We start from the raw sequence: 144,179 nt of genomic DNA, 5'->3' as shown, positions 1-144,179 counted from the left end.
ACACGTCAGTGGAGCTACGCTGGGACAGGATGGCGCCCACTCCCACATCAGACGCGTCCTGAACTCGATCATAAAGTCTGCCACACTGCGAGCTCCTTGGCGAAGAGTGAACAAACGTTTAGCTGCGTCCTTACCTCGGACTGGATGGTCAAAAAGCCTTCTCTGTCATGCTGGTGAATGAGGACCCAAAAGCGACTTGGCGAAAACAGAGTATTTAATCCAGAATAAACTTTACAAAACAAAAAGCATAATACTACACGTAAAGACGAGAACAGACTGGAGACTTGATCGAGAACTGCAGGTTGCCTCGGGAAGGCACTTGAACCTAGCAGACTCAGACACCTGCTCACCACGCAGCATCTGAGGGAAACACGACACGACAGGGCAAAACATAGACACAGCACGGTGAATTATAAATGAGGATCCGACAGGGCAGGTACGGGAAACAAGGAGAGAAATAGGGACTCTAATCAGGGAAAAGGATCGGGAACAGGTGTGGGAAGACTAAATGATGATTAGGGGAATAGGAACAGCTGGGAGCAGGAACGGAACGATAGAGAGAAGAGAGAGCGAGAGAGTGAGAGAGGGAGGGGGAGAGAGAGGGATAGAAAGAGGGAAAGAACCTAATAAGACCAGCAGAGGGAAACTAATAGAATGGGAAGCACAGGGACAAGACATGATAATTAATGACAAAACATGACATTCTCATCTCTCCCGTGAACTCCTGGTATGAAGCAATGCAGGTCTCCTGTCGTTCCCAAACGGCTGAAGCCCATTCCAGAGCTCTTCCACGCAGCAGTTCAATAACAAAGGCTATCCTAGCCTTGTCAGTGGCGTAAGAATGGGGCTGCAGATCAAACACTAACCATTACATTACATTTAAGTCATTTAGCAGACGCTCTTATCCAGAGCGACTTACAAATTGGTGCATTCACCTTATGACATCTAGTGGAACAGCCACTTTATAATAGTGCATCTAAATCTTTTAAGGGGGGGGTGAGAAGGATTACTTTATCCTATCCTAGGTATTCCTTAAAGAGGTGGGGTTTCAGGTGTCTCCGGAAGGTGGTGATTGACTCCGCTGTCCTGGCGTCGTGAGGGAGTTTGTTCCACCATTGGGGGGCCAGAGCAGCGAACAGTTTTGACTTGGCTGAGCGGGAACTGTACTTCCTCAGTGGTAGGGAGGCGAGCAGGCCAGAGGTGGATGAACGCAGTGCCCTTGTTTGGGTTTAGGGCCTGATCAGAGCCTGGAGGTACTGAGGTGCCGTTCCCCTCACAGCTCCGTAGGCAAGCACCATGGTCTTGTAGCGGATGCGAGCTTCAACTGGAAGCCAGTGGAGAGAGCGGAGGAGCGGGGTGACGTGAGAGAACTTGGGAAGGTTGAACACCAGACGGGCTGCGGCGTTCTGGATGAGTTGTAGGGGTTTAATGGCACAGGCAGGGAGCCCAGCCAACGGCGAGTTGCAGTAATCCAGACGGGAGATGACAAGTGCCTGGATTAGGACCTGCGCCGCTTCCTGTGTGAGGCAGGGTCGTACTCTGCGGATGTTGTAGAGCATGAACCTACAGGAACGGGCCACCGCCTTGATGTTAGTTGAGAACGACAGGATGTTGTCCAGGATCACGCCAAGGTTCTTAGCGCTCTGGGAGGAGGACACAATGGAGTTGTCAACTGTGATGGCGAGATCATGGAACGGGCAGTCCTTCCCCGGGAGGAAGAGCAGCTCCGTCTTGCCGAGGTTCAGCTTGAGGTGGTGATCCGTCATCCACACTGATATGTCTGCCAGACATGCAGAGATGCGATTCGCCACCTGGTCATCAGAAGGGGGAAAGGAGAAGATTAATTGTGTGTCGTCTGCATAGCATTGATAGGAGAGACCATGTGAGGTTATGACAGAGCCAAGTGACTTGGTGTATAGCGAGAATAGGAGAGGGCCTAGAACAGAGCCCTGGGGGACACCAGTGGTGAGAGCGCGTGGTGAGGAGACAGATTCTCGCCACGCCACCTGGTAGGAGCGACCTGTCAGGTAGGACGCAATCCAAGCGTGGGCCGCGCCGGAGATGCCCAACTCGGAGAGGGTGGAGAGGAGGATCTGATGGTTCACAGTATCGAAGGCAGCCGATAGGTCTAGAAGGATGAGAGCAGAGGAGCGAGAGTTAGCTTTAGCAGTGCGGAGCGCCTCTGTGATACAGAGAAGAGCAGTCTCAGTTGAATGACTAGTCTTGAAACCTGACTGATTTGGATCAAGAAGGTCATTCTGAGAGAGATAGCGGGAGAGCTGGCCAAGGACAGCACGTTCAAGAGTTTTGGAGAGAAAAGAAAGAAGGGATACTGGTCTGTAGTTGTTGACATCGGAGGGTTCGAGTGTAGGTTTTTTCAGAAGGGGTGCAACTCTCGCTCTCTTGAAGACGGAAGGGACATAGCCAGCGGTCAGGGATGAGTTGATGAGCGAGGTGAGGTAAGGGAGAAGGTCTCCGGAAATGGTCTGGAGAAGAGAGGAGGGCATAGGGTCAAGCGGGCAGGTTGTTGGGCGGCCGGCCGTCACAAGACGCGAGATTTCATCTGGAGAGAGAGGGGAGAAAGAGGTCAGAGCACAGGGTAGGGCAGTGTGAGCAGAACCAGCGGTGTCGTTTGACTTAGCAAACGAGGATCGGATGTCGTCGACCTTCTTTTCAAAATGGTTGACAAAGTCATCTGCAGAGAGGGAGGAGGGGGGGAGGGGGAGGAGGATTCAGGAGGGAGGAGAAGGTGGCAAAGAGCTTCCTAGGGTTAGAGGCAGATGCTTGGAATTTAGAGTGGTAGAAAGTGGCTTTAGCAGCAGAGACAGAGGAGGAAAATGTAGAGAGGAGGGAGTGAAAGGATGCCAGGTCCGCAGGGAGGCGAGTTTTCCCTCATTTCCGCTCGGCTGCCCGGAGCCCTGTTTTGTGAGCTCGCAATGAGTCATCGAGCCACGGAGCGGGAGGGGAGGACTGAGCCGGCCTGGAGGATAGGGGACATAGAGAGTCAAAGGATGCAGAAAGGGAGGAGAGGAGGGTTGAGGAGGTAGAATCAGGAGATAGGTTGGAGAAGGTTTGAGCAGAGGGAAGAGATGATAGGATGGAAGAGGAGAGAGTAGCGGGGGAGAGAGAGCGGAGGTTGGGACGGCGCGATACCATCTGAGTAGGGGCAGTGTGGGACGTGTTGGATGAGAGCGAGAGGGAAAAGGATACAAGGTAGTGGTCGGAGACTTGGAGGGGAGTTGCAATGAGGTTAGTGGAAGAACAGCATCTAGTAAAGATGAGGTCGAGCGTAACCCACACTGCATAAGAAACGAACGGCATCTTCCCAAATCCCCTTCATATTTATCAGGCGTCGGTACCTTGGGCTCACGGAAGGAAACCGCACCAGACACGGCAGGTGAGATGGGTGAAACAGGTGGTGAATGAGTTGCCGGCAAACTGAGCTGATCCTGGATTTGTGTCAAGCAAAGTGGCTAGTGATACATGTATTGCAAAAAGATGCAGTAGATGATAGAGTACAGTATATACATATACATATGAGATGAATAATGTAGGGTATGTAAACATTATATTAGGTAGCATTGTTTAAAGTGGCTAGTGATATATTTTACATCAATTCCCATTATTAAAGTGGCTGGAGTTGAGTCAGTGTGTTGGCAGCAGCCACTCAATGTTAGTGGTGGCTGTTTAACAGTATGATGGCCTTGAGATAGAAGCTGTTTTTCAGTCTCTCTGTCCCAGTTTTGATGCACCTGTACTGACCTCGCTTTCTGGATGATAGCGGGGTGAACAGGCAGTGGCTCGGGTGGTTGTTGTCCTTGATGATCTTTATGGCCTTCCTGTGACATCGGGTGGTGTAGGTGTCCTGGAGGGCAGGTAGTTTGCCCCCGGTGATGCGTTGTGCAGACCTCACTACCCTCTGGAGAGCGTTACGGCTGTGAGCGGAGCAGTTGCCTTACCAGGCAGTGATACATCCCGACAGGATGCTCTCGATTGTGCATCTGTAGAAGTTTGTGAGTGCTTTTGGTGACAAGCCAAATTTCTTCAGCCTCCTGAGGTTGAAGAGGCGCTGCTGCACCTTCTTCACGATGCTGTCTGTGGGTGTGGACCAATTCAGTTTGTCTGTGATGTGTACGCCGAGGAACTTATTCCCTCTGCTGTTTCCTGAAGTCCACAATCATCTTCTTTGTTTTGTTGACGTTGAGTGTGAGGTTATTTTCCTGACACCACACTCCGAGGGCCCTCACCTCCTCCCTGTAGGCCGTCTCGTCGTTGTTGGTAATCAAGCATACCACTGTTGTGTCGTCAGCAAACTTGATGATTGAGTTGGAGGCGTGCGTGGCCATGCAGTCGTGGGTGAACAGGGAGTACAGGAGAGGTCTCAGAACGCACCCTTGTGGGGCCCCAGTGTTGAGGATCAGCGGGGTGGAAATGTTGTTTCTTACCTTCACCACCTGGGGGCGGCCCGTCAGGAAGTCCAGTACCCAGTTGCACAGGGCGGGGTCGAGACCCAGGGTTGACGAGCTTGGAGGGTGTTAAATGCCGAGCTGTAGTCGATGAACAGCATTCTCACATAGGTATTCCTCTTGTCCAGATGGGTTAGGGCAGTGTGCAGTGTGGTTGAGATTGCATCGTCTGTGGACCTATTTGGGCGGTAAGCAAATTGGAGTGGGTCTAGGGTGTCAGGTAGGGTGGAGGTGATATGGTCCTTGACGAGTCTCTCAAAGCACTTCATGATGATGGAAGTGAGTGCTACGGGGCGGTAGTCGTTTAGCTCAGTTACCTTAGCTTTCTTGGGAACAGGAACAATGGTGGCCCTCTAGAAGCATGTGGGAACAACAGACTGGGATAGGGTTTGATTGAATATGTCCGTAAACACACCAGCCAGCTGGTTTGCGCATGCTCTGAGGGCGCGGCTGGGGATGCAGTCTGGGGCTGCAGCCTTGCGAGGGTTGACACGTTTAAATGTTTTCCTCATGTCGGCTGCAGTGAAGGAGAGTCTGCATGTTTTAGTTGCGGGCCTTGTCAGTGGCACTGTATTGTCAAAGTGGGCAAAAAAGTTATTTAGTCTGCCTGGGAGCAAGACATCCTGGTCCGTGACTGGGCTGGTTTTCTTTTTGTAATCCGTGATTGACTGTAGACCCTGGCACATACCTCTTGTGTCTGAGCAGTTGAATTGAGATTCTACTTTGTCTCTATACTGACGCATAGCTTGTTTGATTGCCTTGCGGAGGGAATAGTTACACTGTTTGTATTCGGTCATGTTTCCGGTCACCTTGCCCTGATTAAAAGCAGTGGTTCGGGCTTTCAGTTTCACGCGAATACTGCCATCAATCCACGGTTTCTGGTTTGGGAATGTTTTAATCATTGCTATGGGAACGACATCTTCAACGCACGTTGTAATGAACTCGCTCACCGAATCAGCGTATTCGTCAATGTTGTTGTCTGACGCAATACGAAACATATCCCAGTCCACGTGATGGAAGCAGTCTTGGAGTGTGGAATCAGATTGGTCGGACCAGCGTTGAACAGACCTCAGCGCGGGAGCTTCTTGTTTTAGTTTCTGTCTGTAGGCAGGGATCAACAAAATGGAGTCGTGGTCAGCTTTTCCGAAAGGAGGGCGGGGCAGGGCCTTATATGCATCGCGGAAGTTAGAATAGCAGTGATCCAAGGTTTTTCCAGCCCTGGTTGGGCAATCGATATGCTGATAAAATTTAGGGAGTCTTGTTTTCAGATTAGCCTTGTTAAAATCCCCAGCTACAATGAATGCAGCCTCCGGATAAATGGATTCCAGTTTGCAAAGAGTCAAATAAAGTTTGTTCAGAGCCATCGATGTGTCTGCTTAGGGGGGAATATATACGGCTGTGATTATAATCGAAGAGAATTCCCTTGGTAGATAATGCGGTCGACATTTGATTGTGAGGAACTCTAAATCAGGTGAACAGAAGGACTGGAGTACCTGTATGTTGTTATGATCACACCACGTCACGTTAACCATGAAGCATACGCCCCCGCCCCTCTTCTTACCAGAAAGATGTTTGTTTCTGTCTGCGCGATGCGTGGAGAAACCAGCTGGCTGCACCGATTCCGATAGCGTCTCTCCAGTGAGCCATGTTTCCATGAAGCAAAGAATGTTACAGTCTCTGATGTCCCTCTGGAATGCTACACTTGCTCAGATTTCATCAACCTTGCTGTCAAGAGACTGGACATTGGCGAGAAGAATGCTAGGGAGTGGTGCACGATGTGCCCGTCTCCGGAGTCTGACCAGAAGACCGCTCCGTTTCCCCCTTTTACGAAGTCGTTTTTTTGGGTCGCCGGCTGGGATCCATTCCGTTGTCCTGGGTGAAAGGCAGAACACAGGATCCGCTTCGCGAAAGTTATATTCCTGGTCGTACTGATGGTGAGTTGACGCTGCTCTTATGTTCAGTAGTTCTTCTCGACTGTATGTAATGAAACCTAAGATGACCTGGGGTACTAATGTAAGAAATAACACGTAAAAAAAAAAAAAACAGCATAGTTTCCTAGGAATGCGAAGCGAGGCGGCCATCTCTGTCGGCGCCGGAAGTAGAGGTGGAAGGAGAGGAGGACCAAAATGCAGCGTGGTACGTATCCATAATACCTTTTAATCAGGAATGAATACAAAATACAAACGAGCAACTGTAGTTTATGCTTTCAGTACTAGATTAATTCACTGAAACGGAAAATAATCACCCACACCTCAAAATGGGAAAACAGGCTACCTAAGTATGGCTCTCAATCAGAGACAACGATAGACAGCTGCTTCTATTTGAGAATCATACCAGGCCAAACACATAGAAACAGAAACCTACAACATAGAATACCCACCCACATCACACCCTGACCAAACTAAAAATAGAAACATACAAAGCAATCTATGGTCAGGGCGTGACAGTACCACTCCCAGTCTGAGCACCGATGCAGGGATTGTGCGTTCCTGGTGTAACTCCGGCAGTTGTTGTTACCATCCTGTACCTGTCCTGCAGGTGTGATGTTCGGATGTACCGATCCTGTTCAGGTGTAGTTACACGTGGTCTGCCACTGCGAGGACGATCAGTTGTCCGTCCTGTCTTCCTGTAGCGCTGTCTTAGGCGTCTCACAGTACGGACATTGCATTTTACTGCCCTGGCCACATCTGCAGTCCTCATGTCTGTTCAGTAATTTTGTAATCAATGTTCATAAATTCCAATTATCTTTCTGTCTGATACCCATAGGTTGTAAAGTTCTGGTCTTAAATAAAACAGACAGAATTCCCAGCTCACAATTGATCAGATCCAGGTTTATTTGCGAGAGCTCTGCCGTGCATACACAAATATTTTCCATTTATAACATTCTAACCTACGCACATACATACACACCAACATAGGGATTTTCTCATGAGTCTCACCACAGTTTATAATCACTCAGCTGACAGTTCCAGTCTCCCCCAGATACTAGAGCTCTTACAGCCAGGTCGGTTCAAACATAGGTTAATGCCCTCTTCATTCTATTTCTACACCCACATACATTAATTTCTTCCTAGATCTATGCTAAAAAAAAACTTCCTAATGAACAAACATTATTTAACACCACTAGAAAGACAGGGGAAAATTCTGTTAGTTAGAATTCTATGTTAAATGTATACACCATTTAGTCATTATTCATAAAAAATCCCATAACAACGTTCAGGCAGATGAGCAGGGACCGACCCTGGGCATCTTTCTTTTGGTGTTTTTCAGAGTCAGTAGAAAGGCTTCTTTCATGTCCTAAGTTTTCATAACTGTGACCTTAATTGCCTACCGTCTGTAAGTTGTTAGTGTCTTAACGACCGTTCCAAAGGTGCATGTTCATTAATTGTTAAATGGTTCATTGAACACGCATTGGAAACACTGTTTAAACTCTTTACAATGAAGATCTGTGAATTTTCTTTGAAAGACAGTGTCCTGAAAAAGGGATGATTTTTTTTGTTGCTGAATTTATATATATTTAGAGTTATATACTATATATATATATATATATACAGTACACACACACACACACACACACACACACACACACACACACACACACACACACACACACACACACACACACACACACACACACACACACACACACACACACACACACACACACACACACACACACACACACACACACACCAAACCAAGGTTTGGGCACACCTACTCATTCAAAAGTGTTAAACATGTCGGAATATATTTTATATTTGAGATTATTCAAAGTAACCACAAATTGCCTTGATGACAGCTTTGCGCACGCTTGGCATTCTCTCAACCAGCTCCTTGATAAGACAAGCGGTGCACTTCTCAGATCACATGAAGCTGACTGTGTCCGTAGATTGGGAAAGCCTAGTGAGATTAGCTAGTTGGTCTTGGAGGATGAATACATTCATCCTTCAGGACCCATCAATTAAGCTCTCCTTTTTCAGACGCTGCCTGGAATGGAGAACTTTGAAAGAGCTATTTCAATCCCCAATAGAGTGGTGGGAAATGGTCAAGGCCAGGAGCAAGGGCTATTTTGGGAGAATAGGGTAGAGGAAAGCTAGGAAATGAGGGCCAGTTTTGAACACCACAACAAGGCCCTCCAACATCGTAGCCTCCTCCAGCTAGAGGGGTGACAGCTGGCCAAAACCAAAGAACAGCTTTCCACACTCTATCGGGAAGAACAGAAGAAGATCCAGCATAAGTCAAAACTTACAGGGGTTGGAGGAGGAGGAGAAATGCACCCACTTCTTCTTTCGCAGGGCACGGTCAAAGCAAAAACCAGTCCTGTCCATATACAACAACCAAGGGGAGTCTGTGACCAACAGTGAGAAGATCCTGGGGGTGGCCCATGAGTTCTACGGTAGGCTGTATGACATCAAGCCTGCCAACGAAGCTCTCATGGCCACCATCCTAGATGGGCTAGACAGAGTCGCCGAGAGTGAGAAACCCAACCTAAGCGCAGAGGAGCTCACCTGGGCTGTGCGCTCCCTGAACAAACACAAAGCATCAGGACTGGACGGGATCCCAGGAGAGTTCTATCAGACCTTCTGTGACCTTCTCAATGACGACGTGGCACAGGACTTCAGAGCAATATATAGGAAAATAACCTTGGTGAGTACATAAAACAGAGTAGGGTCTCTTTTATCCCCAAGAAAGGGGACCTCATTAACCTCCTCTCCGTCGACTACAAAATCATGACCAAGGTCCTCAACAAATGGTTCCAGACACACCTCCCCTCAGTAGTAGCCCCGGTAGGTCCATTAATGACAACCTACTCCTGGTGAGAGATGTCATCCTGCACTCCCAGGAGCGGAAGTCCCCTTTGGGACATTTCAGTCTAGACCAGGAAAAAGCTTTTGACAGGGTTCACCATTGCATTCTTGCAAAAGGTGCTAACCAAGATGAACTTCCCCCAACACCTCATCCACTGGACGAAACTATGCTACCAGAACATCACAAACATTCTGGTAAACAACACCCTCACAGACACATTTCCTATCAGTTTCGGCGTATGCCAAGGCTGCCCCTTAGCCCCTCTGCTGTACGTCAACTACCTAGAACCTTTCCACCAGAAAATCAGGTCAAAAACCATATTTTTTAAAGTTTTGATTCACCTTTTTTTAACCAGGTAGGCTAGTTGAGAACAAGTTCTCATTTGTAACTGCGACCTGGCCAAGATAAAGTAAAGCAGTTCAACACATACAACAACACAGAGTTACACATGGAATAAACAAACATACAATCAATAATACAATAGAAAAAGTCTATATACAGCATGTGGAAATGATGTAGAATAAGGGAGGTAAGGAAATAAATAGGTCATGGTGGCAAAGTAATTACAATATAGCAATTAAACACTGTCAGGATTTGGCCAGGTTTGTTCCGGTTTTTGGTCACTAGATGCCCCCATTGTGCTTTTTGACCTTTTGTTTTCCCTTGATCCCCATTATTATTTGCACCTGTGCCTCGTTTCCCCTGATTGTATTTAAACCCGTAGTTTTCCTCAGTTCTTTGCTCTGTGTTTTTATGTTAGCACCCAGCCCTAGTATTCTGTGAACTCTTGTTGATCCCCGTTGGACTCTCTTGTGGAATTCTGTTTTTTGTTCTTGTTTATTTATTTTTGAGTATCTTTTGAGGCTTTTTATGCTATTACCTACCACCTTGTGGATTTACCTTTTTGTCTTGGAGGATTACCTTTGTTCTTGTGGAATTCCTTTTGAGGTTGTGGAGTTACATGTTTTCCTGAAGAACTTCACTTTTTACTTCATTAAATACACCGTCTCAAGTACTGCTGTGTCTGCCTCATCTTCTGGGTTCTGCCGACTATTTGTGGCTCAGTTGGTTAAGTAACTGTTTCTCACTCCGGAGACCCGGGTTCGTAACCGGGTCCTGACAGAAACACAGAGCCAAAAATGAACCCAGAGGCAGCCAGTTCCCAGGACCTTGTTGCCATGCTGTCCCACCACCAGGAGACTGTCCAACGCCACGAAGCTGCCCTGGTTCAGCAAGAGGCCTTAATGGCTAGACATTCCCATCTTCTGTCGGAGATGCTGACTTCCATAAAGCAGATATCTGATCGACTTACCCCGGCAACAGTTCCCGTCCCAGTACCTCAGATTCATGTACCCATGGCAGTTAACCCTCTGGCTGAACCTCGTCTTCCACCTCCCCAACGGTTCTCAGGTGATCCAAGTGCTTGTAAAGGGTTTCTCACCCAATGTTCTCTCTCCTTCGAGCTGCAACCCTCGTCGTTCCCCACCGACCGGTCTAAGATCGCATATATCATCACCCTGCTGCCGGAAAAAGCCCTGGCCTGGGCTACTGCTGTGTGGGATGCCCATAGTTCCTGCTGTGCCAGCTACTCTGCCTTTGCTGAGGAATTCAAACGAGTGTTTCAAGGCCCAAGCAGTGGTTCTGACTCAGCCAAACAGCTCCTGACTCTCCACCAAGGTCGGCGCAGCGTGACGGACTATGCCATCCAGTTCCGCACGGTGGCAGCAGCGAGTGGCTGGAACAACGAGGCGCTCACGGTGTGCTTTCTGAAAGGCCTTTCCGACACTATCCAAGATGAACTGGCCACTCAGGAACCATCGGACAATCTCGAGTCCCTGATCAAGTTGGCCTCACGCATTGACCAGCGTCTGAGAGAGAGAGAACTCAACCGTAGACCTCTAGCCCCTATCAGTCCCAGCTCCGAGTCCCCACCTTTATCCTCGCTGGCTCCACCGGAACCCATGCAGATTGGACGCATCTCCCAGGCTGAGAGAGACCGCCGGATGAGGGAGCGACGCTGTCTATATTGCGGAAAACCGGGCCATTTCCGTTCCACGTGTCCCGGGCTCCAGGGAAACGCTCTGTCCCGTACAGACCGGGGGGAACTGTAACGGGAAACATAACCTCCTCCCATCCGTCCAACTCCCATCTGCTCATTCCAGTCACCCTTTCCTGGGACAACCACAAGCTTCACCTTCAAGCCTTGGTAGACTCTGGAGCCGCAGGTAACTTCATGGATGGTGTCTGGGCGAAGGAGAATGGCGTTCCCTCTGAACCTCTAAGTGACCCCATGAGGGTTACTACATTGGATGGAAGCCCTTTGGGATCTGGACTTGTCACTCATGTCACTACCTCCTTGCGACTTTCAGTTTCACAACACCAGGAATTGATGAACTTTCATTTGATCTCCTGTTTCGACTGGTCTGTGGGCACTATCAAGCAGTGGGGTCCTACGTGCCAAGCTACTCGTATTTTCCCGAATTCCCGGAGTTCTACTCCCGAGTCTTTAGAATCCATCGACCTGACCCGAGTTCCTGAGTGTTACCATGACCTCAAACTGGTATTTAGCAAACAGAGGGCCACCATGCTACCACCCCATAGACCTTATGATTGCCCCATGGAACTGTTTCCGGGCACTTGCCCCCCCAGGGGTCGGATCTTTTCCCTATCTCCACCCGACCGAGCTGCTATGGATACCTACATCAAGGACGCTCTGGAAGCAGGCCTCATGCGTCCATCCACCTCCCCGGCGGGAGCAGGGTTTTTCTTTGTGGCCAAGAAAGACGGTGAATTACGTCCTTGCATCGACTACCGGGGACTCAATGCCATAACCGTCCGTAACCATTACCCGCTACCCCTTATGGCCACAGCCTTCGAGCTGCTCCAGGAAGCAGTTGTTTTCACTAAGCTTGACCTGCGGAACGCATACCATCTTGTGCGGATGAGACCTGGTGACGAGTGGAAGACCGCTGTCAACACGCCTACTGGTCACTATGAATACTTGGTGATGCCCTTCGGCCTGACCAACGCCCCAGCTGTGTTCCAAGCGCTCATAAACGATGTGCTTAGGGATATGCTTAACATATTTGTGTTTGTTTACTTTGATGACATCCTCATCTTTTCGAGCTCTCTTCAAGAACACACAAAGCATGTCAGACAAGTACTCAAACGCCTCCTAGACAGCCATCTGCACGTTAAGCCAGAAAAATGTGAATTCCATTCATCCCGAGTACAATTCCTGGGATTTGTAGTGGAACCCGGTCGAGTCCAAATGGACCCCAGGAAGGTAGGGGCGGTAGCGGATTGGCCCACCCCCAAATCCGTTAAGGAAGTTCAGCGTTTCCTGGGCTTCACTAACTTTTACCGCAAGTTCATCAAGAACTTCAGCTTGGTGGCAGCCCCTCTCTCAGCTTTAACCAAGGGTGGCAATGCAAGGTTTTTGTGGGGAAGAGAAGCTGAGACGGCCTTCCAAGGACTCAAGCAGCACGTCCTCTCTGCTCCCATCCTGATACTACCGACTACGGATGAACCGTTTGTGGTGGAGGTAGACGCCTCAGAGGTTGGTGTTGGAGCTGTCCTGTCTCAGAGGGGTGAAGACAAGAAGCTTCATACGTGCGTTTTCTTCTCACACCGGCTTACCCCGGCTGAGAGGAACTACGATGTGGGGGATCGTGAACTCCTAGCGGTTAAGATGGCATTGAAGGAATGGAGACACTGGCTCGAGGGGGCTTCTCACCCGTTTCAAGTGCTTACGGACCACATAAATCTGGTGTATATCCAGCAGGCGAAGCGTTGAACTCTAGACAAGCTAGATGGTCTCTTTTCTTCAATCGATTCCAGTTTATCCTCACCTATCGGCCCGGGTCGAAGAATCTCAAACCGGATGCCCTGTCCCGAGTCTACGCTCCTGCCATTCGAGATGACACGGACATGCCTGTCCTTCCTGCTGCTAAGATCATGGCTCCGATCTCGTGGCAAGTTGAGGATACCGTGAGCCGGGCTCAAGCTATCGAACCGGACCCGAAAGGAGGTCCTGCCAATCGGTTGTTTGTCCCCAAGGCAGCGAGGACTCAGGTCCTTCTGTGGGGGCACTCCTCTCGCCTCACCTGTCACCCGGGCGTAGGTCGCAACTTGGAGTTCATCCAGCATAAGTTCTGGTGGCCTACCATAAGAGAAGACGTTGCCACTTTTGTCAATGCCTGCCCCGTGTGCTGCCAGGGCAAATCTTCTCACCTCCGCCCTCAAGGACTCCTTCACCCTTTACCTGTTCCCCACAGACCCTGGTCCCATATCTCGTTGGACTTTATTACTGGCCTTCCTCCATCCCATGGCAATACTACTATCCTAGTCATAATCGACAGGTTTTCAAATGCGGCCAGGTTCGTCCCTCTGACGAAGTTACCTTCTGCCAAGGAAACGGCTGAGTTGGTAATTAATCATGTGTTCCGAGTCTTCGGCATTCCTCAAGATATGGTTTCTGACAGAGGTCCCCAGTTCGCCTCAAGGTTTTGGAAGGCCTTCTGCCAACTCATGGGGGATTCTGCCAGTCTATCTTCAGGGTACCATCCGGAGTCCAACGGCCAAACAGAGAGGATGAATCAAGAGCTGGAAACCACCCTCCGATGTATGACTCGTAACAACCCGTCCACATGGTCGTCCTTCATTGTTTGGGCCGAATACGCGCACAACACCTTGCGCTCCTCCTCCACTGGCATGTCCCCGCACGAGTGTCAGTTTGGCTATGCCCCTCCATTGTTCCCGGACCAGGAGGCAGAAGTCAGAGTGCCTTCAGCCTTGAAGTTCGTCAGACGCTGGCGGCTTATGTGGAGGAAGACCCGTCTTAAACTTATGCGTTCCTCACAGAGGTACCAACAACAAGCCAACAGACGTCAAAAAGCCCCCATTGTGCTTTTTGACCTTTTGTTTTCCCTTGATCCCCATTATTATTTGCACCTGTGCCTCGTTTCCCCTGATTGTATTTAAACCCATAGTTTTCCTCAGTTCTTTGCTCTGTGTTTTTATGTTAGCACCCAGCCCTAGTATTCTGTGAACTCTTGTTGATCCCGTTGGACTCTCTTGTGGAATTCTGTTTTTTGTTCTTGTTTATTTATTTTTGAGTATCTTTTGAGGCTTTTTATGCTATACCTACCACCTTGTGGATTTACCTTTTTGTCTTGGAGGATTACCTTTGTTCTTGTGGAATTCCTTTTGAGGTTGTGGAGTTACATGTTTTCCTGAAGAACTTCACTTTTTACTTCATTAAATACACCGTCTCAAGTACTGCTGTGTCTGCCTCATCTTCTGGGTTCTGCCGACTATTCGTGACTCAGTTGGTTAAGTGACTGTTTCTCACTCCGGAGACCTGGGTTCGTAACCGGGTCCTGACACACTGGAATGGTAGAATGTGCAGAAGATGAATGTGCAAGTAGAGATACTGGGGTGCAAAGGAGCAAGATAAATAAATAAATACAGTATGGGGATGAGGTAGTTGGATGGGCATTTACAGATGGGCTGTGTACAGATGCAGTGATCTGTGAGCTGCTCTGACAGCTGGTGCTTAAAGCTAATGAGGGAGATACGAGTCTCCAGCTTCAGTGATTGTTGCAGTTCGTTCCAGTCATTGGCAGTAGAGAACTGGAAGGAGAGGCGGCCAAAGGAAGAATTGGCTTTGGGGGTGACCAGTGAGATATACCTGCTGGAGCGTGTGCTACGGGTGGGTGCTGCTATGGTGACCAGTGAGCTGAGATAAGGCAGGGCTTTACCTAGCAGAGACTTGTAGATGACCTGGAACCAGTGGGTTTGGCGATGAGTATGAAGCAAGGGCCAGCCAACGAGAGCGTACAGGTCACAGTGGTGGGTAGTATATGGGGCTTTGGTGGCAAAACAGATGGCACTGTGATAGACTGCATCCAATTTGTTGAGTAGGCTCTGTTGAACCGGCCACGACCGGGAGGTCCGTGGGGCGACGCACAATTGGCACAAGACCTTAGAAAGGCAGGGTAGGATAGATATAGGTCTGTAGCAGTTTGGGTCTAGAGTGTCTCCCCCTTTGAAGAGGGGGATGACCGTGACAGCTTTCCAAGCTATGGGACTCTCAGACGATACAAGAGAGGTTGAGCAGGCTAATAATAGGAGTTGCAACAATTTCGGCCAATCATTTTAGAAAGAGAGGGTTCAGATTATTCTAGCCCGGGATGATTTGTAGGAGTCCAGATTTTGCAGTTCTTTCAGAACGTCAGCTATCTGGATTTGGGTGATGGAGAAATGGGGGAGACTTGGGTGAGCTTCTGTGGGGGGTGGAGGATTGTTGATCAGGGTAGAGGTAGCCAGGTGGAAAGCATGGCCAGAAAAATGCTTATTGAAATTCTCAATTATAGTGTATTTATCGGTGGTGACAGTGTTTCCTAGCCTCAGTGCAGTGGGCAGCTGGGAAGAGGTGCTCTTATTCTCCATGGACTTTACAGTGTCCCAGAACTTTTTTGAGTTTGCGCTACAGGATGCAAATTTCTGTTTGAAAAACCTAGCATTTGCTTTCCTAACTCCCTGTGTATATTGGTTCCTAACTTCCCTGAACAGTTGCATATCGTGGGGGCTATTCGATGCCACAGGATGCTTTTGTGGTGGTCAAGGGCAGTCAGATCTTGAGAGTACCAAGGGCTATATCTGTTCCTGGTTCAATTGGGCATGCTTATTTAAGATGGTGAGGAAGGCACTTTTAAAGAACTACCAGGCATCCTCTACTGACAGGATGAGGTCAATATCCTTCCAGGATACCCGGGCCAGGTCAATTAGAAAGGCCTGTTCGCTGAATTGTTTTAGGGAGAATTTGACAGTGATGAGCGGTGGTCGTTTGACCGGAAAGACGCATTACAGATGCAGGCAATGAGGCACTGATTGCTGCGATCTTGGTTGAAAACAGCAGAGGTGTATTTGGAGGGCAAGTTGGTTAGGATGATATCTATGAGGGTGCCTGTGTTTACGGATTTGGTCCTGTACATAGGCAGAGTGTTTCCCCCAGACAGAGCGACCAGCAAGAAAATTGAATGCATGATTTTCACCTTTGTCTGGAGGAGCCAGATTGAACGACTCAAGCACAGCACCCTGTACAAAGCAGTTGAGAACGGGGGGAAAGGGGTCCTGGGGACTATGCAACTTGGTCACCAACATCCACTAGACAGACAGGAAAGCCATCTACATTGAAAGGTACTTTGCCACCCCATCCTTGGACTCGACCACACTATTCCCTATTGCTGGGACCCTCCACCAGTGTACAAGACGTGGAGAGATTTTGCCTTTAGGACAGGTCTGCCCACAGTTGGGCTGGCATCCTGGAAGTACAAATACACCATCGCCCACCTGAAAGCAAGCTCAGCCGTAGACACGCAACAGATATGGTTAAGCGTCAATCTCATGAATGGCTGTTTATGGTTGCCTCTCCACTAGGAAATGTATATATAGATGGCACATAGAACGTACACAGAGCTGCCCCCACGGATGCACTGACACTGAAAACATCTAATACCAGTTTGTTGAGTGCCCCGTGGCCAGGTGGGTCTGGGCTCTGTTTGTTCCTTCTGTCTCCCTCAACAGGTGGCTGACCCTACCTCGCTTGATGGCAGAGAACTTCCTGAACAGTCCTCCCAGCGGATGCACCACAACCCAACTCCGCCAGCAGTGGAGGATCATCGGCACCATTGGTCCTGTGGGAGACAAGTAACATCAGGGTCTACCAACAACAAACCATGAAACGAACAACCCTGAGGAGGAGGACTATTTCCATGAAATAGTCAGGATTGAGGGAAAGATGAATGGAGCAAAGTACAGAGACATCCTTGATGAAAACCTGCTCCAGAGCACTCAGGACATCACACTGGGGCGAAGGTTCACCTTCCAACAGGACAACAACATTAAGCACACAGCCAAGACAACGCAGGAGTGGCTTCGGGACAAGTCTCTGAATGTTCTTGAGTGGCCCAGCCAGAGCCCGGACTTGAACCCAATCAAACATCTCTGGAAGGACCTGAAAATATCTGTGCAGCGATGCTCCCCATCCAACCTGATAGAGCTTGAGAGGATCTGCAGAGAAGAATGGGAGAAACTTCGCAAATACAGGTGTGCCAAGCTTGTAGTGTCATAAGAAGACTCAAGGATGTGATTGCTTCTAAAGGTGCTTCAACAAAGTACTGAGTAAAGGATCGGAATATTTATGTAAATGTCATATTTCAGCTTTTAGTTTTAATACATTTGCAAACAATTCTAAAAACTTGTTTTTACTTTGTCATTATGGGGTATTGTGTGTAGATTGATGAAGGGAAAATGATTCAATCAATTTTAGAATAAGGTTGAAATATAACTAAATGTAGAAAAAGTCAAGTGGTTTGAATACTTTCCCAAATGTAATGTAAATACTGCTGGTCATTGGGACTAGTCAGGTCTTTCAGTAATATGATGTCTTGTTGCCGTAAAGGTCCTGTAAATCTACAGTATTTCACTGGCTTCTGTGCTGCCAGTGATTTGCTGTAAATGTACAGGAAATATTTTACAGTGTGTGCAAAGCATCAGCACATAGTTATTCCGTCCACTCACATTCACACACCAAGTCGATGTTCAGCTCCATTACATGCTATTCAATTAAACATCAGGCTGATATATATTTGTGTTACAGTTAAGGTCCTGTAAAGCTATAGTATTTTACTGGCTTCTGTGATGCCAGTGATTTACTGTAAATGTACAGTGACCTACTGGCAACTGTGCTGCCAGTAATTTACTGTAAATATTACAGGAAATATTTTACAGTGTATGCAAAGCATCAGCACATAGTTATTCCTTCCACTCACATAACAAGTTAATGGTCAGCTACATTACATGCTATTCAATTCAACATCAAGCTGATATATTATCCTTCATTGTATTGTATTGTAGTCCTATTGTATTGTATTGTACACCTATTGTATTAGCAGATTGTAACACATTGAGTTCCTAAAAGTAGACTTTCTTGAGTAAAATAGGTGAAACAGAGGTCAACAACACTGAAATCACTGGAGAGTAGGCCTAAAACTGTTTATTATACAATGTTGCTACAATGTTATTCTCACTGTAAAGATTGGCACCATCCCTGAATTCATTTTAAACAACCTGCTACTACTAACAGGTTCATAACCTATTACATGGCAGAAAAAAGTCTGAGAGAGACCAAAAGTTTTTAGAAAACAATTTCGAATGTCATTTTCTATTTGTATGTTTTTTCAGTAATAAAAAACAGGCTGGGATGGGACAGTTTCATGAGGTGACACCAGAGGGTAAGGCTGCCACGTCGGTCCGTGGGAAATTGACAGCTGGTGGAAAGACAGCCGGTCAGTGATTGTGGAAAAGAAAAGAGTGACGCACTAGGCTATAGCCCGTGTCACAAATTCCTGAATATGATATGGCACAGTATCCTATATGACGGAGAGAAGGCACTATAATTATTTAAGTGGTCACATGTGAACACTACAATGAAATGCTATAATTGTTTCTTTTCTAAATAGATACCAACCAGAGTAACTATGACTACATAATAAATGTTGTAACTATTAGGCTACGTAATAACTGTGTAACAAGCAACATTATTTATTTTGTCTCACAATGTTGTCGGACAATGTAAAATAAAAAAAAATGCTGTGAATATGGCCATGTAGTATTTTAGCCTATAGCCTAAACGTGGTATGAAGTAACAAACAACCTATAGGCCTAAGTCAATCACTGTGAGAAAAATGTCATGTTTTGATGGGGAAACCACAGTGTCAAAATGTCATTCTGAAATATGGGTCAGCGGGTAACATACCATGGGACTGGCCAGGTCAGCCACATTGGTTATAGAAGTGGGGGGAATAACTTGGCAGAGGGTCTGGGGGTCCTTACATTGTTGGGGGGCATCTAAAGCTAATTTCCTGCATTTCTACACAATTTAATATGACCCTTTTAGATGTCTCTATTTAGAACAACAAAAAGTAAGCAAAAATGCCCACAGTCATCAAGCTAAGTAAAACAATAATTATTAAATATGTTTAAGTGATTAATAAGACTGAACTAAATCAATGACAATTCAATATTGTGTTGCCCCTTTAACCAATAACCTAACAAATGAAGAACTCTTAGAAATAGAAGTACAAATACTTTTGATTGTCAAGCTCTATATCAAATTTCAGTCAGTCCGCCCAGCCAGCCCGAGCCGCCTGCATGCCCGACCCTCACCAGTCTAGTCAATACCTCAACAGGACTTCTTTACCATCTTTTTATGTCTCAAGGGAAAGGTTTGGAAAACAAAAGTTTAATAAAAGCACACATACACCTACACATTAACACACAGAAACAGTACACCCTTCATATAATTCATATCATAGGCCTAATAGTTCTGTAGAGCTCTTTTTGTAACAATAAATCTGGCTCACCCCGTCCTGCCCCTAGGGGTCCATGGCCCTGCAGCACCCCAAACCAACACATCCCACTCAGCTTTAGGATCTTAGTGAAACATTCATTATTTGTTTTGGGTGTGTTAGGCCAAGGCTGGAGTGACAACCAACAGTACGACAGACCCCCAGGGCCAGGACTGATTAGCCCAGCAGCTAGGGATTGCCTAAATAGGTATCTCCCCTGACATGGGCCTGTTTTCAATACAGACTCCTTTTGTCGTACAGTATTCCATAAGGCATCCAGATCTTATGAAAGTTGCACAGTATACCCTTAATCTTGTAATAAATCAAATCTAGTGATACATAACTTGACATTTCTTCCATCCATTGTGGGAGGATATCCAACCTTCCAATTAATAGCAATGCATTTCTTAGCCACTATAAATGCTAGGTTACATAGTTTCTTCTGATAACAGACTCCAGTGTCAACATTTACAAGCAAACAAAAACAGGGATAAGGGAGAATATGTAGACCTGCTGAGATAAAATAACATACTCTGCCATAATTCAGCCAGTCTTCACAAGACCATAACATATGCAAATATGTCCCCTTTTGTGTTTTACATCTCCAGCAGAATAATTACATTTCTGAGTGCATGATATTGAGTTCCACTGGAATATAGTACATTCTATGAATGATCTTAAAATTGTCATGTTTTGTCATAGATTGTCATGTCTTGTCCCTGTGCTTTCTCTTCTATTCGTTTCCCCCTGCTGGTCTTATTAGGTTCTCTCTCTCTCTCTCCGTTCCTGCTCCCAGCTGTTCCTCATTCTCCTAACTACCTCGTTTACTCTTTCACACCTGTCCCCTATTTTGCCCTCTGATTAGAGTCCCTATTTCTCCCTCTGTTTCCGCTTCTGTCCTTGTCGGATCCTTGTTTGATGTTTGCTGTACTGTGTTCTTGTTCCGTCCTGTCGTGTTTTTGCCTTCATCAGATGCTGCGTGTGAGCAGGTGTCTCTGTCAGCTACGGCCTGCGCCTACCCGAAGCGACCTGCAGTCTGTGGCCGCTTCTCCTGTCCTTCCCCTCTACAGACTAGAGGATTTCTGTTATTCCCCGTTTGGACAATTTCTGTTAAGGATTCAGGATTTGTCGTTTTCTGTTTTGGACTTGAATAAACTCTGTTTCTGTTAAGTCGCTTTTGGGTCCTCACTCACCTGCATAACAAAAATGCAGTAATTTATGTCTGAAATGTTATGAACATAAATGGGCATTCTAACTTATTTGTATCCATTCATCATCATCAATAGCATCGCCCAGATCTTCCTCACATTTTTTGTTTTTACATGTTTTGCGTCATAGGGATACAGTTTGGAAATCAACTTTTATGATTTGTCAGTCTGCCTTAAAATAATTTCAATCTTTGAAGCGCCTTGCTTGTCCAGTGTTTTCTGCACAGAGAGAATAAAGTGTTGTATCTGCAAAAGTTCACCTCTGCGCAGTCATAGACAGGTCTTCCCTGGCTTCCTGACCCCGATGAGACCTGTCACCATCTGATCCTTCTTAGATGAGGCATGACAAAGAATTACGTTGGTGTACATTATACATTATATAATCCATGAATAGAAAAATTGGTTCAATAATTGAAATGACCATTATTCCCAGATCTCAGACTGTAGCCTACCCACCAACTCAAGATGGAACTTTGTATCCATTCACTGATTTTAAAAAAATATTTTTTTTATATTTTACCTTTATTTAACTAGGCAAGTCAGTTAAGAACAAATTCTTATTTTCAATGACGCCCTAGGTACAGTGGGTTAACTTCCTGTTCAGGAGCAGCACGACAGATTTGTACCTTGTCAGCTCGGGGATTTGAACTTGCAACCTTCCGGTTACTAGTCCAACGCTAGGCTACCCTGCCGCCCCATATTTTTATAATATACTGCAAAATTCACCTGAGCTCTGTAGACTGGCTGTCTGACCCTGCAAATACATCTGTCACCATCCTGCTAAGACATGATGAGCATAGTGTTGTGTACTGACTGTGCACCATGACAGTGAAGCCTGTAGAGATGCTTATACTGTGTCAGTGTGAAAAATAGGTAATTAGCTAGGGAAACAGACAGATAATGTTACATTGGCATACTGACTAATAAAGACTCACATTGCGCTGAAAAAACATTTGAATAATCAATCTTCAATTGTTTGGCTGCTGGTTTCATTGTTTGATTCAAGTCTAGTCTGATTGAGGTAAAATAATAGCTAAGGTTAGTGAGCTAGCTAGCTAACATTAGCCAACTTTTGGCTAGTTCTAGCTAATGGTACATAATAACATGTACTTCTGTTGAAAGGGGACAAAAGGAAGTAATATGATGGCATTGAGGAGTACACCACATCAGTCACTTGCTTCATCAATAAGTGCATCGATGACGTTGTCCCCACAGTGACTGTACATACAGTACATACCCCAACCAGAAGCCATGGATTACAGGCAACATCCACACTGAGCTAAAGGGTAGAGCTGTCACTTTCAAGGAGCAAGACTCTAACCCGGAAGCTTATAAGAAATCCTGCTATGCCCTCAGACGAACCATCAAACAGACAAAGCGTCAATACAAGACTATGACCGAATCGTACTACACCGGTCCCGACACTCGTCGGATGTGGCAGAGCTTGCAAACTATTACAGATTACACAGGGAAGCACAGCCGAGAGCTGCCCAGTGACACAAGCCTACGAGAGGAGCTAAATTACTTCTATGCTCGCTTCGAGGCAAGTAACACTGAAACATGCATGAGAGCATCAGCTGTTCCAGACGACTGTGTGATCACGCGCTCCGCAGCCGATGTGAGTAAGACCTTTAAACAGGTCAACATGCACAAGGCCGCAGGGCCAGTCGGATTACCAGGACGTGTAGTCCGAGCATGCGCTGACCAACTGGCAAGTGTCTTCACCATCATTTTCAACATCTCCCTGTCTGAGTCTGTAATACCAACATGTTTCAAGCAGACCACCATAGTCCCTGTGCCCAAGAACACTAAGGTAACCTGCCTAATTGACTACCGACCCGTAGCACTCACGTCTGTAGCCATGGAGTGCTTTGAAAGGATGGTCATGGCTCCCATCAACACCATTATCCCAGAAACCCTAGACCCACACCAATTTGCATACTCTAATTTGCATACTCCAATCTCTATTGCACTCCACACTGCCCTTTCACACATGGCCAAAAGGAACCCTATGTGAGAATGCTATTCATTGACTACAACTCAGCGTTCAACACCATAGTGCCCTCAAAGCTCATAACTAAGTTAAGGACCATGGGACTAAACACCTCCCTCTGCAACTGGATCCTGGAATTCCTGATGGGCCAACCCCATATGGTAAGGGTAGTTAACAACACATCCGCTGCACTGATCCTCAACACAGGGGCCACTCAGGGGTGTGTGCTCATTCCCCCTCCTGTACTCCCTGTCCACTCATGACTGCACGGCGAGGCACGACTCCAACACCATCATTAAATTTGACGATGACACAAAAGTGGTATGCCTGATCACCGACAATGACGAGACAGCCTATAGGGAGGAGGTCGGAGACCTGACCGGCATGGGTCCTGAGATCCTCAAAAGGTTCTACAGCTGCACCATTGAGAGCATCCTGACAGGTTGCCTGGTATGGCAATTGCTCTGCTTCCGGCCACAAGGCACTATAGATGGTAGTGTGTATGGGCCAAGCTTCCTGCCATACCAGGCGGTGTCAGAGGAAGTCCCTAAAAGTTGTCAAATATTCCAGCCACCCTAGTCATAGACTGTTCGCTCTGCTACCGCACAGCAAGCGGTACTGGAGCGCCAAGTCTAGGTCCAAGAGGCTTCTAAACAGCTTCTACCCCCAAGCCATAAGACTTCTGAACATCTAATCAAATGGCTACCCAGACTTTTTGCACTACCCCCCCCCCCTCTTGCCTTACGCTACTGCTACTCTGTTATTATCTATGCATAGTTGCTTTAATAACGGTACCTACATGTACATATTACCTCAATTACCTTGACTAACCGGTGCCCCCACAACATTGACTCTGTACTGGTACCCCCTGTATATAGCCTCGCTATTGTTTTTTTACTGCTGCTCTTTAATTATTGGTTACTTTTATTTCTTATTTTGGGGGGATGGCGGGGTAAATTTCTTAAACTGCAATGTTGTTTAAGGGCTTGTAAGTAAGCATTTCACTGTAAGGTTGTATTCGGCATGTGACAAATAAAATTGTATTTAATTAGATTTTTTAGAGCTGAACTGTCTGTGGTAGCTAATAGCTAGCTAACTAGCTGCTAACAGTACTAGTTCATTCACTTCAGTTGAGAGGAGATGAAACATGAGCTAACGTAACATGTCAGTTACAGTAGTAGCTCAGCACTGGGAATAAATATTTTTTTTTGTCTGTCAAACAACAGTTACTTTGCCAGCTAGATCAGTCAACTAAAGAGTAGCCAGTTTCTGCTCTGCTTTCTTTTAGAACTAAGAGAAAAGGCATTACACAGACAGCAGCTGCCTCTGTTCATCTCTCCAGTGCTGGTCCTATAATGTATCCTTTCAGAAGCGTTGCCTTCACACAGCCTGTCAACACCCTCTGCTCTGTGATGTCCATGCTGTCCTGAATCCAGCAGTCTGAAACTAGAAAACAGCCTACCACATGGTCCTAAAGCACACTGGAGCCAGGTTTTGTATAACAGTGCAATGATAAAACTTGAAGGACAAGAATGCAATTTCAGAATGTGGGGGGGGGCTCATGTCCCCACCGGTCCCTATTGAAAGTTGTACCCCTGGGCCTGGCATACAGATAGTGAAGTGGGTGCATGATTTAATATCAGTGTAGGATGCACGAACTGTCCCCGCATTATGGTTCTATTTCAGTAGCCCCGCCCACTCCGAGTTTGGCATGTCTTAAATTACTATATGGTTCGCACGCTGAGAGGAGTATGCTCATGGTTTGCTTGGGGGGAGATAGGGGAACGTTGTAGAGGTAAGTGGCATAATGCAGCCTATGAATGAATGACTAAGCTTTCTAGTGAGAAAGAGATGCGCATATATTTTGACAGTTTATGACAGACACGCTATAGCGTACAGCCTATAGGCGCCGAGCCTCTTATTGAATAGGCATCTTATTATAGTGATTTTAAGGATCATCAGGCATTTGACTGCTGTCACGATAGTCGTTTATTTTAGTGGCGTGTAAGCAAACATTATTATTGCGAAATATTACATACAGAATACATTTTAGCCTACAATGGAGTAAAATCTGATGAAACATTTCGATAAACATGCATTATAGAGTATGTGTTATAAAGTGTGTCATAAAGTTTGTCGCAGGGTTTCACCACAAACTAAGAGTTGGGCAACCTGTTGGGTAGACCTGACGCATAGTTTCTATGTTGTCCGTTTGTGTTGACGAAAACCATACGTCACCTGTCTGTCGCGAATGTTGAACCTACTCCACAGATTGTCAGCAGTTTGTAAATTCACTCTGTCTACCTAGTCCTATATCAAAGCACTGAATGTGCCAGAGCGCAGAATAACTGACGAATTTACAAACGTGCATTACCGGTAGAATCTGACCAGTGTCAGTAGCCTAAAGGTCTGCAAAAAAAACGTCATTCAATTATTGCCAGCAGCACAGTTAGTCACTAACGTTCTAGATAACATCAAAACAGCCTTACCAACTCTGCTAGAGTGAGTGAAATGGTCATAGTTAAGTTCTCTCATTTGTGTCTGGAAGTAGCTACTGTAACAAGATATCCAGCTTTAGCCAGTTTGCTTGACTGCTGTTGTGAGGTCAGAACGCTCGAATCAACCCTACTCTTCGGCCAGAGCGTCCAGTGTGCGCTCTGAATTTACGAACAGACAATATGATAACGCTCTGAATGTAACGGTCTGAATGTGCAAACGACCCAGAGCATTCCCTGATACAGGGGAGGCAATTTACGAATGCAGACACCGCTGAAATGCGGTTTTGAAATTATAAACTGGGGGGTTCGATACCTGAATTCTGATTGTCTGACAGCCTTGCTATATCAGACTGTATACCCTGGAATGTAATGAAATTCCAAAGATCTGGAAATCAGCATTTGTCCTACCACTTTTAAAAGGGGGAGATCCAACTCTTAAATAATTATAGGCCAATCTCAAAGCTGTCATCCCTGGTGAAAATACTTCAAACCCTTGTGAGTGAACAGCTAAAGGAGTTTTTATTTACTAACTCTATTTTATCAATGTGCCAATCGGGCTTCAGGAAGAAGCATAGCACAATTACAGCAGCCATGAAGGTTTTAAATTATTTCACTGAAGCCCTTGACAAAAAAACAGCACTGTGTCTCACTTTTTTATTGATCTCTCTAAAGCTTTTGATACAGTTGATCATGCTATATACTAAGACAGAGATTGTCGAGTGTAGGTCTTTCGGAGCATGCAGTTGCATGGTTTGCTAACTATCTGTCTGATAGAACTCAGTGCACTCAATTTGATGTGCTCATGTCTGTTAAATTGTCTGTCTGTAATGGTGTGCCCCAAGGCTCTGTGCTTGGTCCTCTCTTATTCACTATTTCTATAAATAACTTAGACAAAAATGTCCAAAATGCGCAACGTCATTTTTATGCTGATGATACCATTATTTACTGTTGTCCCCTGTTATTTACTGTTGTCCCTTGTCTCTTACAAAAGTTTCCAGAACTTGTAAACTGTTTTTTATACTGTTCAACATACCTTGTGTCAATTGAAGCTTATCCTCAATACTGACAAAACTAAACTAATGGTGTTTTCTAAAGCAAGAAATAGACCTCTGAACTTTTCACCTATTATTACCTGTCAGGGCAATGTGATTGAGACTGTAACCTCATAGAACTATCTTGGAATTTTAATTGATGACGGCCTCTCTTTTAAATTGCATATTCAACCATTTACAAAAAAATTAAGCTGAAATCGGGATTTTATTTTAGGAATAAGGCCTGTTTTTCTTTTGAACCAGAAGGAGGCTAGTATATCAGCTAAATTTATGCCTTTGCTAGACTATGAGGATATTTTATATATGAATGCTTCAGCTCAGTGTTTAAGAGCAATTGACACCCTTTACCATGGCATTTTGAGATTTATTTTAAACTGCAAAACAATTACGCACCACTGCACTTTGTATACCAGGGTTGGCTGGCCTTCTCTAGTCACTCGTAGGCTCAGTCACTGGTATACTTTTATTTACAAAGCCATTTTGGGTTTAATACCTTTTTATTTGGGCATTTGTATTGTTCAGAAATGTGGTGGGTACTCTCTTCGTTCGCTGGACTTTATCCGGCTAACTGTTCCAAATGTCCAAACTGAATTTGGTAAAAAGGGCTTTCATGTACTCTGCATCATAATCTTGGAACGCCTTACAAAATACTTTTAAACTGGAAGAACTGTCCCGATTGGTATTTTTAAATCACGGATGAATGATGTTTAGACTGATTCCCTGACCGGTCAATGTTTTTAATTTGCTGTTTTTGATTTTGTTATACTCTTGTGAATTCTATGGCTTTTACTGGATTACTTGTAGTTTTTCCATGTTGTTTTGTCTGTAATTTTTGTAATGACTTGGTGCTGCCTGTCTTGACCAGGACGCTCTTGAAAAAGAGATTTTAAATCTCAATGAGCCCTTCCTGGTTAAATAAAGTTTAAATAATATATATATATATTTTTTTTTAAATACCACTGGTATGACAAAACATTTATTTTTACTGCTCTAATAATGTTTATAATAGCAATAAGGCACCTCAGGGGTTTGTGGAATATGGACAATATACCACAGCCAAGGGCTGTATCCAGGCTTAAGATAAGCCCTTAGCCGTGTTATATTGGCCATATAGCACACCCCCTTCTGCCTTGTTGCTTAATTATAAATTGGGTGATTCGAGCATGAATGCTGATTGGCTGACAGCCATGGTGGTCCTTCTGATTGGCTGAATGCCATGGTGGTCCTTCTGTAGCTCAGTTGGTAGAGCATGGCGCTTGTAACGCCAGGGTAGTGGGTTCGATCCCCGGGACCACCCATACGTAGAATGTATGCACACATGACTGTAAGTCGCTTTGGATAAAAGCGTCTGCTAAATGGCATATATTATTATATTATTATATTATATCAGACCGTATACCACGGATATGACAAAACATTTATTTTTACTGCTCTAATAACTAGTGGGGAACATTTTTTTGACAGAGAGGAAGAGGGTATGCTGCAGACCCACATTTGGAAGTCTGTTTATTAATATCAGGTGTGTCATTTCAGCTAAATTTAGGGTATGGCACAAGTGACAGCCCCCCCCCTCGCCTCCCTATTTTGAATAAGCTACGTAAGGTGGAGTCTCCCATCTGCATTCCCATGTTATTTCCAACAATTGGGATTTGAAGGTCTAGGTTAGTAGGCGAATCCCCTACTAACTCTTTATCCACAGATTTAGCAGGGGGTGTAAAGCCATAACACATACGTTTTTCTAGCATTAGACTATGACCAATGATGTCAAAAGCTGCCCTGAAGTCTAACAAAACAGCCACCACAATCTTTTTATTATCAATTTCTCTCAGCCAATCATCAGTCATTTGTTTAAGTGCTGTGCTTGTTGAGTGTCCTTGCCTATAAGCGTACTGAAAGTCTGTTGTCAATTTGCTTACTATAAAATAGCCAAACACCATTAAAAAAAAGTTTACTAAGGGTTGATAACATCCTGATTAGTTGGCTATTTAAGCTAGTAAAGGGGGCTTTACTATTCTTAGGTAGGGAACATTACTTTTGCTTCCCTCCAGGCCTGAGGTCACACACTTTCTAGTAGGCTTAAATTGAAGGTATGGCAAATAGCGTCCGCTATTACCCTCAGTAATTTTCCATCCAAGTTGTCAGACCCTGGTGGCTTGTCATTGTTGATAGACATCAATACTTTTTTCACCCTCTTCCACACTCACTTTAGGGAATTCAAAATTACAACGCTTGTGTTTCATAATTTGGTCAGATATACCTTGATGTGTAGTATCAGCGTTTGATGCTGGCATGTCATGCCTAAATTTGATAATCTTGCCAATGTGATGAATTAGCAATCTGATTCATTGAATGATGGAGCGGAGTTTTCCTTTTTGGCCAAAATTTCATTTAAGTTGCTCCAAAGCTTTTACTATCATTCTTTTATGTCGTTATTTTTTACTCTAATTTATATTTGTTTCATTGTGTAGCTTCTTCCTTTTATTCAGTTTAGTTACATGATTTCTCAATTTGCAGTACGTTTTTTTGCCTCATCCCTCTCAACCATACAATTTTTCAATTCCTCATCAATCCATGGGTATTTAACAGTTTTTATAGTCATTCTTATCAGTAACTGGATTTCAATTTCATTAAATGTGTCAAGTGCAGCATCTGGTTGCTTCTCATTACACACCACGGACCAACAAATACTCAACAACATAGGAATCACTACAAAACGTATTGTTTTACCTCTTATACACAATATTAGGCCCAGCCTTTGGAACTTTGGTATTCCAAGATATGGCTACTATATTGTGATCACTACAACCGATGGGTTTGGATACTGCTTTCAAGCACATTTCTGCAGCATCAGTAGAGATGTCATCAATACATGTTGATGATTTCATTCCTGTGCTGTTTGTAACTACCCTGGTAGGTTGACAGTCCGATCAGAGGTAGTAGGGATAACCACGTGTTCTGTTGATAAGTGCGTGAATTTCACCATTTTCCTGTTGTGCTAAACATTTAAAGTGTAATGAGTACTTTTGGTTGTCAGGGAAAACGTATGGATTAAAAAGTACATTATCTTGTATGTAGTGAAGTAAAAGTAAAAGTAATAAAAAAAGTAAAGTACAGACACCCCAAAAAACTACTTAAGTAGTACATTAAAGTATTTTTACTGAAGTACTTACACCACTGGTTACAGTTTGAAGCTTTCTCTAGAGTGGGCAGCCTGATGAAAGCCAGTCAATATTTAAATCATCCAGAAAATATACCTTTCTGTTGATATCACATACATGATCAATCATTTCAAAAATGTTATCCAGATACTGACTGTGAGCCCTTTGTGGTCTATAGCAGCTTCCCACCAGAATGGGCTTTAGGTGAGGCAGATGAACCTGTAGCCATATTACTTCAACAGTATTTAACATGAGATCCTCAAGGCTTTACATGAATTTGGTTCTGAATATAAACGACCACACCTCCACCTTTGGCATTTCTGTATTTTCTGTAGCTCTTATAACCATATATTGCTACCACTGTATCATCAAATATATTATCTAAGTAAGTTTCAAAGATTGTCAGATTATGAATGTCATCTGTTTACTAGCAAATTATGGATTTCATTAACCTTGTTTCTTTAGCTACATATGATAACATGGGCTATTTTTAGCACTTTTCTGGGATGCTTTATTATTGCTTAGCAGAAGTAGACTGTCACGACTTCTGCCGAAGTCAATGCCTCTCCTTGTTCGGGCAGTGCTCGGCGGTCGACTTCGCCGGGCTTCTAGCCATCGTCGATCCATGTCACATGCAGTGGCTCTTTTCATTAAGCAAATGTGCAATTGTCATAAAATGATATTGACACATTTGGTTTGATGAAAGGGGACCCCCTGGCAGTCATTTAAAGTAAACCAACAGGTAGCCTAGTCGTGATGTCATCAGAGTGCAAAAATCCATTGCCAAAACCTGAAAGCTAGCTTCACGCCGACTGTGTTTCACAAATGTGAATAAAATTCAATTGTTCATGAGATTGGTTCTTATAGCAGAGAATCTGAGAGAAGATGTCCAAAAGGAACATAGGCCTATTTATTAGGGGCGTCAATTGTCTATGACAGAGTATTTCGCCATACCCTAGCTCAATTGTATCTTGGCCAGGTCGCGGTTCTAAATGAGAACTTGTTCTCAACTGGCCAACCTGGTTAAATAAAGGTGAAATTAAATAAATAAATAAAAACACACAAAAAATATAATAGTCTACTGAAATCATTCAAATTCGGTTTTTGAAAACTATCATTTGTTGGTGAGCGTGACAACTGTACTTTTATTTTATGGTTACTAATGCATCGACACAGCTGCAGTGAACAGTCTAACTTTTATCTCAAAATAGTTGGGCGATGGCTGCAGATGGCTAGGTAACTGCTGTTGGACTTGACATGAAACTTAACTAGATGTTTTAATCCAGGTGCTGAGCTAGTGTGGAGCAGCTAATTGCTGCATGCCATGTGTTTGTATGTTAAAATAACTTTCCAGTGTTTCCAGATATCTATGAAATATGACCTGTACTTAATTACAATATGAATGAAATACTTTTCCTTCCCAAAAAATGTATATTAAGTATGTTAAAAAGCCATTTTTCTGTGTTGGAACGTTGTGGGCATACCCCAACAGAAGGATGTGAGCTATATCGATCATAAAATATATTAATGTGACATCATCCTCTGAGGAAATATAAGTGTTAAGTGTTTTTTCTCCAACTTATACCACAAATATGAGTATAGGACAAGTCAGCAACATTATTTTGGTATGAGTTAACAGAAAATCAACTAGAGGTCTTTGTGAATCTACCTGTACCCGATTACTGGAGATCTGACCTGGGATCCGACCAGGTCAGATCCCACATTATGTATATAACCGTCGGATCCAGGGTCGAATCCCACTCAATGGCCAGGGGCCTCTGATCTGTCTGAAAATATTTGAAATACCATCCAAAATTATACTTGTAGAGATTGGTTCCTAGACAACATAAATGCAAATTTCACACATTTATGTTTTATTCTCTTAACCCCCTAGACTCTAAGCCATTCGGAGGTGATATCTGGTAACCTAATATGGACTTGTTTTTGTCGCAATTTCTTGCACATTTATTAATGATTTATTCTGACTTAAAACCTGTTTAGTCAAATGTGATATTGCATTTTTACACCGGTTGTAATTCCTTGGTCACGTGTAGGCCTACACCAATCAATCAATCAAATCGACAGGTGTCACAAAGTGCTTATACAGAAACCGAGCATACAACCCCAGAGAGCAAGCAATGCAGATGTAGAAGCACAGTGTCTAAGAGTCGATGATGGCTCCAAAAGCTTTTTGGTGTGGGTCTGTGGACTTCTCCTTGTGAATATTGAAGTCACCAAAAATGTTAATATTATCTGCCATGACTATGAGTTCCGATAGGAATTCAGGGAATCAGTGAGGAATTCTGTATATGGCCCAGGAGGCCTGTAAACAGTGGCTATAAAAAGTGATTGGGTATGCTGCATAGATTGCATGACCAGAACCTCAAAAGACTAAAACACCGGTATTCTTCATTATTATTACAATCAAATTTGAGGTCAAATGTTAGCAACACCTCCACAGGGATGCGCTGGGGATATGGTCACTAGTGTAACCAGGAGGAGAGGCCAATCACAACGAGTTTATGATCAGTGATTAGTTAATTGACTTTGACTGCCTTGGAAGTGAGGGATCTAACATTAAGTAGTCCTATTTTGAGATGGGAACTATTATCGGAATCTTTTTTTTTTAAATGACAGGTATGGAGGTCTTTATTCCAGTGAGATTGATAAGGAAACGCCTCAATGTTTTGATTTTTCCAACCTAGAACGAGGCACAAACACCACCTGAAAAGGAGATGGCCGCCATTTTAAAATCCCATACCCAATTGTGCTATTGTGTATGTTTTTTCTTGTTATTTGTAACTTATTTTGTACTTAGTGTTTCTGCCACCGTGTCTTATGACCGAAAAGTGCTTATTGATATCAGGGCAGCGATTACTCACCCCGTACTGGAGGAATTCTTCTTCAATAAGTCAGACGGGATGGATTTACTCCCGACAAGGTCCTCATCCCCGTCATTCACAGGAAAAGATGGAGATATCATGGACAGGGGTCCGGGTGCCTTGTAAGGATCCGTCGCCCGAGAGGATATTCTACCTTTACCATCGGTCCTATTAGCCAACGTACAATCAATCAATAATAAAATAGACGATATATGAGCACGTATATCCTACGAATGGGACATTAAAAAATGTTTCACCGAGTCGTGGCTGAACAATGACATGATTAACATACAGCTGTTGAGTTTTAGGCTTTTTCGGCAAGATAGAACAGCGGCCTCTGGTAAGACAAGGGGCGGTGACCTATGTATATTTGTAAACAACAGAGTGCACAAAATCTTAAGGAAGTCTCGAGGTTTTGCTCGCCTGAGATAGAGATCTCAAGATAAGCTGTAGACCACACTATTTACCAAGAGAGTTTACATCTATATTTTTCAGAGCTGTCTATATACCACCGCAGACCGATGCTGGCACTAAGACCGCACTCAATGAGCTGTATACGGCCATAAGCAAACAGGAAAATGCTCATCCATAGGCGGCGCTCCTAGTGGCCGGGAACATTAATGCAGGGAAACTCAAATCAGTTTTACCTCATTTTTATCAGGATGTTAAGTCTGCAAACAGAGGGAAAGCAACTCTAGAGCACCTTTACTCTACACACAGATGTATACAAAACTCTCCCTCGCCCTCCATTTGGCAAATCTGAACATAATTCTATCCTCCTGATTCCTGCTTACAAGCTAAAACTAAAGCAGGAAGCACCAGTGACTTGGTCAATAAGAAAGTGGTCAGATGAAGCAGGTGCTAAGCTACAAGACTGTTTTGCTAGCACAGACTGGAATATGTTCCGGGATTCTTCCGATGGCATTGAGGTGTACACCACATCAGTCACTGGCTTCATCAATAAGTGCATCGATGACGTCGTCCCCACAGTGACTGTACGTACATACCCCAACCAGAAGCCATGTATTACAGGCAACATCCACATTGAACTAAAGGGTAGAGCTGCCGCTTTCAAGGAGCGGGACTCTAACCTGGACACTTATAAGAAATCCTGCTATGCCTTCCGACGAACCATCAAACAGGCAAAGGATGCAAGGGGTTCCTCACTCAGTGCTCTCTGGTGTTCGAGCTACAGTCCTTGTCATTCCACTCCTATCAGGGCCATGATCGCCTGCAACATCTCTATGCTCTTGGGCAAAGCCCTGGTTTGGGCAATGGCGGAGTGGGAACAGCAGCCACCTTTCTGCAGCTCCATATTAGCCTTCACTGCTGAGCTGTGACGAGTGTGCCGAGCAGCGACTACCACCCAGTCGGTGGACGAGAAGCGGCAAGCCGACTGTTCAACCTCCGCCAAGGTGCCAGACCAGTGGCTGACTTCGTCATTGACTTCTGCACCCTCACAGCCGAGAGTGGGTGGAATACTGAATCACTGGTCACTGCTTTCCATCAGGGTCTGTCTATCTCCATCAAGGATGAACTGGTCGATCGGGAACTGGGAGAGGACCTCGAGTCCCTGATAACGCTGGCCAACAGGATTGACAACCACATCCGAGAACGTGTGAGACAGCGCCTTTTTGACACCACTCCCGTATCCTGGTTTCCGGAGCACCCCAAGTCCAGCATTGAGGATCCAATGCAGCTGGGACACACACATCTGAGCCCACAGGAATGTGACAGGCGCATGCGCGACGGCAACTGCCTCTACTGCGGAGGTTTCGGCCATCTCCGTTCTACATGCCCAAAGTTGATGGGAAACACTGGGGCTCACCACGACAAGGGGAGACCCTGACGAGCTGTCCAGTTTCACCCCAGCTACCCGGTCACCATCTGACACTACCAGCAACCCTTCATTGGGACAACCGTCAGCACCACATTCAAGCCTTCGTGCACTCCGGGGCCGCAGATCATTTCATTGATCAAGACTTTGCCAGAGAATTACAAATCCCCTGCGTGAAATGTCCAATCTCTCTGCAGACTCAAGCCCTCGATGGACACCCCATCGGCTCCGGCCAGGTGGAATATCAGACAAAGCCCATTCTACTGCAGGTTGGGGTGAACCACTCAGAGAGACTTAGTTTCTTTTTTATCACTGCTCCCAAGAACCCCCTTATCCTAGGGTATCCCTGGATAGTGCTACATAACCCACTCTTCTCCTGGTCCATGGGACACCTACTAGACTGGGGTAAGAACTGCCAGACAAGATGCCAAAGATCCCTACCGAGAGCCTGGCCCGGTTCCCCAGGCATCCATTGAAGACCAATACTTTTCTGCTCTCCGTCCCGAGTACTTCGACCTCCGGTAGGTCTTCAGTAAGAGGCAACCCACCCCCCTCATAGTCCATATGACTACACCATAGAACTCCAACTCCACCCCTCCCCGGGGCCGTCTGTGTACTCCCTCTCAACCCCTGAAGCAGCAGTCATGGACAATTACATCCAGGAGTTGCTGGAGATAGGTTTCATTCGCTCCTCTATATCCCCAGCTGGTGCAGGCTTCTTCTTTGTGGGAAAGAAGGATGGAGGTCTATGTCCCTGCATCGATTAGAGGGCTGAACAGGATTATAGTTAAGAATCGTTACCCGCCTACCCCTGATGTCCGCCGCCTTGGTGAGAATCAGGGATTGCCAGACTCCAGCCACCCTAGTCATAGACTGTTCTCTATGCTACTGCACGGCAAGCGGTACCGGAGCACCAAGTCTAGGTCCAACAAGCTTCTTAGTAGCTTCTACCCCCAAGCCATACAACTCCTGAACAGCTAATCAAATTTGCATTGACCCCCCCCAAAAAAATTTGATTTGATTTTGACACACTCACTCACTCACTCATCCCTGGAACAAAGGCTCTCTATTTCTGTCTGTCTCTGGCCGTCTTCGCCACCATGCCCCAGCTCTGGTGATGTTGTTGGAGCTCTGTCTCAATTGTTTTTCGCCACAATGTCTTGGGCCTCCCCCTTTTACGTCTGCCCTCTGGATCTCTGACACAACACAGGTTATTGGGATTCAGATGCTTCAGAGCCTGTTATGAGGCGAACACAAACTGCTTGCACCTTCTCCTTTTGTATTGTGTTTTTGCAGGAGCACTAAAACTTTAATAAACCCTTCATAGATGCTTTATAAGCATTAATATATGTTTTATAACACTTACTAACACATTTTGTATGTGATGCACTCAATGACAATATTGTGAAAGCTTAGGAAATATATAGTGTTATTGTTTGAAAAGTACATTTGTCTTCACTGTGATGAATAGAACACTGTATTTGTTTTTGTGTTTTTCTTCCAGGCACTGCCAAGAAGGTGAGCTCAACCTCAAACCACATTCACCACCTCTATAATATTCAATATGGCTGAAGCAATGCCTTCATGGACCTCCGACAGGTTTGTTGATCAAATCTACATTTCAAAGAGAAGTATCAGGAAAAACGTAATGAACAAAATGCATTACGTTTCCCACATGCCCTCAGAGAATGTAACAGTCAGCACTGCTCACAAAGTGGAAAGTGACTCTAACCCATCTGATAATGACGATACCGACTCCCTCTCAGGTAGTAGCTTCACCGGGATGATTTATTTAAACCCACAAACACCTACCTGGACTCTAGCTGAGAAGTTTACTGAACTCAACTCTGGAGAAGACAAGATACTTTCAACCTATCAGGACCTCTGTGGTCCTCCAGGTTCACCCACGGCCATTGAACATAATATTCCCAATAGGAGAGGCTCTACTGGCGTGTATGGGGTCTACTCAGACTCGTCACAACAAGAGGAAGGCAACATCAAGAAGGTTTCTAAAAGGAGACTGCAGAGGAAAGTGTCTAGCGGGAATCCTTCCGATCTGAAGCTGCGTCTGGTGAGAGAGATCAGGCCCAAACCCAACGAGGCTCTGTCTGATGTGCATTGTGATGTGTGTGAGATGTTTGATGTGTGTGGGAAAAATGGATATGAGAAGAGTGGAGTATCACTAGTAATTCCCCCTCCATTAAACAAGGCTGTAGCCATGATTGATGCCTGTGAGAAAAATAAGGTGCCTATAGTGTTTACTGCCATGAAGAAACGTGGAGTAGAGGGAGACACAGAGAACCGGCCCTATAAGTGCACTCACTGCAACTGGGCCTTCAAGAAGTCCAGCAATCTGCAGAGTCATCTGGATACTCATAGTGGCCTGAAGGCTCATGTGTGTGACCTATGCGGCAAGGCCTATTCCCACCAGGGCACACTGCAGCAGCACAAGCGCCTGCACACCGGAGAGAGACCGTACCACTGCCCCTTCTGTGACAAGACCTACATCTGGTCCTCCGATTACCGCAAGCACATCCGCACGCACACCGGAGAGAAGCCATACGTGTGCGAGACCTGTGGTAAGGACTTTGTGCGCTCCTCGGACCTGCGGAAGCACGAGCGTAACATGCACACCAACAACAAACCCTTTCCATGTACGCAGTGTGGCAAGACCTTCAACAAGCCGCTGTCCCTGCTCCGCCATGAGCGGACCCATCTAGGCGAGCGGCCCTTCTGCTGTTCCGTTTGCGGGAAAGCCTTTGCCGTGGCCAGCCGCATGGCAGAGCACCAGATGGTGCACACCGGGGTGAGACCCTACACGTGCCTGGTCTGTTCCAAATCCTTCATCAAGTCCTCCAACCTGCTGGAGCATCAGGCCGTGCACAGCGGCATCCGCCCCCACAAATGCTCCCAGTGCAGGGTGGCGTTCGCCATGGTGTCTCGCTTGGTCCGTCACCAGTGCGTCCATACCGGAGAGAGGCCCTTCAACTGCACAGGCTGCAGCATGTCCTTCAGCCGCACAGCTGCTCTGAAGCGCCACCAGGAGCAAACGTGTGCTGGGAGGATCTTTGTATGTGTGAAGTGTGACAAGGCTTTTCAGTGTGCCTCTCAGCTCACTGAGCACATGCTGAGCCATGACTCTACTGTTGCTGCTTCTGCTGTCGGAAACACAGATTGATGCTATTGATGTTTGGGAGATACCCTCTCATATAGTACACACTGTTGGTTTAGTCAGCCTTATTGATCTTTACATTCTAGGGCAACATCCTGCTAGTCTGCTAACCTTTAAGGATCTTCTGACAATGTTCTAAAATGCATTCAAAAAATATTATATTTAATTGTTCTAATGTGAAGCCTGATTTTGGCTGGGGGAAAAAAAGTACAATTGTTTAGGCAGATGTCGCTCAGAAATTATATGTAGCAAATGTAGATTTTTTTTGTTGATGTTTTTGCATGTACATTGATTAATGAATCTTATGCTAGTAAAAAACACAGTTGAAGTCGGAAGTTTACATACACCTTAGCCAAATACATTTCAACTCAGTTTTTCACAATTCCTGACATTTAATCCTAGTAAAACTTCCCTGTCTTAGGTCAGTTAGGATCACCACTTTATTTTAAGAATGTGAAATATCAGAATAATAGTAGAGAGTGATTTACTTCAAGTTTTATTTATTTAATCACATTCCCAGTTGGTCAGATGTTTACATACACTCAATTAGTATTTGGAAGATTGCCTTTAAATTGTTTAACTTGTGTCAAACATTTTGGGTAGCCTTCCACAAGCTTCCCACAATAAGTTGGGTGAATTTTGGCCCATTCCTCCTGACAGAGCTAGTGTAACTGAGTCGGGTTTGTAGGCCTCCTTGCTCATACACGCTTTTGCAGTTCTGCACACACAGTTTCTATAGGATTGAGGTCAGGGCTTTGTGATGGCCACTCCAATACCTTGACTTTGTTGTCCTTAAGCCATTTTGCCACAACTTTGGAAGTTGTGCATTTGGAAGACCCATTTGCGACCAAGCTTCCTGAATGATGTCTTGAGCTGTTGCTTCAATAAATCCACATAATTTTCATTCTTCATGATGCCAACATGATGCGGCCACCCCGTGCTTCACGGTTTGGATGGTGTTCTTTGGCTTGCAAGACTCCCCTTTTTTCCTCCAAACATAACAATGGTGATTATAGCCAAACAGTTCTATTTTTGTTTCATCAGACCGGAGGACATTTCTCCCAAAAGTTCCATCTTTCTCCCCATGTACAGTTGCAAACTGTAGTCTGGCTTTTTTATGGCGGTTTTGGAGCAGTGGCTTCTTAGGACTCGTTTTATTGTGGAAATAGATACTTTTGTACCCATCTCCTCCTGCATCTTCACAAGGTCCTTTGCTGTTGTTCTGGGATTGATTTGCACTTTTCCCGCCAAAGTACGTTCATCTCTTGGAGACAGAACGCGTCGCCTTCCTGAGCGGTATGATGGCTGCGTGGTATCAATGGTGTTTATACTTGCGTACTATTTTTTGTACAGATGAACGTGGTACCTTCAGGCTTTTGGAAATTGCTCCCAATGATGAACCAGACTTGTGGAGGTCTACAAAAATAATTCTGAGGTCTTGACTGATTTCGTTTGATTTTCTCATGATGTCAAGCAAAGAGGCACTGAGTTTGAAGGTAGGCTTTGAAATGCATCCACAGGTACACCTCCAAATGACTCAAATAATGTTAATTAGCCTATCAGAAGCTTCTAAAGCCATGACATCCCTTTCTGGAATTTTCTAAGCTGTTTAAAGGCACAGTCAATTTAGTGTATGTACTTCTGACCCACTGGAATTGTGATACAGTATATTATAAGTGAAATAATGTGTCTGTTAACAATTGTTTGAAAAATTACTTGTGTCATGCACAATGTAGATGTCCTAACCGACTTGCCAAAACTATAGTTTGTTAACAAGACATTTGTGGAGTGTAAATAACATACATATTTCAAAACTATTCCAATGTGTTACATGGACTTATTGTACCTGTTACTGAAATGGTTGTTCCAGTTTAGATGTTTAAGGTAGTCTCAAATCATAGTCTTACCTAGCAGTCATTCATAATGCAGGCGGAGGTGGATACAAATGCAAAATGTTGGATATGCCCAATCTGGCTGGATTCCAATAGCAATTACACATCACTTTGCAAGCCAGTATAATGTGACTTGGTGTAGCCTGTAAACTATGAGCTTTAGGCCACGGAAATACATATTATCTAAAAGAATATAACTTTAATGACTACATGTACACTTACAAACTTACTTGGTGAAGGCTACAGGATTGAAAACAAATGAATGCAACAACCATGTCTCTGTCACTAGCAAACAAAGTCATGGGTGGTACTGGTAACTCTACAATTGACTCAGAAGGCCCCCTGGGAATTATGCAAATAAGGCTTAAAACCCTACAGCAGGGCCGAAACATTTCTGGTTTTGGAATTTTGTATGGTTCTTCAAAGAACCATCTCCTTTATGGATCTTCAGAGACTCTAAATTCGTTCCCCTATGGCATCGCTATCAAGAACCTTATTTGGTTCAAATTTATGCCTTTATTTTTGAGTGTAGGTACGGGGAGTGACTATAGACAAGAGCGCCTCTGAGACGCACACCTACAGATGTAGAAACTTAATTTGATCACCCTGTTGCAGTGCAGGAAATGTAAAACTTGTAGAGTATTTGAGGTTTAAAAAGGCTTCTGAAGTTTGTAATTTGCACTTAGAAAATGTCCATAACCAAAGATTTATCAACCCCTACAAAAGTGTCATAATTCTAATTCACATTTCCTGTTACTTGTCCTGCTGTAGAAAACTATCTGTGTACACCCCAAATGGCACCCTATTCCTTATACAGCTTACTACGTTTGACCACAGCCCTATGGTTCCTGGTCAAAAGTAATGCACTATATAGGGAATAGGGCGCCATTTGGGAGGCACACATAATGTATGAAGTGGAGATCCCGGGGGTGCAGTTCTGAGGTTAGCTAATCATATGGTATCTTTGAATCTTTGAAAGTAAAGTATTGAACATTATTTATTGAATTTGTGTTTGTTATAAAAAATTAAATGAAAAATATTTAAAAACTTTTACCTGTGTGTTTTGGTGTTCTTATGATGGACAGTTTGGACACCTAAATTGCAAAGGGGAGAATAACATCAGAATAACATTATTATTCTATACAATTCTTGCCACCAACAGAATTATACAGTATATATATATATATATATATATATATATATATATATATATATATGTATGGGGCATAGATGCAGAGAGCCTCATACCTTTTCTGAAAACCTAGACCAGCAAGATTGATTTAGATGGACCTCCTTTAAAGCAGTTTACAATACTGATAGGACTTTGAGCTCGCAGCAGGGACTTTCATTGTGGAATACTATGCCAGTAGTTTGACTTACATAGACCATGGTATCTGTTGTGAGCATTGGGCCCCCAATACCTCTGTAGTTAACTGGTTCTCTTCATCTTATGTCTTACTTACAATCCACAATTTACCAAATAATAAAGTTTTGATACTAAAGGACTTGATGGTACTGATTGTAAGGTAAGAGACTCACTCATTAGTTCTACACATAATCATGAGATTGAGTTGAATGAAAACTAGAGCAGAGTCATTCAGAGTAATTGTGCAACAGACAGGCTACAGGTTAGTTCATTGGGAGTTCATGTGATTCTACAAAAGCCCCATTTATGCCCGGTGCTAGTGTAACGGATGTGAAACGGCTAGCTTAGTTAGCGGTGTGCGCTAAATAGCGTTTCAATCGGTTACGTCACTTGCTCTGAGACCTTGAAGTAGTAGTTCCCCTTGCTCTGCAAGGGCCGCGGCTTTTGTGGAGCGATGGGTAACGATGCTTCGTGGGTGACTGTTGTTGATGTGTGCAGAAGGTCCCTGGTTCGCGCCCGGGTATGGGCGAGGGGACGGTTTAAAATGATACTGTTACATTGATGCTGTTGACCCGGATCACTGGTTGCTGCGGGGAAAAAAGGAGGAAGGTCAAAAGGGGGGTGAGTGTAACGGATGTGAAATGGCTAGCTTAGTTAGCGGTGTGCGCTAAATAGCGTTTCAATCGGTTACGTCACTTGATCTGAGACCTTGAAGTAGTATTTCCCCTTGCTCTGCAAGGGCCGTGGCTTTTGTGGAGCGATGGGTAACGATGCTTCGTGGGTGACTGTTGTTGATGTGTGCAGAAGGTCCCTGGTTCGCGCCCGGGGATGGGACGTTTTAAAAATTATACTGTTACACTAACAAGCACCATTCGTCTATTGTGTCCACATTCTGATTGTAATCACATTTGTAGACAGGTGTAGATGATCAAAAGACACATTGTGATCTGATTGATCCGATCTTCCTTACCTAATCCGGAGGTTGACAGATCTGGACAGTGGAAACATTTAAATCATCATTATCCCACCTTCTAAAATCATTGATTTATGACATCAATATGTGTTTTACAGTGGTGGTCAGTGCCGTTAAAGATTTTTTTCATGAGCATTGCCTTATTTCTATTACAGCATATTCAAAGGTTTGTATTCGTATTCCCATTCACCCAGGTTAGCCTAGTGGTTAGAGCGTTGGACTAGTAACCGGAATGTTGCAAGTTCAAATCCTCGAGCTGACAATTTACAAATCTGTCGTTCTGCCCCTGAACAGGCAGTTAACCCACTGTTCCCATGCCGTCATTGAAAATAAGAATTTGTTCTTAACTGACTTGCCTAGTTAAATAAAAAAATATAAAATCCAAGTATTATGTAGTAGCCTAAACCTATTGATGTAGGTTTAGGCTACTACATAATACTTGGATTTTTTTTTTTTAACTAGGCAAGGGGGGAAAAACAGAAAAGCCAAAATGGAACACTGTTTCCTACAAAATCTACCCAGCACATATAAGCCACTCTACAGTATATCAGTCTATATAAAAAAGCAAGTTTTGCCACTCATTCTTTAAGGTGTTGTGAAACAAAATCATGAATTGAGAGTTTTCACTGTTGACTTGACCACTTACTAGCAGCGGCCTCTCCTACTTTGGGGCTCAGAATGGTGTCCCAGTGTCCAGCCAACATGTCCTTGCCCCCCCCCCCCCCCCATCACACTGGCAGCCTCAGTAGCCTTGGTTTGTGTGGGCCAGAACAACTCATAGGAGCAGGTGCCTGTCTCTGTAGCATGAGGCAGCTTGATGTTTACTCCCTGGACAGGACGCTAGTCTATCACAAGGCCTTACTGCCAGAGATGAAACAAGACCTGTTTTTTCAGTCTTTGGTATGACGTGGCAGGTGATCAAACTCTAAACCTTCCAATCTCAGGGTGGACACTAACCACAAGGCCACTGAGTTGGTATGTGTCAAGCGCTGTCCCAAGTGGCACCCTATTCTCTATGTAGTGCACTACTAAAGTAAGTGAAATATAGGGAAGTGTGTGCATTTGGGACAGTGTAACAGTGTAACACATTGGCTGGAAACTGGGTCACTATTCCCAGCCCTAGAGCCAGAGACAGGCGAGTTGACTAATGGTAAAAGGATATGTCACCAGGCGTGCTGAGAAATGCTTCACCCATGCTTAAAGTGCACCATGTGGCATTTCTATTATTGGCTGGCTTGTCCAATGTAAATGACAATTTTCATCAAATTCAATTTCACTGGGCCTTAACCTTAACCTTAAAACACAGTGGCAAATAATTGTCTATCATAAATATATATAATAACATGATTGAATAACACTTAGAAGTATTGGTTTACAGCAATATCTATAATTTAATATGATATCGATATTGTTTGATATCGATTTGAGCAAGGCATCTCGTGATATCGGTTTAGTCTTCCTGTTAAGGCCCAGTTCAATCAAAAACGTGATTTTCCTGTGTTTTATATACATTACCACAATATAAGTTTGGAATAATATTGTGACATTGTGAAATGATAATGCCCTTTTAGTGCCTGAAATTTCTACTGGTTTTGGTCAGCCTATGGTCAGCCTATGAATTCATTTACCAGATGGTAAATTAGTTAATAGACCAATAAGAAAGTGTTCCAAACAAGACTATTCCTGCATGTGCAACAAACACCCTCTCACAGACATTCTCACGGGCTGTCAACTTGGCAACAGTTGGGGAGGATTTGGCTGCCACAACATTCACACCTGGCTCAATAGACAATCAGCAAGCAGTTGTCTGGACTGGATTGGTGGAAGTGAACAGAAAAGTCTACATTCACACAGTTGCAATATATGTAAAAAATGATATAATCTCGATATCAAATGAAATAATGCAACTGATATTGACCCACTGGAGTCGATTGACGCATTGGTGCATCACTCTAAGTAACAGAATTTTAAAAATCCCCATCAACATCCGTCAGTTTAAGTTAGATACCGTTTATTTTGTTGCATTGGATGCGTCTCAATTCACTGCATCCGCAGATGTTGTAATTTCAAAGTGGCAGAGCTAGAGTGTTGTTTGTCAGACAATGAGACATCCAGAAAAATCGGTCTTCTCGTGAAAACATCTGTAGCGTCCGAACTAATGTGACCCTACTGTGGAAAGGGGATATTCTCACAAACACTATGGTGTTCCCCGTTTTGTTCTATGACCCCTACAAGTGTCACAGGATTCGTCTGAATGTAACCAGTATTGGTTTAAAATAATCAATGGAAATATGAAGGAACACTGTAGTTTTGTGCCTACCCAAAAAACTGGTTAAAAATGTGCAATATATATATATCTAACTACCAGAAAGTTTGAAAAGAGAGGCTGAGTGGGTGGGGAGCTGATATTAATGAGCTTGGCTTTACTGACAACTCTTTGAAATGCCTATGTCAAGCAGCTTGGATGCAGTGAGCAGTAAAATCATCTCAAGCAAATGTGGTGATACACAAAGCACCTCAAACAACAAATGAAATTAAATCAACAATACAGTTGAAGTTGTAAGTTTACATCATTAGTATTTGTTAGCATTGCCTTTAAATTGTTTAACTTTGGTCAAACCATTCGGGTAGCCTTCCTCAAGCTTCCCACAATAAGTTGGGTGAAATTTGGCCCATTCCTCATGAACTCATGACAGAGCTGGTGTAACTGAGTCAGGTTTGTATGCCTCCTTGCTTGCACACCTTCAGTTCTGCCCACCTCTATAGGATTGAAGTCAGGGCTTTGTGATGGCCGCTCCAATACATTGACTTTGTTGTCCTTAAGCCATTTCTTCAGCTTGCAAGCTTCCCCCTTTTTCCTCCAAATATAACAATAATAACATAACAACATTTCTTCCTGAGGAAGGAAAATTACGTGGATATATTGAAGCAACATCTCAAGACATCAGCCAGGAAGTTAAAGCTTGTATCTTCCAAATGGACTATGGCCAAACAGTTCAAGTTTTGTTTCATCAGACCAGAGGACATTTCTCCAAAAAGTACCATCTTTGTCCCCATGTGCAGTCGCAAACCGTAGTCTGTTTTTTTAATAGCAGTTTTGGAGCAGCGGCTTCTTCCTTGCTGAGCAGCCTTTCAGGTTACGTCGATATAGGACTCGCTTTACTGTGGATATAGATACTTTTGTACCTTTTCCTCCAGAATCTTCACAAGGTCCTTTGCTGTTGTTCTGGGATTGATTTGCACTTTTTGCACCAAAGTACATTCATCTCTAGGAGACTGAACGCGTCTCCTTCTTGAGCGGTATGATGGCTGCGTGGTCCCATGGTGTTTATACATGCATACTGTTGTTTGTACAGATGAACGTGGTACCTTCAGGTGTTTGGAAATTGGTCCCAAGGATGAACCAGACTTGTGGAGGTCTACAATCTTTTTCTGAGGTCTTGGCTGATTTCTTTTGATTTTCACATGATGTCAAGCAAAGAGACACGGAGTTTGAAGGTAGTCCTTGAAATACATCCACAGGTACACCTCCAATTGACTCAAATTATGTCAATTAGCCAATCTGAAGCTTCTAAAGCCATGACATAATTTTATGGAATTTTCAAAGCTGTTTAAAGGCACAGTCAACTTCTGACCCACTGGAATTGTGATACAGTGAATTATAAGTGAAATAATATGTCTGTAAACAATTGTTGGAAAAATGAATTGTGTCATGCACAAAGTAGATGTCCTAACCAACTTTCCAAAACTATATTTTGACTCCAACATAAGTTTATGTAAACTTCTGACTTCAACTGTATCAATTTACTGTATCCATCTACCATTTTGCCTGTCACTTGTGATGCAGTTTATAGCAGCACTGAGTGATGTGTTGACATGACAACTGTGTCAGAGTTTGAATGATCCTTCCCCACCTTCTGTTCCGTGCTATCTGAAGACATAGCTAGCCAGTAACTTGCTAACACCAGACACACATATCTTTGCCATAGATGAATATGGTAAACTTTTTATTATACTTGCTGACACCCTACAGTCAAATTCTGGCACCAGTAGAGTAGCTATCTAGCTATATAAACAGGCTTTCTCTGATATTGGCTACAAGGTGGTACTTATTTAAATTAGGTGTAGAAAATATCATGTTACCATTGGTGTATTAAAATTAGAATGAAGGCGATGTCAACTTGTCCCCTTAATAATAAATCAGTAACTTTATGATAAAACTTTATCAATGTAGAAGCAACAGCAATTTTTCATTCTTTGGTCATCATCTGGTTTCCTTCAAATATCATCCAATTATTAAAAACATGATTTTGACTGTTCATGACCTTTAATTAAAATTATTTTATTGTTTTTCTATATTCAATGATACCAGTATTTCAATATGTTTGAGACTGACTAGCTGATGAATTGTTGTACGTTTAACATACTTTTATCAAAAGTATAGCCAATTTCTGTCAAAGTAAAGCTTTTCAAAAACACACTAAATACATGATAACATAATCAGAGGCAGGAGTAGCTTTCCTTGTGTCATAGACGGTAGACTCTCAAAACTCACCACAAGGAAGCTATGAACAATCCTAATCATATCAGTATATGTATGCCCCTTTAACAGGAGGTTCTGAGACATGAGCAAACGTAACACATCCTAGTGTTGTAAAACAAAATCTGTGTCGTCTGGTTGACTTTCCGAGTGATGCCTTCTCAGTATGCCCAGTGCCCCTCGGTATGTATTCGTCGGTTACCTCATTGTGCAGTAGTGGGTCACTGAGTCTTGTGCAATTACGTAATGCTAGGGTTTTCAAATAGGGAATTTTACTGGTAACTGTCTAACTTTACCAGTAAACTTCTGGAATTTTGGAAACTTTCAAGGATTTAATGTAATTTATAACATGTAAAATATATAAAATCATAAATGAAGACTATTTAATATTTAAAAAAATTGAATAACAAAGATGTAAAACAATCTAAATTACAGCCCTTCAACTTAGTGAATAACATTGCCGTTAAATATGGTTTTCAGCAAGAAATATATTTTATATTTTTTACACGCTTTTATTTATTTTGCTCTGTCAATATATGCTTGTTTTAAATGTTTTGGCAACAAACTGGAGAAGTTGCAGTAAATTGAAAAAATTATTTTCATAAATTAGGCTATTTTGTCTGGGATCATGTAGTATATATACTAGAAACTTGTGGACAATATGGACATAGATAACGATTAAGAAACATTAATTAATATTTTATATGAATACATTTTTAAAAGTTATTTAAGTATAAAGTACTAAAGTTACCATAGATTACCTGTTAATTACCAAATTACTGAAAATTCCAGTTACTTTGTGAAATTACCCAGAATTTTCGCCTAAAATGACATAACCGACTGCCTGTAGCTCAGGACTGGAAAGAAGGATATGCATATTATTGATATCATTTGAAAGGAAACACTTTGAAGTTTGTGGAATGTGAAATTAATGTAGGAGAATATAACACATTAGATCTGGTAAAAGATAATACAAAGAAAAAAAGAATTATATATATTTTTGTACTATCATCTTTGAAATGCAAGAGAAAGGCCTTAATGTATTATTCCAGCCCAGGTGAAATTTTGATTTTGGCCACCAGATGACAGCAGTGTCTGTGCAAAGTTTTAGACTGATCCAATGAACCATTGAATTTCTGTAAAAAAAAAATGTATCAAGACTGCCCAAATGTGCCTAATTGGTTTATTAATAAAGTTCATAACTGTGCACTCTCCTCAAACAATATAGCCTGGTATTCCTTCACTGTAATGTAAATTGGACAGTGCAGTTAGATTAACAAGAATTTAAGCTTTCTGACAATAACAGATGGTGTTACTAACATTGACAAATAATTGGGAAGAGTTGGTTGACCAACAGCAAATAGCATGCCCTACTTAGAGTTAGTTGTTGACATCTGTTAAAAAGGTTCAATTGGTCTACATTCAAACTAAAGATTGTCAATACCTCCGCTGGGTCTTATGAGAAGTACAAGGTCAAATACTCTGAATATCCTAATAATAACATCCAAAACTGGTGGCCTTCGTGGTTCACTTTAAGAATCCTTTTCATTAAAGTTTTTATATTTCACTAAGTTTATAAGATAACAAAATGTTGTTATATCCATCGACATGATTTGTTAGACGGTACACTACAAAACCTAAACTTGAGATCACTGACTTGACATCCGTGCTGCAGCGCATGCCGTTATGTCCTCGGACGAATGGCTGGGTAAGAGTTAAAAGTAGGTATGCCTGACCCTTAAAGTAGTGGGAACCGGGTCAGCTGAGTCTGCATAATGAGACGTCTCACTTTGCTGCTCTTTGGACTTGGGTTTGAACCAGCTGCTAAACCACCCTGAACTTGTTGCTCTGATCAGAAACACACACACACACACACACACACACACACACACACACACACACACACACACACACACACACACACACACACACACACACACACACACACACACACACACACACACACACACACACACACACACACACACAGACAGACACAGACACAGACAGACACACACAGACAGACAGAGAGGATCATTAAAACAAATCTCTGATTCTTATTTGATGCTGTGACATGACAACAGGCTTCAGGCTCTACCCACCTTGTTTTAGTTGGATTTTGTCTGTCTCTGTGGCCTTTCCCTCCTGCGTGATGGTGGCCTGGTGCCCTCCCTGCTGGCATTCCTTCTGACCTCCATAGCCATACTTCTGATCATACTGTTGACCATACCCTGCCACCGGCATCTTCCCAACATTTATATGGGACGATGAATGTTTTCACATGATTGATTTGATTAATTAATTATTTGTTTATTTAGATGCAATTCAGCTCTTAGCTGCAAACGTTGTACACCTTGACAATAAACATAACTTTACAATGAGTATACACATAAAATATAGCACCACTAACACAAACAGCAGGTGCTCAGTAAATAACTAGACATTTTCAAAGAGATTCAATTCAATGCTAATTCGCATGTGCCAATTGGTGGTATGTTTGTGTATCGCATGTAATGCATGTTCGGTAGTCAATAAAACTCCCAAGGACTCACCATGCCTGGGCCAGAAGAATGATCAGCCTCTAGAAGAGTACAATGAAATCAAAGCATGAAGTCCACATATCACAGTTAACGACAGAAACATGTAAGATGATACACAAAATATGTAAAAAGGAGTGAACATAAATGAGAATGTTTAATATTAAATCACCAGAAACAGGTGTGAATCATGAGTATGTTTGCTCAATCAAAACCAGGACCCTCATCCCTCGTCTCACCTAACGTGGCTGAAGGACGCTGATGTTGAAGCTGAGCATAGACAGTGTCTGTGTTGTGGTAACTGTAGTCCTGACCCCCTGCCACAAGGGGCACTGCAAGCTGAGTGTTAGAAGCCATGACTGGCAGCAGAGGTGGGACGTTGATCTGCTGTGCCTGCACGTGCATCACCCCTCACTGAAAGGTCACCGGTGTCTGATTCTAAATGGAAACCAAAGCAGAAACCGGGGGTGCATTTCACATTGGTAGTGGATGAGGTAAGTTCCCGCTTACTATGTAAATGCTTTGAGCATCCAATAAATCAATTATTCATTGAAATAATGATCTGGGACTGTAGGTTTACCTGAATATACTCTGCTCTCCTCATTGGCCCTCTGCTGGTGACAGGTATGTTTCACTACAACCGCAGCTCCCCATCTAAGCAAATGCATGCGTTTTAACCATAGCATCTTAATGTGCAATGAATGTTTTGGAGGAGAGAAAAAACACATCATTAAGATTATGAGAGCCAATTGAAGAATTAACGAGTATGGTATTGTTATTCATTTATCATTTGGTTGATAAAAACGGATCATAATGTAGTAATAACAATGCTATCAGTGTCTATGTCAGGTCAAACATTGTGCAGGTAGAGACACGTTAAAACCAGACACCTGTCTTGCCAGCTGGACTATAGTAAATACTTACCACCTCAGCAACCTTGACATAAGTGCCTACTGACATAATTTCACTCACCAGTACCAGTGGACTATACTGTAGGCTAATATCCATATCTATCCTAATATCCAGGCATTAGTGAATCCCATTTATGACCATTATTCAATCAACAACAAATCCCTACTCTACACAAGGTTGTTTGTACCCAATAAATATGTTTTATGGGCCTCCCGGGTGGCGCAGTGGTCTAAGGCCACCTGTGGCTGTTCCACCAGAAACTCTGGGTTTGATCCCAGGCTCTGTCGCAGCCGGCCGTGACCGGGAGGTCCATGGGGCGACGCACAATTGGACTAGCATCGTCTGGGTTAGGGAGGGTTTGGCCGGTAGGGATATCCTTGTCTCATCGCACACTAGTGACTCCTGTGGCGGGCCGGGCGCAGTGCACGCTGACCAGGTCACTAGGTGTACAGTGTTTCCTCCAACATATTGCTGCTGTAGCCAGCTAGGGTCCTGTGGGCAGCTGTCGTCAGCTGTGTCACTGAGTTGTCCCATTCCCTCATACTGATTCAGCCCCTCTGCCAACTGAGGGGAGAGGACACACACAGAGGGGAAGTGCTGAGCAAACACACACCATTAGTATTTTTTTAGGCACTACAGTTCAGTAGATTAGGGGCCCAAAATTGGCAACTGGTTTTGGCCATGGCCCAATTTTGTTGCTGTTGCAAATAGCAGGCCCCAAAATAGTCTTTCACTACAAATTGAACAACATTTTAAACACATCTGGTTAATATATAATCAATTTGACAATAAAATAATAATTATGATCTGATTACACTGATAAAAATCACAAAAAAAACACCTTTCAATGAAGAGAAAATGTCGCTTTAAAAATGTCTAATAAGAAAGGTTGACAATGAAAATAGAATTTTCAGGGAAGAATGGATAGAGAAATATTTATTCTTATCATATTTCTCCAATGTCAAACCAGAGGTGTCTTGTTTGCAACGAAACTGTCGCTGTTTGCAAATAATTAAATATTATAAGTTCTTATGAATCTAAACCTGGTAACCTACTTTAAAAAAATATTACCTTTCCACCCAGACAGAGGCCTGACTGACACAGAAAAATGTAATCTTCAACTGCTGGCTACTTGTCCATTACTTAACCCAACAACAGGGGTGCATTCCTAAAAGCTACCTGGGTATAAGCATCTTATCATTTCACAGTGAATAGCTCAATTTATAGCGACAGAATAGCAAAGTAAATTGTTTGTCTCCTTGTCTTCTCGAATATAGAAGGCCAGAGCTCAGTCTCAAAATAAGACTAAAGACTAAAGATATCACCATATACCTTGGAGTCGTGGGCAATTTAAAGCTATTTTCTAGCATTTGGCATCACAGATTTAAGCATTTTTATAGAATGTTTTATATAATCAGATTCCATTTTAAGCTAACAAGGGGTATCCTTTTTGACATTTTCTTTAACAAAGGGTATGCCATACCCTCAAATACCCTCAGAATTCAAGCTCTGGTTTTAACCAAACACAAAAGCCCTTCACAGACACAGAGGTATTAAGGAGTGCATGGTGAGATGACAGTATTGGAGGATTTGGCTTAATACAAATCTATGGACACCATAATTGTGTCTGTCAAACAGGTAGGCCTACCTCTTATTTCTTAAATAGGAAGAAATAGGCTCCAACAAAGCCCTCTAGATGTTAGTGAAGTTGAATTCAAATTAAGATTTTTTTTTTAAATGAATGAATCAACTGACTTTCAGTACCATGCGCTGCCTACCTCGGTTTGATTATGCCGTGGCCATTGCTTCACATTTCAGCACTACAAAGCTGACCACCCATGCAAAAATGTATGTATACATTACTGTAAGTTGCTTTGGAAAAGAATGTCTGCTAAATGGCATATATAATATATGATTATATAATGTTGTGGTTGAAAGCATTGTTTTACCATGGAAACAGCAGGGATCCTCCCAGAGAGGAGCTGAAAAAGGGTCTGAAGCGGGTCGCTGGGAGGTAGCTGGTCTGCAAACCTGCTGTAGAGATGCCATAGAGATGACTAAAGCCATGAAAATACTGAATGTCATTTGCAATATTAAAATGTGCAAGTTAAATAAAAATGAAAAATATCAGTTGTTATGCTTCAATAAATAATTAAATATTCACTATTTGCAGTTGCTGAATGTATTTTCAATACGAATCAACAATAAAGAACTGTATTGCGGTTTTGATATGCAGTACCAGTCAAAAGTTCGGACACACCTTCTCATTCAAGAGTTTTTCTTTATTTTAAGAATTTTGAACATGCTATAATAATAGTAAAGACATCATAACTATGAAATAACACATATGGAATCATGTAGTAACCAAAAAAAGTGTTAAACAAATAAACATGTATTTTATATTTGCGATTCGTCAAAGTAGCCACCCTTTGCCTTGATGACAGCTTTGCACAAGCTTGGCGTTTTTTCAACCAGCTTCACCTGGAATGCTTTTCCAACAGTCTTGAAAGAATATAGAATATATGCCATTTAGCAGACGCTTTTATCCAAGAGTTCCCACATATGCTGAGCACTTATTGGCTGATTTTCCTTCACTCTGCGGTCCAACTTATCCCAAACCATCTCAATTGGATTGAATATTGTCACTCTGACAGAGCTCCAGAATTCCTCTGTGGAGATGCTTGTGAATATTTCCTGAAATCTTTCCCGGACTAGCTGTCTTGGTTTTCTGATTACTTGATATTTTATTGCACACCTGTATTTGGAGAGTTTCTCCCATTCTTGTTCCAGAAGGACAACCATCTCTGCAGCACTCCACAAATCAGGCCTTTATGGTAGAGTAGCCAGATGGAAGTCACTCCCTACGGTGAAGCATGGTGGTGGCAGCATCATTCTGTGGGGATGTTTTTTTAGAGGCAGGCAGGGACTGGGATACTATTCAGGATTAAGGGAAAGATGGAGGAATGTACAGAGAGATCCTTGATGAAAACCTGCTCCAGAATGCTCAGGACCTCAGACTTGGGCGAAGGTGCGCCTTCCAATAGGACAACAACCCTAAGCACACAGCCAAAACAACGCAAGAGTAGCTTCGGGACAAGTTTCTGAATGTCCTTGAGTGGCCCAGCCAGAGCCTGGACTTGTACCTGATCAAACATCTCTGGAGAGACCTGAAAATAGCTGAGCAGCGACGCTCCCTATCCAACCTGAGAGAAGTTGAGAGGATCAGCAGAGAAGAATGGGAGAAACTCCTCAAATACAGGTGTGCAAGCTTCTAGCATCATACCCAAGAAGACTCTGGGCTGTAATCGCTGCCAAAGGTGCTTCAACAAAGTACTGATTAAGGGTCTGAATACTTATGTATATGTGATATTTTTTTATACATTTGCTAAAATTTCTAAAAGCCTGTTTTTGCTTTGTCATTATGGGTTGTGTGTAGATTAATGAGGGGGGGAAATTATATATATATATACTCTCCCCAGCCTCACTCCTCCCCCCTCATCCTCGTCTCCATTCGCCTCTCCCTCCTGCTCCCTCCCAGGCTGGGAATTCCCAGCTCCATCCAACTCCCCCACTCATGTGGCCTTACTGGCCCAAAAACGCATTCTCTCCCTAGGCATGGACGCACTGCTGATTATGCAGTATGAAGAGTTGGGTTACGATGTCAAGCAGTTCACAAGGATATTATGATATAGTCCATCTCTGTGTATTTTTGACTGAGCAGTTCACAGGGTTCACAACAGGAATACCCTTGCTTAGATCATAGGAAGAAGACAGCAGCTGTAAGTGAGTGACCAAAGTACTGCAGGATAGAAACAGTGTATATGTCCCAAATAGCACCCTATTCCCTACATGGTGTGCCACTTTCGACCAGGATCCATAGGGCTCTGGTTCAACGTAGTGCACTATGTAGGGAATAAGCTGCCATCTGGGACAAAGACAGTATATATAGATTTTACTTATGAAAGTCCGGAGAAAGATCAATCTTCTAGGAATTAATTAAAGACTTAATATCCCTATGAGGGGGTGTTTATGACCTGTAAAAAGTGCCACTGAAAACAAAATATCAAACAGTCAATTCAATTTACTATGAGGACAAATATTCTATCTATGTTGTAATGTCTCAGAGATAATGCTGTTCCATGCACTCACCTGTTCCACAGTGATATAGAACCTGTTGTCCATCTTGCTGGCCAGGAACAGGGCGTGTCCCCACAATCCACTCTTCATGGCCGACTCTAGGGCCTCATGCGAAAGAACCATAAAGGTGATGTGGAGGAGATGTGAATGAGGCGTGGAGGGAGGCATGGGAAAGCGTGAAGGAACGATGGGAAGGTGTGGGGGAGGTGTGAAGGAACTGTGGGGGGAGACGTGGGGAGGCATGGGGAGGTGTAAGGGAGATGTGGGAGAGCTAGCAGAGGGGGATCTGTGAGTCTAAAGTATCTGGAGGAGACATGAGGCGTGGGGAGTTATGATGGAGGCATAGGGCAGGGGTGAAGGAGGTGTGAAAGAACATGGAGGAGATGTGGAAGGGTTGCAGAAGAACACAGTGTCAGGGGTTAGTGTTGGAGGAGTAAGAGGATAGTCCTGGTGTAACATTAGTCAGACAGTAATGTGTCAACTATGCTGTCTTTGTGGTTTTAATCAGTGTTATACACCGTCTATTACTCTCAGAATACATAGGAGATTACTTTACCATTAATCTTACTAAATATCTCTGATATAAATAGAGAGGGGAACAGTGAGGAGCGAGACCAAAAAAGAGAGAGAAAGACACAGACCGACAAACTGAGACAGGGACAGAGAGTTTACCCTAACCTTCTTCCGTCCAGCCAGGAGAAGCTTGGCGTATCCCTGCATATCCTTCTCCGTGAACTCAGCTATATAGACACTAGTGGCTGCCCCTGTTAGTAGGTCTGCTCCATCCAAGGCGTTTGTCTCAGGACTTGGGGCCCTCGCTCAGATCTATGAGGGTAATGTAAAAATGTAACATTTTTTATCATTAGCAATTATTTACAGGCTTTAAAAAATATATATTTTACTTAATATATATCCAGTAGACACAAAACATCTTCCTCGGTACGTGTGGTGTGGTGTCCTCTACATATTAGGGTAGGGGCCTCTGAGCCTTCACTGCCTCCTGAACCATATTGTCCCTGAGAGTTCCTCATCAGCAGCACTGCCATGTCTGAGCCAACAATACGCTGAATGAATCCATGGAGATTTAAAAAAAAAGGGTAATGTTAGAATGAGTTTGTGGGTGGGCACAGCGCTTCACAGATAATGCTGATAATCCAACTTCCACAGACTGGGATAACAATAGATGTTTGTTGCGTGTAGTTTGGGCCATCTTGGCCAATTTGTGATATTTCAAGAGCAATAAGAGAAAGGGGTTTCACCTAATATAAGAGAGTGAAGAGATGTTCACCTACTCCATTTTGGCTGAACAGCAGTACAAAGGATTCCAAAGGAGGCCGGCAGAGTCATGCAGGCTTCTGCCCTCTGGTGGGCAAAACACATGGCATCTACTTTGTGCAGGTCTTCCCTTTAAAGGAGAAGAAACTCAAATTAAAAGTAATGCACAGATAAAGACTCATAAACCACGCTTCTATCCAGTTAAGTAAAGTCATACCGTATACAATTTTATTGACATGGTGAGATCTTTTTGTTTCTGTAATATTAATTATGAAAGAAATGGTGGTGGAAACGCCTTTATGCGGAAATATTCATATAATAGCTATCATGCCGAAGTAAACTTGGAGTCACAAGAATATGGTGTGTGATCTTCCCACTATGACTCGGGAAACCATACAGTTTATTAGACTACAGATGAAATAAATGGGAAACTTCACAGGGTGTTGAAAGTACACAGTGACCTCCTTTCCAATAGATATCGAAGGTATTATTCTGGTGACATGATGATTGAAGCTTGACTGCCGTTTTGTAAATAAAAATAATCTTGCTCTTCTCCATAATAATCTCATCATGTCGACTAGCCTAGCCGCACCGTTTGTGCGAGCTGTTGGCTAGAGCACACATGCAAAGACCAGAGGAGGCACATTTGCTATTTAACACAACAGTTTCTGTGACAAAACTATCGGTAGAGTTGAAAATGCGATGGAAACAGTTTGAATATTTATTCAAACATAAGCGGAAAAAGTATATTTGGCGTACAATACATCATCACGCAGTACCATTGCTGTAATTACAGCAATTAGAAACACACCACTGGTGGGAAAATGCTTTATGCAGATTTGAGAATATTTGCATGAAAACCTGTCGCCAATTGGATGGAAACCTAAGTTAGCTACTGACACAATTATGACAGTAAACCGTCATGTTTTCCATGCGTTTTAAGTGCCTGTTTTTAGTGTCTCTAGAACAGTTTGGTGAGTTGTGGGGAAACCATTAATTTTTTTGTGAATAGTTATTTGGTCAGTGTTTTCTACTTTGCATGCATGACCAATACATAATCACATACAACGTAGTATGCAAGTGCGGATATCGGGTTTGAGACTGTAAAATACCTAGCCAGCGGCCCAGGAAATGATCTCATGTCCCGCTGCTCCCGTTTCCCCCAGAATTATATGCAGACAAAACAAAGTCAGCCTCTCAGTAACACAACAACAGAAACGTCTAACACGACGGCTCAATGTTGATAAGAACAGCTCAACAGCTCATCCAATCCAAACGAATCAGCCTGGATGCCTACTGTATTCACTATAATGATTGCGACTCCTTCCTCCTAACCTGCTAATTCAACACGACAATTCTGTCCCGAATATATACCCTACTCCATACTAATACTGTACCTCCAGACTGTGTAGTTCCACCTTCCCTGGGTCTCCCTGCATGGCCAGACCTGGACTGACCCGGATCAACTGTCCGCATCAGAGCAGTGATGCCAATCTAGCAATTTTGTTGCTAGATTTATCAACTTTTCAGACTACCCTGGTAACTTTTTTTCCAAACAGCACCTAGCAACAAATGTATCTACTTTAAAAATGTATTTGGAACTTTTAACAACATTTGAAAAGCTAAAATGCACGCATTTCCCTCTAAATAACACAACAACTATTGTTTTCTGTCACACACTCAGTCACAACACGCGTGCCTGACTGCAAAAGTTCATTGTGAGTGACGTCAGCAGCAGGCAGGCCAGCAGCAATTTCAGCAAATTGCAAATCATTGTTGGCTGACTGCAGCAGTAGTAGCATGGGTTCGACGAGCCAAACCCAATGAATATAGTTGGTCACGAATGTTTGATCTTGAACATAACTTACAACATCAATCAGCATGTTTCAATCAAAATTGTACAGAAAAGAGTGTGAGTCTGTACCTGAACAAATGTCAAATCATATTTATTGTAGAGATGGCAAGTCAATTTGAGTAACGTTATCGTGTATTCTACGTAATTACGCAGTTTTACGTTATCACGCAATGACATCACAAAGTCATTTAGCAACAAATCAACCTTCCTCTAGCAACTTCCCCTGAAAATTAGTTGGCAACACTGGTCCAGAGCATGAGGTAAAGTATTTCAGAGGGGCAGTTGCCTTAGGAACAGCTGCATGCTCTAAGGAGAGAATATGCCTATTATCATAATTAATATTATCACCTTCATGGGGGATATTGAAAGTGCTGTAATGAGTGTTCATTAGACTTGAGGATAACCTGTTAACATCATTGTGCTCTTTTGTTTTTAGTGGTATACAGCCCTACAGCTAAGTAAGTGTATACCATTATGTGACCCCTGTTTCTAAGAGACAACCCTACAATATTTGGGTGGAGATTACATGTAACTCAAGGCTTACCTGTGTCTGCTGTGCTCCAGGTGGCTTGTGGGGCAGGTTCAGTCTGTTCAGCATCGTTGATGTACTGGCTCAGCTCATAGCTACTGGAGGACAGGCCTGACGCCTTGAAACTTGCCAGAGTCCCAGGAGCATAACAGGAGGTCTGGAGGACAAGACTAGCCAAACCAAGATAGGAGAATGAGTGCGGATGGGGAACATCATTACAACCAAGTTCCTAAAATAAGTATTAAACAGAGTGGGAAAACAGCAACACAGATCTGTACAGTATCTTTGTTAGAAGAAATTAATATAATTTATTGATCATAATATTTAAATGTTTACCTCTGTACCAGCCTCCCCATTATCTCTAGAACGGCCTTGCGGAAGGAATAGCTACACTGTTTGTATTCGGTCATGTTTCCGGTCATACAGCGTTCCTCAATTGAGTTCCCTGAATTCCTATCGGACCTAATATTCTAATTTTTGGTGACTTTAATATTCACATGGAAAAGTCCACAGACCCACTGCAAAAGGCTTTCGGAGCCATCATCGACTCAGTGGGTTTTGTCCAACATGTCTCTGGACCTACTCACTATCACAGTCATACTCTGGACCAAGTTTTGTCTCAAGGAATAAATGTTGTGGACCTTAATGTTTTTCCTCATAATCCTGGACTATCAGACCACCATTTTATTATGTTTACAATAACTGTATCCATTTCATGTTTTTCTTTAATCATGCAGTGGAGAAAAGAAACAGCACTGCTGCCTTACATATAGCCAGGCTGGTATAATAAAACCTCCATATTGGGAAAGGAAAAAGTTAGAGGACTGGTGGGAGGCCCATATCACTAGTGTATTTTAAGGACACACCTATCTATGAATGATCAGTTAGGCAATGTTTTAGATATTTCAAGATAGGCTTCCTCAATACAAAGAAGCCTATAAATAGTATTCAAGTAGGATATTCGACTCCTTCTGCACTATTCTGCACACAACATCAGATAACTATAATGATACAAATTCTTAAATGCAAGTGAACAGAAACGTCCACACTACAAGGATAACCACAATAACAGTAGAGAACGACAACGCTAGCCGTTGTTGTGATCACTTTTCAATAGCGCGTTCTATTGGAGCGTTCTAGGTTCTAGGTGCGCGAGGAATAGATGCTAGGAGGGGAGAGGATGTGAGGCAGAGCGCACGGTGAGCTTTCCTGAATAACTGGGCATGTGAGCATATTGGTGTCAGTCAACATTAATTATAGGACGGCTTGGGAGAGAGCACATCTCAGTATCAGAAGACCATATTTCCCCATGTTATCTGTTAACGCTGATACATCCTGACAAAACATACCATATGAGTGACCTGCTAATGTAGCCTACCTTTCTGGACCTTGTAAACGGTCAATAGACCCATAACTGATCCAAATGGTTGCATAAGCAGGCCTAGGCTGTATGCAGTTGTTTCGGCATGAAAGACGCATTCAAAACAGGACCTTTGAGCTGTTATTCAAATTAGCCTATACATCACTGCACTAACAACATAGGCCTAATCAACTGTGGAGCATTGCGTGCCCGGGGACTGCAGAGTGCAGCTTGGAGGAACGCTCAGATCTGACATTTCATAATCTTTTCACTTTTTTTCTTGCACTTTGACAGGTAAATGTTCATATTTATATTATACCCCTAATATTTACCTAATTAATGCCCTAATATCTACTTAATATTTAGCTTCTTACTACACATCTCTAGTCTCTCTCTTTCAGCTTTTCTCGTGCGACATAGGCTAGGGTATACGCAAGCCTCTCTGCCATTCCTCTACTCTTGAAATCCCAGGAAAGGCTATATATAGGCTACAAACGCTATATGACATTTATTTTGAACATGTTTTATACTAGGCATAATAGCCTATTCGAGGAGAGAAGGATGCTTGCTCTTGTTAATAGTGGAATGTAAAATATGCCTACAGCATAGGACAAATTAATAGTTGGGGAAAGTTGAGGAGAGAGAGTGCATTGACATAATTTTGACCGGTGATCATCACATTGTTGCATGTATTGCGAATGGTTGCACCGGACAGACACAAATAAGATTCAAAATAATTGACAAACATTAGAAAAATGGAAATCACTTGAAAGCCACTTGACAACAAGGCAAGCAATGACATGCTGTACATACAGGCTAAACGGTGTTTGTTGTTGATACATTTAAATATGAGTTTCAATATTATTTTTCATTACATGTACATTGAAGTGTTATTTGCAGTTGTCACTATGACAATGAACACACCCTGAAAGACCAGATATCTGTGTTACCACCATATTAATAGGCCTAGAGGATGCATTGGATCAGTTGATAGACAGGTGTACAAAATAACCTTACACTTTCCTCTAGAGTGGATGTTTGCCAACAAGTTGTTGTCATGTATATTTGTGTCGTTATAGTAATCGTTCTTGGTGTGGATAGCCTACCATGTAAGCACGGAAATACATTGAGCCACTGATCATTATAACTTTACTATTTTCGCCACCAGGTGTCGCAGTGTACCTCTCTAGTTTAATGACGTGGTGATAAATTGCGGGGCGCTGCGCATTCGCGGGAACCACTTTAATCATTAGCATGTGACCAATGGGATTGGATATGCAAATATGAGGCGCTCGAACTCCTGTTTCCGCGTTAAATTCGTGGATTGGGAAAGGTGAGAGTAGAGTCAGATGCTCAAAGACGAGACGAGACGTGCAGACACACACGGACACTAAATTTCACTGGGACGTTACTGGAGGGACCATCAGTGAATATTCTGATTTCCACGTGGATAATTTTCCTATGTGCAATATGACTTTTGAGGAAACCAGTGGAGAAAACTCTATAGAAAGGTAAGATTATCTTTGCAACTTGTTAAATTTGTAACTGCTTGAGCACTAACTGTCAAACTCGTCTCCCTGTATGCACGAGTTTGCCCGAGCATGTCCAATCTAATTTAGCTAACTAGTTAGCAAGTTACAGTAACCTATATAGTTACTTTCTATATTGATGCAAGCTGACTAAATAACAATAAAGTCGTATACTTGTCTCAGTATGGTTACCTATTGTTTTGCACCCACAGGATGGATTCGGTGTCTAAAGCATTGGAGGAGGTTATCACCTCCGCGTTACCCCAAGGTTGCGTCACTGTAGGAGTCTACGAGGCAGCAAAGTCACTCAATTTGTAAGTGAAGCACGTTGCAAGAGATTATTAGTTACAGGCATAACGTGAACTACTATCCAAAAAGACCTATATTCTTAAACGACTAAATACGAGGAGTGAATGAAGTAGCTAAATTATTTTTCAATAGATTATTCTTAAGTTATTAAGCAGTAATACATCTACTCTGAAATAAGTTAATGACTCTATTACTGTAATGTTACTTGATTAGCTAGCTAATTGTATTGACATTTAATTCACCAGGGACCCGGATAATGTGGTACTGTGCCTCCTGGCCACAGATGAGGAGCAGGTCGTGGACGTGGCTTTACAGATCCACTTCACCCTGATTCAGGCTTTCTGCTGCGAGAACGACATCAACATCCTGCGGGTCAGCAACATGAGGCGCCTCGCTGAGATACTTGGAGGAGTGAAGCCTGGAGAAGAGCCCATGGACCTGCACTGTGTACTAGTTACTGTACGTTTCATTACATTGTTCCTACTTCCATATCCCTGGCTTTTCATCTACTTAACAGTGCTGGACTTTGATATCAAATCCTCAGGTGGGGTCTCTGCCGGTGTGGTTCATTATACCAGCTAGGCTATAATAAAATGTTTCATGGATGCTAAAGATTTGCAGTTCAGGAGCTTTGAGTACAGCATGAAAGGCCTAGCCCTAGATGGATGCAAATACTTGATTTTAACAGTCACCACATCTGGCTTGGTAGTTATGTCTTCATTCATTGCTCGGCTCTTTGAAGGTTGATCCAGCTGACTGCAGCTGCATGATCTGCAGTGTGTCTGTGATGTGGCTTTCCTAGTAGTCTGACGTAGCCTACGCTGGCTGCAGTACTGCGAGTGATCTGACTCCAGTTACTAGGGCTGCATCCAAATGGCACCCTATTCCCTACATAATGCACTACATTGGGCCCTGGGCAAACAGTAGTGCACTACATAGTTCAGGGGTAGGCAACCCTGTTCCTGGATTGCCGGAGGTACTGCGGGATTTTGTTCCAACTAGGCACCACACGTGACCAACTGAGCTAATTGATCAGTTCAGTGATTACCTAAGTTCAACACCTCGTCTCCCAGGTCAGTTAAACCAAAAACCTGAAGTGCCTGAGGCACCCCAGGACCAGGGTTGCCTACCCGTTATATCGAGAAAAGGGTGCCATTTGCGACGTAACCTAGACGTTCGTGGCCAAGTTAGCGTAGCGATGTGTACTCTTAACTGCTCTTCCTGTGGGCCGCTAGTACTTTTTCAAACCCACGTTCCAGGAAATAAAGCTTCGCTCATAGGAGAAAGAGGATGAATGATGGCACGTTTACAGAGAGACTCTTAGAATGCAGAAGTCAGCACGGAGGCATTTTTATGCCCTGCTCATACACTTCCTTAGTAGTGATCTGATCTGTGAGGCCCACTATCAGGTCATACCTCACGCTGCAGAGAACCCTTATCTGATTACGGTTGTTAAATTGTGTTTCCTTCTATTTGATGCATATGTTTAGAAAGCACAGCGATAGGCTAGATGTGTGGTTATTTACTGTGTGCGCAGTTATAATTACCGCATTTGTATAGAACCCTCAGGCCTAACTGATTAGGACTGTTCTACATTTCTAAGACCTACTTGTCTGTATTTTAATGTATACGTTTACAGAAAGCAGCATTGGCCGAACTGTTTTTGTTTTCCATTTCTTTTTCACAGAAGTCAAGCACGTGCAAGGACCCAGCTCTGAGCAAAGTGAATCGCTTCTGTAGAGACAGTCGAATACTGGACCAGTGGGTCCCCATCATCAACTTACCTGACCGATGAGCAAGCAGCATGGACTCCACGTGACTACTTTATATTGAAGCACAGCACACTGCACTAGATCTGTGTAATAATGCCTTGGTTGGAACTCATGAACAAACCTCATTCAACAGAGGGAAGGAGAATAAGAGAACCTGCTGGATCAGTGTGGATTTTATGCTGAGGATTTCAGCTGAGGTAAAGGGATTTAGCATTCTGGATTCCAGGACTGCCAAGGTAACAATGTTATGACTAATGCGAAGGTAGCGATTGGTCGTTGGCATGACTTGATCCTCATGCCCAGGCGCTGCCATTACAGGAAGCTGACTCATGTAAGCACACAGCAGAGCAGACATACACACGTAGTGCTGAGCAGAGCAGAGTGCACAAGGCAGCAAGGGATTGGAATCTCCTGGATGCTCGAAGGACTGACTCCAAGGACCATACTCAAGGACAGAACTAAACCAAACTAGAGTTTTCTGAACTGGACCGGAGTAGTCTGGACTAGTCTGGGACTACAGGATGGATCAAATTTCCATGTGGGTATACTCTGCATGTTAAAGGTTTATGCAATTTTATCAGTAACTTACTGTATTATTCAAGTTGTTGTGGATGGGAAAAGAGTCTCTGGCTCATTAACATATTATGGTCAGCCTTGTAAGAGGCTATATTTGTTGCACCCGTGGTGAGAATGCTGAGCCCCCAAAGAATACAGTAATATACTGTATTTTAGGGATTCTACAAACCTTGTCCTGAAACTCTACAGTAGCCAATTGCTGCCAGTCATATACTGTAATTCAGAATACAGTACCAATACCGCATTTTTGGAGCGCCAAAAAATGTTGGAACACTCATTAACATATGTTGATGCGTGTCTTGTAAGAGGCTATATTTGTTGCATCCGTTAGTGAGAGTACCAATTTACGTGATACAGTATGTGGTAGTGGTTCCCTAACAATGCAATGTATATAGGGGACAGATCAGAGTGTCAGCAAGTCTCAAACCTTTAATAGTTGAGTGGTGATCTATTTTGATCTGTTTTGCCCTTTAGTCACTGTCAGTTTAGAAGCCTTTGTTAAAGCATAACGTGCAAGTAATATAAAACAGCTAGTATTCATTAATATGCTGTAATATGAAAATGCCAACAGCCAACCTGCTTTTCTAATCCCTTGTAATTACAGTAAAATACTGTATTTTCTTACAGTTTAGTGACTGTTACTGTGTTTCATTGCTCTGACATCAAGTTACCATGAATATCTCTATTGTATTGGCACTATCCAGAGATTGTCAGCGATATATCATAAGATATCTTGTTGTAATTATAATAATTTTGAGGACCAATGTATCTTTAACTACAACATTTTCAGTAATGGTTTTTTTAAAAAAAATGTTTTACTTGCTATGACTGTGATATGTATTTTTCTTTTCTTATCTACCTTGGTTGAATGCACTGACTAAGTTGCTAAGGACAAGAGTACCTGCTAAATTACCAAAATGCTAAAATTAAAATAAAACATTTGCAAAGAACACTGGGTAATGTGTCGCTGCATGGGGAATTCCAGTAATATACTCTAAATTAGAATACAGTAACATTTTTGGTACTGCAAAATCTATTACCATAATGTATTACAGTAGTTGTACTGTAAAATAAATTATAGTAAATTATTGGCCAATTTCTGCCAGTAAGTTAGTGTACATTGTACAGGAAACGTTCTAGTGTGGAAAAAATACATCACAACTGTAATTTATATGATCTTGATTATTTCTGAAATTGTTATTTTGAGAATTATTTAAATTAAGAGGGAAGGTCTTGTTTAGGTCATTATCAGCACAAACCAATGTATTGACTTAAACATTAACTTTGTTGTTTTGTTTAATTCAATGTTTATGTTAATTTAATGAATTGATGTCGCAATGTTCATCAACAGCTACCTTTGCAGAGAAATAAACAAAACTGAACTAAACATTTAATTGCTTTGCTTTTTTGGATTTTATGCAGTGAGCTATGAGCATCACTCAGCGGGTTTCTGAGTTACCTGTTAGGGACACATGAGTCCGGACTTATAATGCTTCTCTGTGAAGGCAGTGGAAATCAGGGCCCCCCTCAGCTGCAGGTGTTGACTAACAGCCTCAGTTCAGGTGAATGGCATGCAACGCTTTCAAGTGACCTCACATATTCAGCTGAGTAAAGAAAGTTTCGAGGATGTGTGCACGGTTTAACCTGGTGCAACAGGCTAGCACTTAGTTTAGCTTATATTTATAATGAAACATGTCTTAACAATACAATGCATCCCTCCATTGACACCAGTGGTAAACACCACAGCGTGTCTGTTATTAAAAGCCCTCGTAACAACCGTTCCACACTCTGCGCTCACATCTTAACAAAACATATCATTAACCATCACTCACGAGGGAGAAGGATAATTCCCACACATGTAGCTTCCTTCTGTGAACAGCAGCATCCGTGTGTGTGTGATCACAATGACAGCCCTTGCTGTCACTGGGCCTTCTATTCAAACACACAAGGGGATAAACAACAGTCCCCTGACAGAGCCAAAAACAGCCAGAGAGGAAAGAAAATATATATTACTAGCCAGCACACTCAGAGGACACCAGAACTTAATGTGTATGTGTGTAGCAGAGCATGGGGACAAAGCCCTCAAAGAGCAGCTGATAAAACGATGAGTGTGTGACTATGAATCAAGACTAAGTGAGAGTACGGGAGTACGGGAGGGTACTACTGATTTCATAATAGCTATAAATAGACCCTATGAATGGAGGTGATGCAGAGCTGGCTGTTAACCCCCTGTTGTCATGCAGGCCTGAAATACGGCTGTTCAATGATGCATGTGTGTAACGTAGCTTTCACAGCCTTACCGGGGGGAGTGGGAATAGAGTGAGAATAGAGGCGAGTTGCAGGTCTGTCCTGCTAGCCCTATGTGGAATGGAATGCAGGGGTGTATGAATAGGGTGGCTACTACCTTCTCCAGAGGTAGCGATCTAGTGGTTTTACAGGAGTTAAAATACTGCAAGTAAGGAATGGTGCGTCAGTCAGGTGGGTGACTGGAGGTTAGGAGAAGGCCAGTACACTGCAACCTCACTCCTCTGAACTTTAACTCCTATTTTCCATTTCCACAAGAGTCATGGAAAATAGCTGGGCTGGGGGTACCACCAGTGAAAGTCATCACATGACACTGATGACGGGAATTCAGCAGGGAGGAGCAAGCAACGACAAATGAACAGAACAGTTTGCGGACGACACAACAGTGGTAGGCTTGATTACCAACAACGACGAGACGGTCTACAGGGAGGAGGTGAGGGCCCTCGGAGTGTGGTGTCAGGAAAATAACCTCACACTCAACGTCAACAAAACTAAGGAGACGATTGGACTTCAGGAAACAGCAGAGGGAACACCCCCCTATCCACATCGATGGAACAGTAGTGGAGAGGGTAGCAAGTTTTAAGTTCCTCGGCATACACATCACAGACAAACTGAATTGGTCCACTCACACAGACAGCATCGTGAAGAAGGCGCAGCAGCGCCTCTTCAACCTCAGGAGGCTGAGGAAATTTGGCTTGTCACCAAAAGCACTCACAAACTTCTACAGATTCACAATCGAGAGCATCCTGTCGGGCTGTATCACCGCCTGGTACGGCAACTGCTCCGCCCACAACCGTAAGGCTCTCCAGAGGGTAGTGAGGTCTGCACAACGCATCACCGGGGGCAAACTACCTGCCCTCCAGGACACCTACACCACCCGGTGTCACAGGAAGGCCATAAAGATCATCAAGGACAACAACCAAACGAGCCACTGCCTGTTCACCCCGCTATCATCCAGAAGGCGAGGTCAGTACAGGTGCATCAAAGCTGGGACCGAGAGACTGAAAAACAGCTTCTATCTCAAGGCCATCAGACTGTTTAACAGCCACCACTAACATTGAGTGGCTGCTGCCAACACACTGACTCAACTCCAGCCACTTTAATAATGGGAATTGATGGGAAATGATGTAAAATATATCACTAGCCACTTTAAACAATGCTACCTAATATAATGTTTACATACCCTACATTATTCATCTCATATGTATACGTATATACTGTACTCTATATCATCTACTGCATCCTTATGTAATACATGTATCACTAGCCACTTTAACTATGCCACTTTGATTACATACTCATCTCATATGTATATACTGCACTCAATACCATCTACTGTATCTTGCCTATGCCGCTCTGTACCATCACTCATTCATATATCTTTATGTACATATTCTTTATCCCCTTACACTTGTGACTATAAGGTAGTAGTTTTGGAATTGTTAGCTAGATTACTTGTTGGTTATCACTGTATTGTCGGAACTAGAAGCACAAGCATTTCGTTACACTCGCACTAACATCTGCTAACCATGTGTATGTGACAAATTACATTTGATTTGATTTGATTTTGAACCCTACTATCATTTTCTGATGAACTCTGAATGCACGGTTTATGTAGGTTTTCACTATGGATCTATAGGCCTAAACTGCAATGCCAACAGAATGGAAACATTTGATAAAGACACTGATCTGTAGGGTTGGGAATTGCCAGAGACCTCAAAATATGATATTATCACAATACTTAGGTGCCTATATGGTATGTATTGCAATTATATATGTATGACAATTCATTGCGATTCTATATGTATTGCGATTTGATGTTCCAAACATATTGCTCACTACAGTATATGCCTGCTACAGGGGGAACAAGAGAGAGCCATGAGAAAACTAGTTTTGATCAGTCATGGAAATAAAAATGTCTCACCGTTTAAGCAATGGTAGGAGAAATACCAGAGTTTTGGTGCAATTACAGTCATCTAGCGCTAGATAACGTTAACTACCTAGCAACCAAAAAAGTAGTGGGATAATTAAGAACAGCATCTTGCAGGATTCAGTAGTTCTAATGGAATCCAGAAAGAACAAAACCCTGTCTTCAAACATCTACATCAAAAGGTGCAAAGTTTGGGCAAAGAGACAAAACATGCACATCAAATTAAGATGGTAAACTACTTTTTTGTGCAGTATTAATTTACCATCGTTACAAACCACTTAAAATAATTGCAGTATTGTACATACAGTAGGCTGGTCATCTAGGTACCTGTAGACTTTCCATCACCAGGAAGAAAAACAATGCACAATACAGTAATTGAGTACATTGTGACATCAAGTGGTTTGTGATGATGTGGCTCAGTTGGTAGAGCATGGCACTTGCAACGCTAGGGTTGTGGCGTGGGTTCCATTTCTACAGGGGACCAGTAAAGAAAATGTATGCAGTCACTACTGAAAGTTGCTCTGAGTAAGAGCATCTATTAAAATGTCAAAGGAATGAATGGACCATTTCAGTTTACACATAGAAATAAGTTGTATTTGCAAAGTATTTCAAGAAGCTGGAAAACATATCAAGCAAGTATTATCAGATTAATTGTTTTGTACATATAAATGTCAGGTAGACACTAAAATACATTTAGTTTAAATGTTGTCACAAAAGTAGTGCACTGGCCCCTGACTAGCCCTGTATTAGCTATTTATTTTCTTTCTGCAAATTATTCTTTAACTTGTCTCCTTCCCTTCATCTATACTGACTTGAAGGGGATTTAACAGGTGACATCAATAAGGGATCCTAGTTTTCACCTGGATTCACCTGGCCAGTCTATGTCATGGAAAGAGCAGGTGTTCCTAATGTTTTGTACAGCCGTGGACAAAAGTTTTGAGAATGACACAAATATTAATTTTCACAAAGTCTGCTGCCTCAGTTGTTATGCTGGCAATTTGCATATACTCCAGAATGTTATGAAGAATGATCAGATGAATTGCAAAGTCCCTCTTTGCCATGCAAAGACATTTCCACTGCATTTCAGCCCTGCCACAAAAGGACCAGCTGACATCATGTCAGTGATTCTCTCATTAACACAGGTGTGATTGTTGACGAGGACAAGGCTGGAGATCACTCTGTCATGATGATTGAGTTCGAATAACAGACTGGAAGCTTCAAAAGGAGGGTGGTGCTTGGAATCATTGTTCTTCCTATGTCAACCACGGTTATCTACAAGGAAACACGTACCGTCATCATTGCTTTGCACAGAAAGGGCTTCACAGGCAAGGATATTGCTGCCAGTAAGCTTGCACCTAAATCAACCATTATCAGATCATCAAGAACTTCAAGGAGAGCGGTTCAGTTGTTATGAACAAGGCTTCAGGGTGCCAAAGAAAGTCCAGCAAGCGCCAGGACCGTCTCCTAAAGTTGATTCAGCTGCGGGATCGGGGCACTACCAGTATAGAGCATGCTCAGGAATGGCAGCAGCAGGCAGGTGTGAGTGCATCTGCACGCACAATGAGGCAAAGACTATTGTAGGATGGCCTGGTGTCAAGAAGGGCAGCAAAGAAGCCACTTCTCTCCAGGAAAAAACATCAGGTACAGACTGATATCCTGCAAAAGATACAGGGATTGGACTGCTGAGGACTGGGGTAAAGTAATTTTCTCTGATGAATCCCCTTTCCGATTGTTTGGGCCATCCGGAAAAAAGCTTGCCCGGAGAAGACAAGGTGAGTAGACAAGGTGAGAAGACAAGGTCAGTCCTGTGTCATGCCAACAGTAAAGCATCCTGAGACCATTCATGTGTGGGGTTGCTTCTCAGCCAAGGGAGTGGGCTCACTCGCAATTTTGCCTAAGAATACAGCCATGAATAAAGAATGGTACCAACACATCCTCCGAGAGCAACTCCCAACTATCCAGGAACAGTTTGGTGATGAACATCCCTGTGGACTCTTTTTGTGTCATCCCTGGAGGGCTAGTCTGTCATGCCTTTTCCAGCATGATGGAGCACCTTGCCATAAGGCAAAGGTGATAACTAAGTGGCTCAGGGAACAAAACATAGATATTTTGGGTCCATGGCCAGGAAACTCCCCAGACCTTAATCCTATTGCGAACTTGTGGTCAATCCTCAAGAGGCGGGTGGATAAACAAAACCCCACAAATTCTGACAAACTCCAAGCATTGATTATGCAAGAATGGTCTGCCATCAGTCAGGATGTGGCCCAGAAGTTAATTGACAGCATGCCAGGGCGGATTGCAGAGGTCTTGAAAAAGAAGGGTCAACACTGCAAATATTGATGTAATTGTCAGTAAAAGCCTTTGACACTTGTGAAATGCTTGTAATTATACTTCAGTATTCCATAGTAACATCTGACAAAAATATCTAAACACACTGAAGCAGCAAACTTTGTGTCATTCTCAAAACTTTTGGCCATGACTGTAAACTCAGTGTATAGCGAATAGGTTGCTTATCCCAAAGTTCTCTCTGTCGAGAGAAAGGCCCAGTATCATCCATCCTCAGATGGGAGAGTGGCTATTACATCCATGTGGTCCAAAAAATATAGCCAGAGCTAGTTTCTGCCTGTAACATTAAACCCTCAGAGAGAAGGAGAGCGAGAGAGAGAGAGACCACTCGTAGGCACAGGGAGCATTATTGTCGCTAGTGAAAGTCTACACACACCTTGCACAGTCTTCACATTTTGCTGTCCCAAAATGAAATCTGAAAAAGGGAATACAATCAATTTTTTCCTTATCGATATAAACAATCTACTCCACATTTTCAAAGTGAAAGAAAAAATTATAGAAGCGTTAAAAAATGTCTAATAATAAAAACAAACAGATGTCTTGAGTGCGCATGTCTTCACACCCCAGAGTTAATACTTTGTGAATCATTTTGAATATGATTCTACAAACTTTGCCCGAAATCCTAAGGCAAGATTTATCCATTGTTTTTGGTATTAAAATGTGTTTAATTGCCCCGCATTTTTAAAAATGATATAGCAGAGTTTTTTTCAGAAGACTGGGGGTTTCCCTCTAACTCCTTACTTGGGGTTTGCTCCTTTCATATTTATTTTGATCCCTGCCAGTGACTAGCATACCTATAACATAATGCCGCCACCACACTACTTGAAAATACAGAGGGTTTCACTCTGTGTTATGTTGTATTGGACCTAAACCGTTTTTTTGCCATGTTCTTTGCCATGTTGTCTTGAAGTATTACTAATGGCCTTGTTGCAAACAGTAATGGATGGTTTGGAGTGGATTTACTAACAAAGTTGGTAGAATCTTATTCAAAATTATTCACAGCTGTAATGGCTGCTTCCACCAAACATTAACCCTGGGGTGTGAAGACATATGCAATTATGATCTCTTTTTTTAATGTTCTATCATTTTTCTTTCACTTTGAAAATTGTAGGTTGTGGAGTGGAATCCAATTTAATGAAGGTTTTGATATAATTTTAAGGCAGCAAAATGTGAAGACTGTGCAAGGGGTGTGTAGACTTTCACTTGGCACGGTAACATAACAGCCCTGCCTTGACTTGGGGACAGAGAACAGTACAACAAAATACAGCAAAAATCTGAGCAAATGGGAAGGATTACAGTTCAGTGATTGACCTGATAAACGGGTTTGTCTATTAGTTGTGACAATTAAACAATCTATACTCTCAAGTTATCCTCTAAAATGTATCTTATCATTGTAATAAATGTATTATTTTTTTACACACAAGCTATTTTTTTTGTGCCAGGACAAGTATGTTTATAAATCACTCAAAAATCATCTAAATCATGTGTTTAAAGACCTTTATTAACATCTACAAATATAAGGCATCAAAATTGGGAATATAATGCAAAAATTACATGACACAGGAAAAATGTCCAAATGGACAATATGTACCAGAGATCGAATCCAGTATCGGTATTTGTCAGAGAGAGAAAAAAATAAGTTTTTTGTAACATGAATTGAGTCGGCAAAAATCAAATGGAACACCTACATCAAAATAACATATAGGGGAGAGCGAGGTAAGTTGTCAAACTGGTCATACCTCCAACACTACAGGCGCTATCTAAAATATTCAAATCGCTACTTTGTGTGACTACATGTTCTATGGTCAACTTCCTGTTCACATGTGGTCAAGGTCACTAATCTGAGGTGAGCACAAGTTTATTATTTTTCCCCTTCAAAAGTAAAAAATTGTCACTTTACATTTTATGCAATAAAACTTTGTTAGGTGTGAATGTTAAAAATAATAATTTTGCACTGAGTAGAGGAGACAATAACGTGTCTTTTGATACTTTAGCTGCAGTCCTATGTTGAGCTAACCTTGATATTTAGCCAACATTAGCACACGTCAGTTTGGGGCAAGTTGTTTTAATGACTTTGGGGCAAGTCTTTACATGTGACAACTTGCCCCAGTACACATAGACACATAGAACAGGCTTTAAAAAATGGTGATATTGTGTAATCAGCTCTGATAGTAGTATTAAATGTTACCATAAATTGATTATTATATATACCGTACATATAGTTTAGAGCAGCAGACATATCCCTGGACTACAGAAGACAGGCTCTGGCTTGTGTGTGTGTGGTGTGTGCGCACCTGTATCTACTAACACACTACATGCCTACTATATGAGACAGTATATCCACACACACACACACACACACACACACACACACACACACACACACACACACACACACACACACACACACACACACACACACACACACACACACACACACACACACACACACACACACACACACAGTCATGAATTTAGTGTGGTGTTATGAATTGCAATGTGGCAACAATGATAGTAGACAGAGAGGTGGGCATAATAAGTCTGTAATGAGTATATAATTGCAATGAGGAAATGTGTTTTTGAAGGAAAGAAGGAAGGAAGGAAAGGAAAGAAAGATGGTTAGAAATGATAAAAGAAAGACAGAGAATGGCAGCACATCACCTGACACAATGTTAAAGGCAGTGAGGCAGGTGAAGTTTCAGAACAAATTAATCAGGAGTACAGTGAAGGATTTTTTACATAAATTACCGTAATCTGACTCTGTATTTTCAAAAGGTTACCAGAGAAGAAGGTGAAAGTCAGACAGCCATGCCAACAACAGTGGTTGGCTATTCAAAGCCACGGCAGTTTTTTTTCACCTGATTTGGAGATGCAGCTTGTTCAGAATGTTACTAGGTCAGCTGACATTTATTTTGGTCTGTCGCCAAGTGAGGTTAGAAGACTTGCCTATTTGTTTGCTGTGGCACACCATCTGAAGTTTGTGCCAATGTGGGCAGAAAAAGAAAAGACCAGCTTAGAATGGTTTACAGGCTTCTTAAAGCGGCACCCAGCGGTGTCATTGAGGAAGCCAGAGGCAACTAGCCTTGACAGGGCAAGTAGCTTCAACAGAGAAAATGTTAATGCTTTCTTCGACAATGTAGCAGAAGTGCTACAGGGATATCAGTTTGGACCAGGAGACATATGGAATGTCGATGAAACTGGGGTGACCACTGTACATAAACCTGGCATAGTGGTGGGCAGACGTTGATTCAAACAATTAGGGTCACTGACATCCGCTGAAAGGAGAACCCTCGTCACACTGGCCTGTGCTGTCTCGGCCACAAGGAATAGTATACCTCCATATTTTATATTCCCCTGTGTCAACTTCCGCAATCATTTCCTGATCAACGTGTTATGCAGGTGAATGAGGACCACCTGGTCTTTAATCCAGTTTGAGGAAATAGCAAAGGAGGGTATAAAAAACAATTCCACTCGCAAATCTCTCTGGGTAGATGAAAGATGTGCACTTTTGAACAATAAACAAGATCTTCCTGAAACATTTTTAGTCCAGCATAGAGAGAAGAGAGAGAGAGAGGGAGAGAGAAAAAGGGGAACGAAATTCTCAAAGGAGAAGCCCTGTTTACTTTTTGACTTCTTTTGGACAAAAAAGGAGAAGCCCTGTTTACTCCTTTTGGACAAAACCACGAGTCTCATCTGTCCATTGATGGACTCAATTATGGACTTAATTATCCCATCTCATCGGCTTCAACCCTTAGATAGGTCTGTCTACATGCCGCTAAAGAGGCACATGAACACTGCTTGTGATGCCGGATGAGGAACAATCCCGAGAGACAATGAGAGACAATGTTACATTTATGACATTCCTGGGATTGTGGCAATCGTCTATCCTCTGGCTGCAACCCCCTTGAACATTCAGGCTGGCTTTAGGGTGGCCGGGGTATAACCTTACAACAGGGATGTATTTATGGAAACCGAGTTTGCACCATCCTACGTTAAAGATGGCCCCATTCAGAACCCAACCCTACCAGGCCCCAGCACCAACCCTGCCAGGCCCCAGCAACATTCCAGCCCTGCCAGGCCCCAGCAACATCCAGCCCTACCAGGCCCCAGCAACAATCCAGCCCTGCCAGACCCCAGCAACATTCCAGCCCTGCCAGGCCCCAGCAACATTCCAGCCCTGCCAGGCCCCAGCAACATTCCAGCCCTGCCAGGCCCCAGCAACATTCCAGCCCTGCCAGACCCCAGCAACATTCCAGCCCTGCCAGGCCCCAGCACTATTCTAGCCCTGCATAGCACGAGCTCAGACACACCCAGTTCTTATGCTAGCACCAGCTCACCCTTGCCATTGCTGACAGCGGACTACCATCTCCAGAGGATATCTGGCCATATGCAAAAGCTGGCCCCCGAAAATCAGCTTGCAAAGGAAGAAAACAGCATAAAACAGCAATTCTAAATGACACCAGTAAAGCAGGTACCAGAAATGGAAAAGAATAAGGCACAATCTAGCAAAAGGCTGTTTCCGAAGAAAGGGAAGCAAGGGGGAGGAGTCCAAATCTGGATCTGCAAAGAAAAAGGCAGCTAAAAAAAGAAAACTTGGGTGAAGTGTGTGAGATGCAACAAATGGGCCCATGATGCTTGCACAACAGGCAAGGCAATTTATGTGTGCCAGAACTGTGACTCTGAAGATGAGTCTGATTAGTCAGATACGGATGTACGTCGGCTAGGCTGTTGCAAAACTGTTAATAAGATATGTAAGATATGAAGATGGAATGAATGCAACATATGTGCCCAAGACTTCCTTCTTTCATTTGTATGTCATTGTTACCATTGTGATCTATTGTGCCCAGTAGATGTTAGACATCGTGAAAAGTGTGACAACATACCTCGCTCTCCCCTACTGTATTATCATCAATTTATCGTCAAGGGAAAGAAAAAAAAAGTGTTAACACACATATAGTCTAGATTTGACTGAAGTTCAGCATGTCGTTGCAGTGACATTGTGACAGTGAGAAGAAGCAAGTGTAGAAACACGTCATACAGCAAGACGCAACTTCAAGCGAGCCTTCAAAGCCACAGAATATAATATCTTGTGGAGTGAGCATAACATAAATAGTAGAATGTGAGATCTTTGGTTCTGGGTTGCCGAGATTGCCCAGAATAGGGAGACAAATAGCATACCATGTGGTGTGGGAACATTTTAATTGGTGGTGCAGCCTGTCTCCGTGGCGGTCAGTTGACCATCCAAATAGCAGTCAGTCTCTATTATTTGAATAGCTAACAAAACAAATGACAGCGTAGATGTGCTCCCTGCATCCACTGGGAATGTAGTGATTCCGTTGTTCACAGTATTATCCTAGTGTTGTTTGAGGAGTGTGGCTGAAAGGTAGTGGTGAGATGCTGAAGCAAGACTACTTCAATATTAAGGCCCTGGATGGTTAAGCTGGGTCGTGTTCATTGGGTGCAAAGTGAAGTGAACTGGGGAGGTACTACCTGAACTTGTCTAATAAGAAACTATAGTTTTAGCTACAGTATGCCCTACTGCACATGACAATGGTTACCGAGTTGCTTTTGCCAGTCGCGTGCAAACTCACACAGGTACACTTACACAAATACATACTCCCACACACACAATAACAATTATTACATTTACATTACATTTAAGTCATTTAGCAGACGCTCTTATCCAGAGCGACTTACAAATTGACATCTCACTTGGAGTTTGCCAAAAGGCACCTAAAGACTCTCAGACAATGAGAAATAAGATTTCTCTGGTCTGATGAAACCAAGATTGAACTATTTGGACTATTGTGACCATCATGACCATTGTGAGAGCATGAAATAAGAAATGATTATTGTATTGTTATTGTAAATGTGGAATGTTAAAACTCAAGAAGAAATCATAATAACAGTCTACACAAAGTTCACGGAATCTCTTTCAGGATAGAAGTCGTACATTTATCAATTCAACATTATCAGAATGAAACACTAAAAGTACTGGCAATAAAATACAATCAGAAAACCTGCACATTTCTAGCCTGGTACCAGATCGGTTTGTGCTCTTGCTTATTCCCTAGTTATCACAATTGTTTGCCAAGAAAATGAGTCACAAGGAGTATGCATGATAGCACATACAGACTGGCACTCAGGCTAGTACAGTATGTTTCCTCTGATGCTGGTACATTGGATAGATGTCATTGTGATGGCACAGACGGATCTTACCTCCTCTGCTTCAGCTATGTAGAGATAACATTATGGACCAACATCTTTTACATCAACGTAAGGCATATTACACTCATTTAAAGGGTTACATAATATTAGTGTACCGTGGTCTGCAATACTTCATATTGTTACTACATTATCTATCTACTGTACCACATACAAGCGAGACAACTATGCAAAGTCACAAAGGTTGGTTTCTAAGGCAAAGGTTAGTCTGAGTTTCATAACAAATACATAGAAGTGGGATAGTCTGAATTGATACCCCCCCACCCCCCACCCTCTACCCATGCCTGAAAAGCAAATGATCTCTGACATTGTCTTTGCAGAAACAAAACAATGCTTGTTAGACATGGTGAAGTGGTCATCCTTTAACCTTCGTCAGGCCCTGTGGATGCAAGCTAGATGCTTTCCCTTACAGAATGACAGGCACCCTTTGAGAGTGTGTTAATTTGTCACAGAGGCCATGACCTTTTGGCCAGCCTGCCCTCTCTTGTTGTGATGGGACATTCACAGGCCAGTCCCAAATGGCCGCCTTTTCCATTTAGTGCACTACTTTTAACAAGGGCCCATAGGGCTCTGGTCAAAAGGAGTACACTAACCAGGATGCCATTTGGAACAAAGACACTCCTGTGTCATGGGACTGGCTGATTTACATAACAGGGTTATTACAAGCTTATTAGTAGCATTCAAACTAGACTGATTGTTTTCCAAAGAGGCTACTGTGTGGGGACTGACTGACGCAATCAGGAGCTTAAAGGTTTAAACTAGTGTGGTGCAACTGCAATGCTTTAGGGCCATTGACATGATTTATGATCTAGCTGATGTGCACTGTTAAATGTTTTTGTCATTGTATCTGTACTTACTGTATTAATCAACAGTATGATACTGTATAAAATGAATACAGTAGATTATCATAGAAGGCACAGCAAAATACCATGCATTTGTTTTACAGCACACTATGACTTTTCTGTCATTTCAACAGTAAAACATTGTAGAGTGCACAGTAAAATAACGTAAATTGTAAGAGGCTATATTTGTTGCACCAATGAGTGAGAATGCCGTACCCCTACAGAATACGGTAATATACTGTATTTGAGGAATTCTATAAACCTTACTGGCCAATTACTACCAGTAATTTATAATACATTACCAATACCGTATTTTTGGAGAGCCAAAAACCTTTTGAACCCTAACTGGTTTATGGTATTGTTGTTTCTCACTCATTAATATATTTTGAGGAGTGTCTTGTAAGCGGCCATATTTGTTGCACCCATTGGTGAGAGTGCTGTACCAATTTAAGTGATAGGTGGTAGTAGTTCAGTTTAGATCAGAGTGGCAGCAAGTCTCAAAACCATTAATGGTTGAGTAGCTAGCCCTGTCCTTTGATCTGTAGTCACTGTCCGTTTACCCATAGATTTCCAGTAATTGGTCCTTCATACTGGACACATATACATAAAATGGTATCTACGGTTAAAGAAACATTTTACTTGCTATGACATGTGTTTTTTTTTTAATCAACCTTGGTTGAATGCACTGACTGTAAGCTGCTAAGGTCAAGAGTGCCCGCTAAATTACCAAAATGTAGTATATTTATATTCAGGTCTCTGACAATGCTTATTCTGATATTTATTCATTTTTATTTTTCTGAATTATGTGAGTATTTTGTATTGCTAGGTGTTAGTGCATTGTTGGAGCTAGAGACACAAGCATTTTACTGCACCTGTGGTAACATCTGCAAATCTGTGTATGCAACCAATAAACTTTGATTTGATTTGATTACTTGAGGGCAAAGGGCTGGGTGCTGCTGTGTGCAACACTCACAACCAGATTCATGATTCATGATTTTATGAGGATCCCCATAGCTGACGCCAATGGCTGACACAATGAAAAAGACAGACAAAAATACTTTACAATTTACATACATTTAAAAAATTAAGAGACATTACAGACATAAAACAATTATAATAAAGAAATACAATTAAAAACACTAATTTACACACATTGAGAAAAAAATTAACAATACAAATACTGAGCCTGCAGGACTTGTTTGGTTTACTGTGGTGTTAAAAATGCAGAGCATCTCTTTATTACAGACATACCTCTCTCTCCCAATCTTTACAACAACTGATTCAACATTCCTTGACCATGACAATTTACAGTCTAAGGTAACACCAAAACATTTAATTTCCTCAACAGTCAGAGACCAGATTCAGAGGTCTAAAACTTAGGGAATGATTTGTACCAAATACAATGCTCTAAGCCTGAAATGTGGCAAAAGGTCGCAAAGTTCAAGGGGGCCGAATACTTTCGCAAGGCACTGTATATATGACTGACTGAACTATACTAAACCCTTTTTTTCTGGGTCACAAATTAATTGTTGTATCTGATGGAGAGAGAGGACCAATGATTCTGATTCTACCAAAATGGCACTAGTTTAAAAGAGAGAGTGAATGAGTCCCAAATGGCACCCTATTCCCTTTATATTGCACTACTTTTGACCAGAGCTCTAAGGTAACATTTTGAAATCAACCTAAATTACAAGGAAACATGGGGAATGGGACTGGGCTGGCCTTAAGGCAAATAGTGTACCGGTATTAACGTTGTATATTTCTCCCTATAAAAGAACACAAATTTTAAAAAGCGAAGATAATTCAGCTGTTCCGCTACTATAATATGGTGCATGGCTTCTTGTCTTTGAAGGGGTTTTCAGAGGCTGGTATACCCATGAGTAGAGGGTCGTATTTACCCTGTTCTCCACAGTAGTGCATCAGGTCTGCTGAGGCCTTGGACACCTGCAGGAGAGAATCATACAGCAGGTTACAATTGGCAACACAAGGAAACACTCACACAGAGAGAAGGTCAGAGAAGGCAGGTCTTGCTAGCCTGGCTGACGCAACCCACGCGACTACATGGGAGTACTTTGAGAGCTGGTGTCAGCCAGACTAAGTACTTGCAGGATGGAAAATGTAATGTCATATACGTATATCTTGTTGGAGACTTTTATCTCCCTCACCAACTTCAAACACCAGCTAGCTGAGCAGCTAACCGATCGCTGCAGCTGTACATAATCTATTGGTAAATAGCACACCCATTTTCACCTACCTCATCCCCACAGTTTTTATTTATTTACTTTTCTGCTCTTTTGCACACCAATATCTCTACCTGTACATGATCATTTATCACTCCAGTGTTAATCTGCAATATTGTAATTATTCGCCTACCTCCTCATGCCTTTTGCACACATTGTATATAGACTCCCCTTTTTTTCTCTGTGTTATTGACTTGTTAATTGTTTACTCCATGTGTAACTCTGTGTTGTCTGTTCACACTGCTATGCTTTATCTTGGCCAGGTCGCAGTTGCAAATGAGAACCTGTTCTCAACTAGCCTACCTGGTTAAATAAAGGTGAAATAAAAAATAAAATAAAATAAAATATATTGGCTGTTTGAGAAGCATACCTTAATTCTCTCAATGCTGGCTTCTATTCTCAGCTGCTGGACTGCCCTTCTGGCACGGGCAGTGTTACTGGAACTCTGCATCTTCGAAAGATATGTTGGTCTCCACACACCTCTGTTAAAACACATACTGGATTCAGTCTTCACCTACTGTGTAACACCATGGAAAATAATGAACTGACTGAGTTAATGAATTAACATTGTATTGTTATTGGGTATACCGTCCACAATTTGGGCGTAGCGGCAGTGTGGGAGTGGCTTTATCTGGAAAAACGAAATCAAAGCACAATAAGACATAATTGAATCTCCAGTTGTACACTGATATAGGGCAGCAGTACAGCCAGTCCCTGTATAACTGTGTCATAAAAGATATCCCAGTTACAAAGGCTGGCTCTTCTTACGTCTTTGCACAAGAGATGGTGTGTTAGAGAGTTACACAATATGGTTAAGTGTCAGGAACATAACTTTGAAAAGCTGCCAAACACAATATACAAAAAAACAAGCCTAGGAGCAGCTGTTATTCCACTGTCTTTCTCCAGAGTAACTTCCCAAAAGTGACAGTCGGAAGTTAATCTGCAATTTACTAAACCAACAACCTGCAAACAAGCTAGTGGACGTAATCACATAAAGATTGGCCAAGATGGACACTGTTGCACAATCTCACACATCATGGGAAGTCTACATTGGTCCATAGCATTAAAGACATTGCCTGAGAGGACAGTCTGCTATAGTGGGTCTATAAGTAGTAAGAAAGAGATTGCTTGGGGTGTTGGCACTGTTCAAAACACCCAGTCTGCCAGGTTTCTCTCTCTCACTTTGGAACCTGCGGATTCAGATTGACTTAGTGGGAATCTTGGTTGGAGATATTAGGGCAAGATTTCGCCTACTTGTGGTATTCTACTATCTCAGCCTGGTCTCAGGTAGACTAGACGTAACACAGACTAGACATAACATAGTAAACATAACTCCGGAAGACTCAAATTAAAAGGGGAAAAGAGGGAAACCTAGTCAGTTGTACAACTGAAATGTGTCTTCTGCATTTAAACCAACCCCTCTGAATCGGAGAGGTGCGGGGGCTCCCTTAAATCGACATTCATGTCTTCGGCTGGGAACAGTTAGTATGATTATGTTACGTTTGGTATAGTTAGATAAGACAGAAGGTTACCTAACCCTCTAGAGTCTGTCTAAGCCCGGGGAGATTCACTACATGGAACAATACATCATCCAAAAAAAATGTTTAAAAGGAAGTTTGTTCTAAAGTGTCTGTCCTATATCTGAGATTTATGTAATATCCCCTTATTTTAAGCACTAAACCATATACTGTATACTGTACTTCTGCTGGTACTTCAGATGAGTCTTTTGAGGCTTGTGGGCGCAACGGAGAACATTGTGTTTGTGAGAGAGTCTCAGCCTTCATTCGAGTGGTCATAATCGTGTGTAGGGCAAACCTTTCGGACGCTACAGAAGATTGAATTTCGGGATGTCTCAAGGTCTGACAAACACCGCTCTACCTTTCACTGCAGGTGCAGAAGGGCGATATCGGCAGATGCAGTGGATTAATTAGATTTCCACAGGGGCATGAACATTGTAGGCCAAGGGTTAAGGCTAAAGTAGGGTGGTTGGTCGGGGTGGGTGGATGGACGCACAGGATAACATCTAACTTAGGGGAAGGGTTAGCTAACCTGCTAACACTTTACCCTAACTCCTAACCTTAACCCCTAGTCTAGCTAATGTTAGCCACCTAGCTAATGTTAGCCGCCTAGCTAATGTTAGCTTTAGCCACTTAGCTAACATTAGCCAAAACAAATTGGAATTCGTAAAACATTTCATGCATTTAGCAAATTCGTAACATTGTACGATTGAAATCGTAACACACAAAATGGATGATGGACATCCACAAATTAATACATAATGTACGAAACGGTGTCCCAGATTTACATTTAATATTTTTCGTCTACCTCCGAGTTCAGGTTGACTATCTGCACATGATGCAATATTGAAAAAGACATACAGTCTTGGTCAACAGTACAGTACATGAATGAGTCGGGCAAGGTAGACTAGCTCAGCAGCTGTGTCTAAGTCAGGGAAAGGAACACATGTATTACATTATAACAACAATACCATTGCACACACAGTGCAGTTAATTTGAGATGAAGCCTCAATTATAACCTTTGTATTGAGGTCATCAAACTGTGATTCCACTTCTATTACAATAGCTGAGAGGTTTACGGAGGAGGATGCCCGTAAGGAAGCAGAAACAATGAAGTCATTGGTAGCCAGCCACAGTACAGCTGAGTACAAAGTGGATCAAGAGACCTCCATCGGAAGCATACATCTCACTACCCACCCCACCAACCCACTCCTTTCCTTTCCTCCTTCCCTTCATCCCTTCACGGGAAGCTGTATCCCCAGCCAGACAGCCAGTTCAGTTTCCCTCTGAAGTATAAATTCTTAAATATGTTCCGGTTTTAAAAATAGAGCCCAGCGGATGAAGAAAGAGCTGCAGAGGTGGTTACTCAAACAAACCGACAAGAACATAAAGCTTAAGACCACGGGGAGTGAGTACAGGAATAGCATCACAGGATCCTGACAAATAAACATTTGAAGACCATAGTCTCAACAATCTTTTCTTCACGTGAGAGGATCTTCACTGAATCATTGACATAATCAAAGATACTTCATCCTCTTCCACACTACAGCTTCCCTTAAAATGTATACAAGTCCCTTTCATCCTCATGTCTGCCTTAGTGCCTTTTGTGTGCTTAGCTTGGGCAGACCCTGGAGTGGTTTAATGCGCATATGTCTGTGTTCTTTGCACAAGAGCAGATTTTAAAAACACACCGATGGAGTGAACAATGGAAGAATCCCATTATCCGAGGGCTGGGTCAGACAAGGGCTACTAGCCCAGTGTTTAGTGTCTACAGCTCTGCATGGGACACAACGGGACCCTGGCAGTTCTACATGAGACGTGTGACGCTAGCAGTTAGGGCTTGAAGAGTAAAGAGGAAGTACATCACTGACAACCTGAAATGGTCCCGTCACAGACAGTTTGGCGAAGAAGCCGCAACAGCGTCTCTTCAACCTCAGGAGGCTGAAGAAATTAATCTTGGCCCCTAAGACCCCCACAAACTTCTACAGATGCACCATTGAGAGCATCCTGTCGGGCTGGAATCACCACCTGGTATGGAAATTGCACAGTCCACACCCACAAGGCTCTCCAGAGGGTGGTGCGGGCAGGCCAATTCATCACCAGGGGCACACTGCATGCCCTCAGCCACCCGAGCCACGGCCTGTTCACCTTGCAACCATAGAAGGTGGAGACAGTACAGCTGCATCAAAGCTGGGACCGAGAGACTGAGAAACAGCTTCAATCTCCAGGCCATCAGACTGTTAGTCACCGCTAGCTGGCCTCGGCCCAGTACCCTGCCCTGAACCTTAGTTGCTGTTCTAGCCAGTTACGACCAGGTACTCTACTCTGCACCTTAGAGTGCTTCCCATTGAAGTCATTGAGGACTGGTCACTTTAATAATATTTACATACTGTTTTACCCACTTTATATGTATATTCTGTATTCTAGTCATGGCTCATCCTATATACACTGAACAAAACTATAAACTCAACATGTATAGTGTTGGTCAATGTTTCATGAGCTGAAATAAAATATGTCAGAAACGTTCCATACGCACAAAAAACTTATTTCTCTCAAATGTTGAGCACAAATTTGTTTACATCCCTGTTAGTGAGCATTTCTCCTTTGTCAAGATAATTCGTCCACCTGACAGGTGTGGCATTTCAAGAAGCTAATTTAACAGCATGATCATTACACAGGTGCACCTTGTGATGGGGACAAAAAAGGCCACTCGAAAATGTGCAGTTTTGTCACACAACACAATGCCACAGATGTCTCAAGTTGAGGGAGCATGCAATTGGCATGATGACTGAAGGACTGTCCACCAGAGCTGTTGCCAGAGAATGTAATGTTTATTTTACTACTATTTTAACAGCCTCCAATGTCATTTTAGAGAATTTGGCATTGCATCCAACCAGCCTCACAACCACAGACCACATGTATGGTGTCTTGTGGGTGAGTGGTTTGCTGATTTCAACTTTGTGAACAGTGTGCCCCATGGTGGCGGTGGGGTTATGGTGTGGGCAGTCCTTAGTTACAGACAACAGACCCCTTTAGCATTTTGTTGGTGGCAATTTGAATGCACAGAAATAACGTGACAAGATCCTGAGGACCATTCTTTATTATCTGTGACCAACAAATGCACATCTGTATTCCCAGTCATGTGAAATCCATAGATTAGGGGTTAATTAATTAATTTCAATTGACTGATTTCTTCATATGAACGTTAATTCAGTAAAATCAATGAAATAGTTGTATGTTGCATTTATATTTTTGTTCACTGTAACTACTGCTGTAAACACATTTTCTATTCATATACTGTCCATACTGTCTTTACACACCATTATATGTACACTACATTGCCAAAAGTATGTAGACACGTGCTCGTCAAATATCTCATTCAAAAATCATGAGCAATAATATGCAGTTGGTCCTGCCATTGCTGCTATAACAACCTCCACACTTATAAGGCTTTCTAATGGATGTTGGAACATTGAATGGAAGCAACGCAGCAGCCACAAGGGCATTAGTGAGGTCGGGCACTGATGTTGGGCGACTAGGCCTGGCTCCCAGTTGGCATTCCAATTTATCCCATAGGTGTTCGATGGGGTTGAGGTTAGGGCTCTCTGCATGCCAGTCAAGTTCTTTCTCACCGATCTCAACAAACCATTTCTGTATGGACCTCGCTTTGGGCACGGGCATTGTCATGCTGAAACAGAAAAGGGCCTTCCCCAAACTGTTGCCACAAAGTTGGAAGCACAGAATCGTCTAGAATGTCATTGTATGTTGTAGTGTTAAGATTTCCCTTCACTGGAACTAAGGCCCTTAGCCCGAACCATGAAAAACAACCCAAGACCATTATTCCTCAGCCACCAAACTTTACAGTTTACACTATGCATTCATGCAGGTTGTAACGGTTTTCTTTCTCACCCTCCTCTGAAGAGGAGGTGTAGCAGGGATCGGACCAAAATGCAGCGTAGTTATTTGTATACATCTTTAATAAAGATGAAAAACACGAACAGTATACAAATACAATAAATGTGAAAAACCTAAACAGCCCATCTGGTGCAAACAAAGACAGAAACAATCACCCACAAAACCCAACACCAAACAGGCTACCTAAATATGGTTCCCAATCAGAGACAATGACTAACACCTGCCTCTGATTGAGAACCATATCAGGCCAAACACAGAAACAGACAAACTAGACACACAACATAGAATGCCCACTCAGATCACACCCTGACCAAACAAAACATAGAAACATACAAAGCAAACTATGGTCAGGGTGTGACAGTACCCCTCTATTGGGGAGGGTCTGGGCGGGCATCTGTCCGCGGTGGCGGCTCTGGTGCTGGACGTGGCCCCCACTTCACCATAGTCTTAGTCCGCCCCATTGTCCGCTTCTGTGGCCTCCTAACCACGGCGACCCTGCTAAATGACCCCACAGGACAGAGGGGCAGCTCGGGACAGAGGGGCAGGTCGGGACAGAGGGGCAGGTCGGGACAGAGGGGCAGCTCGGGACAGAGGGGCAGGTCGGGACAGAGGGGGAAGCTCTGGCAGCTCGGGACAGAGGGGCGGAAGCTCTGGCAGCTCGGGACAGAGGGGCGGAAGCTCTGGCAGCTCGGGACAGAGGGGCGGAAGCTCTGGCAGCTCGGGACAGAGGGGCGGAAGCTCTGGCAGCTCGGGACAGAGGGGCGGAAGCTCTGGCAGCTCGGGACAGAGGGGCGGAAGCTCTGGCAGCTCGGGACAGAGGGGCGGAAGCTCTGGCAGCTCGGGACAGAGGGGCGGAAGCTCTGGCAGCTCGGGACAGAGGGGCGGAAGCTCTGGCAGCTCGGGACAGAGGGGCGGAAGCTCTGGCAGCTCGGGACAGAGGGGCGGAAGCTCTGGCAGCTCGGGACAGAGGGGCGGAAGCTCTGGCAGCTCGGGACAGAGGGGCGGAATCTCTGGCAGCTCGGGACAGAGGGGCGGAATCTCTGGCAGCTCGGGACAGGCGGGAGACCCAGGCAGCGCCGGACAGGCGGGAGAGCCCGGCAACGCTGGAGAGGAGGAAGGCTCCGGCAGCGCTGGACAGGCGAGACGCACTGTAGGCCTGATGCGTGGTGCTGGCACTGGTGGTACTGGGCCGAGGACACGCACAGGAAGCCTGGTGCGGGGAGCTGCCACGGGAGGGCTGGTGCGTGGAGGTGGTACTGGATAGACCGGACCGTGCAGGCGCACCTATCAGCAACGGGTATGGTGGAAATTGCTGAATCCACTCATTTGAAGGGGTGTCCACACTCTTTTGTATATATAGTGTATATACAGTGCCTTGCGAAAGTATTCGGCCCCCTTGAACTTTGCGACCTTTTGCCACATTTCAGGCTTCAAACAAAGATATAAAACTGTATTTTTGTGAAGAATCAACAACAAGTGGGACACAATCATGAAGTGGAACTACATTTATTGGATATTTCAAACTTTATCAAAAACTGAAAAATTGGGCGTGCAAAATTATTCAGCCCCTTTACTTTCAGCGCAGCAAACTCTCTCCAGAAGTTCAGTGAGGATCTCTGAATGATCCAATGTTGACCTAAATGACTAATGATGATAAATACAATCCACCTGTGTGTAATCAAGTCTCCGTATAAATGCACCTGCACTGTGATATTCTCAGAGGTCTGTTAAAAGCGCAGAGAGCATCATGAAGAACAAGGAACACACCAGGCAGGTCCGAGATACTATTGTGAAGAAGTTTAAAGCCGGATTTGGATACAAAAAGATTTCCCAAGCTTTAAACATCCCAAGGAGCACTGTGCAAGCGATAATATTGAAATGGAAGGAGTATCAGACCACTGCAAATCTACCAAGACCTGGCCGTCCCTCTAAACTTTCAGCTCATACAAGGAGAAGACTGATCAGAGATGCAGCCAAGAGGCCCATGATCACTCTGGATGAACGGCAGAGATCTACAGCTGAGGTGGGAGACTCTGTCCATAGGACAACAATCAGTCGTATATTGCACAAATCTGGCCTTTATGGAAGAGTGGCAAGAAGAAAGCCATTTCTTAAAGATATCCATAAAAAGTGTCGTTTAAAGTTTGCCACAAGCCACCTGGGAGACACCAAACATGTGGAAGAAGGTGCTCTGGTCAGATGAAACCAAAATTGAACTTTTTGGCAACAATGCAAAACGTTATGTTTGGCGTAAAAGCAACACAGCTCATCACCCTGAACACACCATCCCCACTGTCAAACATGGTGGTGGCAGCATCATGGTTTGGGCCTGCTTTTCTTCAGCAGGGACAGGGAAGATGGTTAAAATTGATGGGGAAGATGGATGGAGCCAAATACAGGACCATTCTGGAAGAAAACCTGATGGAGTCTGCAAAAGACCCGAGACTGGGACGGAGATTTGTCTTCCAACAAGACAATGATCCAAAACATAAAGCAAAATCTACAATGGAATGGTTCAAAAATAAAAATATCCAGGTGTTAGAATGGCCAAGTCAAAGTCCAGACCTGAATCCAATCGAGAATCTGTGGAAAGAACTGAAAACTGCTGTTCACAAATGCTCTCCATCCAACCTCACTGAGCTCGAGCTGTTTTGCAAGGAAGAATGGGAAAAAAATTCAGTCTCTCGATGTGCAAAACTGATAGACATACCCCAAGCGACTTACAGCTGTAATCGCAGCAAAAGGTGGCGCTACAAAGTATTAACTTAAGGGGGCTGAATAATTTTGCACGCCCAATTTTTCAGTTTTTGGTTTGTTAAAAAAGTTTGAAATATCCAATAAATGTCATTCCACTTCATCATTGTGCCCCACTTGTTGTTGATTCTTCACAAAAAATACAGTTTTATATCTTTATGTTTGAAGCCTGAAATGTGGCAAAAGGTCGCAAAGTTCAAGGGGGCCGAATACTTTCGCAAGGCACTGTATTTATATTCAGGTCTCTGACAATGCTTATTCTGATATTTATTCATTTTTATTTTTCTGAATTATGTGAGTATTTTGTATTGCTAGGTGTTAGTGCATTGTTGGAGCTAGAGACACAAGCATTTTACTGCACCTGTGGTAACATCTGCAAATCTGTGTATGCGACCAATAAACTTTGATTTGATTTGATTTGATTACTTGAGGGCAAAGGGCTGGGTGCTGGTGTGTGCAACACTCACAACCAGATTTATGATTCATGATTTTATGAGGATCCCCATTAGCTGACACAATGAAAAAGACAGACAAAAATACTTTACAATTTACATACATTAAAAAAATTAAGATAGACATTACAGACATATAAAACAATTATAATAAAGAAATACAATTAAAAACACAAATTTACACACATTGAGAAAAAATAAACAATACAAATACTGAGCCTGCAGGACTTGTTTGGTTTACTGTGGTGTTAAAAATGCAGAGCATCTCTTTATTACAGACATACCTCTCTCTCCCAATCTTTACAACAACTGATTCAACATTCCTTGACCATGACAATTTACAGTCTAAGGTAACACCAAAACATTTAATTTCCTCAACAGTCAGAGACCAGATTCAGATGTCTAAAACTTAGGGAATGATTTGTACCAAATACAATGCTCTTAGTTTTAGACACTATGTTCAGGACTGGATTATTACTAGCCACCCTTTCCAAAACCAACTGCAACTCTTTGTTTAAGGCTGCAGTGATTTCACTAGCTGTGATGCTGAAGTGTATAATGTTGAATCATCAGCGTACATAGACACACAGGTTTTGTTTAAGGCTAGTGGTAGATCATTAGTAAAAATAGAGAAGAGTAAAAGGACCATGACAGCTGCCTTGCAGAATACCACACTTTACAGTAAAGAAGCTTCCATTAAATAATCAAATCTGTGTTATATTGGATGATATGGTAGAGAATGTAAAGCCATAACATATTTTCCCAATGATAGATTATGTTTAATAATAAAGGCTACAGTAAATCTAGTCAACTCAATGACACGTGTTCAGTTGTAGCTATTTAGAGAGGCTTTAAATCTAATCATACCTTGTATCTCCTTGAAGAAAGTACTGAACAGTACTAGTATGTACAGTATTAGTGTGCCCAAAATATCCCCCAATACCCTATTTAGTGCACTACCTTTAACCAGAGGCCTATGGTTCCTGGTCAAATGTAGTGTACTAAATATGGAATAGGGTGACATTTGGGATGCAGATTTAGAGTCGTCCTGTGCTCTGATTTGCAGCTGGGTGCCTTTGTGCTCTGATTTGCAGCTGGGTGCCTTTGTGCATCATGTTTTTGTACTGGATGGACTCGGCCGCTCCACACCTGGTCAGACCACCTAAGGACATGGGCCACAAGGACACAGTAAAATGCACACCTGGCACAACTAGGCTGGCAGCAGAGGTGGCCACCACCACCAGACCACACATACAGTACACCTCTGAGCTGGCAGTGTAATTTCCCTGTGGCTTTGGCACAAGCTGAAAGCTGTTGTCCTTGGCCTTGCTATGCATCAATAGCAGTAAATAAGTAAAGGAAGGAAGTTTGGCACAAGCCGTGCTGATTGGCTTTCCTCTAGGAACAGCCTGTATGCATCCCAAATTGCACCTTATTCCACATTTAGTGCACTACTCTGACTAGAGCCCTTTGGCTCTATGGCACCCTATTCACTATACTGTTTTTGACCAGGGCCTTTTACCCTATATACATGTGGCGCACTACTTTGACTAGAGCCCTATGGGGCCTTTTAAAAATAAGTGCACTATAGGGAATAGGGTGCCATTTGGGACACAGCCCTGACGGACAGAGGAGGTACCTTCCAGGCCTCGGATGTATCTCCCAGCCCCGAAATAACTCTGTCCTCCGTTCCCCTGTCGGCAGTGCTGGAGGGACTTAGTCAAGGGATTCACAGATTCTCACTGACAAATAAATAGCCAGTCAACAGGACCACCCCCCTTCTCTACTCTCCCATCCAGGAAAAGGCAGCCAAGACTCAGGGATTGGGAATGTCTGTCTGTAGGAATGCCATAGCTAGCATCCCATCCTGCTCCCCAGCCACCTCTCTGGACCTGAGATTGGAGTCTTTAGTAATGCCAATTAAAACCATGTAAGTATATACCACAACTTACTGCACCATTGATACTAATGACCTTCGTATTTATAGACTGCTCTGAGACCACAGAGGCACTGCTTTCCTGTGGCTGTAGTGTACACAGGTGGGTTCTCGCCACACCAGAAGAAGCAGAGGTCGAACGAACAGCAAGCTCTGAACTGTGGTGGGAAACTATAATCAAATGGTTGAGATATTTAAGGCCTCGTTTGTGAAATTATGGTTATTACTATGATTACTTGTAGGTATTACCAATTACTAGATTGCTAATACACTGAAATTTACACTGGATTTGTTCAGTGATTGAGGGATGATTGTAAGAAGAGAGACTTGGCGGGGCTGTGAGAATGATTTATTATATTTTATAAACTGGGTGGTTCGAGCCCCGAATGCTGATTGGCTGACAGCCGTGGTATATTAGGCCGTATACCGCAGGTATGACAAAACAGTTATTTGTAATGCTCTAATTACATTGGTAACCAGTTTATAATAGCAATATGGCAGCTCAGGGGTTTGTGATATATGGCCAATATACCACGGCCAAGGTCTGTATCTATAAGAACAGCCCTTAGCAGTGGTATATTGGCCATATGCCACACCCCCTCGGGCGAGAACAGGAGAAAAAGAAAGTCCATTATTTGTCTTCTCCACTACTACACTGCCTAGCAACAAGATGGCCTGGCTTCACGCCTGGGCCTAAATATGTGCCTGTTGCCGGATACTACAATGAGCTCTGAGGCCTCATGGGACATTACATTCCCACAGGGACAATGCAGATGTGTTATCAGTGGGACTAGACGCACCAGTCAGACACTGTATTACTGACTGCTCGTGACGTGTAAAATAGTGGAAGCAAAAATAGGGGCCGGGAGATTTCTGACAAGTTTAACTGCGCTCTCGTGTGCTAATCTCACACAGCCTGACACTATCTGGGACAGGGAGACAGACTGTCCGAGACGAGAGCGGGCAGTTTGTCAGGCGTGCAGAGAAAGACAGGTTCCCAAACATAGTAGGACTATTGATAACTCCATGACGACCAATGCAACAAGAACGACAGTCAAGCAGGGTTTGAGCATTAATTGTAGGAGTCAACATTGGTAAGTAATAATGTTTATGACAGATTTACAGTGCAGTTATTTGTGGTTCAAACTGACTTGGACGCCTAAGGTGTATAGTCAGCCAAGATGAAAGGCGATATGCAACTAAATGAATGCCTTTGGCGTCCCTTTGTTATATTAAGTAGAAATTGTGCACAAATATAGAATTTTAAAAGCCTGTTATATTATATCAAGTGCCCTTTAACATTGACCACATGAAACATTCAGTAAATCTTTTTTCAAAAAAAACATTTAATCTAATAGTCTAATCATAGTGTTGTAAAAGCAGGTGAGCTGGTTCTAGTCTTTTTGGCTTGTGTAACGGTCGTCGTCGGTGGAAGAAGAAGAGGACCAAGGTGCAGCGTGGTATGTGTCCATATCGTTTAATAAAGAACTTGAACACTGAACAAAACAATGAACCGACAACTGAAAACAGTTCTGGCTGGTGCAGACACACAACAGAAAACAGAAAACAATCACCCACGAAACACAATAGAAAACAGGCTACCTAAATATGGTTCTCAACCAGGGACAACGATAGACAGGTGCCTCTGATTGAGAACCATACCAGGCCAAACACAGAAATAGCAAATCATAGAAAAACTAACAGACAACAGACACCTAATTGGTGGAACGACCCATCTCTGTCCCAAATGGCAATTCTATTCCCTATTTAGTGCACTACTTTTCAGGTCAAAAGTAATGCACTATATAGGGAATTATGGTGCCATTTGGAACATATAATGGGTGTTTTATTTACAGTCTACTCAACAGGATAGAAGGCTTCTTTGCCAGAGTCACTTGCTACAGGTTTCACTCTTGGCTCCAAAGAATAAGTCGCCTCTGTTCTCCCACTGAGCTCTGCAGAGCCAAGTAGCGAATTAGGTGTGCGGGTAGTGTCAAATGCAGGACAATAACGTCTCAGTCTTTTCTCACCCTTTCCTCTCTCTTTCCACCTGCCTTGCTTTGCCTTTCTGTATTGCAGCAAAGGTGAGCTGTGTGTGGCCATCCCACACAACACAGCCAGAAAGTGATCAAAGCTTTGTGAGTAAGATGTCTTTGATGTAAGATTTCCTAAGATACAGCAGCAGTCCATCAATGGCTTCCAATGCATGAACACCCTGCAGCAAGAGGGAAGGTGAGCAATGTCAATGGATTAAGGCTTGCTCTGAAGTGTATTTACTCTCCATATAGTACATCTGTGAGCCAGTCAATAGAGGGTGGCAAGCAAAAGGCAAGAGCCAGGTGCAGTTACACATTGACATACATGTGCATAATTTCCTTTCTGCGTATGCACTTCTTTCAGCAGGCAACAAGGTGGCATGTAAGAGAGAGGGGTAGAGAGTCTGTCTGGCACATTGTGTATGACCAGATGCAACATCAATGAAACGCTCCACCGTTTGGTTCTATTAGTAGATGCACGCACGCACGTGCGCACAAGCACGCACGTGCGCACAAGCACGCACGTGCGCACGCACAAGCACGCACGTGCGCACGCACACGCACACACACACACACGCACACACACACAGTGGAGGACAAAGGGGGAGGAGAGATGCCATGCAAACTAAACCTGTTGCATGCCTTCCATTTACTTTGAAGCAGCGTAATGAAAAGGGCCTTGCACGCAACAGTCTCTCCAGCTCCATTAGAGGCTTTTCATCTCCGCTGAGACCAACCCAAATGCTTACTTTAGAACAATCAGGACAATGAAGCAAATAAGACAGGTTCTCTTCCTCTACTCTACGCAGCAATAGAAAATCTCACAAGCTGGTAAGGGTGGTGGTGAGGGACATTCATTTTCACGTGTCAAGCCATGTTGCTTACTTGCTTTAACGTCATTCTGCATACTTTCCTAGCCGCTACAATTCAGACACACACTAGCTGTCATCTTGTAGAATAATCCCCCCCCCCCAAAAAAAGACTGCACAAAGTGCAGTTGTTCCTTTTCTTGCAGAGAGAGAAAGCAACACCCTCAAGACATGGTTCAGAATTACAGATAAGATCATGAACCTTTAGTCACACTGTCTGCTCTGGCACATCTTAACACTAAGCCTGTTTTTATTCTTATGTCTTATTCACAGCCAAAAAAAGTCAAGCCAAATGACAGCAACTGCAGAGAAGTGTTTGACTGTCTCTCATCCTTTTGTCAACTTGCCCTAATCATGTGTTCTGGCGTTGGCTTTATGAAAGATGGAAGTGTGGGGTCTGAGTCAGGGCTGAGGAGGGGAGGGCTGAGGTGAGGTCAGAAGTCAGGTGGCTAGTAACAAAAAAAAAAAAAGTTGTGTGTGTTCGTGTTCAGGTAGCTATGACAAATACTGCACATCTTGAACAGAGCCCCTGATTGGCTGAAGCTCTACTGATCTAACACCCAATGCTGAACCTCAATTTCCAGCTTTCTCACATTCCTTCTGAATCAACCTTCCAATATCCGAGTGATGAACAAAGATGTGGAAGTGAAAGAAATACCTAACCATACTGATTAGTCATCCTAAGCCAACAAAAATCTGAGCTTTCGTGTCTGACACTTGCAGACACCTAAAGTGACACAGAACAAGCTCATATGATCTTAATAGCTCTTCTCAAGTGACAAGTTGCCATGTAACTTTCAAAATCGTGTAACTCTAACAACCACGCCATTACGAAGCAGCTGTGATGAGATCATGTCGCTATCACTTCTTCTAATACGAACAGTGAGTATCTCAATCCAAAAAAGGATTTAAACAGTGAGGTGATGCTAGCCTGGTCCCAGATCTATTTGTTCGGTGATGTCATACAACAACCATAGGAGTTCTGTGACCAGGCTAAGATGCTGCTGCTTGTGGATTGGTTTCTTTAATTCCCTTTTTTATTCTCTTCCCAGCAGTGATAAACACTGTCGGTCAGTAAGAGGAAATCCATGTTTGTGTGTGTCCATGCAAGCAGGGCAGTAAGTGTTGGTAACTGCTTACTGTGTCTGACTGTGTGTTACTTTGCTAGACCAGACGAAGGCCACTGTTTCCTATTGAGTAAGAGAGTTGAAAGGGCTGAGGCCTCTCCATACTACTGGTCTGATACAACAGACTGTGAAAACCTGCCTTGGCTGGCTTGCTTGCTTTCTCCACCCTCTCAGAATAGGAGAGAAGATCTTGCATGACTGCTCAGCACACAAAGCTGTCTGGAAGTTAGAGTAGTTGGACCGTATATGCTAAAATCCCACAGAGGAGTAAGAAATTTGCTAGGCGGAACCCCTCTTCACACTCACATGCATGCGTGTGCACGCACCTATAGTCCCAGTCGTTAGATATTACTGCAGTTGGAGCTGGAATCACAAGCATTTCTCTACACCCGCAATAACATCTGTTAAACATGTGTATGTGACAAATAAAAGTTGATTAGATTTGAGTCAAAAGTTTTTAAACACTTACTCAATTGCAGGGTTTTTCTTTATTTTTACTATTTTCTACATCTTAGAATAATAGTGAAGACATCTAAACATTGAAATAACACATGTGGAATCATGTAGTAACCAAAAAAGTATTAAACAAATAAAAATGTTATATTAGAGATTCTTCAAAATAGCCACCCTTTGCCTCGATGACATCTTTGCACCCTCTAGGCATTCTCACAACTAGCTTCACCTGGAATGCTTTTTTTAAATACATGTAAATAATACATATCCCAAAAGTGTCAATAATAACATTATACATTTTTCTATTAGAATATATGCAATAACAATGAATTAAGATTTTAATTTGATGAACAGGAATGACATTTACTCTTATGGGTGGCCTAAAATAATTATCTCAAAGCCATGCCCCTAATAGGCCACGCCTGCTGCAAATAACTCATGGATTACATTTAAAGAAATAGCCAGCTGCTGGGTCAACCCAACTGATGTTTAACAAAAGAATAACTGATGGTTAAATTAACCTGTTTGTATAACCCAACATGTTTGGTTATCCACACAACCCAACTGGCTGGGTCAAAATAACCCAGAGTGTTCAACTTCTGTCCAATATTTACCCAGCGCTACGTTGCAAACAACCAAATTGGGTTGTTTTCAATCCAGCATTATTTTTAGTGTGGGTCTCACTGACCGATGGGCAACGGCTCGCCTGTGTCTAGACAGAGCAGAGTGCCTCGACAGCGCAGAGTGCCTCGACTGCAGTACTTGCTCACTGGATTGGAATCCAGCTAACCCACAACCCCTCATTGTTATACTACTACGTTGTGCTGTTTCTCTCACGCTGGCTGCACCAGACAGTTAGTTAATTCACAGTCCTTATGCTACAAAAAGGACTCTCTCTTACTCTACAACACCTTAATGCAACACTCTAGCTGGCAATACCACATATTTCTTATTAGCTTGATTGGAGCATTTTGCTGAACAACACAATTCTGTCAGCATTATGAGAAAATATAACTTTTCAGTTCTCGTGTAAAAAGGAAGTATTGTTGAGTATCTGCAGCAAAGCAGACAACACATTCTCACCCGTTTGAATGCTCACTGAGAGTATACCACACTGCATGTGGGCATACGAGTACTTATGAGATAACAATATTCAATAGTACAAGTCTCTTCTCTCGAGGCGGTTCCACTAACAGATACTGAGTGTATCTTTTGTTCCTCCCATTCCATAACAAAAAACATTGGTGTACATCATGTGCAAAGTCCAACCCCTAGGTGTAGTCCCTTCAAGGTAACTTGGGGAGAGCATTTTCTCTATTTACCTCTAGACATTCCTCACTCCCAGAGCGGGAAATTAAAGGGCACGCTGTGTAGATCACAATTTCCATGGTACATGCACAAGGGGAATACAGGGTGCATGATTTGTAAAAAAAAAGACTGTCCTTCCTGCTGCATTCAAGATTTCAGTCCTATTAACTATTCCAGGTACATCCCAAAGGGCAGCCTATTCCCTATATAGTGCAGTACCTTTGACCCCTATATAGGGAATAGGGTGCCATTTGGGACACAGATTAGGACTTCCTTCCAGTAGACCAACATAATGCTATTCACATGAACTGGCAATTAACAGCCAAATAGCCTAAGGCCTGTGTACCTTTAGACTATTTGACTAAGAATGACTGACATTTACATTGCAAATGACAACATCAAATACAATTTTAATTTGTCACATACGCTGAATACAACAGGTGTAGTAGACCTTACAGTGAAATGCTTACTTGCAGCCCTTATCCAACAATGCAGTTAAGAAAATACAGAAAAAAAGTAAGAGATAAGAAAAACAAATAATTAAAGAGCAGCAGTAAATAACAATAGTGGGGCTATATACAGGGGGTACCGGTACAATGTGGAGGCTATATACAGGGGGTACCGGTACAATGTGGAGGCTATATACAGGGGGTACCGGTACAATGTGGAGGCTATATACAGGGGGTACCGGTACAATGTGGAGGCTATATACAGGGGGTACCGGTACAATGTGGAGGCTATATACAGGGGGTACCGGTACAATGTGGAGGCTATATACAGGGGGTACCGGTACAGAGTCAATGTAAGAGGGCACCGGTGTCGAGGTAATTGAGGTAACATGTACATGTAGGTAGAGTTATTAAAGTGACTATGCATAGATGATAACAGAGACTAGCAGCAGCGTAGAGGGTGGGGGGTGCAAATAGTCTGGGTAGCCTTTTCATTAGATGTTCAGGAGACTTATGGCGTGATGGTAGAAGCTGTTTCGAAGCCTCTTGGACCTAGACTTGGCTCTCCGGTACCGCTTGTCGTGCTGTAGCAGAGAGAACAGTCTATGACTAGGTTGGCTGGAGTCTTTGTCAATTTTTAGGGCCTCCCTCTGACACCCTCTGGTATAGAGGTCCTGGATAGGATGGCAGGAAGCTTGGCCCCGGTGATGTACTGGGCCTTACGCACTACCCTCTGTAGTGCCTTGCGGTCGGAGACCGAGCAGTTGCCATACCAGGCAGTGATGCAACTCGTCAGGATGCTCTCGATGGTGCAGCTGTAAAACCTTTTGTGGATTATGCCAAATCAGTCTCCTGAGGGGGAATAGGTTTTGTGGTGCCCTCTTCACGACTGTCTTGATGTGCTTGGAGCTCTCAACCTGCTCCACTACAGCCCGTCGATGAGAATGATGGTATGCTAGGTCCTCCTTTTTCTGTAGTCCACAATCATCTCCTTTGCCTTGATCACGTTGAGGGAGAGGTTGTTGTCCTGGCACCACACGGTCAGGTCTCTGACCTCCTCCCTATGGCTGTCTCAGCGTTGTCGGTGATCAGGCCTACCACTGTTGTGTCATTGGCAAACTTAACGGTAGTAATCAGACGCGGAGATAAGGTGTATGTCAGGTGGCCTGAGGAGGGAAAGCGGTTAAGTCTCGAAACCAAACAGAATACATAATACCGGGTGACCCTTTTTGTATTGTAATAATGACGATGAAAATGTAGAGATGAGACACATCCTAAATGACACCCTCTTCCTCCAGGATGTACATGCCAGGCCAGTATCTGAGAAAGGCCTGAACATTTTTCAAAGACTTCAGCCACCTGAGACATGCACTGTCCTCCATGCTCCAGTCCGGCAGATGGTACTGGTGCATTAAGGCTCAGACCAACAGACACCTAAACAGCTTCTAGCCCCTGGCCATAAGACTGTTATGGCGTGCAGTAATAATAAATATCTGTAAATTGTAATATTTTTCTTCGCATATCTGTAAAAACATTTTGCTAAACCTAAGCTTCCAAATACTTTCCTGCAATCCGCCTCACCCAATGTAGCTACTTTTCCAAAAGTATTTATATTTACTTCGGAACCGGAACCCCTCAACTGAAGCTAGCCAGCTAACCACCAGCTATGCTAGCGGTCTTCAGCTAACCGGTCATCAGCTAACCTTTAGCTTGGAAAGCTCTCGCCAGTTCGAACAACGCGACGCTAACCAGAGCATAACGGACCTATATATTTTTTATCCCCGAATTCCCTCCGCAAACGGAACATTTTTTTTTCAGCTGGATCTTCACAACTAGCTATCGAGCTAAACCGCAACCCTGGTTGATTACTCCTGGCGTTTCCACCCACATAGCTTGAAGCTAGCCCGGCCAGAGCTCCTGTGTTCCTAGCATACTCCTGGGCTTCTTTACCCGGATCCACGACCGGTCTATCGATGTCACTGCATGAAGAGGAATAAACAGACTCACCCCATCGCGACGTCCTTCAAAGGCTAACTCTCTAGCCCTCGCTATCTCCTTGCTTGCTAATTCGGCATGCTAACTGCTAGCTTGTTTAGCCCAGGTCCGCTAACTACTACCTTGTTTACCCCGGCCTGCTAATCTGTTAGCTTGTTAGCACAGGCCTGCTAACCGTCTGCATCGCAGTGGCCCATATGTACTTTCTATCTCTTCCCGATTTTTAAAATTTGTTTATACCTTCCGGAAACCTGCCTCACCCAATGTGATATGGAATCACTATTATTTTTAATTTTTATAACACACTCAAGAACCTCCAGAAGCTAACCAGCTAACTAGCTACAAACTATTTAGTCATTGTTAGTTTTTTAAGCTGGATAACACTCGCCAGTCCAGCCCCCCTGCCCCATCCACCGCTGCCCCTGGCCTCTGATCACTTGGCTACATAGCTGATGCACGCTGGACTGTCCATTAATCACGGTACTCCATTCTGCTTGTTTGTTTTATCTGTCGGCCCCGTTGCCTAGTCAAAGCCATTTTACCTGCTGTTGTTATGCTAGCTGATTAGCTGTTGTCTCACCCACTGTTTTAGCTAGCTTTCCCAATTCAACACCTGTGATTACTGTATGCCTCGCTGTATGTCTCTCTCAAATGTCAATATGCCTTGTATACTGTTGCTCAAGTTAGCTCCAAAAAAGTTCTGGGACACTGTGAAGTCCATGGAGAACATGAGCACCTCCTCCCAGCTGCCCACTGCACTGAGGCTAGGGAACACGGTCACCACCGACAAATCCATGATTATCGAAAACTTCAACAAGCATTTCTCAACGGCTAGCCATGCCTTCCGCCTGGCTACTCCTACCTCGGCCAACAGCTCCGGCCCCCCCGCAGCTCCACGCCCAAGCCTCTTCAGGTTCTCCTTTACCCAAATCCAGATAACAGATGTTCTGAAAGAGCTGCAAAACCTAGACCCGTATAAATCAGCTGAGCTTGACAATCTGGACCCTCTATTTCTGAAACTATCCGTCGCCATTGTCGCAACCCCTATTTACCAGCCTGTTCAACCTCTCATATCGTCTGAGATCCCCAAGGATTGGAAAGCTGCTGCAGTCATCCCGCTCTTCAAAGGGGGAGTCACCCTGGACCCAAACTGTTACAGACCTATATCCATTCTGCCCTGCCTATCTAAGGTCTTCGAAAGCCAAGTCAACAAACAGGTCACTGACCATCTCGAATCCCACCGTACCTTCTCAGCTATGCAATCTGGTTTCCGAGCCGGTCACGGGTGCACCTCAGCCACACTCAAGGTACTAAACGACATCATAACCGCCATCGATAAAAGACAGTACTGTGCAGCAGTCTTCATCGACCTTGCCAAGGCTTTCGACTCTGTCAATCACCAGATTCTTATCGGCAGACTCAGTAGCCTCGGTTTTTCGGATGACTGCCTTGCCTGGTTCACCAATTACTTTGCAGACAGAGTTCAGTATGTCAAATCGGAGCGCATGCTGTCCGGTCCTCTGGCAGTCTCTATGGGGGTGCCACAGGGTTCAATTCTCGGGCCGACTCTTTTCTCTGTATATTTCAATGATGTTGGTCTTGCTGCGGGCGATTCCCTGATCCAAACTCTACACAGACAACACCATTCTATATACTTTCGGCCCGTCATTGGACACTGTGCTATCTAACCTCCAAATGAGCTTCAATGCCATACAACACTCCTTCCGTGGCCTCCAACTGCTCTTAAACGCGAGTAAAACCAAATGCATGCTTTTCAACCGATCGCTGCCTGCACCCGCATGCCCGACTAGCATCACCACAGTGGATGGTTCCGACCTTGAATATGTGGACACCTATAAGTACCTAGGTGTCTGGCTAGACTGCAAACTCTCCTTCCAGACCCATGACTGTAAGTCGCTTTGGATAAAAGCGTCTGCTAAATGGCATATATTATTATTATTATTATTATATCAAACATCTCCAATCGAAAATCAAATCAAGAGTCGGCTTTCTATTCCGCAACAAAGCCTCCTTCACTCACGCTGCCAAGCTTACCCTAGTAAAACTGACTATCCTACAGATCCTCGACTTCGGCGACATCATCTACAAAATCGCTTCCAACACTCTACTCAGCAAACTGGATGCAGTTTATCACAGTGCCATCTGTTTTGTCACTAAAGCACCTTATACTACCCACCACTGCGACTTGTATGCTCTAGTCGGCTGGCCCTCGCTACATATTCGTCGCCAGACCCACTGGCTCCAGGTCATCTACAAGGCCATGCTAGGTAAAGCTCCGCCTTATCTCAGTTCACTGGTCACGATGGCAACACCCATCCGTAGCCTGCGCTCCAGCAGGTGTATCTCACTGATCATCCCTAAAGCCAACACCTCATTTGGCCGCCTTTCATTCCAGTACTCTGCTGCCTGTGACTGGAACGAATTGAAAAAAAAAAAAAAAAAAAAAAAAAAAAAAATATTTTTAAAAAAAATCGCTGAAGTTGGAGACATATCTCCCTCACCAACTTCAAACATCAGCTATCTGAGCAGCTAAACGATCGCTGCAGCTGTACATAATCTATTGGTAAATAGCCCACCCATTTTCACCTACCTCATCCCCACAGTTTTTATTTATTTACTTTTCTGCTCTTTTGCACACCAATATCTCTATCTGTACATGATCATCTGATCATTTATCACTCCAGTGTTAATCTGCAATATTGTAATTATTCGCCTACCTCCTCATGCCTTTTGCACACATTGTATATAGACTCCCTTTTTTTCTACTGTGTTATTGACTTGTTAATTGTTTACTCCATGTGTAACTATGTTGTCTGTTCACACTGCTATGCTTTATCTTGGCCAGGTCGCAGTTGCAAATGAGAACTTGTTCTCAACTAACCTACCTGGTTAAATAAAGGTGAAATAAAATAAATAAAATAAAAATTTAAATAAAAATTAAAAAAATGGCTAACTCCTACTGCACCGCCTAAGACCTACGCTGCTGCTAAAATAATGACAGATACTAATGGTATTGGCAATGAACAGCAGCGTAGTGGTAATATATATATACACATACACACACACACACACATATACATATATATATATATATTTTATTATCCTGCTACTGGTCACTATATTACTCCTGTTTACATTACCATAAGTATTTACATAACATTAGGAACACCTGCTCTTTCCATGACATATCCTGACCAGCTGAATTCAGGTGAAGTTATGATTCCTTATTGACTTCACTTATTAAATCCACTTCAAATCACTGTAGCTGAAGTGGACGAGACAGGTTAAAGAAGGATTGAGACATGGAATGTGTATGTGTGCCATTAAGAGGGTGAATGGGCAAGGCAAAATATTGAAGTGCCTTTGAACGGGGTATGGTAGTAGGTCCCAAAACAGGTAATTGATGAAAGAGGACAAAGGAGGCTGACACGAATTGTGCAGAGCAACAGAAGGGCTACAGTTAGTCAACTGACAGTCCAGTACAACGTTGGTGCCCAAAGATCCATAAAAGAATGCACAACTCATCGTACCTTGACTTGAATGGGGTATGGCAGCCGATGACCATACAGAGTTCCACTTCTTTCAGCAAAAAACAAGAATCTGCAGTGGACTAAGGAACAAAAACACTGGACACTGGAGAATTGGAAAAACATTGCCTGGTCTGATGAATCCTGGTTCCTGATGTTTCATGCTGATGGGATGACTAGGGTATGGAGACAATCACGTGAGTACATACATGCCGGGTGTTCAACATTGCAGGGTGGTGTGATGGTGTAGCGTATGTTTTCATTGCACACATTGGGCTCCTTGATAAAAGTGGAGCAACGTATGAATGCCACAGAATACCTGAACATCATTGCCAATCAGGTGCATCCCTTCACGGCAGCAGTGAACCCATACAGGAATAGATTTGTTTCAGCAGGAAAAAAGTTGACAGCTGTTGACACAACTGTGGGAAGCATTGGAGTCAACACGGGCCAGCATTCCTGTGAAACGCTTTCGACACCTTGTAGAGTCCATGCCCTGACGAATTGAGCCTGTTGTGGGGGGCAAAAATGGGTGCAACTCAATATTAAGATGGTATTCCTAATGTTTTGTACACTCAGTGTATACTGTACCAGTCACTTTTCAGCTCTGTTTATATGCATATCTGCCTATCACTCTCACAATAACATGCACGCGCACACACACCAATTATGCTGATGCCATACTGTTTAGTATTATTATCAGTGGTGTAAAATGCTTAAGTAAAAATACTTTAAAAGTACTATTTGAGCTCTCTGAGCATGATGACCTCACACACGTACACACATATACATGTTTACATCTCTTGGAAGTTTACATACACCTTGAGCCAACTACATTTAAACTCAGTTTTCACAATTCCTGACATTTAATCCTAGTAAAAATTCCCTGTTTTAGGTCAGTTAGGATCACCACTTTATTTTAAGAATGTGAAATGTCAGAATAATACTAGAGAGAATGATTTATTTCAGCTTTTATTTCTTTCATCACATTCCCAGTGGGTCAGAACTTTACATACACTCAAATAGTATTTTGTAGAATTGCCTTTAAATTGTTTAACTGATAGAGCTGGTGTAACTAAATCAGGTTTGTAGGCCTCCTTGCTCGCACACGCTTTTTCAGTTCTGCCCACAAATGTTCTATGGGATTGAGGTCAGGGCTTTGTGACGGCCACTCCAATACCTTGACTTTGTTGACGTTAAAGACATTTTGCCACGTTTGGAAGTATGCTTGGGGTCATTGTCCATTTGGAGACCCATTTGTGACCAAGCTTCAACTTCCTGACTGATGTCTTGAGATGTTGCTTCAATATATCCACATACTTTTCCTTCCTCATGTTGCCATCTATTTTGTGAAGTGCACCAGTCCCTCCTGCAGCAAAGCACCCCCACAACATAATGCTGCCACCCCCCCGCGCTTCACAGTTTAGATGGTGTTCTTTGGCTTGCAAGCCTCCCCCTTTTTGCTCCAAACATAACGATGGTCATTATGGCCAAACAGTTCTGTTTTTGTTTTATCAGACCAGAGGACATTTCTCCAAAAAGTACGATCTTTGTCCCCATTTGCAGTTGCGAAATGTAGTTTGGAATTCATATTTCGGGCCGGTTTGAAGCAGTGGCTTCTTCCTGAATGGCCTTTCTGGTTATGTCGATATAGGACTCGTTTGACTGTGGATATAGATACTTTTGTACCGGGTTCCTCCAGCATTTTCACAAGGTATTTTGCTGTTGTTCTGGGATCGATCTGCACTTTTCGCACCAAAGGACGTTCATCTCTAGGAGACAGAACGCGTCTCCTTCCTGAGCGGTATGACGGCTGTGTGGTCCCATGGTGTTTATACTTGCGTACTATTATTTGTACAGATGAACTTGGTAGATTCAAACGTTTGGAAATTGCTCCCAAGGATGAACCAGACTTGTTGAGGTATCCAATTTCTTTCTGAGGTCTTGGCTGATTTCTTTTGATTTTCCCATGATGTCAAGCAAAGCGGCACTGAGTTTGAAGGTAGGCCTTGAAATACATCAACAGGTACACCTCCAATTGACTCAAATGATGTCAATTAGCCTATCAGAAGCTTCTAAAGCCACAATTGTCTGGAATTTTCCAAGCTGTTTAAGCTATGCTTTGTTAACAAGAAATGTGTGAAGTGGTTGAAAAACGAGTTAATGACTCCAACCTAAGTGTATGTAAACTTCCGACTTCAACTGTATTCCGTGCATCATTTCACATGCATGCTGCAGTCCTTAGAGTTCTTTGTTATCTGTCAAATGCTGGAAGTCCTACAAACATGACTATATACGGTAGTAACTGTGCCGTAACTCACTTAGATGAAAAAAAATGTATAGCTACTTCTATGCACAAGAACATTATCTTCTATATATGAGGAATGATACTTCTTAAGGTTTGTGAAGCAAGAGGAAAGACATTTGTAAAGAGAGTGAAACAGTACAGTGTGTTTTACAGGACCTTCTGTAACGCGGGTGAATCAGTCAGAGACGGTATGCTAACACAACTCCAAAAAACACCGTTCACAAACGAGATGAATCATGCAGATTTTAGAACGCGCATGCGAGGAATCGCTGCGAGAAAACACAAGCACGTCAAAAGGATTACATGAAAAGTCAGTGTGCTTGCACAAATTCAAGAAGAACCTGTTCACAGATACATTTATAGTACATACAACATGCTCATAAAAACAACATTCCAGGTGTGTGGGTGCGTTGTTTGAACGTGATCTGTGATTGGTTTTAGTAGGCGTGTCTTGAAGTCATAAAAATCTAAAGCGTCGACAATGGGAGACATGGGCTGGACCACAATCCCTGAAACTTGATTTAAGACCGGCGTAATGACACTTAGCACACAAATGAATATGTGATAAGTCACTATTATGCTGCCAGACACAGTAGCTACAATAGTTCAAAAATAATACTCCACAGATTCCACTCTGGGACACAGGTCAGACTTGAAGCTCACAATGCCTCTTGTGGTCAGACTGTTGAGAATGCACTAATGCACAGCTACTCCAGGCATAAGAATAACAACAAGTATTTTTTCATGCAGCATGCAATTTACAGGCTACACCTGAGTGAGTAGTAAGTTAAAAGGTTAGTAAGGTCGACCCTAGTTCAGATTTTAAGAACAGTTGGAACTGGAACATCCTTTCCTTATTTGGAAGGATGAGAATGACCCAATCATGGCATCATCAATAGCACTCTGACGAAGGGATGGTGGTTGGGGGTTGGGATGCATGATATCATTCGCTATCACACCACTGCAGAGGGAGAGTTCCTCACGAGGCCGACCGCCTGACTGACTGCTTATCACTGCTAACAGAAGGCAGAAGTAGAGAGGGGACAGAGGGGAAAAGGGAGGGGTTGAGAATATCAGAACTGGAATGCCACCCAACCTCCTCCCCCTCTGTGGTCTTTGGAACTTCCCAACGCCCCAGAGTTCTGTGGCTGTGAATACTGAGCGTATATACACAAACCTCTTCCCCTACCCTCCCTCCTTCCGCCCCACCGCTCTCTCTGTGGAGAGGGCAAGAGGGTCAAATGAAGGAGATGTGGTTCTCATAACAGACCAGCATGACTTCTCTCTTCTTGGAAGCCACCGGGCTGACTGCTCCCTGCAATCCTGCACGATTACTCACCTCTAGTCCTTCTTACAACTCACACAAAGGACAAAGTCGGAGGCTGTATACAATGCAGTGCACGCACACACATATATTCAATTGAGCAACATGGGGAAAATAGTACTAGTGTTGAAAGCTATTTCTGCACTGTAAAAAGTAACTGCCTGACTCATTAAAGAAATTGAGTAGCGGCTTCTCAAACATCTCCAAAATGGTCAGTAGAACTCAAATCATGAAAGTGGTACCAACTCATTATGTCAATAAGATTTCTCATCGCTTAATGTGTTTGAGTACTGTTCACAAATATTAAGCTGTTGAGTAAATATAACTTTAATTATTTGTGTTCTGCTAAAGTTGTTTTTAAAAGTTATGATTTAATATTTTAAAGTCAGTTTAACATCAAATAAGTTGTTCTTACTTGATTCTATTATGTTTTATGTCTTTACAATATAAAGTAGTAGTCAGACACATTGATATTTGAAGACATGTACAGCAACCGGTGTCACAGGAAGGTCAAGGAGGTCATTGAGAACCTCAGCCACCCGAGCCGTGGCCTGTTCATCCCGCTACAATCTAGAAGGCAGAGACAGTACTGGTGCGTCAAAGCTGGGACAGAGAGACTAAAAAACAGCTTCTAATCTCCAGACTGTTAAATAGTCACCACTAGTCAGCCTCTGCACCGTACCATACCCTGAACCCTAGTCACAGTTACTAGCCGTCTGCCACCCGTTACTCTACCCTGCACCTTAGAGACAGCTGCCCTATGTACATAGTCATTGAATTGGTCACTTTAATAATGTTGACATACTGTTTTACCAACTTAATGTATATACAGTATTCTAGTCAAGGCTCATCCTATATAACGCCTGCTGTACACACATTTTCTATTCATATATTGTCCATACATTATATACATACAGTGCTTTGAGAGAGTATTCACACCCCTTGAGTTTTTCCACATTTTGTTGTATTAAAACGTTTTTCAATTGTCCGTTTTTGTCAACGATCTAGACTAAATACTCTAATGTCAAAGTGGGAGAACATTTTTACATTTTAAAAAAACAAATTAAAACAATAATATATCTTGATTAGATAAGCATTTAACCACAAGTCAATACATGTTAGAATCACCTTTGGCAGCAATTACAGCTGTGAGTTTTTCTGCGTAAGTCTCTAAGAGCTTTGCACACTTGGATTGTATAATATTTGCCCATTATTCTTTTAAAAAATTATTCAAGCATTGTCAAGTTGGTTTTTGATCATTGCTAGATAGCCATTTTCAAGTCCTGCCAAAGATTTTCAAGCCGATTTAAGTCAAATCTGTCACTAGGGCACTCAGGAAAATTCAATGTCGTCTTGGTAAGCAAATCCAGTGTATATTTGGCCTTGTGTTTTAGGTAATTGTCCTGCTGAAAGGTGAACGTCTCCCAGTGTCTGTTGGAAAGCGAACCAAGTTTTCCTCTAGGATTTTGCCTGTTCTTAGCTCTATTCTTTTTCCTTTAATCCTAAAAAAACACCCTAGTCCTGACAAGCATACCCATAACATGATGATGCAACCGCCATGCTTGAAAATATAAAGTAGTACTCAGTGATGTGTTGTGTTGGATTTTCCCCAAACATAAAACTTTGTTTTCAGGACAAAAAGTACATTTCTTTGTAGTATTACTTTAGTGGCTTACTGCCATCAGGATGCATTTTTTTTAAATATTGATGTATTCATTCATTCATTCTATTCAGGCTTCCTTCTTTTCACTCTGTAATTTATGTTAGTATTGTGGAGTAACGGCAATGTTGTTGATCCATTCTCAGTTATCTCCTATCACAGCCATTAAACTCTGTTTTATAATCAACATTGGCCTCATGGTGAAACCCCTAAGTGGTTTCCTTCCTCTCCGGCAACTGAGTTAGGAAGGATGCCTGTATCTTAGCAGTGACTGGGTGTATTGATACACCATCCAAAGTGCAATTAATACCTGCACCATGCTCTAAGGATATTCAATGTCTGTTTAGTTGTTTTAACCATCTACCAATATGTGCCCTTTTTTGCAAACCATTGCAAATCCTCCCTGGTCTGAGCGGTTGAATTTGTGCTTGAAATTCACTGCTCGACTGAGAAACCTCACAGATTTTTGTATGTGTGGTGTACAAAGACAAGGTAGTCATTTAAGAATCGTTACGTTAAACACTATTACTGCACACAGGGTCCATGCAAATGTTTACATCTGAACTTATTAGGCTTAACATAACAAAAGGGTTGAATGGTTGAATGGCTCAAGACATTTCTACTTCTCATTTCTTTTACATTTCTAAAAGCATAATTCCACTTTGACATTAAGGGGTATTGTGTGTAGATTAGTGACACAACATTTAAATATAATCCATTTTAAATTAAGGCTGTGACACAACAAATGTGGAAAAAGGCAATGAGTGTAAATGCTTTCTGAAGTATTTATATTCCGGAATTGGACGTTGCGTGTTCTGATATTTCTGAATGTCTTTCTTTTTATCTTTTGGGATTTGTGTGTATTGTTAGTGTCACGATCATCGTATGAAGCGGACCGAAATGCTGCGTTGGTATGTGTTCATGATGATTTTTTAATTAAAGAAAGCACTGAACACTGAATACAAACTATACAAAACAATAAACAATATAACGACCGTGAAGCTATAATGAGACTTGTGCTGACACAAGCAACTAACATAGACAATCACCCACAAACAAACAGTGAAACCCAAGCTACCTAAGTATGATTCTCAGAGACAACTAATGACATCTGCCTCTGAGAACCATAGGCCGAAACATAGAAATCCCCAAATCATAGAAAAACAAACAGACTGCCCACCCCAACTCACGCCCTGACCATACTAAATAATGACAAAACATGACAGTACCCCCCCCCCCACAAAGGTGCGGACTCCGGCCGCAAAACCTGAACCTATAGGAGAGGGTCTGGGTGGGCATCTGTCCGCAGTGGCGGCTCTGGCGTGGGACGTGGACCCCACTTCAACACAGTCTTTCTCCGCCTCATTGTCCGCCTCTGTGGCATCCTAAACACGGCGATCCTCGGCGGCGCCGGACGGGCGGGAGACTCCGGCGGCGCCGGACGGGCGGGAGACTCCGGCGGCGCCGGACGGGCGGGAGACTCCGGCGGCGCCGGACGGGCGGGAGACTCCGGCGGCGCCGGACGGGCGGGAGACTCCGGCGGCGCCGGACGGGCGGGGCTCTGGAGGCGCCTCTGGACTGAGGGGCTCTGGAGGCGCCTCTGGACTGAGGGGCTCTGGAGGCGCCTCTGGACTGAGGGGCTCTGGAGGCGCCTCTGGACTGAGGGGCTCTGGAGGCGCCTCTGGACTGAGGGGCTCTGGAGGCGCCTCTGGACTGAGGGGCTCTGGAGGCGCCTCTGGACTGAGGGGCTCTGGAGGCGCCTCTGGACTGAGGGGCTCTGGCGCCTTTGGACTGAGGAGCGGAAGCTCTGACTCCGGCAGCGCTGGGGAGGAAGAAGGCTCCGGCAGCGCTGGACAGAGGAAGCGCACTGTACTGGCACTGGTGGTACTGGGCCGAGGACACGCACAGGAAGCCTGGTGCGGGGAGCTGCCACCGGAGGGCTGATGCGTGGAGGTGGTACTGGATAGACCGGACCATGCAGGCGCTCTTGAGCACTGAGCCTGCCCAACCTTACCTGGTTGAATGCTCCCAGTCGCCCTGCCAGTGCGGCGAGGTGGAATAGCCCGCACTGGGCTGTGGAGGCGAACCGGGGCCACCATGCGTAAGGCTGGTGCCAGGTATGCCGGCCCAAGGAGACGCACTGGAGACCAGATGCGTAGAGCCGGCCTCATGGCACCTGGCTCGATGCCCATTCTAGCCCGGCCGATACGAGGAGCTGGTATGTACCGCACTGGGGACACCGTGCGCTCCACCGCATAACACGGTGCCTGCCCGGTCTCTCTCGCCCTCCGGTAAGCACAGGAAGTTGGCGTAGGTCTCCCACCTGGCTTCGCCATACTTCCTGTGTGCCCCCCCCAATACATTTTTGGGGCTGCCTCTCGGGCTTCCTTGCCAGCCGTGTTCCCTCGTATCGCCGGTTCCTCTCTCCCGGCTGCCTCTGCTCTCCTAGCTGCCTCCACCTGTTCCCATGAGAGGCAATCCTTTCCCGCCAGGATCTTCTCCCATGTGTAGCAACCCTTGCCGTCCAAAACATCCTCCCATGCCCAGTCCTCCTTGCGCTGCTCCTGCCTGTCACCACACCGCTTGGTCCTGTTGTGGTGGGTGATTCTGTCACAATCGTCGTAAGAAGCGGACCAAAATGCAGCGTGGTATGTGTTCATGATGATTTATTCATTAAAGAAAGCACTGAACACAAACTATACAAAACAATAAACAAAATAATGACAGTGAAGCTATAATGAGAACTGTGCTGACACAAGCAACTAACATAGACAATCACCCTCAAACAATCAGGGAAACCCAGGCTACCTAAGTATAGTTGTCTCTGATTGAGAATCAATGACACCTGCCTCTGATTGAGAACCATACTAGGCCGAAACATAGAAATCCCAAAATCATAGAAAAACAAACAGACTGCCCACCCCAACTTACGCCCTAACCATACTATATAACGACAAAACAAAGGAAATAAAGGTCAGAACGTGACAGTTAGGTATTACTTCACTGTTGGAGCTTGAAACATTAACATTTCACTGCACCTGTGATAACATATGCAAAATATGTGTATGTGACCACCAACAATGTATTTTATTTTGAGTTTAAAAACACTTGATTTATCTGTATTGTGCTGATATAGAATTATTATTTTATTGCAAGTTATAAATACTTAATAGTGCCACGTGGCTCTTTTTTTCGAGACTTGCGGGCAATTCAAAATGCTTTGACTTCATGATACTTTAAAAAATATATATATATATGCATGTCTGAAGAAAGAAAAGTATATTGCTGAAAAAGTTAAGTCGTTTACTGTGCTATGATGTGTCATGTGGTCATGATGAATGATATCAAAACCGTCGAGCTAATTGATGTTCAATAATGAGACAAGCATTTCCCACCATCAACAAGGTCATGTGCATCACTCTTAATGACAGAGGCTAATGCAGCACTCTGTAATGCTTAGAGCTCTAGCTACAGTTAATGCTAGAGAAATGAGCTAGATGAACATTGTTAAACATTAGGACATGACCAATAATCAGAAATACTTACTACTTATACTTAAATTACTAACCTTCATTTTTTTTAAATAATTCAAGTACAGTACATGACCAAAAGTATGTGGACACCTGCTCGTCAAACATAGAGATAGAGTTTGTTCCCACTTTGTTGCTATAACTGAGGTCAGGGTTCTGTGCAGATGAGTCAAGTTCTTCCACACCCATATCGACAAACCATTTCTGTATTGACCTCGCTTTATGCACGGGGGGGGGGCATGTTTTCATGCTGAAACAGGAAAGGGCCTTCCCCAAACTGTTGCCACAAAGTTTGAAGCTCAGAATAATCTAGAATGTCCTTGTATGCTGTCTCGTTAAGATTCCCCTTCACTGAAACTAACGGGCCTAGCCCGAACCATGAACAACAACCCCAGACCATTATTCCTCCTACACCAAACTTTACAGTTGGCACTATGCAGTCATGCTGGTAGCATTACCCCGGCAAACCCAGATTTATACATCGGACTGCCAGATGGCGAGGTGTGATTTGTCACTCCAGAGAAAGCGTTTCCACAGTCCAATGGCGGTGAGCTTGAGACCACTCCAGCCGACGCTTGGCATTGCGAATAATGATCTTAGGCTGATCGGCCGTGGAAATCCATTTCATGAAGCTCCCGACGAACAGTTCTTGTGCTGACATTGCTTCCAGAGGCAGTTTGGACCTCGGTAGTGAGTGTTGCAACCGAGGACAGACACGTTTTATGCGCTACGCGCTTCAGCACTCAGGGGACCTGTTCTGTGAGCTTGAGTAACCTACCACCTCACGGCTGAGCCATTGTTGCTCCTAGACACTTAAAGTTCAAGTAACTTCAACCCTTATAGTTCAGAATACATAATGCAATTTAGTGTCAAAAAGTTCATGAAACAGTTTAAGTAATTACAATTTAAAAAGACAACCATAGGGGTGTTGATGTCACTTTATTACTTTAAGTATTGAACGCTGAAATACTTTGAGTTGGGTGACTCGAAAGGTTCTAGGCAACAGGGTTCCACAAAAAATAAAATAAAGGTGGCTAGCAGAACTTATGACTTTTTAGAGTGTGTGCACCGTGCTAAACTTGGTATACAGTATTTGAGGGTCAGTGCAGACAAGATGCACACGGGCAGAATGCAGAGTCAGCATAGGAAAACTTCCTTGACCTTCTCCACATGCTGTACATTCAAAGACACCATTCATTCAAAGCTGCTGCATATGTTCCTAATTTACTCATGGTCATCTATTCATCATTCTGGGGTCTTCGAGAGTATCCGAATATCTGCAAGTGTAGACGTGCACACTTAACTCTGATGATCACCTAAATCATGCATTCATGTCAATTGAAAATTTGTGCAAAAAAAAAAAAACTCTAGTTACATGCACAGATCTCGTGTTAGAAATCAGGCCTATGATATGTGTAGTGAAGATTATGTGGAGATCTGAACCTTGTTGTTGTATTCATCTTTAACTTTAATGGCACATGGATCATGGCCAAGCATTTTCTTGGAAATCGTCACATGACTAGAACAAACTGAAAACGAAACGGATCCTCAAACTGAACACAAGGCCAACATCCCCTTTCTCCCAGTGAGACTGAGAATGTCAGATTACAAGGAGAGAGAGAGAGAGAGAGAGAGACAACTACTGCCCTTTACGTGCATTAGATTACATGAAAGGCTATGTACAGTTAGATTTTAAAAAGTTTGCAGTGCTTAGTGTTTGAGTGAGGGCGGTAATAAATTATTTTATTTTATAGGGTAGGAATCAGCCGATAAACTTGATCACACTCTCTCACATTGCATTTGTGTGTCACAGGCTGAGAGCCAAGTTTGTTTCCCTGATTCACAATCACATGACTTGCCTAGTTAAATGAAGGTTAAAACATTTTTTTTCAAATATGATTTTAATTCACATCAGGAAGTTGCTTTAACAGGAGCAATTTGTCACCTGACCAGAAGCCCGGTCGAAAAACAGAAGAACAAACCATGCAACTTTTGTATTTTGGGCAAATACAAACTTCAATTGATCACTATGTTTCCAATTGACATCAATGCATGACTGACCAGGCTAGTAAAGGATTTGCCACATGGAATGAATAGTATAGTGAATTTTTCCTTAATTGGTTCAAATGCTCTAGCTTTGACCTCGTTGTAGAATCAGTGCCTATTGGAGTGTATTACCACAGGGGGTTGTTAACAGGTTGTAATGGGGCTGTGTTACACTGATAACAACCAGCAAGGGAAGCGAGGAGACCAGAGAATAGCCCCCTCCTAGAATGAGACAGAGGTACCTCCCTCTCCCCCTACAAGAGGCCCTTTGTCTGGTTATGGTGGTAGGAACCAGTCTAGGTTTACCTAAGTGACACCTCTGCATGCATCAGTGGGCTAGGAGGATGGGCCTGATCTGACAACATATCAATCCCATTCCTTACATCCTACCCAGACAAAGTAGGCTACTGTTTAACTATAAGATCGTTGAAAAGAATATATTTAAAAAAAAACTTTGTCAATCTAGGGTGAGGTACCTTGCTAAAAGGCCCCACAACAAGCAATGACCGACAGACACATTCCAACAATCAAAGCACCTGTCGCATTCAACTGGTCTAGGCACTGTAGGCAATACTGACAGCTGGCACCGGACACACTCATCAGGCCCAGCCATGGGAGTGGCATCAGCATGCCGCACCCACCTGCCTCGCATGACAGACTCCAATGGCTCACAGTTTTATTTTATTTTATTGATTTATTTCACCTTTATTTAACCAGGTAGGCTAGTTGAGAACAAGTTCTCATTTACAACTGCGACCTAGCCAAGATAGTGACAGGTGTGTTTGCCCGTGTAAGAGTGTGTATGTGTAGTGTCTCCTCCAGAAAAGACAGCATAACAGGCATGGTGCTAGCATTAGCATTCCGATGCTAATGTAGTGACACAAACCAGCCTTGAAGCCCTGTTTGGTCTGGTCCTCAGATCAGCTGCCAGGGACTACTCTCTCAGACAGACAGCTGCACGTGACTTAGCTGCAGAACAACATTCTTCCCTGATGCCATTCGTGCAAATAATCTCACTTTTTAGTTTCCTCATTCTGATGGCATTCAGTTAAACAAGAATGCGTTCATAACAAAGGAGTACAGACTGACTTGGCTGTTCAACATCTGTCACATGGCCTTGTGGCATAGCATCTGGTGCCACAACATGCAAATCATGTTCAAAAGAATTTGCATCTTGAATGCTAAAATTCAAACTAAGTGCAATAAAGACACTGAGTAAACACTTGCATGTGCACATATAATACCCCCCCAGATCCAGAGGCCATGCAGTCAGTCAAAGCCCCTCAGATGTATTTGCCTAGCTGGGAGCTGGTCTTATCAGACAGGAAACAGAACCCCTCAACGGTCTGTCTCTCTCCCAACACTACTTTGGCAGGCAGCATCCCTGTGAACACACACACACACACACACACACAAACTCCCATGTACGTCCCAGCAAAATCATACATTGGACAGGCAGAATGGACATGTGTGAGTCAGTAAGAGATCAAGCCCCATCTAAACAGTTACAGAGGAGGGAGACTAACAGCTCCGCTGTGTGTGTGTGGGCCTGACAGTGTGGGTGTTCATGAGTCCGTTTTATCTATAACCTACTGGTGTGCCAAATATGCAACAAATTAGCCTTCACATTCCTAGACCTACACTGTGTATACAAAACATTAAGAATACCTGCTCTTACCATGAGACTGACCAGGTGAATAGGGTGAAATACTGTATATGATCACTTATTGATGTCACTTGTTAAAGCCACTTCAAATCAGTGTAGATGAAGGCGAGGAGACAGGTCAAAGGAGGATTGTTAAGCCTCGAGACAATTGGGACATGGATTGTGTGTGTGTGCGCCTTTCAAAGGGTGAATGGGAAAGACAAAAACATGTTTTGCCTTTGAATGGGGTATGGTAGTAGGTGCCGGCGCACCGGTTTGTGCCAACAACTGTAAAAGCTGCTGAGTCTTTACCACTCCAGGGTGTATCAAGACTAGTCCACCACCCAAAGGACATCCAGGCAACGTGACACAACAGTGGGAAGCATTGGAGTCAACATGGGCCAGCATCCTTGTGAAATGCTTTGGACACCTTGTAGAGTCCATGCCCTGACGAATTGAGGCTGTTCTGAGGGCAAAAGGGAGGGGGGTTCCAACTCATTATTAGGAAGGTGTTCCTAATGTTTGGTATACTCAGTGTGTGTTCCAAATGACCTTGCCATCACATACTGTCGTAGTAGTATATGACCTAGCCATCACATACTGTCGTAGTATTATATGACCTAGCCATCACATACTGTCGTAGTAGTATATGACCTCGCTATCACATACTGTCGTAGTATTATATGACCTAGCCATCACATACTGTCGTAGTATTATATGACCTAGCCATCACATACTGTCGTAGTATTATATGACCTAGCCATCACATACTGTCGTAGTAGTATATGACCTAGCCATCACATACTGTCGTAGTAGTATATGACCTAGCTATCACATACTGTCGTAGTAGTATATGACCTAGCCATCACATACTGTCGTAGTAGTATATGACCTAGCTATCACATACTGTCGTAGTAGTATATGACCTAGCTATCACATACTGTCGTAGTAGTATATGACCTAGCCATCACATACTGTCGTAGTAGTATATGACCTAGCCATCACATACTGTCGTAGTATTATATGACCTAGCCATCACATACTGTCGTAGTAGTATGACCTCGCCATCACATACTGTCGTAGTAGTATATGACCTAGCCATCACATACTGTCGTAGTATTATATGACCTAGCTATCACATACTGTCGTAGTATTATATGACCTCGCTATCACATACTGTCGTAGTAGTATATGACCTCGCTATCACATACTGTCGTAGTAGTATATGACCTCGCTATCACATACTGTCGTAGTAGTATATGACCTCGCTATCACATACTGTCGTAGTAGTATATGACCTAGCTATCACATACTGTCGTAGTAGTATATGACCTAGCTATCACATACTGTCGTAGTAGTATATGACCTAGCTATCACATACTGTCGTAGTATATGACCTAGGTTAGACTAACCACTGATGCTTTTCTAATGTAACAGCAGCCCAAGTCGACCTACTCTTAATTATTGTGTTTTACTGCATGTTGACATATTCCTCCAGCACTGACGTGCATTAGCACACCAGACAGTGATGTAGCTCATGAGGTAGAAACAGAAAGGATGTGTTTTCCTGGTGTCGGGAGGGAACTCAACCGGGAGAACAAGGAAGTATTCATTAAAGTTCAGGAGATCTCACCGAGAAGGTATGTGAGGGCTGATGGTGGTGGTTAGTTGGGAGTTACTGTGTATGTGACCCAAATGGCATCTTAATCCAGACATATGCCCTGGTAAAAAAGTAGTACACAAGGAATAGAATGCCATTTGGGACGTATCCACAGTAAAACACCAATGGAATGCAGCATCTGCACCTGCAATGCTCTGCTGTACCACCCAGCTTCAACCCCTAATGAATATCAATGTAAAAAAATGTTTTACACAAACTGCAGACCACCAACTCCGAAATGCTGGGCGATGGATGCAATTATTTCTGGACTGACAAATATTTATTTTTCCCCATCTGTCTGGTCTGCTAGGATCTAATGGTTGGTTTCAGTCAGCCAGAGTAGGAAAACAGAATCAAAAGGCAACAGGAAAAAGAAGCTCCGGAAGGAATTCAAGGCATGTGGTCGGTCGGTGGCTGGGCTGATTTCTCCAGGCAGAGCCACTGTAGGATCCTGAGTCCCAAATGACTGTTCCCTATTCCCTTTGAAAGTCTATTACTTTGAACAGTGCCCATAGGGAATAGAGTGCCATTGGGCTCTGGTCATAAGTAGTGCAATATATAGGGTGGGAATAGGGTGCCATTTGGGACAAAGCTCCTGACTGCCGCCTGTGATACGCTAGGCTGCCAGACTCGTCTGCGTCTGCTAGAAACTAAGTGACGGCCGACTGGGCGGCATTCCCGGGATGACTCCTGCAGCGGAAGCTGGAATTCTTATCCACTTACAGACACGGATCACTAGATGTGGGGGGACAGGCTTTTAGGAGTGGACACAGCCAGGGTATGTGCACAGATAGAGCTGACTCAGAATGCTTTGGGTGTTTAATGTCAGAATGTTTAATTTAGACAGTCAGACATTTTCCACAAAGACTTTCTAGACATTGTTAGATGGCTGAGGCCTGTTAGTCGAAAAGGTATTGTTTAACACAAGGCCATTTTAAACACAGCCTCCAAACAAAGTGTATCTAAATCACAAACCCTGACATTATTCTGTGAGAATAAAGTAGCCCTGGGAACCTGATTTGCTGTTACCTAGTTGCACTGGGAAGTCTTTTTGTGCACGGAGTAGACAATAAGGGGGCCAGGGCCACATCTACAATGCATTCGGGAAAGTATTCAGACCCCTACCCCTTTTCCACATTTTGCTATGTCACAGCCTTATTCTAAAATGCATTACATATTTTTCCCCTCCTCTACACACACTATCTCAATGACAAAGTGAACATAGGTTTTTAGAAATGTTTGCAAATGTATCAAAAACAGAAATACCTTATTTACATAAGTATTCAGACCCTTTGCTCTGGCAGCATCAGGCTGTGGGGATGTTTTTCAGCAGCAGAGACTGTGAGACTAGTCAGGATCGAGGGAAAAAAATGAACGGAGCAAAGTAAAAAGAGATCCTTGATAAAAACCTGCCCCAGAGCTCCTAGGTGAAGTTTCACCTTCCAATAGGACAACAAACCTAAGCACACAGCCAAGACAATGCAGGAGTGGCTTCGGGACAAGTCTCAATATCCTTGAGTTGCTGGCTTCCAGGTTAATCTGGTGGGTGTTAAGGAGCGAGGTTAGGCGGGTCATTTTTCAGAGGACGCATAACTTTACATTTGCCTCTCCCGAGCCCGTTGGGGAGTTGCAGCGATGAGACAAGATCGAAAATTGGGGAGAAAAAGGAGGTAAAATACAAAAATAATTATAATACAAAAATCCACACAGTGATAACCATCTGTGGTGCGCTGCACAGTACAGTGTGTCGTCTGAATGAGTAAGATAGAGTTATGAAGCTGTTGCTGCTGTTCTACTTCTATAAAGCCCACAGTGGGCTACATTACAGCTGTGCAGACAGGAGGGAGGACATGCAATCCTAAACAAGGCATGCACACGTCACGCCAAGTGTGCGAGGTTACAGAGCAGCCATCTGACACCTAGACTGCATGCCAAACACTTAAAAGGACACACCCTATCCCCTCAAATTAAGTGGACACTTCTGATGACGTAACATAACGTCTGATGCATGTACACTTTCAGGGCAAGGGGCGAGGGAGGAAGGAATGATTTTATAAATGGACCGCCCTTTCCCAGGAAATCCGTCACTCGTTCATCCCACGATGATTGTGTTCTCAGCCACCAGTGCTTAATTATCTACAGTGCAGAAAGTATTCAGAACCCCACCCCTTTTCCACATTTTGTTATGTTACAGCCTTATTCTAAAATTGCTTTTTTTTACCCTCATCTACACACAATACCCCACAATGACAAAGTGAAAACAGGTTTTTCAAAATGTTTGCAAACGTATCTAAAATAAGAAACAGAAATACCTTATTTACATAAGAACTCAGACCCTTTGTGATGAGACTTGAAATTGAGCTCAGGTGCATCCTGTTTCCATTGATCATCCTTGAGATGTTTCTACAGCTTGATTGGAGTCCACCTGTGGTAAATTCAATTGATTGGACATGATTTGGAAAGGTACACAGGTTTGGCAGACTTTTGTTAGCGGATGTATAATCATTGCAAATTGAATTGTGGTCGCAGCCGGCCGTAATCGGGAGACCCATGGGGTGGCGCACAATTGGCCTAGGGCCTTCCGGGTTAGGGGAGGGTTTGGACAGCAGAGATGTTCCTGTCCCATTACGGAACCCAAACCGGCTGCTCGCGTGCGTGCGCTATCGTGCATAAATTTATTTTGTCCCCTTACAACAAACGCGATCACAACACGCAGGTTAAAATATCAAAACAAACTCTGTCCAATGTCATTAATTTGGGGACAGGTCAAAAAGCATTAAACATGTATGGCAATTTAGCTAGTTAGCTTGCACTTCCTAGCTAATTTGTCCTATTTAGCTAGCTTGCTATTGCTAGCTAATTTGTTCTGGGATATAAACATTGAGTTGTTATTTAACCTGATATGCACAAGGTCCTCTACTCCGACAATTAATCCACACATAAAACAGCCAACCAAATCATTTCTAGTCATCTATCCTCCTTCCAGGCTTTTTCATCTTTGAACTTATATGGTGATCGGCATCTAAACTTTCATAGTATTACCACGACCACCGGCAAAACAGTTAGTCTTTCAATCACCCACGTGGGTATAACCAATGAGGAGATGGCATGTGGGTACCTACTTCTATAAACCAATGAGGAGATGGGAGAGGCAGGACTTTCAGCACGATCTGCATCAGAAATAGAAAGGAGTTCTATTTTAGCCCTTGGCAGACGCTCGTTGGCGCGCGCGAGCGGTGTGGGTGCACTAATAGAACATGGATTTCGAAATGTATTTTGTGACGCTCGCGCATGTGACGTGTCTGGTCAGCATGTTAGCGACTCCTGTGCACGCTGACACGGTCGCCAGGTGTACAGTGTTTCCTTCAATACTTTGGTGCAGCTGGCTTCGGGGAAAGCGGGTGTTATGTCAAGAAGCAGTATGGGCTTGGCTGGGTTGTGTTTTGGAGGACGCACGGCTCTCGACCTTCTCCTCTCCCGAGTCCTAAATGGAGTTGCAGCGATGGGACAAGACTAACTACCAACTGGATATGACGAAATTGGGGATAAGAAAAAAATGAGGGCTGAGGGGCTTACGTTGCAAACTTCCCTTGCTTGGCTAATAATTTTGATCGATGACAAATATGGCTGCGGGGATTCCCAAGGGGACACCCAAAATCTCTAGAGTTTACAGGTGTAGAATCTTAATTTGTGCCAGTTTTCTTCAGCAGGAAAATCATTTTACAGGAAATGTGAATTATTATGTGGATTATAATTCATGGACATTTTTGTAGGGGTTGATACATTTTTCATTCGGGCAAATCAAGTCTGAAATTTTAAAGTGGAAATAAACTTTAGAAGCCTTTGTAAACCTCAAATACACTACAAATGTGCATTTCCTGCTAAGCAGGAAAATTCTCAGCAACAACTCAAATTAAGATCCTACATCTGTAGTTAGTGGTGGATATCATACTAAGATATAGGTAGCTTTCTAACTATACCCATTGCCTTTACATTCCAAATAAAAAGGCTCTACCTGCACCCATGGATCATCTGGATAATAACTGACAAGCCACGTGTAGCACAGAAAATGTCCTCAGAAAGTTCATGGTAAAGTAGTTCTGCAGAGGAACAGATAGCCAGCTGTTTGAACATCAGGGACTGCTCTGCTGGCCTTGTATCTCTGTGAGCCACCTGGCAGTGACAGAGAGGGGAGAACAGCCTCCTGTTGGCCTTACTGAGATATAGGAACAAAGGGAAGCAGTGCCTCAGGGGCATGGTCTAGGACAGGGAAAGGGAGCAGGGGAGAGGGGAGGAGAGGGCCTTGCACTGTGAGGGCTTCTGCTTGCCCTCTGCTCTGCCTATCTTTTCGAGATCAAAACAGACCCGTCCTCCCTCGCTCTTTCCGAGAAAAGAGAAGCAGTTGCAGCAACGTGTTCCTGGTTCCCGGGAAGCACAAAGTCCATATATGCACATTAATAATCCTCTCTCACAAAGAGGGAAACACTCATCCATCCCAGAACATGCAGTTACAGGTAGGGTTTGTTACAGAGTTCCTATGAATGCTTCCTGCCTACGTCAACAAAACAGGGTGGGAAGGGAAAGAAACTGAACAAGCACATTAATGCTGGGCCATGGTTTCTAATATGAGAGCTGAAAAGTGATGATCAAAAGGAGAGTATCAACCACATCACTTCCTCTTTCAGGAGACCACGCCTGTATGTCTGCTTCACCCTTTGCTAACAGGGAGGGGGGCAGGAATTGGACCTAGAGGAACCTTGAGCCAACACAGGAGGAGGATGGGACGCCCATATATGAGCGTAGGCTTAAGGATCAGGATAGAATTACATACAGTAATGTATACAACACATCCTACACATAGATCCATCATTAGACAGAGGCTGGCACACGCACAAAGAGCTCAGGTTCTCATAGCCTCACAGAAACTACTCAATTGACTGTCTGACACATGCACCATTACAGGCTATCCTGTACAGTACAGTATGTGCTTCCAGAGTGTGAATGAAACCTTGGCATTATGCAACAAAGACACAAACCCAAGTGATGAGAGAGCTGAGAGTGGCTCACATGATAAAATCAATCATATCACGGGTTTGGTATAAACAGTCGTTTTTAAAATAGTAGATTGCAGCTGGATTCTCGTGCTCATGAAAGCACTACTAGAGTACGTATGGTATGATAACCAGTCGCTTTAACTTTACAAGAGCAAAAAGCCTGCCTTACTTCTTTCTGAAAATATATACAAAAGTAGGAAATGTAACACAATTCTAACATGAATGACGTCTGTTTGTAGTCATCTTCAAAAAAAAACTGCAAGGAGTCAACAAAAAATGGTTTCTTTGGAACAGGCTTCAGTCAATTCAAGGCTGATGACGTTGAAACATCCATCAGTGTTCAGGCAAAAGACACTGGTCCCCTCTTCAGTCTGTGCAAAGAGGAGAGGCAGAGAGAGGCCCCTCAGCCAGCCTGGCTAGCCCATCCAGCCTCACACCTGTCTAGTCCTCCAAGCAGGAGAAAGAGCTATTGTTGAACACCTGTGCTTGTCAGCCTTGCTCGCTCTATCCTCTCACTCCGCCTCTGCAATTACATGGGAGGGACACTGACACACAGTACACACTCTCCTGGTGCCAGCCGCCAGGCCACCTGTACCTGAGTGAGAACACACCTTGAGGCCTTTTCACACTGCATTGTTCTTAGCCTCGGGTTACCTTATCCCCAGAATACGACTGGCACTGGGATAGATTATCCTTTGTTCATGCAAGCATTTGTTAACCCTGGGCTAAACTTTAGCCCCGGGTTAAGAATTGACACTTGTATTCCAAAGTCCCGGGCTAATGGACAAACACACATGCGACCAACATTCTCTCTGTACCACATGACCAATGTTAAGCAATAAGGGATTTTCTTCCTCTTTCTTCTAGCTTAGCACTTTATTTCCAACAGTGATGGTTTGAATAAACCTTGCCATCTGGCTGTCCAACCTTAGAAACAATGTTTCACTTTTGAAATGCAATCTTGTTCTCACCCCTGTAGAGAGAATGCTGTGCATGGACCAGACACAGTTTTATGATCCATGAAACAATAGTATTGTCATGGATAGCTAATAAAATTGATGGTTAAAAATGCATTTGGTTGTTTGTCTGGAGTTGCTTGCTGTCCAGTATTGGGCTATGCATCGGGACTACAACACTGAAGTTCAACTAGTGCTCAATACTGCCACCATGTGGATAACAGGTTGTAGCACAGCTCTGGAAACAGACAAAGTAATGCTTTTTCTAATCACCAGTAGAGGGAAGTGTCCCCTCGGGTGTCTTTAGGAGTGACAATTTTCCAGGGCCCCGTTTGTCAAAAAATAATCTGATCAGATTTCAGCAATCAAATAGGATTAAATGTTAGAATTGTTTTTTTTTTTTTTTACGAAAAATGTGATTCTGATCCTCTGGATAGGGATAACCAATACATGTCAATGTCACTAGAAGATTAAAAAACGAAATCGTACATAAAAATAAAAGTGAACTATGTTATATTGACCGCAGTTTAGCCATGTGGTCAGTTTTATAATGAGTGTGAAATAAATGTATCTACTCCTTAAGTGATATGCAAGCTCTTTCACTTTTAAATCAAGGTATCTTTCATTTATTAGTGTAGTTTACTCATCTTTGTTTACCTATTTACAATGACATTTTAGTCATTTTCTAGTAGTGATGGGGAATAAATTGATACAGTACCATATTGGATATTATTTTTGACGTATATCGTATCATCACCATTGACACTATCCCAATATCATGTTTGATCTAGTTGGCTGTACTTGCACCAAACCTCATGTATTTTTCCTTTATATCGAGTTGCAATACTCATAGAATCGTGAGAATTGCAATAAATATCGACACAAGAGGTATCGTGACAATATTGTATTGTGAGGTCCCTAACAAATTCAAGCCCAATAGCAAAGTGACAACCACATACAGTTGAAGTCGGAAATGTACATACACTTGGTCATTAAAACTCGTTTTTCAACCACTCCACAAATTTCTTGTTAACAAACTATAGTTTTGGCAAGTCGGTTAGTACTTTGAGCACGACACAAGTAATTTTTACAATAATTGTTTGCTGCTGCGCCTTCTTCACGATGCTGTCTGTGTGAGTGGACCAATTCAGTTTGTCTGTGATGTGTATGCCGAGGAACTTAAAACTTGCTACCCTCTCCACTACTGTTCCATCAATGTGGATAGGGGGGTGTTCCCTCTGCTGTTTCCTGAAGTCCACAATCTTCTCCTTAGTTTTGGTGACGTTGAGGGTGAGGTTATTTTCCTGACACCACACTCCGAGGGCCCTCACCTCCTCCCTGTAGGCCGTCTCGTCGTTGTTGGTAATCAAGCCTACCACTGTTGTGTCGTCCGCAAACTTGATGATTGAGTTGGAGGCGTGCGTGGACACGCAGTCGTGGGTGAACAGGGAGTACAGGAGAGGGCTCAGAACGCACCCTTGTGGGGCCCCAGTGTTGAGGATCAGAGGGGAGGAGATGTTTTTACCTACCCTCACCACCTGGGGGCGGCCCGTCAGGAAGTCCAGTATCCAGTTGCACAGGGTGGGGTCGAGACCCAGGGTCTCGAGCTTGGAGGGTACTATGGTGTTGAATGCCGAGCTGTAGTCGATGAACAGCATTCTCACATAGGTATTCCTCTTGTCCAGATGGGTTAGGGCAGTGTGGTTGAGATTGCATAGTCTGTGGACCTATTTGGGCGGTAAGCAAATTGGAGTGGGTCTAGGGTGTCAGGTAGGGTGGAGGTGATATGGTCCTTGACTAGTCTCTCAAAGCACTTCATGATGACGGAAGTGAGTGCTACGGGGCGGTAGTCGTTTAGCTCAGTTACCTTAGCTTTCTTGGGAACAGGAACAATGGTGGCCCTCTTGAAGCATGTGGGAACAGCAGACTGGTATAGGGATTGATTGAATATGTCCGTAAACACACCGGCCAGCTGGTCTGCGCATGCTCTGAGGGCGCGGCTGGGGATGCCGTCTGGGCCTGCAGCCTTGCGAGGGTTAACACGTTAACAAGACATCAGTCAGGAAGTTAAAGCTTGGTCGCAAATGGGTCTTCCAAATGGACATTGACCCCAAGCATACTTCCAAAGTTGTGGCAAAATGGCTTAAGGACAACAAAGTCAAGGTATTGGAGTGGCCATCACAAAGCCCTGACCTCAATCCCATAGACAATTTGTGGGCAGAACTGAAAAAGCATGTGCGAGCAAGGAGGCCTACAAACCTGACTCAGTTACACCAGCTCTGTCAGGCAGAATGGGCCAATATTCCCCCAACGTATTGTGGGAAGCTTGTGGAAGGCTACCCAAAACGCTTCTCTCAAGTTAAACTATTTAAAGGCAATTCTAAAAAATAGTAATTGAGTGTATGTAAACTTCTGAACCACTGGGAATGTGAAGAAATAAATAAAAGCTGCAATAAATTATTCTCTCAGCAATTATTCTGACATTTCACATTCTTAAAATAAAGTGGTGATCCTAACTGACCTAAAATAGGGAATTTTTACTAGGATTAAATGTCAGGAATTGTGAAAAACTGAGTTTAAATGTATTTGGCTAGGGTGTATGTAAACTTCTGACTTCAACTGTATCTCCGTCATAGTAAGTACATGTTCCATAAATAAAGTAGTTATCAGCAAAGTCGGTGTTAAAATGTAGAAGTAGTACCACAACCTGCCGAGTAGATGGCAAGGTGTACAGTAGGCCTGTTCAAAGCACTGGAAATCCTGATTCTGTGGTATCTGTATCAGAATGATCCTAACCAATTATTTTCTGAAAAAACGTCTCAAAAACAGCAAGATTGATCTGACCCTAAATAGCAATTTATTTTAATCCATATTCAAGGTTTTGAAAAACTGGTCTCTGGAAAGTGATAATGTATCTTCAGGTAACTGCCCAAATAATGAAATGCTTGAGTAAATGAGGGATAGAAAGTATATTGAAAGCAGGTGCTTCCACACAGGTGTGGTTCCTGTGTTAATTAAGCAGTTAACACCCCATCATGCTTATTATTTTGGGTATCATAACTATGGATGACAATGCCCCCATCCACAGAGTGGTCACTGAATGGTATGATGAGCATGAAAATTATGTAAACCATATGCCATGGCCGTCTCAGTCACCAGACCTCAACGGCGCCTGAGGCAGCGTATCCCACCTCCATCAACAAAACACCAAATTATGGAATTTCTCGTGGAAGAATGGTGTCGCATTCCTCCAATATAATTCCAGATACTTATAGAGACTATGCCAAGGAGCATTGAAGCAGTTTTCAGCTCGTGGTGGCCCAAACACCCTATTACTTTATGTTGGTGTTTCCTTTATTTTGGCAGCTACCTGTAGATTGAAAAGGATGATGTAGCCTACAATATGTAACCTGACCAGCTCTAACAAAGACCTCAATCACAATATGGGGTCAGCGGGTATATAGTAGAGATACACCTGGTGGTAGAAGGGGAAATTTGTGTCTATCTGGAAAGGGAGAGGAGACTGACCTTGCTGTGAGGAATTGCCTGGGACAATTGTTCTTTTTTGTTTCTTCTGGTCCCTCACAAATAGGGAAACGAGTGGAAAGGAAGTAACAAAGTAGGATAAATTACATACATCTACTGTGTAACATGTGATGATGAACAACGTTATCATCAGAGCAACCCAAAGCATAAGCGGTCTCATCTTGTCTTCATCATTTGAAGTACAGTAAATGATGACTGGTGACCACACATTTTGGGTGGAGTCAGCCTCCACTTGCCACCCTTGCTAGTCAGTCAGTGAGTCTCGCATTCAACACATTCCAGTGAAACTAGTCAGACCAACGTCTGTTTCAGAGCTGATCGCAGATTTGGGTAAATGCAATTTCAGTTCAATCAGGAAGTACAATGAAATTCTAAACTCAAATTCCTTTCCCAATGCATTTCAAGGAGGAACATTTGGAATCGGTTTACTTTCTGAATTGACTAGAATTGAAATGGAATTGACCCCAACCCTGGTGCTGTGTGTATACTCTCGGAATCAACATAAAGAAGGGTATCCCTCAGTACACAATGCTTTCCTCTTATGTAGAACAAGGAGGATCTTGTTACAGGGGAGGAAGTTCACTACATATGGTAGCAGTACTCCCCAACTGAAAAAATTAAACCATGACACACACTTTTTGAGCTGTCAATGATGACAAGAGGCGAGAGTCTGATGGGCCAACAGGACCATCTATGATCTATAGGCTAAACCCACAAAACAATCCGTTTTTGGGTGCATAGGACCATTTTTGGTCCTCATTGATCTTCCATAGGTTTAGAGTGGGTGTAGTAAGCCTGGGGCTGAGGTCATTCAGTGTTGAGTACTTCCAGGTCCATCAGAGCCGTAAAATGGAGCAATTTGTTTAAGGCAAACATCTACAAACATTTTGAGTGAACAGCAACAGACGGAGCAAAATAAGAATTCAGCATCAGGGTGGTATTTTGTTTTTATGAGCAAAAGATAGTTAAGGGAGTTAGAGCGGGCGACATTAACAAAGCAACAGACATAGCAAAGCAAGTATTCAGTATCAGGGAAGCATCGTTTAACTTTAGGGGTCTCTGGGAAGTAAAGTCACAAAACACAGGAGAGCGAGATAGGAGTAGCCTAGTCAATAGGGCAGGATTGCTCAACTACTATTTGAGAAGGTCCGGTCACACATATTTCCTAGATGGCAACGGATGTATATTGTCATTTATCGGCAAAAACACTTTGCGACCCTAAACTGTTCCCACCCCGCTTGTTGGCGAAGATAACCTTTTGGCATTTTACAGATTATTTCCCTGCAATTCTACACATTTTGCCGTGGGGCGGAGAGAACATTTAGCTGTTTTAAAGCTATTTTCATGCAATTCTACACATTTTGACATGTCTTGTGCATGTTATGAGACATGAGTGACTCAAAAAAAAAAACTGTGGGCCCCCTGGGGGCCGAGGCCCCTGGGAACGTAATCTGGCCATGATAACTACAATATTTATACTGAACAAAAATATAAACACAACATGCAACAATTTCAAATATTTTACTGATTTACAGTTCATATAAGGAAATCAGTTAATAATTTAAATGAATTCTTAAGACCCTAATCTATGGGATTTCAAATGACTGGGAATACACATACACAATCTGTGGGTCACAGATACCTTTAAGAAAAGGTAGGGGTGTGGATCAGAAAACCAGTCTGTATCTGGTGTGACCACCATTTGACTCATGCAGCGTGACACATCTTCGCATAGAGATGATCAGCCTGTTGATTGTGGCATGTGGACTGTTGTCCCACTCCTCTTCAACAGTTCGACGAAGTTGCTGGATATTGGAGGGAACTGGAACATGTTGTCGTACACGTTGATCCAGAGCATCCCAAACATGCTCATTAAGTGACATGTCTAGTGAGAATCCATGTCCAGCTTCCATCAGGTGATGGTTGAGAGAATGCCAAGAGGACGGACACCCCTTCAATCAGTGGATTGGGCTATTTCAGCCACACCCGTTGCTGACAGGTGTATAAAATCAAGCACACAGCCAAACAAACATTGGCAGTTGAATGGCCTTACTGAAAAGCTCAGTGACTTTCAACGTGGCACCGTCATAGGATGCCACCTTTCCAACAAGTCTATTTTCTACCCTGCTAGAGCTACCACTGTCAACTGTAAGTGCTGTTATTGTGAAGTCGAAACGTCTAGGAGAAACAATGGCTCAGCTGAGAAGTGGTAGGCCACACAAGCTCACAGAACGGAACTGCTGAAGAGCCTAGTGCATAAAAATCGTCTGTCCTCAGTTGCAACACTCATTACCAAGTTCCAAACTGCCACTGGAAGCAAGGTCAGCACAAGAACTGTTCATGGGGAGCTTCATGAAATCAGTTTCAATGGCCGAGCAGCTACACACAGCCTAAGATCACCATGCGCAATGCCAAGCGCTGGCTGAAGCACGCCGCCATTGGAATCTGGAGCAGTGGAAATGCTTTCTCTGGAGTGATGAATCACGCTTCACCAGCATACAATGACAATCTTCACGATTCTGTGCTTCTAACTTTGTGGCAACAGTTTGGGGAAGGCCCTTTCCTGTTTCAGCATGGCAATGCCCCCATGCATAAAGCGAGGTCTCTACAGAAATTGTTTGTCGAGATTGGTGTGGAAGAACTTGACTGGCCTCCACAGAGCCCTGACCACAACCCCATCAAACACCTTTGGGATGAATTGGAACTCCAATTGCGAGCCAGGCCTAATCGCCCAACATCAGTGCCTACCTGACTAATGCTTGTGGCTGAATGGGAGCAAGTCCCCACAGCAACGTTACATCTACTGTTGCGGAAAGTCTTCCCAGAAGAGTGGAGGCTGTTATAGCATCAAAGGGGAGACCAACTCTATATTAATGCCCATGATTTTTAAATGAGATGTTCAACAAGCAGGTGATACATTTGAATGTACACAGTGCGTTCAGAAAGTATTCATACCCCTTGACTCATTCTACATTTGGATGTGTTGGACTGAATTCAAAATGTATTAAATTCATTGTTTTTCACTCACCCACCTACACACAATACCCCATATTGACAAAATGAAAACATGTTCTGAGACATTTAAAATGTGTTAAAAAAATATACAGAAATATCTCATTTACATAGAGTATTCACACCCCAGAGTCAATGCTTTGTAGAAGCACCTTTGACAGCCATTAAAGCTGTGAGCCTTTATGGGTAAGTCTATAAGAGCTTTCCACACCTGGATTGTGCAACATTTGCCCATTATTCTTTAAGCTCTGTCAAGGGGTTGTTGATTATTACAAGACACTATTTTCAGGTCTTGCCATATATTTAAGCTAATTTCTGTCAAAACTAACTTGGCCACTCAGGAACATTCACGGTCTTCTTGGTAAACTACTCCAGTGTAGATTTGGCCTTGTGTTTTAAGCTGAAAGGTGTCTGGTGGAAAGCAGACAGAACCAGGTTCTCCTCTAGGATTTTGCCTGTGCTTAGCCCCATACCGGCAGGTAGCCTAGTGGTTTGAGCATTGGGACAATAACTGAAATGTTGCTAGATCTAATCCCTGAGCTGACAAAGTAAAAATATGTTGTTCGGCCCCCGAACAGGGCAGTTAACCCACTGTTCCTAGGCAGTCATTGTAAATAAGAACTTGTTCTTAACTGACTTTCCTAGTTAAATAAAGGTTAAATAAAATAAAACATGCAAAAATCCATTTATTTGTTATCCTGAAAAACTCCCCCGTCCTTAATGATTACAAGCATATTCATAACATGATGCAGTCACCAATATGCTTGAAAATATGGAGTGGTACTCAGTGATGTGTTGTATTGGATTTGCCCTGAACATAACACTTTGTACTCAAGGCAAAAATGTAATTGCTTTGCCACGTTTTTTGCAGTATTACTATAGCGCTTTGTTGCCAACAGAATGCATCTTTTCAAATATTTAAATTCTGTACAGGCTTCCTTCTTTTCACTCCGTCAATTAGGTTAGTATTGTGGAGTAACTACAATGTTGTTGATCACTTCCTCGGGTATCTCCTATCACAGCCTGAAACTCTAACTGTTTTAAAGTCACCATAGGCCTCATGGTGAAATCCCTGAACGGTTCCCTTCCTCTCCGACAAAGCTACTTCTCTAAAAGGGCTGGGGCCATATGTGGGCTTCTGGATTATTAGGCAACAGGCAGGAAACTTGACATGGAGACCAGAAAGAGCGCCACTCCAGATGAAAAGTTCAAACAAAATAACAGGGTATAAAGTGTAACGGCTGGCAAAGTTTAAATGCTACACTATTACTTTATGTCAGTGACGCAACTCTGTTATATGATAGGCCCCACAGAACTTTTAGTGTCCCTTTTAGTGCCCATGAAAGGCATGAAACTAAAATAAGCGCTTCATAATAATGACAAGGTTGACAATTTAATTGACATTTTAAGGGAAACAGGGGTTTAACTTTGGAGTGAAAGGCTACTCTTTCCCAGGATGTGGTACTTATGTGCTACTCACTCATCTGTGATGATGTTCCCATTGGGGGTTTCCCCCAAATCATCCCAATGACATCCCAATAACAAGGGAGCATTGTAACAGTATTGGGTGACACAGAGAAGTTGCTCTGTGGGTTGTTTACTGAAAACAACAGTTGGCATTGTGCTTGTATAATTGGAGGGAAACAGGGAAACCACGGTATGTCAGCAGGCTCTAGTCTATATAGTGCACTATGTAGAGAATAGGGTACCATTTGGGACTCAAGCTGAGGGTGAGTAGCTCAAAAAAACAACAGCTATTAATAGAGCCGGGAGAAGGGAAATATGGTATACGTCCGAAATTGCATCCTATTCCCTATAGTGCACTACTTTTGACCAGGGCCCATAGGGTTCTGGTCAAAAGTAGTGCACTATAAAAGGAATAGGGTACCATTTGGGACCACACATGGCATTGTTCTTTTCTGAATATGCAAAGTAGTAATTCAAAACATTTTAGGTTCCCACATCACAATCCCTATTATACAGTAACATGCACTAGCCCAACACAAAATACTTGACCATGATAACCTACTAAACCTAGTAACAACCTGTTCTTTCTGAATATGCAAAGGACATTGATTAATCTACAAGTAATTCAAAGAGTTTTAGGTTCCCATAGGACAATCACTTTCCAAAAATACAGTCAGTACATGAATTTGGCAGGTAGCCTAGTGGTTAGAGCGATGGACTAGTAACCGAGCATTTTCAGGTCTTTCCAGAGATGTTCGATCGGGTTCAAGTCCGGGCTCTGGCTGGGCCACTCAAGGACATTCAGAGACTTGCCCCGAAGCCACTCCTGCGTTGTCTTGGCTGTGTGCTTAGGGTCGTTGTCCTGTTGGAAGGTGAACCTTCACCCCAGTCTGAGGTCCTGAGTGCTCTGGAGTAGATTTTCACCAAGGATCTCTCTGTACTTTGCTCCGTTCATTTTTTCCTCAATTTTGACTTGTCCCTGCAGCTGAAAAAAAATCCCCACAGCATGATAATGTCACCACCATGCTTCACTGTAGGGATGGTGCCAGGTTTCCTCTAGACATGACGCTTGGCATTTCCGTTTTTTATTTTTTATAATTGTGCAAATATTTCTAAAAACCTGTTTTCGCTTTGGCATTACGGGGAATTGTGTGTAGATTGCTGAGTTTTTTAAATGCATTTAGTCCATTTTAATACATTTTTCGAAGGCACTGTATGTTATATAATGTAGTTGTTTGACCCAATTCGTGGTCGGATGGCTATTGTTGTAAGACTCTGAAACCAAATATGTTTTATTACCCACTGTGTCTGGCAGTTGCTAAGCAACCTGTTACTTCCTAACCAGGGTACATTCAGTTGCTAAAGCTGCTCCAATCTTATACAGCATCCCAAATGGCATCCTATTCCCTTTATAGTGCACTATACAGGGAATAAAGTGTAAATTAGGACACACCCCTAGTTTTCAGCTAGTCAAGTGTCAGCTCAGCTCTTGTTGCCACCACAACATAAACAGCAGCATTACCATGGCACTGACGACTAGAGTCTCTGCTCTGACACATATACATATATGTAATAAACATGTAACAGGCACCCTATTCCCTATATAGTGTGCTACTGTTGACCAGGGCCCAGGGCCGTCAAGGCTCTAGTCTATATAGTGCACTATGTAGAGAATAGGGTACTATTTGGGACTCAAGCTGAGGGTGAGTAGCATGTGTTGTTAACCCTTTACACTCTGTTGGACTGAGATGTCCATCAATGGCATCCTTCAGGACATCATTTTTTGCCATAGGGTTGACTACTCTGCTGCAAATTGATGTTAAGAGGTGTACCAGATTGTCCAAAAGCTTGACAGGATCTGTTTGCTCTCTCCCTCAAATGACTTCACTGCAACTTATATGTTGGACAGGATTGATTTCAAGAATGTCAGGTAGACAGTTGGTCTTGTCCATGTACATGAAGTGGAGCACATCCACCATGTCTCAATACTCACTGGCCTTGGTCAACTTAAAGTGGAGTTGCAGTTCCTGGGCCTCCCGGGTGGCGCAGTGGTTAATGGCGGTGCCACCAGAGACTCTGGGTTCGCGCCCAGGCTCTGTCGTAACCGGCCGCGACCGGGTGGTCCGTGGGGCGATGCACAATTGGCCTAGCGTCGTCCGGGTTAGGGAGGGTTTGGCCGGTAGGGATATACTTGTCTCATCGTGCACCAGAGACTCCTCTGTGTTTCCTCCGACACATTGGTGCGGCTGGCTTCCAGGTTGGATGCGCGCTGTGTTAAGAAGCAGTGCGGCTTGGTTGGGTTGTGTATCAGAGGACGCATGACTTTCAACCTTCGTCTCTCCCGAGCCCGTACCGGAGTTGTAGCGATGAGACAAGATATTAGCTACTAAATCAATTGGATACCACGAAATTGGGGAGAAAAAGCAGTAAATTCACACAAAAAAACAATATACGAGTTACAGCAGACTAAATCGATAACCAACGTGTGGCACACACTTTGGCGATCTGCAGGGGTTTCTAGCCACAATTAATGGTGGCATACACTGCTTTGTACGCCTTGCGCCATTTTGTGGAAATCAAAAACCAGTTGTAGGTTTCCCTGATTATGTACTCAACACTCCAAGGGATGGTTTCTTTGGATGCTACACTGACAGCCAATTGTAAAGAATGGCACACACAGCGCATGATTACCAAATTGGGCAATCACATTCTTCCTTTAAAATCGTGTACACCCTGTTGTGCACCCCAGTCATCACGGACACATTATCAGTGCCAATACCCTGAAGAAGGTAACACTTCTCAAAAAACTAAACTACCGCCTTCGCTATTGATCTGGCATCGCCCCCCCTCCAATTCAACCAGCCCGAGAAATGTGGACACAACAGTTCTTTTTTTAGCACTGAAATACCGAATCACCACACCCAGGTATTTCAAGACACTGAGATCAGTGGACTCAGTGAATCAGTGGAAGCAAAAGGAGACCGAACTTCTCATCCCCCACATTGATGTTACACTTGAGAAAATAAGGAGCCAGTACTCCCCTAATGATTTCTGTGCACTTGGTGCGGTGCATTTAGAAGTTTGTTGCTGCCACAGAATCTGAAAAAGCAGCTTTGCAAGTCATACCTAAATGGTCACATGCTAGCAGCGAACAATGCTCCACAATGGCCAGTGCAATAGTAGCTTCTGCAGTTATCCACTTTCATAACCAACCATGGTAATGTAGACTGTGTTGCGGGGTTGTACGGTTTTGATTTATTTATATGCTTTGCTGTAGTACAATGTTTTTTGTTGTCATACATTTTTGAAAGCATGTGATTTGCAGTACGCACAGTATGCCTGACAATCATCCCCAATTACGGGCTTCAGTCACCCTTTCAATTCAGGTACAGACTCCCACTCGTCTGTACAATTTTGATTGAGACATGTTGATTGATGTAAGTTCTGTTCAAGATCAAACATTTGTGACCAACTATATTCATTGGGTTTGGCTCGTCGAACCCGTGCTATAACTGCTGCAGTCAGCCAATAATGATATGCAATTTGCTGAAATTGCTGCTGGCCTGCTGCTTCCATGTGCACGAGCTGTGCGCCTGCTGCTGACGTCACTCACAATGCACTTTTGCAGACAGGCACGTGCGTTGTGACTGAGTGTGTGACAGAGAAAATCATTTTTGTGTCATTTAGAGGGAAATTGTGTGCATTTTAGCGTTTCAGTCATTTTTCAAAAGTAGCTAAGTTTTTTTAAATATATTTTTTTAAGTAGCTACATTTGTTGCTAGGTGTTGTTTGGAAAAAAAGTTGCCAGGGTAGTCTGAAAAGTTGGTACATCTAACAACAAAATTGCTAAGTTGGCATCACTGGCTGCGTAGTCTAGATTTCTGGCTCAGAGTTTTGACAATGGTCCTTCTCCCTCATGGTTGAACATTGAAAAGTTTGAGGTAGATGAGGACACTGGTGCAGAATTATTTTACAAATGGGACAGGAAGTCTATAAAAACCATCACCGACAACCCTTTAATTATACATTCTGTCCTGGCATGGGGCAAACTGCATGAGCTGTTCAGATGAGGGATTTTTTTCCCCTAAAACCCCACTATGGAACAATAGATGTATTCCTATGTTTTCCCAGAATAGTCATTCTAGTCCATGGTCTAATAAGGGTATCACTCTTCTGGAACATTGTTATGAGGGAATTCTTATGTCTTTTGAACAGCTGAAACAGAAATACCACTTGTCTAACAGGGACTTCTTTAGTTACCTGTTATTAGGGTGACTCTCAAAAGGACAATGGAACCTACCTAAGATGTCACCTATTGAACAACTACATTTACATTACATTTAAGTCATTTAGCAGACGCTCTTATCCAGAGCGACTTACAAATTGGTGCATTCACCTTATGACATCCAGTGGGACAGTCACTTAACAATAGTGCATCTAAAACTTAGGGGGGGTGAGAGGGATTACTTATCCTATCCTAGGTATTCCTTAAAGAGGTGGGGTTTCAGGTGTCTCCGGAAGGTGGTGATTGACTCCGCTGTCCTGGCGTCGTGAGGGAGTTTGTTCCACCATTGGGGGGCCAGGGCAGCGAACAGTTTTGACTGGGCTGAGCGGGAGCTGTACTTCCTCAGTGGTAGGGAGGCGAGCAGGCCAGAGGTGGATGAACGCAGTGCCCTTGTTTGGGTGTAGGGCCTGATCAGAGCCTGGAGGTACTGAGGTGCCGTTCCCCTCACAGCTCCGTAGGCAAGCACCATGGTCTTGTAGCGGATGCGAGCTTCAACTGGAAGCCAGTGGAGAGAACGGAGGAGCGGGGTGACGTGAGAGAACTTGGGAAGGTTGAACACCAGACGGGCTGCGGCGTTCTGGATGAGTTGAAGGGTTTAATGGCACAGGCAGGGAGCCCAGCCAACAGCGAGTTGCAGTAATCCAGACGGGAGATGACAAGTGCCTGGATTAGGACCTGCGCCGCTTCCTGTGTGAGGCAGGGTCGTACTCTGCGGATGTTGTAGAGCATGAACCTACAGGAACGGGCCACCGCCTTGATGTTGGTTGAGAACGACAGGGTGTTGTCCAGGATCACGCCAAGGTTCTTGGCGCTCTGGGAGGAGGACACAATGGAGTTGTCAACCGTAATGGCGAGATCATGGAACGGGCAGTCCTTCCCCGGGAGGAAGAGCAGCTCCGTCTTGCCGAGGTTCAGCTTGAGGTGGTGATCCGTCATCCACACTGATATGTCTGCCAGACATGCAGAGATGCGATTCGCCACCTGGTCATCAGAAGGGGAAAGGAGAAGATTAATTGTGTGTCGTCTGCATAGCAATGATAAGAGAGACCATGTGAGGTTATGACAGAGCCAAGTGACTTGGTGTATAGCGAGAATAGGAGAGGGCCAAGAACAGAGCCCTGGGGGACACCAGTGGTGAGAGCGCGTGGTGAGGAGACAGATTCTCGCCACGCCACCTGGTAGGAGCGACCTGTCAGGTAGGACGCAATCCAAGCGTGGGCCGCGCCGGAGATGCCCAACTCGGAGAGGGTGGAGAGGAGGATCTGATGGTTCACAGTATCGAAGGCAGCCGATAGATCTAGAAGGATGAGAGCAGAGGAGAGAGAGTTAGCTTTAGCAGTGCGGAGCGCCTCCGTGATACAGAGGAGAGCAGTCTCAGTTGAATGACTAGTCTTGAAACCTGACTGATTTGGATCAAGAAGGTCATTCAGAGAGAGATAGCGGGAGAGCTGGCCAAGGACGGCACGTTCAAGAGTTTTGGAGAGAAAAGAAAGAAGGGATACTGGTCTGTAATTGTTGACATCGGAGGGATCGAGTGTAGGTTTTTTCAGAAGGGGTGCAACTCTCGCTCTCTTGAAGACGGAAGGGACGTAGCCAGCGGTCAGGGATGAGTTGATGAGCGAGGTGAGGTAAGGGAGAAGGTCTCCGGAAATGGTCTGGAGAAGAGAGGAGGGGATAGGGTCAAGCGGGCAGGTTGTTGGGCGGCCGGCCGTCACAAGACGCGAGATTTCATCTGGAGAGAGAGGGGAGAAAGAGGTCAGAGCACAGGGTAGGGCAGTGTGAGCAGAACCAGCGGTGTCGTTTGACTTAGCAAACGAGGATCGGATGTCGTCGACCTTCTTTTCAAAATGGTTGACGAAGTCATCTGCAGAGAGGGAGGAGGGGGGCGGAGGATTCAGGAGGGAGGAGAAGGTGGCAAAGAGCTTCCTAGGGTTAGAGGCAGATGCTTGGAATTTAGCGTGGTAGAAAGTGGCTTTAGCAGCAGAGACAGAGGAGGAAAATGTAGAGAGGAGGGAGTGAAAGGATGCCAGGTCCGCAGGGAGGCGAGTTTTCCTCCATTTCCGCTCGGCTGCCCGGAGCCCTGTTCTGTGAGCTCGCAATGAGTCATCGAGCCACGGAGCGGGAGGGGAGGACCGAGCCGGCCTGGAGGATAGGGGACATAGAGAGTCAAGGGATGCAGAGAGGGAGGAGAGGAGGGTTGAGGAGGCAGAATCAGGAGATAGGTGGGAGAAGGTTTGAGCGGAGGGAAGAGATGATAGGATGGAAGAGGAGAGAGTAGCGGGGGAGAGAGAGCGAAGGTTGGGACGGCGCGATATCATCCGAGTAGGGGCAGTGTGGGAGGTGTTGGATGAGAGCAAGAGGGAAAAGGATACAAGGCAGTGGTCGGAGACTTGGAGGGGAGTTGCAATGAGGTTAGTGGAAGAACAGCATCTAGTAAAGATGAGGTCGAGCGTATTGCCTGCCTTGTGAGTAGGGGGGGAAGGTGAGAGGGTGAGGTCAAAAGAGGAGAGGAGTGGAAAGAAGGAGGCAGAGAGGAAAGAGTCAAAGGTAGACGTGGGGAGGTTAAAGTCGCCCAGAACTGTGAGAGGTGAGCCGTCCTCAGGAAAGGAGCTTATCAAGGCATCAAGCTCATTGATGAACTCTCCAAGGGAACCTGGAGGGCGATAAATGATAAGGATGTTAAGCTTGAAAGGGCTAGTAACTGTGACAGCATGGAATTCAAAGGAGGCGATAGACAGATGGGTAAGGGGAGAAGGAGAGAATGACCACTTGGGAGAGATGAGGATCCCGGTGCCACCACCCCGCTGACCAGACGCTCTCGGACGCTCTGCTCTGCCATGCAGACCAACCACTGTCCAAGACCAGTGACGTACTGTATGCAGGGATGGTGTTACTTCCACATTGAACTCCAGATTCAGACTGATCCAGTTTAATTTCCTCCATCAGCTCTATATCATCCCTTCTAGATGTTCAACCCTGATATCTCCTCCTTATGGCTCAGATGAAGGAACATTCCTCCATTCCACTTGGCAGAGTTCAAAACTACACCGTTTCTGGCAGGGTATATGCGATACTATATCCTCAATTAATGGGGTTGCATTCCCTTTAGAAGCAAAGGTTTGTCTCCTGGGTAATTTTACTAATTACAATCTTAGGCAAAGCCATACTATAAAGCTAACAGAAATATTGCTAGCGATAGCCAAGAAATGTATTGCCTTGAAATGGAAAATCAGATTACCTCCTGCCAGTTGCAATGTTGCTATCAGAAGTTAATAGTTGTATCGAACTGGAGAAAAATCACTTACTGCTTGAGGAATAAGTTATAAGGAATAAGAGACATTTTACAGAATTTGGAAACCTTTTGACTATATGGAGAATCTCCCCTCACATCATATTGATTGCATCTCTATATAATCCTCACATAATATTTCACATTTAATGTATAGTATGTAGCTTACGGCAGGTGACCATATGATCAAATGTCTCCATTTAAAAAAAAATATATATATATATATAATTATTTTTTACACTCATCTGTTGTCTTGTAAGGTTGTCACGGTTATATTGTTGCCTAATATCTTTTCATTTGTTGTGAACTGGAAAAAGCAAATAGAAAATATTCAACAAGACAAGTTTGATTGAGCCTCTGCAATGTATACACTTGTCTTAGATTATGTGCTATATTGTTAAGACCATAAAATTAATTGTACCAACCTTATTTATTGGACCTGTCGAAGGCGTTTGATACAGTTGACCATTTCTTACTTGTTCAAAGATGGTCTGAAATAGGCCAAGATCAGGATTTTTCACAATTGGTCCAAGAACTATCTAAATGGACAGAACACAACGTGTTGCTTACTGACCATATCAAATGTAGTCCTCAATGTTACGAAAGCTGTGCCGCACGGGTCCATTATTCTCTTCACTATTTAAATAAACTATTTATATAAATAATATAGGTCTATCTGTTGAAACCTGTAACATTCATCTCTATGCAGATGATACAGTTATGTATTCCTGTGCCCCCCTCAGTACAGCAGGCCATTCATGACCTTCAACATGGTTTTGACTCAATTCAAAAATCTTAAACTAGTGCTAAATGCTAATAGAACCACATGTATGTCGTTCTATAGGTCTTGTAATATTGACTCTGATGATCTGCACATTTGAACATTAAAAAGGGAGCCCAAAGTGAGCAAGTTCCCCATTAAAAAAAAAGTAATGGGGAACTTTTCAAAGTAGTGATTAAGCCTCGTCCTACTATGAAGGATTGGGGTGCTGGCGGGAAAACCTCTTCCTGTGGCTCAGTTGGTACGAGTATGGTGCAAGCCACTCCAGGGTTTGTGGGTTCAATTCCCATAGGGGATGCATACACTCACTGTAAGTCAGTCAGTCAATGCCCCATGCAGACAAGCACTAGTGATTCATGGGAGGAAGTAAATAGGGAGAGGAGTAGTGGGAGTTAAAGAGTAAATGACATGTTCTTTATTACAGAACACAGCAGTTCCAAAGCAGCTAGAGAAGCACTTAGGAGACTTAGTGCACTGTACATAATATAACTGTGGCTGAGTGTTTACCCAATACAATGGTCGGCAGGACGCTGGGTCCTCAACATGTTATCACAGGAAAACACCATCCTGTCATATTTTTGCTAAACGTTGGGCATCAACCAATTGACGCCTATGTCAATTGGCCATGCTCCCAGCAGGGTTTGTGGTGCCAATTTGAAAATATGAGCGTCAACCACTTGATACTTATGTCAATACATTGCATTCAATGGGAAAATGACAGTGCCACAAGGTTGATGCTTATGTCAATACATTACATTTAACGAAAAAAAAAGATGTCACAGGGTTGATGCTTATTTCAAGACGTCCCTCTCTTACTCCCTCCCTCTACTTCTTTGCCTCAATGTGTCTCTTCTCTCCCACCTTCTTTCACCTCAATCATTCTCTCTCGCCTTCCCACATTTCACCGACATCCCTCTCTCTCCCCTCCCTCCCTCCTAGGGCTGTGGTGGTCATGACATTTTGTCAGACGGTAACTGTCATGCAAATGACTGCTGGTCTCACGGTAATTGACAGTTAATTAGCATAAACACATTTTAGCATCTTCAGGCCTCTACACCGCTGATGCGCACCTTTGGAACAACTACATTTAAAAAGAAATAATAATAATATATACCTTTAACCATAAATCCATTGTTTATTTTCGGTAGGTCAAAATATATATACACATTACAATATTAAGAAAATGCATTTCAGACAAACAGAACAGTATATTCTGAATCGGCCTACTGTATTTTATCTGGCTATGCGCCATGCCAATTGCAGCCTTAAGCTGTAGGCTAGTTCATTTAGCAGACAAGATATGCATATAAATCCCTTGCCATTATTTTATGTTCTATAATTTAATAGTAAAAATATAATAAAATAGAAAGGATTTTTTTCCTATTCCCGAGCAAGTGTGAATATGAAGTGGCTAAGCGGTCATTTGAAACAGGTTCTATACACTAGATTGAGTTATTTGGCAACTTTAGTTTTGAATGACACCAACCTTAGAAATCAAAACATACAGTGCAGTCGGAAAATAATTCAGACCTCTACACTCTTTCCACATTCTGTTACGTTACAGCCTAAAATGTATTAAATACAATCTTTTCATAATCAATCTACATACAATACCCCATGATGACAAAGCAAAAACAAGTTCTCAGTTTTATCAAATGTATCAAATATGAAAACAGAAATACCTCATTTACACAAGTATCCAGTCCCTTTGCTCTGAGACTCGAAATTGAGCTCAGGTGCAACATGCTTACATTTATCATACTTGAGATGTTTCTACAACATGATTGGAGTCCACCTGTGGTAAATTCAAATTGATTGGACATGATTTGGAAAGGCACACACCTGTCTATATAAGGTCCCACAGTTAATAGTACGTCGGAGCAAAAACTAAGACATGAGGTTGAAGGAATTGTGTCGAGGCACAGATCTGGGGAAGGGTACCAAGTATTGTCTGCAGCATTGAAGGTCCCCAAGAACACAGTGGCCTCCATCATTCTTAAATGGAAGAAGTTTGGAACCACCAAGTCTCTTCCTAGAGCTAGCCGCTTGGCCAAACTGAGCAATCGAGGGAGAAGGGCCTTGGACAGGGAGGTGACCATGAACCCGATTGGACCTCTGACAGAGTTCCTCTGTGGAGATGGGAGAACCTTCCAGAAGGACAACCATCGCTGCAGCACTCCACCAATCAGGCCTTTATGGTAGAGAGGTCAGACGGAAGCCACTCCTCAGTGAAAGGCACATGGCAGCCCACTTGGAGTTTGCCAAAAGGTATCTAAAGACTCTCAGACCATGAGAAACAAGATTCTCTGGTCTGATGAAACCAAGATTTAACTATTTGGCCTGAAATCCTTTCTGTAAACCTGGCACCATCCCTACGGTGAAGCATGGTGGTGGCAGCATCATGCTGTGGGGATGTTTTTCAGCGGCTGCCAGACTAGTCAGGATTGAGGAAAAGATGAACGGACCAAAGTACAGAGAGATCCTTGATGAAAACCTGCTCCAGAGCGCTCAGGACCTCAGACTGGGGCAAAGGGTCACCTTCCAATAGGACAACAACCCTAAGCACACAGCTGGGTCTCGACCTCGCCCTGTGCAACTGGGTACTGGACTTCCTGACGGGCCGCCCCCAGGTGGTGAGGGTAGGCAACAACATCTCCTCCCCGCTGATCCTCAACACGGGGGCCCCACAAGGGTGCGTTCTGAGCCCTCTCCTGTACTCCCTGTTCACCCACGACTGCGTGGCCACACACGCCTCCAACTCAATCATCAAGTTTGCGGACGACAACAGTGGTAGGCTTGATTACCAACAACGACAAAACAGCCTACAGGGAGGTGAGGGCCCTCGGAGTGTGGTGTCAGGAAAATAACCTCACACTCAACGTCAACAAAACTAAGGAGATGATTGTGGACTTCAGGAAACAGCAGAGGGAACACCCCCCTATCCACATCGATGGAACAGTAGTGGAGAGGGTAGCAAGTTTTAAGTTCCTCGGCATACACATCACAGACAAACTGAATTGGTCCACTCACACTGACAGCGTCGTGAAGAAGGCGCAGCAGCGCCTCTTCAACCTCAGGAGGCTGAAGAAATTCGGCTTGTCACCAAAAGCACTCACAAACTTCTACAGATGCACAATCGAGAGCATCCTGGCGGGCTGTATCACCGCGTGGTACGGCAACTGCTCCGCCCTCAACCGTAAGGCTCTCCAGAGGGTAGTGAGGTCTGCACAACGCATCACCGGGGGCAAACTACCTGCCCTCCAGGACACCTACACCACCCGATGTTACAGGAAGGCCATAAAGATCATCAAGGACATCAACCACCCGAGCCACTGCCTGTTCACCCCGCTATCATCCAGAAGGCGAGGTCAGTACAGGTGCATCAAAGCTGGGACCGAGAGACTGAAAAACAGCTTCTATCTCAAGGCCATCAGACTGTTAAACAGCCACCAATTAACATTGAGTGGCTGCTGCCAACACACTGTCATTGACACTGACCCAACTCCAGCCACTCTAATAATGGGAATTGATGGGACATTAGGTAAATATATCACTAGCCACTTTAAACAATGCTACCTTATATAATGTTACTTACCCTACATTATTCATCTCATATGCATACGTATATACTGTACTCTATATCATCGACTGCATCCTTATGTAATACATGTATCACTAGCCACTTTAACTATGCCACTTTGTTTACTTTGTATACATACTCATCTCATATGTATATACTGTACTCGATACCATCTACTGTATGCTGCTCTGTACCATCACTCATTCATATATCCTTATGTACATATTCTTTATCCCCTTACACTGTGTATAAGACAGTAGTTTTGGAATTGTTAGTTAGATTACTTGTTGGTTATCACTGCATTGTCGGAACTAGAAGCACAAGCATTTCGCTACACTCGCATTAACATCTGCTAACCATGTGTATGTGACAAATAAAATTTGATTTTATTTTATTTGACATACCACACAAGCACAGACACACAGCAGGAGTCTATAAATAACCCCATCACATCAAAGCAGTCACAGCAGCAGCACCAAGGCTCTCTCGTACTGTCTGAAGGTGACCTAGCCAATGTCAGTTACAGTACAGCCATTTGCCTGCATTCACAACACGCAGTGCATTAAGAACACACCATATAGACAGTCCTGAATAACCACCTGCACTAAGCAAGCACCAGGTTGTCTGCGTGCCTCTACAGGGTCGTGACAAGGAAATCCAACAAGGAAGTGCTGAGGATGCACAACTGGGCTGTTCTGTTTCAGAAGCTCCCCCACTTCAGTGTGCAGACCACAGATCAACACACACACCTTTGCATCCAGTCAACAGTGTGGCCCTAACACTTGTATGTTTTTTTTTTTTCATTTTGGAGAACTGAAGAAAAATTAAAATTGTGTTTGTTTTCAAACACGATTGTGTGTACAAGTAATTAATCCTTTTAAAAGGGTGAAGCTGTGAACAGAATCGTGTGCTGCTATTGACGCAGTCTGACCTGTCGCTATTGGGCTGGACCGGTTTGGGCATACAAAAAAAGAGGCAATGTTTAGAATTATAATGAAAAACTCATTAATTGACTCAGACAACAGAATGACACTCCAACAACAGTACCAGATTTCATAGAGATTTGGCAACCACAAGCATGACCGCCCAGCGTCATACTGATGTCTGCTTCCAAAAATAACTTCCTCCCATCACCCCTTCTTCACCACTCACACCCCTCCCAGTGGACTAGCCTCTTTAAACATTAATTCACAGGAGCAGAAAGCAATTTTCAGCTGGTTTCCACTAGGGAGCCCAACATATGGCAAACTATGGTTCAGGGTCCCACAGTACACTGCTATCTCAGTAAAGCTCTGGTAGTGGAGGAAAACATGTCCTTTGTCTAATCTCTTAAAATAATACACCAACAAGAACATGCCAAGTCAGTCTCCTTCTGCTTCTCCTCTCTGCTCCTCCTCCCCTTTTTACATCCCTCCTCTCCCCCACATTACCCTCAACAGTAATTTCAGTGTGTGGTCCTTTTTGCAAATCAATGGTCTCATTAAACTGAAGGGCGATTCAATGCTAGTTTAGGCCAAAAATATTTCACATGCTCTTTACATTTGTATTAGAAACAATTTGAGAAAATCATGGTGAAAAGGGGCCATTTTAGCCTCCTGTAAGAACCTAATATCTCTGAACTGTACATGATAAAGACAACATCTGGGCGTCATTGTACTCCTAGTGTTTTCTAAAATATGGAGAATGTCTTGATTCTGAATGTTTTGTTGTTGATTTATTCAACATATTGATATCTCAAAAGTACCCTTTTTGATTCTGTTCATTTTAGGACATATTGTTTTGTACAATATACTGGAAATGGAAAGGGGATACCTAGTCAGTTGCACAACTGAATGCATTCAGCGGAAATGTGTCTTCCGCATCCAACCCAACCCTTCTGAATCAGAGAGGTGCAGTGGGCTACTTTAATCGATGTCCATGTCATTGATGCCAGGGGAGCAGTTGTTTTTGGGGGGGGTTAACTGCCTTGCTCAAGGGCAGAACTGCAGATTTTTCTACCTTGCTCCCTCTGAGATTCGAACCTGCGACCTTTCGGTTACTAGACTAATGCTCTTAACCGCTAATTCTGATACATTTTATGAGCAGTACTAACAGAGTGAATGGAAAAATGGATTCAACTGGAACTCCCTCTGCTGGTGATTTGCTGAATCTGTAATCATAAATGAGGGCTGTGATTGGTTATTGACCTATAATGTCAGAGCACACTATAGTGAGTATAATGGCACCAAGATGTCTGTATCAGATACGGTTCAAAGATAATAGGCTCTTACAGGAAACATGTATTGGTCTAAAAACAGCTTAAAAATGGCCAATCATGAATTTCTCAAAAGTAATTTGTTACAAATGTAAAAAATCATGTCAAACATCCTCACTCCCAATGAAGTTTCTATGTTAGAATTGCAAGAACAATCTCAGGTACCAAAAATATGGAATCGCCCTAAAGGTCACGCCTCGTCTTTTCATTCTACTTTACTTTCATCCTCTTGCATTGATCCAAGAAACACACAAAGAGGGAGGGAGCAACACAAAACACTACTGCTGACTAACTACAGTGTGTGTGTTCCTTCTGTTGGTGTGAATTAATGGAAGACGCCCTGGTAACCCAATGACACAGATGAGGAGAGACATGGAGGGTTTTAATTCCATCTACACTGCTCAGTTGTCCAGGCAACACTCTCTATGACGTCACCATTCCGTCCCATTCCGGATGAAAGAACTGTGCTCCAGAGCCCCCGGGG

General features: G+C 43.4%; 3 protein-coding genes and 2 long non-coding RNA genes across 14 annotated transcripts; 3 read left to right on the top strand and 2 right to left on the bottom strand.

The window, feature by feature from the left end:
• Window positions 1-24,630: 24,630 nt before the first annotated feature.
• On the top strand, window positions 24,631-37,922 carry LOC124037122 (zinc finger protein 648-like). Its single transcript, XM_046351777.1, has 2 exons — window positions 24,631-24,686; window positions 35,823-37,922. Exon 2 carries the CDS (start codon window positions 35,883-35,885, stop codon window positions 37,494-37,496), a length of 1,614 nt encoding a protein of 537 aa, XP_046207733.1. The 5' UTR covers window positions 24,631-24,686; window positions 35,823-35,882; the 3' UTR covers window positions 37,497-37,922.
• Window positions 37,923-47,430: 9,508 nt separating this feature from the next.
• LOC124037901 lies at window positions 47,431-56,824 on the bottom strand. 10 transcript variants are annotated; one of them, XR_006839256.1, is made up of 11 exons: window positions 56,520-56,824; window positions 55,107-55,252; window positions 54,812-54,911; window positions 54,526-54,672; window positions 53,860-54,150; window positions 51,660-51,744; window positions 49,379-50,274; window positions 49,038-49,236; window positions 48,814-48,842; window positions 48,364-48,505; window positions 47,431-48,109 (listed from the first exon to the last, which is right to left on the bottom strand). It is a non-coding gene; the product is annotated as an uncharacterized LOC124037901 (long non-coding RNA). The 10 variants fall into 10 exon arrangements; XR_006839260.1 differs by having other exon boundaries at window positions 49,379-49,452; window positions 49,898-50,274; window positions 54,526-54,911; window positions 55,140-55,252; XR_006839255.1 differs by having other exon boundaries at window positions 55,140-55,252.
• A 142-nt stretch (window positions 56,825-56,966) lies between these two features.
• Window positions 56,967-57,962, top strand: LOC124037902. The gene is made up of 3 exons (XR_006839262.1): window positions 56,967-57,237; window positions 57,414-57,435; window positions 57,542-57,962. It is a non-coding gene; the product is annotated as an uncharacterized LOC124037902 (long non-coding RNA).
• A 1,113-nt stretch (window positions 57,963-59,075) lies between these two features.
• On the top strand, window positions 59,076-64,439 carry LOC124037900 (growth arrest and DNA damage-inducible protein GADD45 alpha-like). Its single transcript, XM_046353132.1, has 4 exons — window positions 59,076-60,377; window positions 60,608-60,709; window positions 60,950-61,163; window positions 62,392-64,439. Exons 1-4 carry the CDS (start codon window positions 60,328-60,330, stop codon window positions 62,497-62,499), a joined length of 474 nt encoding a protein of 157 aa, XP_046209088.1. The 5' UTR covers window positions 59,076-60,327; the 3' UTR covers window positions 62,500-64,439.
• Window positions 64,440-76,163: 11,724 nt separating this feature from the next.
• Window positions 76,164-79,660, bottom strand: LOC124037899 (guanine nucleotide-binding protein G(I)/G(S)/G(O) subunit gamma-12-like). The gene is made up of 3 exons (XM_046353131.1): window positions 79,528-79,660; window positions 79,310-79,421; window positions 76,164-78,643 (listed from the first exon to the last, which is right to left on the bottom strand). Exons 2-3 carry the CDS (start codon window positions 79,388-79,390, stop codon window positions 78,518-78,520), a joined length of 207 nt encoding a protein of 68 aa, XP_046209087.1. The 5' UTR covers window positions 79,391-79,421; window positions 79,528-79,660; the 3' UTR covers window positions 76,164-78,517.
• Between the last annotated feature and the right edge of the window lie 64,519 nt (window positions 79,661-144,179).

The sequence above is a fragment of the Oncorhynchus gorbuscha genome, linkage group LG06 (assembly GCF_021184085.1).
Source record: "Oncorhynchus gorbuscha isolate QuinsamMale2020 ecotype Even-year linkage group LG06, OgorEven_v1.0, whole genome shotgun sequence".
NCBI classification, from domain to species: Eukaryota; Metazoa; Chordata; class Actinopteri; order Salmoniformes; family Salmonidae; genus Oncorhynchus; species Oncorhynchus gorbuscha.
This window is presented reverse-complemented; position numbering and strand designations above follow the sequence as displayed.

Excerpts from the sequence above, each read along its gene's own strand:
- LOC124037122 (XM_046351777.1), top strand. The coding sequence starts at position 35,883 with ATGGCTGAAGCAATGCCTTCATGGACCTCCGACAGGTTTGTTGATCAA.
- LOC124037900 (XM_046353132.1), top strand. The coding sequence starts at position 60,328 with ATGTGCAATATGACTTTTGAGGAAACCAGTGGAGAAAACTCTATAGAA. Across the intron at positions 60,710-60,949 it reads GCAGCAAAGTCACTCAATTT|GGACCCGGATAATGTGGTAC; the intron begins GTAAGTGAAGCA and ends TTAATTCACCAG. Across the intron at positions 61,164-62,391 it reads TGCACTGTGTACTAGTTACT|AAGTCAAGCACGTGCAAGGA; the intron begins GTACGTTTCATT and ends TCTTTTTCACAG.
- LOC124037899 (XM_046353131.1), bottom strand. The coding sequence starts at position 79,390 with ATGCAGAGTTCCAGTAACACTGCCCGTGCCAGAAGGGCAGTCCAGCAG. Across the intron at positions 78,644-79,309 it reads CCAGCATTGAGAGAATTAAG|GTGTCCAAGGCCTCAGCAGA; the intron begins GTATGCTTCTCA and ends TCTCTCCTGCAG.